The sequence below is a fragment of the Amblyomma americanum genome, chromosome 2, assembly GCF_052857255.1.
Source record: "Amblyomma americanum isolate KBUSLIRL-KWMA chromosome 2, ASM5285725v1, whole genome shotgun sequence".
NCBI lineage: Eukaryota > Metazoa > Arthropoda > Arachnida > Ixodida > Ixodidae > Amblyomma > Amblyomma americanum.
In genome coordinates this window covers 170,228,118-170,372,296 of record NC_135498.1, presented here as the reverse complement: position 1 = coordinate 170,372,296, position 144,179 = coordinate 170,228,118, and the positions used below count along the sequence as shown (strand labels likewise).

Sequence of the window (144,179 nt, the reverse complement as noted above, 5' to 3'; positions counted from 1 at the left end):
ATGTGGTCGCTGGAGTAGCGGCTCTCGAAAATGTGTAGCCTCTTGTCTCCTGACCCAGACTGGCCGGAGGGTGGGATCATTTGTGAGGAGAGAGAGAGGTTTTTCACGCGGCGCAGCTACCGCTCTGTCGCTTCGTGTTTAAAAAAATGAGGCCAGAGTTTGTTGTTTCGGTCATAGCTGTGTGAATGCTTTCTTCCAAATAAAAGGTGAAGTATTATGTGGCGATCCCCGCTTTCACCTGCCACGCAGGAATTGTTTGCCAGTTGTGCGTAGCGACCATGGACGAGTGAGCCGTCAGGAAGAGAGTGTGTGTCGTCTATGGTCATGCAGGCTAAACTCCCCTTGAGTGAGTGCACTAAGGAGGCAAGGGGCAGGGGAGGGGGGGGGGTGATTCGCCAGGGCCCTTTGGGATAACCAACTGCAACATTTTTCATAGGTTCCATGTACCCAAATGTAACGCTCTGATTAGAAAACTGAAAATTCATAGAGGAAAGGCAAAGCGCAGTAGCTTTCTCACTCTTGGTGGACCTCTGAAAGCACCTTGGGGGAATTAAGAGGTGAAGGAAGGAATCAAGGAAGGGCATAGAAACAGTCGACGTAGTGGAAGACTGCGGAATAATTTCGGCCACATGGGGCTCTTTGACGGGCACTGATATTCGACCAGCCTCCATTGAAACGGAGCCGCTGTGAAAGGAATTCGAACCAGCAATCCTGGGCTCAGAAGCCGATTGGGCTTATCACTAAGCCACCGCGGCGGGTGTCTGATTTTGCCACAACTCAGAGGTGAGCACACTGTCCCGCCACTTAAGGCGTCCAGACGAACTTCTCAGCGGCCCTGAAAAGCAAGAATAGCCCTCGAAAATGACAGAATACAACATCCGTCAATCTTGGTGTAATTGGCAGAAGGTTACATGGCAAGATAGTGGGCATATGGAACCTCCCAAATCGACTCGGGCTATGGGAATATGGAATAGTAAAATATTGGTTTGAATACACGGGTGACGGAGTGGGATTCATAGCAGAGTGTCATTTACCGACGACTGGCAGTTTAAATAATTGCTTTCACGTAGCTCGAGAATTAACCCGAGATCAGCGCCGTAGACCTCTCTGCGGAGGCCTTATAAGCTGTATATAGGAATTGAAAAGTGCACTGAAGTGCAGCAGCGACGTTAATGAAAACCTTTAAAAGGGTGAACACGAGTCCAGCGACATGTCAAATGCATACCACGAATTAAAAAACATTCTGTGCCGCATAACACACTTGCGTCATGTTACTGTTTAGGTTGCTCCTGTACATGATTCAGATAGCAAACAGGTGATTTCTCCAGCCTATTTTAGTTAAATCTATACACTAACTAAAATGTTATCGCGGCTGAAGAGGGTGCATTCTGTATGCAGCACATCACTCTTGCTCCGAAGATGACGTCATGGGTCTGTGCTACCATGGCCAGCTGGCCATCCCACCGGTCGGAGGCAAGCCAAGGCTGCAGATGGGGAGGGAGCAGCCCAGCAGAAAAAGACACCTCACCTTCTTACCGTAAATGTCCGGAACCTCGCGCTAACATCTAACATTTAAAGACGGGGCTTGCTCGGGCCACTTTTTTGTATATTAAGCACGAAAATCATTTTAACTCCCGTTCTGCGTAAAATAAGGCGCACATCGTCCGAACCGGAAGCCCGACACGAAGGACATCTGCCTGATGCCGGGCCTGAGGGAGATCCTGACGCCGCAAATGGGAGGAACTTATCGGAAATAGTTCGAAATGTTCTACCAAGACGTTCATGTAACCTCTGCCACTATCCCTAAGACCTTCGGCTCGGACGGACCTCGCCGTCGTCTCTCCGTCGACGCATCGTAGACGCAACTGGAATAAAGGCGGCCGCGGTCCCGCAGTCAACTGCGACGGCAACGCGTGCTGACGTCATCGCGACTTCGGAGGCCTGCGCTGGCCAACGTGGTCACCATCCACCAAAAGCAGTAAAGGTAGCCGAACGTGCTGAAGAGCTAAGAAAAGTACCTGATGATGGAGGCGGAAAGACTTCAGTGTGGCTACTGCCATCTATCAGCCGTCGTCGAATGCACTACGCTTTTTGTGCAATGCATTTCATGCTTACATCTGCACTCGACGACGAGATTGGCTGTAATTTGTTTTGCAAAAAACAAAACAAACGTGCAACCGCACTTAAAGACGGGACGAGCAAGTGGATGCCCTTACAACAATAGTCTATAGACAGTCTATGAGCTTCTTATAGACTCTATTACCTTGTAATAGATATTACATTTTGACTATTCGTAGTCTATAGACTGTCTATAGACAAAAGTCTACTAAAAGTGTATGTCCATAAATCTATAGATGGTCTATAGACTGTCTATAGGATCTGTATTGCCTAAAGACTGTTCTCTATGTTGTCCATAGCGAGTCTATATACTTTATAGACAGAAGTCTATGGACACTCTGTAGACTGTCCAAAGAAATTTTTGTAAAGGTGGGCAGCGCCCTTGCCTGTCCACTTGCTAGTACCGTCTTTAAGCCCCATTTCATGTCCCGGAACAATTCTTCGCGTGAAGGATTTCTCGGTGAGAGCGCCATGCGTACGTCGGATATTTCTTCGTAATTACCAATTTTTTGGATCCCCTTATTCGAATTAGGATACTTATTTGGAGGGGAAACTGGGGAGGAAACATCACATGCCGCGATCGGCGCTGGTGACGCTTGCAAAAGCCCACAATGATTGAAGAGGGCGCTTGGCGCAAGCAGACATCCGGACAGGATCCTGTCCTGCAAGTTGCGAATATCCAGGGTGAGGTCCTGGGCGCGGATTGGCTGTAGCGCAACATGCTCTTGGAGAAAGGGGCAAATCACGTGGCTGGCAGTATCAAATGGTCCCTAGTGCCATGAAACAGCCGTCCGCAATTCAATTAAACCTCTTAAACTGGACGATATCGAACATGCACGACAAATGGAATACGCCAAATATATTTTCCGTCTGCGCTAGTGGTTGAATAAATGAATACTCGAACGCGAAGACCACAAAACGTAGAATGCAAACATTAGGAAACGAACATCCTTCGCCAACAACGACCTGGCAGCTGTTGCGAACGTTTTTGCATAGGGGCGAGTAAAATGTATTTTGGCTGATCCAGCATTTCAAACAATGAGGTACTTGTTGATGAAGCGGCTTTCAGCGCCGTCAGCACCCCCGCGACATTTCCGCCCGCTGTACGGGGACGGAGAGGAGGGAAACATAAACAATAATAAATGGTCACCTGTGTGAACCCTGAAATACGGACTTTGACGAAGGAAACAAAAAACGAGCACTCAAAGACACATGCCTGGAGAAGGAAATGAGTTTAATGACACTGCATGGCAGCGTACTATATCTGCATCTTTCTGTTTACATTCCGCTGGAGTCAAAATATTTAAAAGTTAAAGCTCTGTTGTCGTTATAGTATTCTTTTTTCCATTGCCTTCGGACAACGCATAAAAGCCAATAATCGTCGATCCCGGATAAGGCAGCGCCTAACGGAAACTTCGGCCCTTGGCTTTGTTGTGTGCAATCCTGTAGGAAGGCGGAAACGAGCCGAGTTCGAAAGTCCTGTGGGCGATTGGCAGCTGTGGTTGACGATCACTTAAAGGGTATAAAAATAAATAGAACGTCACGTGGTAGGGTTCATGCCCCTGGATGTTGCCCCGCTTTGTATAAAAAAATAATTCAGAGTGGCTTCAAGAAGAAGCAAGCAAAACAGGCGAGAAATTACTAAGAAGATAGAAATACACCAACACATCGAACGTTGAGAGGAAGTTGGTGTTTTTTTTTTTTGAGTACATGTCAGTAGCCTATATTCAGGAAATGTGCATTCAGGCGTTGTGTTTTGAAAATGGCTTTTAAAAACAAACTAAAAGTAAACAAATACCAGAAGGGCTCCTTAAATGACGGCACTGTTTCAGGAGCACACAAGTTCCTGGAGAGCCAGAGTCGCTGAGCGCATTCAGCTGAAGACTCAGTAGGCAGAGCCGGCAGGTACCAGACGAGGTAAGCAGCTTTCAGTTTTCGGGGAAAGGAGCGCGTCGGAAATGCACCCGCACCAGAGAGCAGGTTTGCCTAGATAGCACATATGCTGTGCTGAAGGTGCACGAAACAAAATTTAGAAACTCCCTGCGTGTTTTCGCGAACGATACAGAAGGACTGCCAGCAAATGAGCATAAAGCGCTTCAGGCGTGTTACTACAGTGCCTTCAAGAGCTGTGCTAAAATATTACTTTCACTGCTTTCAAGCGCAACGTGATGCATTTCAAAGGCTGTTGACCTCGCAGGCGCATGATTAACAGTGTCATATACGGCAGAACTCTCTGACCTACCCTCTCTGACCAATTTCTCAGACATGGCTGCAGATTTTCGTGACGTGAATGCGCCAAAGCGGCCGTTTTTCTGAATTTTGCTTTTTGCTTCATCCGGTATATTGCAGAATAGAGTATTCAGCCTCACCTCAGTAGAACAGACTGAATATCCGACCGCGCATGACTGAAATCAGGGAAGAAGTACGAGAGGAACGCGAGCCAAGTATGTTTCGGTCAGCGACTGCGTTTCATAGTAGGGTTTAACATCCCCAGGGGACACATGGGCTATGAGGGACGCCGTAGTGGAGAGCTTTGAATTAATATAAACCATCTCGGGTTCATTAACGGGCGCTGGCATCGCAAAGCGCGCAAACCTTTTCGCATTTCGCTTCCATCGAAATGCGGCCGGCATGGCTGGGATTCGAACCAACGATTTGGTATCAGCAGCGGAACGCCAAAGCCGATGAGCAACCGCGGCGGCCCTCTATCATTTCCTCGTTCGTGGGCACATAGCCTGGCAGATTTCTTATGCATTCACGATAACAGTCTTAGTAGTCTTCCCCACTCACCTCCATAAGATCAGTCATTCCCAAACCTCAAACACCCCAGCTCTTCAGCAGGGCGCAAAGCTCTCAAACATGCCCAACAATTATGGACAAAAGCAGTTTTGAGTGGGGAAGAGTTTATGAACGCAATTTTTTTGAGATATTGTAAGATTTCACTATGACAATCAATATATCCCCAATCTCCGGTCGGCAGGACTGCTTTTTTTTTGGCTGTGAGCGTTTTTGCTACAGCCAATAGCTTTCCATGTCGGTTCTCGATGGGAGTCTTAACTGCTCCATGCGAGCGATGGAAGCGCTGGAAGCGATAGTTCTATACCAGCATTTTACATCTTTCCAATTCTCAAAATTTTTCTCCAAGAATGTTGGACATGGTTAGCTGGAATTAGTAGCCTAGTGACAGAAAATATATTCATGCTCCAGTATGGCTCTTCTCAACTTTCTTAAAAGGCGAAGGAACCCGCGTACAAATGTGCATTTCTACAGACCATGAAAAAGAAAGGACACGAATACAGGGTATTTATGAGCGTGCTACAAAGACCTATTCTTTATACTGAAGACACAATGACGTAGTTTCCTTTGTGCACTTTAGTGCAGGCATTTAATGCTTTTAGCAACTCACAGGCAGCACATTATGACTCCTAATACGCTACAATGAGCCAGAAGGTGCGAGCTTCTCCTCTTAATGAAGGGATAATGTTCTCACGCCTTATCGTTTATAAAGACCAACGCGGATATATTGAACTCGAAGGGGATCGCGAAATAGTTCGATGTATCGATAATTCGATATACAAAGAAGGACAAATAATGAGCTTATCTGTAACCTTGAGGCGAGAATACACTGCACCCGCGCTACTGACGCGCTTCTTGCAACGACGTGCCGCGCGTCGGCGTGTTGGCAGCGCCCCGCTCATTAGGCGTTCCTATAGGCCTAACGTGCTTTGCATCGAAGCCGCTGCGTTCGCCGCGTTGGAACTATCCACCGCCTATTATAAGATGTACAATACTGTTATCAGTACACTATAAATAAAGTAATCCGTCATGAAAATTAACGCACAGCTGGTTTCCGCAACGCCTTCGGCGCTTGCAAGAGCCGCCGTTGGATTTAGCTAGTTAGGTTGGCTGCTGCGCATCAATGCGATGGGGCGTAGGAAAATGAGTACCAGAAACCGAAGGCCACCCTTGATCACATACCGCCTTCCCCTCATCACGCAGTTTCGCAGCGCTAGCGCTGCAAGCAGAACTCCAAGGGCGCGTAGCCGACCCGTCTCCGTGTGCGGAAAGACACTGCCACTAAAAGAAGCGCCGTTTCCAGGAGAGCGAGGCGCAGTTCGTACGACCGGCGAAGTTCTAGTTCGGTATACAGCGCGACTCTCCGATACCTTTACATAGCATTTTCAAAAGGATGATCTGTGTGTTCGAAGTAGCGATTAAATTCAAAGTACCGGGTTAGATATATCCGGACTCGACTGCACCTCCCAGTCGGCTCGTTATAGATTTGCCGCATGAAAGAGGAATTTCATGAACACTCCCACGAACACATTTAACGTAAGGCTTGACAGCTTACTGCGTCCAACCTTGTTCTTTTCCACTGCCATGACGCAAGGTCCGAACTTCGCAAGTTTCACGGGTGCGGCAAAAACACAGTCAGCAAATTCTGCTTTGCTAGCTACGTTGTTAAGAGTGTGCTACATTCGGTGCGAACACGCAGCGCCCTGTCTGATTTGATTCATTTCTTGGTCTAGCATACTTTGGCCTTCCATCTTCTGCAACAGCAAGGTCTGGGAGATAACAACTAAGATAGGTGGAAGTACCGTGCTCTCTTGGGCCTTGTAATCCTGGTGGCTAAAACTCTCATCTGCCACGCGGAGGCATGCCTTTCGATCTGGTGATTCGAAGTATAAGTGCTGATATTGCTTTTTTTACAGGTCTAGAATGCGCTGAATCATGTAAAAACCATTCCTGACAGGAGCATGAGTCGTACAGTCATGAGTAATATGAAAGGAAACGAGCATTCGCCACAAAATTTACGAATTTTTACGTTATTTCTTCAGAAAATTTAAGAATGGCGAAAGTTATAACGCATAAAAAGCAGTTCTTATTACACGTTTTTAAGGAGTAATCAGTTAATTAATGCTAAAGCTATGTTCCCGCTCATATTACTAACGACTGTACATCAAGCCGACCGGTTTCTAATTAAATGTATGTTGAACGTGGGAAAACTGAAAGCTGTTCTCTGTGGAAGACTAACGGATGAAATCGAGGATTGAACCATGTTGTTCATATACCTTTAAGATTGGTTCTACGTTGACGAGGTAGGTCAGTACATGTTATTCTTTAAGAGGCACAGCGTATAATATTCACAATATTCAATAAATCATAAAATTCTCTTGTCACTTTCATAGTCAAGGGCGCTGTTAATTAATATCGTGCTCGATGGGGATGCGCATGTGTATGCATTTCAGATTTGTCGGGAATTAAATCATTATAAATATATTTTTATTTTTCTGCGTAAACTTCGTGTGGAAAGGCATCAAGAAGAGAGAACAGTTTCCAACTGCCGCTTACTTGACGCCAAACCTCACTGCCGTAGAGTCCGTAAAGTACTCCGCTTGTTAACCGTGTTTTATCTCGGCTGAACTAATCTTTTCATTTATGGACTCTTTCGCAGCACAAGCTTCAATAATGACACGGGCACTGAGTTGCATTGTTGTCATTTTCGCGCTTTGCGCGGCAGCTTGCGCGGACTCCGATGCGGACAACGCCACTGCAAACCTTTTCAAGGTGAGACGGCCCAAGAGGGGTTGAAAGACTTGCGCCTCGATCGCCTCCAAGCGACTCAAAACTTACTTTGACATAGAACAGTGGGGAGGCCTCGAGAGAGAGAGAGGCAAGGCGGGTGTGCTAGCAACAAGAATTTTATTCGCTGTGGATTGTCTGCATAATTTCATCATTGCGTCTGGGAGACTCCTCTGTTAATTATAATGCACAATTTTTTAAAGCACAGATTTAAACCTCGACTACCTTCATTAAGTCATTGTTTCGCAAATGTTTGTACACGGCACCCTGGCCAATCCCTCACTGTTGGTATGTGCCACTCCAACAGAAGACAACAACAATAACAACGGTGTGGACTCGCCAAGAGTAACATGAATAACGGTTGCTATTCGCGAGTTTCACGGACTAACGCGCCGCCCCACGGCGATATCGGGTCTCTATCTTTGTGATGACTGACGGAGCCACGACGGCCGGCGGCGGTTTCTGCACTCTTTTTTGTTGAGACCACTGCCTGTTCCTGTTAAGCGGTAGCAGACCATCTTGCGCCAGCTGCAGCTGCCCCAACCCAGAGAACTTCGTGCTCATTTCCCTGTACGTAAGCTTCCTCGACTTGTGGTGTGCGAAATGAACTGACGTTGTCGAGGAACCGGCGCAATACGAAAATATTTCGAAAGGAACGAATCCGCTTAAGAAGACAAATGTGATATACAGACGCAAATCACTCGTTTCGCAATCAATAATACCAAGGTAAGGGGCATGCAGCTGTGTGGTAAAGTTCATAACTTCTTTCGTGTAGGGCGAACGCAGCTGTCCGAGAGCTGGTAGAACTGAACATACCTAGAGCAGCCTTTGTCCTGCATTCAACTCCACGTGCCTTATAAAACAGTCATAATGGAGATCGAGACTTGGAGTACACATGAGTTGCCTACAGCGCGCCAAAGGCATGGTGACGACCAAGGCGGCGACGGTTGTCGGCGCCTACCTAGTTCTTCATGGCGATATGTATACACGAGCAGCATTCCGCCGGTGTTGTGGCACCTGATGTGCACAGGAAAGCTCAGAGCTAGCCGAAAGCGTTTATCCGTCAGCGCACTGCAGCGCAGGCCTCTCGCACGTTCCTCATAACTAGCAACGTCTCCTCTATGCTTAATTTCGGCAGGAGAGTAAAGAGAGGCCTATTCTTGTCTACGAGTGTTACCGCACGGGTGTCACCGTAGAGCCGGCAGACACTGTGAACTTCACACTGTTGGTGGACGGCACAACAATGCCTGGAAATATGGTCAAGGGAAAAACATGGATGTCTCGGAAAGGCGTCAACGACAGCTACACAACGTGAGTGAAATAATATTGAACGAATCCGCAGCTTGAAGCATATTGGGAAACGGCTGGTGCTGTTCACTGAAAGCGTTGGGTGCGAAGATTAATTTAAATAAAGTTGTAAACTGCGGAGGTTCAACGTTCCGAAGCGACGTAGGGGCTACGGGGGAGGCCGTAGTGGAGGGCTGTACGTTAATTCAGACAACTGTCGTTATTAAGGCGTAAGCCTTTCTTGGCTCATGAGTGGCGAGGACAGAAGTTGTAGGCGGAAGTTTGTAGACGTAAGTTGTGGACGGAAGTTGCCCGCACTAACTGTCAGTCATAAGTTGTATGGTAAATAAAAATGTAAGAGTTGATTTTAGCGACAGTTGATAAGCAACATACATGTAACGAAATAATAAAAACACAAACAAGAAATAAAAATAAAACGAACATATATAAAATGACAATAAATAAGAAAATGAAGTAGTGTTGAAATCTGGGTCAGGTGGTACATGTTCAGGAGTAAAACCAGTCAAAAGACGGAACGCAGCGAAGTCGTCGTGTGTGTGCCTCGTCTCTTCGCTGTGTTCCGTCTTTTGACTGGTTTTATTCGTGAAGAAAATGAAATTAAAGAAAATAAAAACAAAGGTAATAAAATAAGAATAAAGAGGAAAGGGAGGAAGAGAGGAATAGGGTAAACGCTTTTACCCTTTTAAGCAGACAAGTGCAATCCTGCAACTTTTTAACGTGCGCTGACATCGGACAGCACATGAGTGCTTTTCCATTCCGCCCCCATTGAATGCGGCTGCCGCAGCCAAAATTCCATACCGCGAACTTGGAATCAGTTGCGGAATGCCAAAACTACTGGGCCTGGCATGGCGTCGGGTACAAGACTAAATTAGGTTCACTGAGTATAATACTCATGCACGTTTTTCACACACTGATCGCGACGCAGATGTTTTTGAATGCCGCACTCACTAAAACGCAACTTCTTACATCAGTAATCTGACGGAACACTCTAGACACTCCAGAAGGCCCTGCTTTACTTTTAATCCCCCAAAATAAAATGTGGTAACAGTACAGACTGTTTGATCGCCAACTGTATAATCTTGTGTGCACGCTACGTGTAAAAAAATGCTCACCTCTCCTACCTTACTCCTTATAGCGTATGTTACAAAGAAAGCGGGACAATTTACTTTGTTCAGTTAAGGAGGGCCTAAAATACGTTTGAATAACAATCAGTTCACCTGCCGCGGTGGCTCAGTGGTTAGGGCTCTCGACTACTGATCCGGAGTTCCCGGGTTCGAACCCGACCGCGGCGGCTGCGTTTTTATGGAGGAAAAACGCTCAGGCGCCCGTGTGCTGTGCGATGTCAGTGCACGTTAAAGGTCCCCAGGTGGTCGAAATTATCCCGGAGCCCTCCACTACGGCACCTCTTCTTCCTTTCTTCTTTCACTCCCTCCTTTATCCCTTCCCTTACGGCGTGGTTCAGGCGTCCAACGATATATGAGACAGATACTGCGCCATTTCCTTTCCCCCAAAACCAATTATTATTAATAACAATCAGTTCAAATATCTACGCACCACTGGAACCTAACCCACGATGACGACAAAAAAGTGCTTAAAACGCTGTTCCGTAAAAGGTAGATCTGCAATGCTTCTTCCTGCTGCCGCCGCGGTTGGGTTCGAACCCGGGTACTCCAAATCAGTAGCCGAGCCCCCTAACCTTCCGATTTCGTCTGAAAAGAGAATTGGTGACTCGCGTTGCGTCACGTGCCGTGTGCACAAAACAACGAAACTTCGGTTGCGACCATTGGAATGCCATGGTAATCCACTCATTTCTGGCGGCGCTCCGATCGGACGCTCTTGAAGCATGACGTAACTGGCCACGCCGCTAGGGATAGACGGAGACCCCCGCCCACTGCACTCTCTTCTGCTGTAGTTGACTACGTCCGGGTAGCGCCATCGTGGCTCGCCTGTTCCCTGCGTCCGGCGGCTTGGGCTGCGAGCGTCAGCGCTTCCTAGTCCAAGTGGCGTGGTCTGATCACAGCTTCACGAGATCGCACGCCGGTATCCTCCCGCTGTACAAGCTTAAGCTCCAGTTCCCGAGCAGGCAACTATGACTCTTCACGCAGCCGTCGCTCGCGCTAGCGGCGCTCTCCACTTTTTCCCGGCGACACGATGTCTGTGTCATGACAGCGAGCGACTCAGTGGCGGTGCGCTCACGAACCGCGAACCAATACTCCCCACGCAGCGTTCGAGCCACGAGTTTTGCGGTAGGTTTTGTGGCATGTGCTGGTGTCACTATGTAGACGACTTGACCCTTCACAGACTATGACGAGGTTGCGCCTGATGTCCCACAAACAGCTAGCGTGTAAACAAAGAAAGCGGCTGGTTGTTAAGTGTCTTCGAAGAAAGTAGGCACATGTGCATACAACACGTCTCAATGTTGATCTGTCTTGACAGAGATATTCTTGCTATTCTTCGAGAAGCGTATCAATGATAGGCCTTTGTGTGATAAATCCGATCACTTTTAAACTTAGTGACGTAACTTAGAGAACAGCCGGGCTCAATAAAAGCGCAAATTGCATCGCCACTCAGCGTTGCAGACAGTTCGGGATCATACCCAGAATTTCTAAAAAAGCGCATTTTTTAAAATGCAGGTGTTCATGAGCCCCATTTTTTTCGCATATCGCAAGATTGCACCATAACAACCATTATATCCGCACATACGTTTTCGGGCGCTTGAAGTTTTCTCCTATTTATTATCAAAAACGCGCTCAATAGGCTTTCTATGAGAGCTGTAAGTACTCGGTGCGAGCTAAGGGCAAAGTTTAAAAGCGAGATTTTGGTGCGCGTGACAGGGTTAGAGGGTTAGACTATTCCCACCAGTATGTTCAAAATAGTATACTAAAATACTACACCGTTGCCACAGAATTAATTAAAGTGATGTGCAAGAAAGCTTGACATGTGTTTTGACGACATTGATGGAGGCACTGCACATATGGACCCTCTTCATCATGCGTCACTCTCGTTGCAATGACAACAAAGCTTTCACGTAACCTCCCCAATATAATCCTGATATAACCCCAATATAACACCGATGTAACCCTGATATACTTGGTCAATCAAGCCAGTGTCTCCGGCTACTACCATCTGAAACAGTATGACCGAGCAAATTGTTAAACGACGCTTGGTTAGAGGCAAAAGGGTTTCTCAAAATTACCTGGAGGAAAAAGAGGCGATATGGTTGGTCATCGAGCACAATAGTGCCGGGAAATACAAACTTTATATTCGGCTTGGCTTTCTTGGCCGCAAACGCGAATCTAATGGCAAGAATGCGACTTTTCTTAGTGTAAACATCTTAAAAATTTCTCAATACCTTTCGTGCATACCGAAACCTAACGTTCAATTCGAATCACTTTGGCAAAGAACCCGCATTATTAAAATAATTTAACCGGCGCACAGTGGAGAGCGTCGCGACGGAAGTGCGTTTTAGAAGCCGAATCCATGTTATGGGCTAAGCGCTAGCCAAGCCAAATGTGAAATTCCAGCATTCCAGTGGCAGATGAAACGCTCCTTAGGGTAGACGCTAGCGCCTCATTTTTCCTCTAGCTAACTTCAAAAAACTCGATGGTGCGGAACGGAGGGCACCTTTTCCAAGAATTTCAATCCTTAAAAAGCAATCATCTGCTCAAGGGATGAGTGTGCCCTAGCGGCCATCATCATCATCATCAGTCGGACTACACCCACTGCAGTACAAACGTCTCTCCAATATGTCTCTACTTAACCCTTTCCTGTGCCATCCTATCCCCACAAACTTCTTAATCTCATCCCATCTAACTTTCTGCCATCCGCTAATACGCTTACCTTCTCTTGGAATCCAGTCGTTAGCCTTAACGACCATCCGTTATCTTGCCTTCGAATTACAGGCCCTGTCCAAGTCCATTTCTTCCTGATTTCGAGTAAGGTGTTATTAATCTTCGTTTGTTCCGTATTATTTTCCTTCCCATGGCTGAGTGAATTGTACTCAATTTAAATTGAACCCTTTCGTTTAGCCTCCAGGTTTCTACCCCACAGGTAAGTATCGGTAAGATACAACTGTTACGTACTTATCTCCTGAGGGATTTATGATCTTGGAATACCTACCAAATGCGCTCCACCACATTCTTGCAGTGATTTCTCCCTCGCAGTTCGGATCTGTGGCCACCAACTACCCTAAGTAGGTGTGCTCCCTTAGCGCTTCCAGAGACTGGCTGCCTATTCTAAACTGCTGCTACCTTTCGAGACTGTTTAAAGTACTTTAGTTTTCTGCTTATCAATTTTACAGCTACCGTTCCACTTTGCCCAAGTCATTGGTCATGCTTTGGAATTCGTCCCTTGAGTTGCTTAGCAAGGTTAAGGTATTCTACATTAACGCTCATCCCAAACCGTTCCCAATCAAATATTCTGAATGCCTGCTGTAAACATTATGTATTCTGAATGCCTGCTGGTGAACTTGACTGTGCCTCCCTGCTTAACGCCTTTGCTTATTGCGATTTGATTGCCCCTGTATGGAAGACTGTGGCGGCTGTGCAGTCGCTATAAATATCTCCCATTAAGACTCTTTCACACCCTGACCATTGGTAGGTCTGTATATTTTTCGGCTGGTGGTGCCGAGATTCGAACCTGATAAATCCCTCACACGAGGCTGACGCTCTAACGCTGGCGCTGCCTTCTGCCTGGAGCCCGTCAGAATCGCACCTTTACAGCTACGGCTTTGTTTGCTTTTAAGTATTACTAGCAGAGCTTGAAACGTCCGTTCCTATCACCTTTTTCAGGGGGAAACTGACCATGGTCTACGACCAAAACACTTCATCACTGGTGATAACAGACGCAGGTGCGTATTGTAACGAACCTTCCTAGCTTCAACTGTCTTGCTCAGGGTATAGGCTCAGGCTGACTATACTGCACTAGAGTAACGCAGAGTACGTTAAACATCATTAGGACGCTATTACACCCCGAAAAAAATTATCGTTGCGCTGCGATGAGTCAATTATTAGACTAAAAGCGTTTCTCCAGGCGGCACGGCGAGTTCGAGCAGCAGTGAAAAGTGTTTACTTTCCGTTCGGATCGCCAGGAAAATTTTTTTAACCGTTTAAAATGTGTCGTCGTCGAACGCAAGTCAAAACTTCTTTCATTCGTCACCCTCTCAAACTTTGTGTGTATATATATATATATATATATATATATATATATATATATATATATATATATATATATATATATATATATATATATATATATATATAAGCACAACACATAAAAAAAACATTCCCCTATGCACCTTGGTTTCGGTGACTGTTGGCTTCCTTAATATGTTTGTCAAACGAGCCCCTCATTTCCTTTACCTTGTCTGCTAATAGCTTAACGGGGGTCTCGGTTCTGGCAGTCTTGTTGCCATAGGTAGCATAAGAGGGCTCTCGCACAGTTTCCACCCTCGCCGTTAGATGACGTTCTACGTCACACTCGTGGTATATCAGGACGTGTTACGTCCACCGCTATGGTCGAGGGCGGCGCTGGTGAACACTCTCAAGGTTCGCTTACACCCAGTAAAACATAAATACTCACGAAAGCAGCAGATTGGACAGCCGTCGCCGTAACTCAGTTGGTAAGAGCACCGGACGCGATATTCGGAAGTCGTGGGTTCGGATCCCATCGGCGGCATGGTTGTTTTTTCTGCTGCTTTATAAGTAATTTTCTGTAAAACCGATTGATTGGCACTACAAAAAAAACATTCCCCTATGCACCTTGGTTTCGGTGGCTGTTGGCTTCCCTCATATGTTTGTCAAACAAGCCCCCCATTTCATTTGCCTTATATATGTATATATATATATATATATATATATATATATATATATATATATATATATATATATATATATATATATATATATATATATATATATATATATATATATATATATTAGCAGACAAGGTAAAGGAAATGAGGGGCTCGTTTGACAAACATATTAAGGAAGCCAACAGTCACCGAAACCAAGGTGCATAGGGGAATGTTTCTATCTTTATTTTTTTATAATTTGTAGTGCCACTAAATTGGTTTAAATAAAATTACTTATAAAGCAGCAGAAAAAAAACCATGCCACCGGTGGGATACGAACCCACGACCTCCAAATATCGCTTCCGGTGCTCTACCAAGTGAGCTACGGCGACGGCTGTCCAATCTGCTGCTTTCGTGGGTATTTATGTTTTGCGTGTAAGCGAACCTTGAGAGTGTTCACCAGCGCCACCCTCGTCAACAGCGGTGGACGTAGCACGTCCTGTATTACCGCGAGTGTGATGTAGAACGTCATCTAACGACGAGGGCGGAAATTGTGCGAGATTCCTCTTATGATACCTATAGCATCAAGACTGCCAGAACCGAGACCCTCGTTAAGCTATCAGCAGACAAGGCAAATGAAATGGGGGGGGGGGGGGGGGGGTCGTTTGACAAACATATGAAGGAAGCCAACAGTCACTGGAACCAAGGTGCATAGGTGAATGTTTCTATCTTTGTTTTTTTAATTTGTAGTGCTAATCAATTGGTTTAAATAGAGTTACTAGAAAAAACAACCATGCCGCCGGTGGACAGGCTCTTGCGAAAGGCTTGAGAAAGGACAGGCTCTGTCCGAAACGTCGACTCAAAATAAATCCATGGCTAAATGAAGCCTTTCTCAACTTTGCATTTTGCCTCTATATATATTGTGAGCTCTTTATGCGCCTTCATCGTCGTCGCCTCACTGGCTGCGACTTCATTTTCTTTCACCTGTAAATTCCCATCGTCATCGCTTGGCCCTGTTCGCTGGGAGCGCGTTTCTGCCAGCGGGTGAGAATAAACGTCTACCGTGAAGTCTTCCATTTATATATATATATATATATATATATATATATATATATATATATATATATATAGAGAGAGAGAGAGAGAGAGAGAGAGAGAGAGAGAGAGAGAGAGGCAATAGAGGAAAGAAAGCAGACGTCGTGAACGAACCCTATATTTCTTGACGTTGCGGCCGGGGACCTGCCTTCGCTTGAAGAAACTGAGCTACAGGCAGACTTAAATTTATATGCAGCCCCTTCAGCTGAAGAGACTGCCTGTAGCTCAGTTTCTTCACACGAAGTCCGGGCCCCAGCCGAAACGTCAAGAACTATAGAGTTCGTTCTCCACGTCTACTTTCTTTCGTCTAGGCAGCTTGCATGGAGATCGAGACGGCTAGAATCTGTTCTTCAACTCTTGCTTACGCTGCTTTGAAATCCTGCTCTGACACGCCCATGTTAATATTGCAGGTGTAAGAGAGCGTACCATGGTGCTAATGGAACCGCTCAACGGATTGGCTTACTACGTAAAAGACAGTAAGTGCGACACGCTGTTTCTTGCGTTTTCGACATCCCTCCTGCCAGTGGACGCTGCTCTGCGAAGTAACCCAAAGTCAGACTTTCAGGGCGCTTGAAATGAGACTCAAGAAGGCGTTTCTTATATCCGTATAAATATGCGCCGACGCATGACCAATGAAGAAAAGTGAGCCAATTATTAAGGTGGGCAGTACCGTGCGAAGCAATGTCTGCCGTCCAACAAAGGAGTAAGCGGGCTAGTTGGTACATTCTTTGCATGGAAACAGCGCAGCGGACGGGACCAAGAAAGGAAGACACAAACACGGGCGCAGACTATCGACTGAAAAAAAAAAACTATTGCAGCAACGTTAATATATAAAACCCATACATATGATAAAAGCATGAAACCTTAAATGTAGGTGAAAAGATTCTTCTAATCAGCCATCGAGAAATCTGATTTTTTTTCTTCTGTTAACACTCCTTCTGTTAACTTGAAAAGAAATGAAATCAGATTTCTCGATGGCTGATTAGAAGAATCTTGTCACCTATCTTTAAGGTTTCATGCTTTTATCATATGTATGGGTTTTATATATTAACGTTGCTGCAATAATCAGTTGATAGTCTGTGCCCGTGTTTGTGCCTTCCTTTCTTGGTCCCGTCTGCTGCGCTGTTTCTATGCAAAGAATGTCTGCCGTGCTTGGGTTACTAATCGAGCTTACTGCACAAAGCATTGGTCGTCATGCCGAGCGGATGGCTCATGATTAAGTGACTTCAGGTGGCTGGAAAACAATCATGGATAAAAGAAGAGAAGCATCGCAGGTACTGCTTCCAGATGGAAAAGTTTTCATAAAGCGTTGAGATCATCTATTACGATTGACGGGTAACAACTAAGCGAATCCAATTATTGTCGGAATCCCACTTAAACCTGAAGCGAGGGCGTTCTCTTTTGCGTTTTGTAGTGTTAATCACATAGTTGTCAGCTGCATCGAGCATCCAGGCTGCAGCACGTACGCGGTTGTGCTGTCAGAGCCATTTTATTACAGCAGCAGTTTTCCAGATAAGGGCTGACAAAGTTCTTGCTCCCCGCAGCTCTTCGCAGCGCGCAGAAGGCGCAACCCGGTGTTTAGAGAGTTGCACCGCTGTAGGAAACCAGCCGCTCAACGCTGCGGAGTTGCTTTTCATTAGCAATTAAGCAGCATTATTCGGACAGATTAATAGTGCTTTTATTTTCCCTACGGAAGAAATGCTGCACGAACAGCTGATTGGTCCCTGAGTGAGCGTTTCTTGGCTCACACGTTGCTTTCGGATTTGTGAATATCATCACTGCAGCGTTGAAAATACGTTTTTGCGCCAGTATCATGATTAGAATTGCTACCTTCAGAAAGACGCAAAAACGGAAACAATAATAAGACGCAGCCGGGGCTGCGCATACAGATGTGGCAGTGCGCTCCCCATTTTATGTCCGTCTTTGAGGCATCTGTCTTTCACCGCGCGGTGCACCGTCCAACTGCTGCAACCGACATCTCTATCCAAATCCGGCAGGCAGGCGTGTCGGTTTTGCTTTTCAGCAACAACGCGGCCTTCCAAGGTCTTGCTCCTCGATGTCGGCTAACCGCGATTTATGCTGTACCTCATTTGCAGTATTTATTCTAAAACTGCCGTACGAACGACCGGTGTCGGGGCAACGCGATGAGCCCCAAACGCAAAAATTAAAGAAAAGAGCAATTCATAGGCTTCAAAGCTCGCCCGGACAGCCCAATGACGTCATCGCGGCAGAGGACGCGAGGTGAAGTGTCGCCCTAATCAGTTGCGAGTTACTGCGAGCAGCGATTAAAAAAAAATCCTAAATTAAAGGTCCACGCAGAGTTTTTCAAATTTCACTCTAATAGCCACAAAGACAACCCCTACACATTTGTTGCACCAGCATATTCCCATTGAATTCATTTCAAGGTCCCTGCTGCGTCGCATACCCTCTGGCAGGGATCCCAAATACACTGAGGGGGGGTTTACATGAGCCCGACAAATTCGGGTCGAGGTAGGCTGTCGGGCTGAAAACCGGTTGTTGAGCTTATGTAAACGCTAGGGTGTTGCGACAAGTGACCGTCGCGTCGAGCTGGCCACGCCCGACAGCAGGGGTGGGTTTACTCGGCTAGACCCGGTTGGAAGGAGCATTTATTCGCTGCCGCGTCGGCATAGCGCCTCCTCTCCTGCCTCTGACGGCGCTGCGCCTCCTCCTCTTCTAGTGTCCACGCGCGGTTTGCTATCTCTGCCCGACAAAAAACCGGTTCATATAAACGCGGTCGGATCGGGCTGGGTCAGCCCGACATCCGGGGCGCCCCGACTCGACCTGCAACGTCAGGTTTATGTATGCGAGGCTACTATTCACCGGAGGTCCCGGTTGAGCAGTCCCTCTAATCTGTCTCTACTTGCCGATCCTTTAAGCTGCCCAGACTTGCCGCGCGTCATTCCTGCTTTCGGGGCGCCCTACCGAGCGTAGGATAGGCCAGTTTGCCGATACATGGAGTAAGGATTTCGGTCCGAGTCAGGTGGTTCACTGTGCGACGGAACAAGGACACGGGAAAACACAGCACAGGAAGCGCGCTGCCTACCAACTCTTTATTGTTTCACAAATATCGCCGAGCGATTGGAGGCGGTCGTTCGCATTGTCGAGGCCAACCGTATCACGTGGTCCAGAGTCACTGCTATATATAGTGCTTGTTTATGAAAGAATATAGAGTCGGTAATCAGCGCCCGTCTGTTGCAGCGTTTTTCTCGTGTCGTTGTTCCGTCGCCCTGGATTAATAACATGTAACGGTACAAAGCGCAGTGCTGCATTTCAGTAAATTTATATTGAGACGAATGAGTTACTTTTGCTGCGAAATTACAGCCTAAAGTAATTTACTACATTACTAAACTACTAGACCAGGAAACTAATTCATTGCATTTCAAACTGCAGAGAAAAGTAATTAAGTTGCAGTAATTGAATTACTGTCATGCCTGTCGCGCAGTACATGTGCCTCTAGTATTTTACTTCCACCGAAATGCGACTACCGCGGGCGGGATCGAACGCGTGACATTGGGGTACTGTGCGATCTCAGTGCACATTAAAGGATCCCAGGTGGTCGAAATTTTCCGGAGCCCTCCACGACGGCCCACTCATAGCCTTAGTCGCATTGGGATATTAAACCTATCAAACCAAACCAAATGTACCATAATTCTGTTTGGTGACCAATTCCAAGCTATACACAGTTTTAATGCTTTTCGAAGTTCGTGAAGGAGAGAATTCGCGGGCTTAGTAGCACATACGTGACAGGCCTCCATATTCCACAGTGTGTAGCGTTCATCTGTGCCGTCCTCTTCTCTGCGTAGATGTCACGGGCCAGGAGAGCCGGTTGGCGTACAAGCTGTACGATGCGGACTCGCGCTGCGGCAACGCGGCCCTCCTGCGGCGCGTCATCGACCCTCAGGGCGAGATGGGATTTATCTTCTCGCGAGATGTGGTCGAGCCGAACGTCACCTGCGCCATGATGACAACCTGCTCTTCACCGCCGCCTGGCGCCGGCCCGCTGCCTTTGCCTGGAGGCGGCATGCCAGGCCCCTTTATCGCCCCGTCCCCACTCGTGCCAGAGGCTATGTGGTGGAGTGCAGCCACTGCGGAGATGCTGTCGCCCTTTTGTTTTTTCCCATTCTGTATTCCGTTCTAGGCGAATGAAACCTCGGTGGCCCAATGCGCGCATCCGTGTTCCCAGGGCAAAGCGGCTGTGACTGGACTGGGCTATGTGCAACCCACTGGTCGGTGCCATTCGGTGCATCTGGGATTAATGACAGTCATCAGCCATTACTTCAAAGTTCGCGCGTACAAATAAAAGCGGTTCTTTCGACTGGTGATGCAAGTGACCCTACCCTGCAGTCATTTGCGCACTGGCCTGACAACTTTTGCGAGAGACGGCTGGTTATTACTGTTTCGAATAAAATGAATATGGCCACCCAGCTGTCGACGTCATTTTGTTTCCTTGGGAGAGGACGGAGAGTCCTGAAGCTCATGCAATCCTTAGTTATAAAATCTGATGCACGGGTTTGACGAGGCTACGGGAACCTTCCTTTCAAGAGGAGAACGTAAAAGATGCAAGCGAAAATTCCGATATCGCCCTTTGCACGGCATTGTTTGAAGATTTCCGGTAGTATAATAAAAGAAAACAACATTCTCTACGCGGTAGAAAGATTCCGCCTTTAGTATAATAGTGCACGCTGTCAAGCACGCCGCATTACAGTGAGACAGGTTAATTTCATGATTTGAGGTATGGGCCTTGCTGTTAAAGACGTCCATCTGCCGGAAAGAATAGCCATTTGAACCCTAAGCCATTCAAAGTCTTAATTACTAGGCGCTTCCGTGTAAGAAATCATTGCTTTTGGGGCGCTTTAAACCGAAGCAGGGAGGCTAACGAGTGAACTGCGGCTACAATGAGAAGCTAATGCCAATTGGTGGAGAACGTGTCAAGGGCTATTCTGCGCAGTACGCTAACTGTACCGGCGACCAACAGCTTGCCGCCTGTTGGCACCCGCCATTCAACTGCAGAAAGATGACAAGCGGTGTGCGACAAAGGAATCGATTTCCAGAAGTCAGTATTTGAGAATCAAATTAATACGACCATTCCTGGACACCACAGGTGTTGCCATGTACGGTAAAATAAAATGTACGAAAACGACAAGGAGTAGCATAATAAGATCAACCTTGCACAGTATCCCGCCTAGGCTCCGGTTTCGTTGTTGCGCTATCATCATCAGCAGTTCTCTTATCTCGAACACCACCTCTTTGCTGGAAATAAGCAATCAACCCTGGCCAGTCACCCACGCCTTATTTGCAGCGTATTTAAAATAAAGAGTTGGCCTTCGAAAGGAAAGAGACATAACTGCTGATGATGATAGTACAGGGCGTAGGGATACAACGCAACACCTTGCCCTACCAGACCAATTATGTTTGGGAAAAAAATAAGCAGACACCGAGGTGATGAGCTAGCTTTCACATCAGTCAAGTATTTTTTTATTTATAAATTTATTCAATACTGCCAGCCGTGGTAGAACCAGGAAGGAGGGACAATACAATATGAAATGAAGCTGAATAAGCACTGAGCGCACACAAACTAAAAGGAGAAAGAAGGAGGCGACATATTTTAATACAAAGTAGGCTACCCTAATACAGGAAACATTTACGCACCAGTTTAGTTAAGTTCTCCTTTATTTTCAACCTTGCACAATGCTGACGAACTCCCTGTCAAAAAGCTGTGAGGACCGCTTGACGCGGTCAGGGTGCCGGCGACAGGTAACAATGACAGCAATAGTGAAATTTCTAACAAGCATCTGTTGCAAATCAGACGATTAATAGAGTCCTTAAGGTAATGAATGTATACAATAATACACCAAAATGCATGATTGGACATATGAAAGACACAAAACCCAAATTTTCAGGTTCATAACGCGCGGAACTATTGCACGTTAGAACAAAAACGCAGGTCACTCTAAGAACACTTAGCGCAAGACTTTATGTGTTATCGTAACGTGACCAAGATGGGAAAGATCCAACTTGTTTAGTAGAATTGCCCCTCTATAGGTCAAGGATTGCAAAAGCTAATTTGTTCAGAGGTGTGGAATCATCCATTTTCCTCAAGAGAAATTCACATTCACAATGCAACTCCTTCCCGAGCATCCACCACAATCAAACCTTTTCCCCCTCACAATACTCATCGCATTACCCGCCATGCAACTGTGCTCAACCCACTCAATACTACTACACGTGAAATCCCCCTCCCCTCCTCAGGCAATACCCTATACCTCACCCACTTACTCCCTCATGGAAAGCTTCTCTGTACAGCTCTAGCCTGAGTGATCAGCAACGGTTGACAGCGGGGGCCTGCAGGGTAGCAGAAGATATCGGAGTCCTGGACTGAGGACATCGCTCGCGAAGACCGGTCCCCCAGTCACCCTTTAAAGGTTTTTACCACCACCAGAACCTATCATAGCAAAGTGGTAATGCCGTCAGTGCTCATTAGAAAAATTCAATGGGCGCTGGTTTCATTCTACAGTTTTTCGAGGAAAAAATGGGTATTTGAAATGGTCACTTCCGGCATGATGCGGTGTTAACGATTTTTTTTTGCGACAGTGTGCCTGCTGTAATGAGGTATTTACAAATGTAGGTACAAACTGGATCCTGGATCCTCGAAGAAAGTTCTATAACATCCGGTGGTGCGGTCCAAATATCTATTCTTCTACATCTGGTGGACGGCCTGGGGACGGTCCGAACCGGAGGAGGTGTTTCTGCCGGATAGCACACAAAGAAGGGCAGGTCCGAAGCAAGTGTTTTGTGTCCACCTCACAGACAGGAGCGGGACAGAAGGGGCAGGAGTCACCAATAGGGGCATGGTACTGTGCCGGCCACGACAAGGTCACCGCTGGGGTGAGGGCGATGCGAAGGCGTAACCTTCGAAGCAAGACCTCTTCAAAGCGTGCAAGGCCGCCAGGGAGGTCGGTGCCACACGGTGGGAGAAGTGCTCGCATGGCACGCCGGAGTTTTCTTTTGGAGCGAAAGCTTCACTACGCCAGGTTTTCAAGAGGGCAGTGCAGTTCCGTTTATGACATTGAAAACCTTTAGAGGTCAAAGCGTGGAGCAAAGTCACGTAGGACATGGTGGCGCATATATGCCAAACCAAGACGGTGGGCCACCCCCAAATCTCTCGAAGGTCAAGGTCAAAACGTTGAAGAGCTGAGACAACTTGCGATGCTGTATGACCTCAACGTCATATAAAAGGAATTTGAGTAAACAAGCACATCAATCATGGAGTTTGATACTCAGTTTGACAATGGGGGTGGAGCCACCGTCTGTGACGTCAATGAAGAGCCGCGTATTAAACCAACGGCGAGCCTGGGGGGGGGGAGGGTAGAAACCGGTTTTGCGATGGTGGAGGAAGAACATCCTGCCGTGATAGCGCGCCGGAAAGCGAAGCTTCAACGTTTCAATGAGGCGAGGAAGAACGCCGTGCCGAAGAGACGGAAGAAAAAGGTGCGACACGCGTCGAGAAACGACATAGGAGTGCTACTGCGAAGAAATAGTAGAAAGTACTTCAGGCGGTACGTCTAAGTTGCGGCGCAGAGTCGAAGGTTTCTTTCGCTTCTCACCATGTCTAACCAAAACAACAGCTATTTTTTTCTTGAAGAGTATTGTTATCGACGACGTCGTGTCAACCACGTGGATAGTACCTTCATTTTGGTGCCAGACGCACTTATTCTTACCTTCTTAAACAAAAGGAAAAATTCTAATCGCGGAACCCTTTTCGAGTTTACGGTGTCTGTATTCTATGGTCATTCATTAAAGTTAAGGGATCGGTAGGTCGGAATTTCGAAACATTAAAACGAACACTCTTGCGGAGTACCATTTGTAATGCTTTAATATTAGTCTTAGTAAATGGGTCTCACACCGTACAGGTGTATTCTAGTGTGGATCTAATGACTGATGCATACGATAAAAGCATCGCTGGGTAAAGGGCTTCGTTTTTATGGTGCCACCAAGATGCTTGCACTGCATTCCTTCAGACAGGGATTGTGATGATAGGCTGCATTCATAGTATACCCTGTGTATTTTATTAGTTATTTATAAGCATTTAGTTTCATATAGCATCTGCGGCACCAATAATGAATACTGCTGAGGCTAGCGTTTAGCCCTATACTTAATTGGTCGTCCAAAGCATTAATTTCAACGAATCAAACGCAATACTCCGCGAACGGCCTAATTTTAGCACAATAGCGTTATAGCGCACGCTCGGTGGCAGCCCCGGTGGTGTAAGAATTTCCCATTGGTCGATGACGGTGTAACATCTCAACCTTGTGGCCTACCTCGGATAATTCGAACACACTGCAACGATCGCAAAATACATTACTGATGGCGTCACCACACTATACCTCATTGGCCTATAGGGTCGTGACGTTGTTCTACCCCCATTACGTAGTGCCTCTGAAAAAATAGCACTGAGATGAAAAAAGGAAGGCTCAAGCCGGGGCTGGAACCCTTGCCCCTTGGGTTGAGAGGCGGGAACACCACGCACCGACGACGGACCTTGGATTGAGGGATGTGAGCGCTTTGCGCCACAGAGTACGCTGCGCAGCGGGCAGCAAAATCTAATTCTTTAAGGTCATCAATTAGCGTCAACAATTCTTGTCGCTAATTAGCAAGGAATATGAGTACGAGCAACCAAAATCCGCTTGATGATGATGATGATTTATTGACTACCCTTTGTATCGTAGTGGCGCCGGCATGCGGCAGCCGACAGACTACGAGCGGGGCGGAGTACGCCGCAACGCCATGAGATGGCGCGCGAGATCTCATCAAACAAAAATAAAGGAAAAAAAGCTGAGCATGTGGCAGCTACCATCACCCCGTTTCAAAGGGGACGATCCATCCATCCATCCATCCATCCATCCATCCATCCATCCATCCATCCATCCATCCATCCATCCATCCATCCATCCATCCATTCATCCGTCCGTCCGTCCGTCCGTCCGTCCGTCCGTCCGTCCGTCCGTCCATCCGTCCATCCATCCATCCATCCATCCACCCACCCACCCACCCACCCATCCATCCATCCATCCATCCATCCATCCATCCATCCATCCATCCATCCATCCATCCATCCATCCGTCCATCCGTCCGTCCGTCCGTCCGTCCGTCCGTCCATCCATCCATCCATCCATCCATCCATCCATCCATCCATCCATCCATCCATCCATCCATCCAACTAAAACTCCTTGATATCATAAAGCACTGACACTCCTCCGCGCAGCGCTTTCCTTCTCGTTTCTCTTCGCACGCCGGCTCCCGACGCTGCACACGGCACGCTTTTTGTCCAGGTGCACGTAGGCCGTCCGCAGAATTCAATGCTGGCGCGTGTTTTGGGGCTGGCTGAGAGCCTCACTGATTTAGCAAATCTTCATAAATGGTGGTAAAAGCATTGGTAACGCTGAAAGTCAATCTGTGGTTAGTTTTGGTTTCGATTTATGCCGTCTTAATAGGGCCTTCTTATGCGAAACAATTTTTTGTTGTGGATTTGAAGCTTCATAAACTTCCTGTGCCACGAAATAAGATGTTGAAGTGAGTATCGAACTTGGTATTTCCGTTGGCATTAGTTATCTGTGTTAGGGTTTGTTCAGTCCGTGCGCGCATATAAAGCGCTTGCATTATGTTTGGCAGGACTTATAAAATAATCGCTAGTGCAGAGCAAGGCCAGGTGTTCGGTAATGTGAACGTGGCTATAGTGAATTGCATCTGAACCATATGAAAATTAAGAGTGTCGTATGTAAAGGTGCCAGCGGCGTCGGCAACCACCCATCGACCGCAATAATAGGAGCTGGCACACATGACCTGCTGAATTTTAATGCGAAATCGTTTTATGAACCACTGAGTGGAAAAAACCGGCGCCGTGCGTCCGATGGCGTTGGTTGAGTGCGATGGTGCCGTTGCGAGTATGATGTGATGCTCAGGAGAGAATCATAAGAGCAGTACTGATTAACGGTGCGTAGGTAATGAGTGAAGGAGTAGTGACTGCTAATTAGTGGCTGTTAATTGCTTAAGTGCAATTGGCGAATAAAAACGGCCAGAACGCCAGTGCACTGAATGCAAATTAAATTGTTAGTACTTGAGTTGGAGAAGTCACTGTTGTGACCCCTAATCAGTGAATAAAACGGCTAGAAATGCTCCCTAAAAAAGGACCAAATGGTAGTACCTAATTAACAACACATAATTAGTGAGAAGTAAATAGTGAATTAAATGAACAAAATGCTCCGAATTTAATCAAATGAAATGTACTTGAGCTAATGGTAGTAAAGGACTAAATAGTGACAATTAATTACCAACCCTTTATTATTGAAAAGTAACTAATGAATGAGCGGACTTGAACTGCAGGCCACTGTGCACTGATGACCAAATTTTGGGAGTGGCCCGGCCCAAATTTGGGTGCGACCATCCCGAAATGGGCGTCGTCCATTATACTTCAATATAACGACACTATGATTGCCAAAAATGCTATCTGAACTGCTAGATGGGCAAAAGCGATTAGCCCGTGACATAGCCGACCTAAAGTCGTTCCAGCAAACTGTCGACGAGCGTTTCGAACGTCTCGATTCTCGTGTGACTGCGCTTGAGTCTTCACCACCAAAAATGTACGGCATCTTACGTGCTCAATTTGATTTCTTGACTGTTGCTGTGGCGCAGCTAAGTAAAAAAAATGACCTGGAAAATGCAACCTTTGTCCGCAGAGTTTCGAGACTGATTTATTTTCTTCCCTGGAAATAATTCCCCAAAACAAATGTTGGTTCGTATGTGTAGCGCCATATTTTCGTTATAACCTGAGCTATTTATGTCAATTGCTGTGGTAGCCGCTAGATAACACTACATGTAGAAAAATACGCTGTCACTAGTCGTTTGCGCAGTCTACTGTGAGTGAATGTAGAGAGATGGACGTCCACCTAGAAGAGCGTGTAAAGATAAAATTCTGTGTGAAGCTTGGCAAGACAGCCACAGAGACGTATGAGCTCCTTCGTGACGCTTACAGCAACGAGACATTATCGCGGGCGCGAGTTTTCGAGTGGCACAAGAGGTTCGTTCCGGGGAGAACGTCGTTGGAAGACGATACAAGGCAGGTGCGCCCTTCAACCTCACGGCATTAAAACAACGTGGCTCGGATCAGAGAAATCGTGCAGCAATATCGCACAATTACTGTCCGCATGCTATGAGATGCTCTCGACATTAGTAAGACAACATGCCACCAAATTTTGCGTGAGAACTTGGGGAAACGAAAGCTGAATGCCAGATTTGCGCCGCACTTCCTCACACACGACAAGATGGACACGCGGGCATCAGTGAGCGCTGATTTACTCTCCGAGGCAGAAAAGGATGCTGCATTCGTCGACAGCATCATTGCTGAATACGGAACATGGTGTTTTCAATACAATCCTCAAACAAAAAGGCACAGCGCCGAATGGCGGTCCACAAGCTCTCCGGCTTCGAGAAAGGTGCGGCGACAGAAGACCAAAACAAAGACGACGCAGCAGGAGTTTGTCCCACAAGGGCCGACGGTGAATCAGGAGTTGCATATCGTCGTGTTCCAACACACGCGAGATGCACTGCTACGCCGTCGCCATGACTTCTGGGCATCTGGACAATGGAGGCTTCTTCATGATAACGCAAGGTCACACACTGCTCTCAGCTTGACAAAATTTCTCGCTAAGCACAGCATTACTGCACTTCCCGATCCGCCATACTCGCCTGACCTCTCCTCATGTGATTTTTTCATTTTTCCTCGTGTGAAGAGAGCACTTAAGGCCGCTGGATGGGGAGCATGAAGGCCATTCAAAACGCCACGACAACGGAGCTGACAGCCCTGTCAAAAAAATCGTTTTCCAACTGTTTCCAAGACCTCGAGAAGCGTTGGAAGCTGTGTATCGACTGCAATGGAGACTATTTCGAAGGGGTGCTGCACAAATGATTTCGATGTTAAACGTATTTTTTTAATGGACTCAGTCTCGGAACTTTTACAGACAAAGGTTGTAGATCTCGTCGCAATAGCTTAGTCTTATATGGCATCCCAGAAGACCCAAATGAGGATGGGGAGAACTTATTAAACAAAGTGTCAAATGTCATTTCAGAGAAATTGTCGATCCAATGCCCAAGAATCGAACTATGTGATAGGCTTGGTGGGGTACGCGAGGACCCTCCGCGTCCTGTTATTCTGAGAATTTTGGACTACTCCGAGAAAATAACCATACTAAAGGGCTTATACAAATTTAAACACAATGACTGCCACGCAACCGAAGACTTCTGCTTTAAAATTTGTGCACTCCGAAAAAAATTTGGGAAGCGTCCCAGGTGTATCGCGACAATGGCTCTGAGGTGAAGCTTTGCTTCAATTACATTCTCATCGATATATCTCGGTACGTCTGGAACGCTGATAAGGATGTCCTTGAGAAGGACCACAGGCAGTCCCCCAAACGCACCGCCCGACATTCTACTACGCCTTCTGTTTGACTTCCTAAGGCATGAAAAGCTCTCGATTATGAATATTAACGCTAGAAGTATTATAAACCAGAAACGTGGCTTCACAATGGCGTCCATGATTCAGAATTCACTCCCCTAGGCTACGTGGTGATACGAGCGGATCGACAGGATAGCAAAGGTGGAGGGGTCGCTCTTATCATCCGAGCTGACATTAAGGTATTTTCTTCTTTGCACAAGAGATACCTTAATAATAATAATAATAATTGGTTTTTTGGGGGAAAGGAAATGGCGCAGTATCTGTCTCATATATCGATGGACACCTGAACCGCGCCGTAAGGGAAGGGATAAGAGAGGGAGTGAAAGAAGAAAGGAAGAATTAGGTGCCGTAGTGGAGGGCTCCGGAATAATTTCGACCACCTGGGGATCTTTAACGTGCCCTGACATCGCACAGCACACGGGCGCCTTAGCGTTTTTACTCCATAAAAACGCAGCCGCCGCGGTCGGGTTCGAACCCGGGAACTCCGGATCAGTAGTCGAGCGCCCTAACCACTGAGCCACCGCGGCGGGTTCGGGTTCGAAGCCCTGAGATACCTTCGGCGTGGCCGTTTTCATGGTTGGCACCCCTGTACTTGTACGTACATACGCCTTCTGGTCAAGCCAGATCAAGCCAAGCCACACCGGAGGTTGTGGACGGAGGAAGGAAAATAAGCTTCCATGGAAGGAAAGGCGAGATTTTTTTTTACGTTTAGCGATAGATTAAGGTTTTGTTGTCACGAAAAACAAAGTTGCAAGGCTTATAGAAACATCATATAAAAGAAGCAAGAACGATGAGCAATGCCGCTCGTCAGTTGTTTTTGTAGAATCTGTTTTTCTTTGCACTACTGATACGTTCGCGCCATTTTCAGCTCACTCTAATTAGTGATCCGGGCAAAAGATTTTAGAATTTTAGTGCCGTTCACCGTTTAACATGGTGAGGACGAACGAGCGGCAGTTCCGCCGGGAAAGAAAACGGGTTGTTGATGCATGCCTCCAGCTGGTAAAATGTGCTCGAATTGGCCGTGGAACAGTCTATTTCGCATAAATGGAACACGTCGCAAATAGCATTGTCCGCCGCCACCTCGGAAACTACATCGTGCGAGTGTGGACCGGGGTCGACAAATAGGCGCTTCTTAAGCGGTTTGGGAGCAGTAATTGCGGAAGTGACTGGCGCATCGGCATCGGACAGTGACAATGCGACAGGTATTCCTGGCGCGCACATTGAGGTGGATTTTCACTCTGCGCTGCAAAACATCCTTCAAAATGCTGGGCTTGAACGTTATTAGGCATCGTCATCAAGAGCAGCGGTTGGATATGCGAATCGGACAAATTTGTCACCCTGTGCATGTAGCTCTTTGGGGGAAAAAATCCAGATCAGTGGCGTGTGTCTGTTAGGTTTCTAGTTTGTTCATTTGTCTGGCAGCATCATGATGAGGGTCGCAGTCAGTTTTTTTGCACAGTAATTTACCTTTATATGCTCTGCATGTACCTGTGAGCATGTGTAAATTTTATTTGAGTATTGGAGATGCGTGCTGTCATGAGTGCTTTTCTTTTTCACAGGCTGTGAAGCAAAGCTTTCCAGAAAAAAATTTCATCGAAAGTATCGTTAAGGTTTGGCTGTGGAATTCAGCAGAGAAGCCCCGGAAGCGACATTTGAAAGCTGTGCAGCATATGCAGTTGATGGTAAGTTGTATTTGAATTATTGTAGAAGCAGAAGCGTTATGTGTGTTACTGTTACAGTGCACAAGTGTGCTGAAAAGGATTGTGCAGGCATTAAAGACTTTTCGTTGTAGTCTTTAGAGATACACTATTTGTTTTAATATGATATTGCTGCCATCGCCTGTTTGTTTGCGTTCACCATAATTGCTATTAGTCATCTAATCCAGTCACCTTCTATTAGTAACTAACTAATCAATTATCTTGAGTATAAAAAATAATTGTGCTGCTAATTTTTCATTAACACCAAAAATAAAAGAACCCCCATGCTGGCCTTGCTGTTGGTGAATGTTGGCTTCCTTCATATGTGCCCTACTTCAGGGCACAAGTGAGAGGGACTCTTTCCATGTACAGGCTTATTTACTTCATACAAGGTATTTGCGCTGTACATCATCACCATCACCCTAACTACACCCACTGCAGGACAAAGGCCTCTCCCATGTCTCTCCAATTAACCCTGCCTTGTGACAGCTGCAGCCACCTTATTCTGGCAAACTTAATCTCATCCGCCCACCTAACTTTCGGCAATTCCCTGCCACGCTTGCCTTCTCTTGTTATCCAGTGCATTACCCTCAACCACCATCAGTTATCATGCCTTTGATTTACATGCCCTGCCCAAGCCCATTTTGTCTGATTTCTACTAGGATGTCATTAACCCTATTTGCTTCCACACCAATTCGCTCTCTTCCTTTACGTCCCTTAACATTACACTTATCATTTTCCTTTTCATAGCTAGCTGTTTTGTCCTTAACTTAAGCTGTAGTAGAACTTTCTGCCGGGCTAGTTGGTACATATCTATTAAACAGCGTGTGCTAAGAGGACGTACACAGGAAACGTTCCTCTGTCTCCAAGTTTCCTGTGCAAGTCCTGTTAGCGCATGCTGTTTAATAGAATTAATAATTAAAGCTGAACCCTTTTTCGTTAGCACCACATTTCTGCCCCATAGGTGAGCACTGGTAAGATACAGCTTGAGGGATATTGGTAAACTGCTATTCATGATCTGAGAGGACCGGCCAAATGCGCTCCACCTCATTTTTATTCTTCTAGCTATGGTTTGCATTTGAGCTTTCACTGTGCTGTACAGTGGAAGGTCAAATGCGATTTGATGCATTTCAAGTGAAAGCATTGACTACTGGAGAGAATTTCCAGCACTTTGACCTAACCTATTGTTCCACATGCAGCACACTATTCAGAGCACGATATAGTTCTTGTTAGCAAAAAGAACTGCTTGCATGAAAGCACCCAAATTGTCCGAATAAAGCATAAGGTTCCAGAGTGTACTTATGTTGGTTTGAAGGTGCACTGTTTTTACCTTAATTTATTTTTTGAGGCCTAGCCCAAGAGTTTGACTTCTCTGAATAGCCTCAAGAAAAGGAGTCTCTGACTGCACAGAACGATTGTAAAGAGTGTGGCAATAAATTATTTCAACTCTGTACTTTTGTTTGCTCCTCTTCCTTCCTGTTTTTATTCTCATGCTGAACTGGTGTACATTACGCCAGTTACTGTTTCTCAGAGCTGCTATACTTGAGGACAACTTTCTGGCACTGATGTGGAAACGGGAGGTAAATTTTTAACAGCTTGTGCCCCTTGGGTGCAGTTTCCACTGAAGTGTTGTACAATCTTGTCCTCGAGTATAAAAGCTGTTAAGCAACACTGAGCACTTCCAGCAGCACGTGCAGTTTGGTACACCTCATATGGCTTGCAGATATGAACTACACACGCCACTGAGCACCGAATGAAGCAATTAAGATCACCAATATAATGCCCCAAACATGTACTAAAAAGTCGCTTTTGCACTTGTCAGGATGTCCTGATTATGTCCCGAGGTCATACAAATGTCCTGAAAATGCACTATAAAAGGCCTGGGGTGCCCTTTTGAGGATGTTCTCAAAACGTACTGAGGCCGGACAAAATGACTTGTTGAGACCTTTTCGAGGATCAATGAACGACATCCTGAGGACAACCAAAAATCCCAGTGGTGGCAACCTGGGTACATTTCCAGGATGCCTCAGCATTGCCTGGGGTCCATCAAAATCAACACACAACCTTAGTCGAATCTTCAAGCACGCTAAAAACGATGAGAAGATACAAGACATCTACATTACTGGAGACTTTAATGCACCCAACACCTCAAGAAAATATTCAGGGTGTAACAACGCCTGAAAAATAAGAAATATCTTAGCGCGTAAGCACTAATCCGATCGGTATCTACGCGCACAAAATCATCCGTTGTCTGCTTGCATAGTCTTCTCGAGTAGTGCGTTCGCATGGTCTGTTCGCACAGTCTGTCCGCATTGTCTGTGCGTTTTTGTCTGCTCGCATAGTCTGCGTTGTCTGTGCGTTTTTCATGTGTATTATGGTAACATGACATGCCAAGTGCTTGGGTACCATTGCAGTGTGTAACATATGCACCAATATATGTCCAATAGTGTTATTAGTTGTGTCTTATTGCTTGTAATATGTTCTCATGTACGCCTATGAATAGTAAGCTTGATTGTGTCCAATGAGAGTGCGTACAACATATGTATAAGTGACCTTCTCTGCTTTTAATCCAGACATCTTTTATGGTTTCAATGAGAAGCTGTACGTTAACGCCCTTCAACCTGTCAGATATAGGGGCTGCAACCGTCATCAAGCTGCTAAGCAGCTGCTTTTTGTTGCTTGCCCTCGCAATTTTTTTACTCTTGCAAAAAATGCGAAATAAATCGAATTGAATTGAGATGAATTGTCTGTGCGCATTGTCTTTTCGCATCTGCCCGCCTAGCGCGATCGCTCTATCCCGCGGCCCTGGCCGCTCTTTGCCGTCTTCTACGTGGCACTAATCCGGTGGTTCTAACCCGAGAAAAATCGTCTCTTGTGTGTCCGCAGTTCACCTAGCGCGAGCGCTCCCTTCCCGCAGCACTGCCCGCTTATCGTAGTCTTCTACGCAGCAAAAATCCAGGCTTTGAGACCGATTCGAATGCAGTAAACATTCTCTGTAGCTCGTCGCCTAACAGAACACGCTTCTGCAGCCAAAGACAGCACACACACAAGCACATCTCCTTCGATAACTCCACACACGACCACGTACTCAGATCCGTTCACACCCGAAAAATGCGAGATGTGGCACCAACATGTACAATTACATACGCAGTTTCCTCTAAGGTAGGACAGGCTGCTGCAAGGTTGCGCAGTCCCTCTCCTTCCAAGTTATTATTACCTGTGGAACACCTCATGTATCGATTATATCTCCTTCTCACTCTTTATTCTATGTAAGGCAGCTATACCCTGGAAGCTATCCACAATCCCCTAACTTTCAGCTCACATTCTTCGCCGACGACATAATCCTATGGTGCGAAATGGGATGTGGAGATGTGGAGAGGACGTTCAAACAACTCCCCAGGAAGGCATGGGCCACTTACACAAAGGCGGACTCCGACCTTCAGCAGAAAAGTCGGAAATACTTGCGATGAATTGAACGCAACAACAAAAGAAAAGCAACGCTCCAATAAAACTCAGCCTTTTGGGCAAACCGATACTAAAGGTTACATGGTGCAGACTACTGGCACTTTATCATACATGACAACAACAATGCACTAACATTGCACAATATCAATAAGACTACAGCAATCTCGCGCACCCAATCCGTTGCTAATGTCATTATGGTGGGGATCAATCCCGCTAGGCTAAACATCAAGTTTCTGACCGCAGGCTTCCGGCTACACATATTAGGTTTCTGACTCTGTTTCCTATTAGCTGCATAAGCAGCAATTGGACTTCCGCATTTCAATTTAAATTCCATTCTAGTTGAACCTACTGTCTTTTCTGTCTTCTGACTTTGCACACAGCGCGAGAACCCGCGTAGGTTTTTGAGTGGACCCTTGGGCTGCCCCTTGTTAGCTACACCGGCGTTCATCGGCAGGGAAAATATTATATTGATTTCATTTTATTTGTTGTCCTTAACACTTGTTTTTTTTTAATGAACGACGCTACGCGCTCAGAAAAACTGAACTTCAAGTGCTCTAAGCACACTTTAGAACATAGAAAGGCTGACAGACGCACCTCTTAATAATAGATTGTCTGCGTCAGCACAAAATAGCGGCGAACAGTGCGCACTGAGTGCCAGAAACGGTGGTCTGCAAATCCGCCGAAGGAACGGGTCCGAGTGACAGCCTCTTTACGTGCGGCGGGCACGAAGGCTCATCGGGTGCGACGAAACCTCCACAGGGAACGCCGGCCTCCGCTTCGCTGAGCGGCGACGTTTCTTCTGAGGAGATGGAGAAGAAGACCCAGAAGGCGGAGAATCAGGAAGAGGTGGAGGCGAATGACGAGGAAGCATGTTTTGGGCCACGAATGCCGACGCCGACGGGAAGTCGCGGATAGTTGCCGCCCAGGCGGCCAACGCGCTTCGCGCTCCAGCCCCGCTCTCGTCTGGGTCGCTCTTGGACCGCGGGGCGCACTTCGTGATCATCTTGACCAGGAGGTAGTGGAGCCACATGACGTTGGTGACCGGCTCGTACGTCTCCCAGTTGTTGCTGCGAGAATAGAAGTAAGTAATTAATCACTAGCTAAACGCAGCCATACGCCAACAATGTGCACGCTAATAAGTAGGTACTCGTTTATTACAGATATTATACAGCTTGGGGGATTACCCAAACCACGAGGGTCTAATGATGCAAAAGGTGTGCATGATGGAGCTCAACCGTTCGATGAGAAACGCACTCAGAGCAGCCGGAAACCATGGCATCCATCAAATGTAAGACTATGAACTCTCCGGCAGTTTCTATGACTCACTGTAGCAACTGTATAGTGAATGAAGATGACAACATTTCGCTTTGCACTACCTGCCGTTTGCGCACCAAATCAGGTGATCTGCATGTGCCACTAATTTTGGAATAAATGCGCACATATCACTGTTACTTCATCAGTCGTCATTAGGGATTTTAAAGGTGCAAGCGCGACAAAGGCCAAACACAGCCAGAACAATTTAACTCTGTGTTATACAAGGTAAAACGGCATGCAATCATGATATGCGGTGTGTTAAAAACGAAACTAAAATTCAGTGCGAAGAGCTGGAACCAATAAATGGAATCTGAATAAATGGCCAACTCTGGAATACGCAAGCATAATTTGAATTTGGTTGAACGTGTTCAAAGATTGGCAGTAAGGCTTATATTTTCGTCTTACCAAAGAGAGCAGTCCGTATCAGAACTTTTTATAAGCACAGTTACCAACATTGGCTATTCAAGGAAAAATTGCTAGTATACAGTTTTTCGTATCAGCTTTATCATAGTATGTTCAGTCTGGATTCCAGTTTGTCCTTGGGGCCACCCGGAAGACTCACCGCGCATACTAACCATCCTTGTGCAGTTATGCCATACATGCCGAGCGTTGTCTATAAGTTTTCTTTTCTGCCTATAACTATTAAAGAACATCATAACATTGACCGACGCGTATTCGATAAAATTTGCTCGCTTGAAACCTTTGTAACCTCGAAGTGTGTTGTATTGATTGATTGTACCATTCCCACCCTGTAACATCCCGAAAGGGCCAACAGTATTTGGAAATAAATAAATTAAATGACGTAAATGCATGTGATGTTTGAGCTGAGTCAAAGAAAAAAATTGTGGTTTAGCTCTGGTTAAACCTGGAGTGACGCGATAGCTACATCTGGCCGAATAGAACGAGCTCAGTCGAATTGCAAAGTCACTCTCGCCACTCCGTTTCGCTGGGCGTTCCTTCTTCATATTCGTCCCACTTGACACGGCGCATGCGCACAGCTGTTGCGCGCCGCGCCGCCAGCAGCAGCAGCTGCTCCGGATCACGTGACCAACGGCGCCGCCACGGAGCTCAAGTGGTGCTACGTTGAAGGTTCGAAGAGGTAGCATAGTGTAACTATCGCTACAAAACTTGAGGGAACAAATAAGCTCCTCCTTAATAATGCATGACGCGATAACGTTAATGCGGTAATATTTGTTTTTTTTTTTAGAGAAAGGAAATGGCGCAGTATCTGTCTCATATATCGTTGGACACCTGAACCGCGCCGTAAGGGAAAGGATGCCCAAAAGTGCACGCTGTAACCGAGTGTCGCAAGTTTGCCTTTGTTTTGAAATAATTTCCGTGATAGGGTTCCTCGAGTCGGTGTAAATTACCGCCGTTTTATTGTTTTTTTACTTACTATATCTAGTTTCATTAGTATCCCGTACAATAGTGCACATTACACACTTCCTTTCGGGTTATAGTAATAACATCACCCTTTGAACCCTGCTACATAGCATATGGTCACTTCGCCAGTCATCTTTTCGCAACTCGGACGGACCCACAATGCGAAATTCCAAAGCGCCCTTCTGTAAACAGCACGCTACGGCTCCTCACACTTCACCGGGACAAAAATTATTGTGGGACTGTAAAAAGAATGAAAAATAAAGTGTCCCCGCCCGTGCCACTAAGTATCAGCTTCACCGGGGCAGCAGGAAAATATCGTTTCACAACTTAGTGTTGACGAAATGCTGCAATACGGTACAGCGGTCTCGGTTAGTTCGTGATTAGTGGCGACCGACGGAATGAGAATTGGTTCTTCATCCGTAGCCTTCGAGTCAGACGCTCGTAGATTGGCGGGCCATGAAGCATCTAATCTTGCAACACGCGGAACGCGGGTGTGGAGCATGATACAAACCGGAAAACTCGGCAGTCCATCAGCCAAAGGCGACCAGCCTTGTTATCAATACGCCCGCTCTATCAGCGGCTCACGATGCAAGAGCTGGATGCCAACGCGTTGCCCTTAATTACAACTTAGTTCATTCCTGTCCAACGTTGTGTTGTCCTCTCCCCGCCAGCTCGGACCCTACAGAGGCACAAAGTGGTTTGTGAAACACGGGCATTCACGCATGCACGCACACACGCGCATGCACACAGAGAGAGATAAGGCGAAGCTAAGAGAAGACGTTTACAGCGTATGCGCTCTCATCTAGCAGGCTTGTTTAGGAAAGTAAAGCGCTTGTGCGATGTGCGGAGCGTGAGAAAGAGGAATTGGGCACTCCAAAAACGCACAATTTACCTACACCGAACGACCCATGGGGGCACGCCTCGAGTGTATACTGCAAAATCGAAGTTCTCAAGGATAGACTACACCTTCATTTCATTTAGCTGAAAGAACAGGAGAACAGAAGAGCACGGAAGATCAAGTACATGGCTTCTTGTTTGTCATATACCATGTCCTTTCTGTTTCCATGTGCTTTGCAACGAAATGAAGTGAAAGCAAAGGACTACCAACTAGCCTAAATGTTAGCTCTTCTGAAGTATATTTCTTGTCTATGGGGATCGCCTTTTGCGTTTCTTCAAAGTGGCCGTGCTAGTGTTCTCTTTTTGTGTCCGGTCCTTTGCGCTAAATGAAATGAATATGACGTCAAACTTTGACTACCTCTCGTTTAGAAAGTATGAGAGAAGGTCCTTCCCGTCTCAAAGCTTTTAATAAGTCCAGCAGCCAAAGTCAGCCCAACTCGTTACCGTGCCATTTCTCCGCACCAACATCCCAGACTGATCACAGACGGGCGCTTTTTCTTCCGATGGCACAACGTGTGCAGCCGAATTACACTTTCTGGCGAAGCCTCTGTGATCCTGTACGGGTCTACCTTGTAGCCTCACTTCTCTATGCACGCCATGGTAGCGCCTGCAGATGAAGTAGTTAATCGGACTCTCTCTTCACCGGTCACTATATACGCTACGGGGCCGAGGGGCTTGGGCGTCCGCCTGAGCTGTGGAAGGTGGCTGGTTCGAAACCCACTGCCGGCAACCAACCGGCAAAATGGGTACAAGCGTCCCCCGGCCCGGCGCCCGACTTCCTTAGGGGTGTACGCTTGGAAGAAGCTCCACAAACCCCGCTGTGCCCTCCGTTGCAAAACCAGTTTTGAACACAATCAGCCTGCAAAGGTGGTTCGTGAGTAAGTTGAGAGGTCGCAACGGGTGTTGCGAGTTAGGTGAAGTTTAAATGTGTCCGCTCTGCGAGAGTTCAGCAGCTCATGGCCTTTACGCCGCCTGGAGCTTCCAACACAATCCTAGCTGCCCTTCCCTGTCGCACATACTGCAGCGCCAAATAACTCTACGTTGCAAGTGGCCTTGCTCAGTTCACCAATAGAACTCCTCAGCGCTTACCGGGAAGTTTGGATCAGACATATCGTAGGAAACATGTACACCTAACTTCGGCCTTAAAGCTGCAGTAAACACGTCAGTTCCCTTGCTGTATTTGTGTGGAGTCTTAGCAGGCACAGCGAAAGAGGCTGGCAGAAATCTGAGGGGAACAAAAGTGCCCAAAATAGCAGGTGTGACAACTGCAGCGTCATCGAATGACGCAGCTATCTTGTCCCATTCTCCCACCCATGTACTGCACTCCATTCTCAGTGGGAGCGCACTGAAGACTTCAGCTTCAGCTAAGGTGGTGCCAAGGTCTTCGAAGCGTTGGACCATTAACGGGGAACTGTAAACCTGCTGAAAATTTATACTTCAGCTTTAAGAGGTGCGGACTCAAAAATTTTCGTCCGTCGTTGCTTTTGCTTTCTAAGCTCCCGACCTGGTCAGTGTTCGCGAAAATGCATTAAAAAATGTGAGAAAGCCGTGAATGAATAATTGAATGTCATTCTTTTGGCTCAGTTTCGAGTGAAGTGAACTTTAGCGCACTGCTCCTGTGTGACGTCATACCCTAGTCCCCAAAGTGTCGACGACAACGTGGGCTCGGAAATATATGAATCCAGGCGACGTTCACCTCTTCACGCCTGTACAACTGGCCAGTTAAGTTTCGCGTCATTGGTTTTTTGGCACATAGAAGCTAAGACATCATGGATTTCGCACCGCTTGGATAACTTGCGATTGTATTTCGACTTTTGTCCAAACTGAAATGTCTCAGCTTCTTCCAAGTCAAGCTTTCAAGTCATATTAAATGACGTTCCTTAAAACAACTGTGGCTGAAAATTGGTGCCCGATATTGATCACCTAAAGAAACAAGTTAGCACTGTCTATTGACAAATCTCTGAAAATACAGTCAAAATATTGCAGTTCACATATTACACGTAACACACAGCGCACGAGACAGCCCACTGACATAACATGCGCACGAACCGGCCAAAATGGCTGCGCCCACATGGGAGAGCCGAAGCTGTTGGAAAGTATTGAAGAACCACTCTGTCACTTCTCCGATGAGCGCTTGTTCCCTAGATCAGTGGGAGGCTCCCTGACCGACTCCGACTGGAGCACACGGCTCATGCTAATTACGAGGGCCACGACAGCGTTGTAAGCCAAAGGAATCCTGGACTAAAGAACAGTGACCACCGAAGCTCTCTCTCCCCACATCCTATCCGCTAATTCTTCGCTACTGCAATAAATGTTTTACTACTGCTACTACCACTTGTTCCCGGCAGTGCATTGGGCAGAAAGCTCACCCATTGTGTTCCTGCATGGTCAGGTAGATGTCGTACTGGTAGCTTCCAGATCCCCGAAACAGTTCGTCGTCATGAGCCAGATCGGTGAAGAAGACGTCTTCACCTGCGTGCGCCGGGAAAAGGCAACCAAAGCAACTAGGAGACGGGCCTAGTCATGAAAGTCAGGTGAAGGCTCCCGGATCAGGGAGATCATCCCACACAGGACGGCAAATTGAAATCCTGAGAGGCAGTGAGTGCCTTATAGAATAGATTACGTGTTGCGAATGGTAATTTGCAAATGCGAATTTGCAAGGCATAACCACCAATGCAGGCTCACGTGCTCCAATGCACACATATATATACGCGCACGAGGAGACGTCCATTTAAAAAGCATCGTTTTGAACATACAGATTTGCGTTGCTCAGCGTCCTGTCGCACTGACATCTGACACGTGCCCCTTGTCACGTTTTCATCAAATATATGACAGCCTACAAGAACACATTACAAGACGGCACTCGCTCCAGAAGCGGAATTTATGCGCATTACACGCAAGCAGACTTTGACACGGAGCAGCGCTAAGGAGAATGTTACTGTTTATTCGTTGTTTACAGAAGGAAAGTAAATGAGTAATTAATTGGATGGGAGATAACATTACTTATAAGACAACAACTCGTCACCGTTGGCAACACAGCCCTCATCCTCTGCCTTGAAGCCATCGGTAGCAAAAGAGTTTTCGCACAGATACCTCTTAACCTCCACCACTGTCAACTTGGCACTCGTTGTATAATAGTACCGGGAAGTGTTTTGTAGATTAATTCCGTCTCCTTTGGTTACCACAGGCTATGCACGACATTATCACTTCGTGTCTACCGCGCGATAAGCGAGGAGAGTGCTTTGTACAAATGGATCTCGCGTGGCAATTTCTATGATCTTCGGAGAAGATGCACATGTCTGAGGTATCTTATCCCGAGATTTGGAACTCTATAATTGCGTAATGCCGGGGAGTATGAGCAATTACACAGAGAGTAAACGTTTGACGATTTTTTTTTCTAATTGCTGGACTAAATGAATTGCAAACATATTAAAGAAACTGCCTTTTCCAAAATATTTTCGAAACCAGGGTCAAACCGCGAGCTGCCAGATGTGCAGGAGGCTGGCTGTATGCAGTCTTGTACATATTACAGAAAATAAGTAACCGATTACAATTGCAATTGCTCCATCTGATATGTAACTGAATACACTGGTCAATTACCGCCTGAGAAAAGTAAATTCATAAGTATAGAACAATAAGTTATTACTATTGCGTTAAATTTCTTCACATTTTATTGCCATAACACAAACTTACTCAAACTACAATAAGCTAGTGCGGCTTGCTTGATATTTTTTGCATGTTGTTAACTATCAACCGGAGTTGTTTTCAAAACTGTCGCACTGATTTTGCAACGTTTCCTCGTGAAGAAATCAGCCGCTACACTGAAAAATTTTGATGCAAGCGCTGGAGGGTAAGGCGGTGTTATGCGGAAAAACACCTTGCGCACCAGCTCGAATTTGCGGTGTGCTTCAATGCCAGTTTCTACGCCCTCTACGAAGCGCCGCACTTCATTCCGGTCAGTTTATGGGTATATTTTACTTCCTTCTTGAATCGACAGCGATCAGCTCCGGTGATCAGTTTTATGTACAGAAGTCACGGAATATGTATATGCTTCTCAGTTGCTCCAGTGCAGTGCGAAATATACCTCTCAGCGATGGACCGAAAACTTAAAGAAAACTTTAATGACGTATACATGTGAGAAAGGTGTACCACTCTGTAGACGATTGCCTGCCCCGCCTTCTTACAAAAAATGCAACCTGACAGTATGGTCATTACCACTAATGAAATCCTACGTATCTCCAGCAAATTGACAGGTGGAGTCAAGGTCGCCAATGAGTTTGCTGTTGAAAACGAGATGATGTTTTTAGACGTCTTCGTTAAGCTCTCCGAGTCACATGTGGGGTGGATGTACCACCCCCGATCCAAGAAATGAGCACTACCTTTCGATAGCGTTCATTCAAAGCTAGTGGAAAAGGTGGTAGCTAGCACTCATCCTCAGGCAGATCCCAATGAATATTGCCCACACTTTTTGAGTCGAAGCTTCGATGACCAAGTGGCTCACCTAATTGGTGCTGGTTATCGAAGTGCGTTTATTTCCAGCATTTGGAAATGCTGCTCTATAAAACTACAAACAGAGCCAGAAAAGCGATCCATGAAGTGAGTGGCCAGGTTATTCTGCATTTCCTCAGGCTATTTCAAAATATTAAGATGGCGAATAGATATCAGATCAACGTGTTTTTCTCTGCCCCGTACAAGCTTGGCAAGGTCTGTGCAAAGCTTGGATTCATCAAAAGAACGAATCATACTCTGAGAAGCATGCCACCAAGTACACAAAATGCAGAAGCAAAGTTATCTATATTTATAAGATCCCATTCACCTGCCATAGTGTTTATAATAGAGAAACGGGAACGTGCTATACAGACAGGGTCTAAGAACACAACTTGAACGTAAAAAACAAATCTGGCGGTTTCTTGGCATACCATTGTAACAGCTGGAATTTTAACCGCCTTTAAAAAAATATAAATTCCTTGCATATGCCAAAGAGAAACCAGAGCGAGACATTATCCAACCAAGCGCTTCTTATTTCTAAAGTGGGAGAGAAGTGTGTCAGCACACCCTCGGTTTCACTCCTCGATAAAGAGCTGCGATTTCTGGACGGACGGGTGCAGGCTGTTTCCTTTCTGTGGAAGGTGATTCCTGCCGTCTTTTCTGTGACACTGATACTTCTTTATTACCCTTTGACTGGGATCACTTGCTTCATTTTTCACACTGCTTTGATAGAAATGGCTGTAACGGTCTACACTGGTTCCTTGTTTTCGCCTTTCTTCCTTTTTCTCTTGGCACAGCCTGGCTAAGAGAAATAAACACAGGTTATAAATAAAGGTCGCGACCCAGGTTGCCCTTCCCGAGCGACCAATCATTAATTTAACTGCGATCAACCACGCTGGCCACTGTGCTTACTATCCCTTGGACAGGTTGTGATGACTCCGCAAGGTCACTTGAACTAGGTGGCCCACCTACTTCCTTGGTTGTTTTCTGGGGACCACCTGCCGGAGCCTTGCCCGTGATTTTTTGCTCACAACGCCGACACAGGATTTTCTAGTGAACGGGGCCTTTAATGCTAACGTGTTAATAACTGATGGAGTGCCTTATGTTAGCGGAGTGGATTCCAAGAGAAGGCAAACATAGCAGTAAGGGGAAGAGAGTGCGATGAGCGGGTGAAATTAGGGTGTTTGCGGGGATGAGGTGGCAGCCGATTGCACCTCACAGGCTTAATTGGTGGGGTGTGGGAGAGGCTTTATTCCTGCTGTGAATTTTATTGGGCTCATGACGATAATAATGATCAATAACGAATGCAACGCAATGTTTTATATACACTTTTAGTCGCTGCGAAGGAAAGAAGACGCGGTACCTTTGCGCATGCGCGACAGCGTGTAGTCGATGATGGTGGCCCGGACTCCCGCCGTGGGTAGACGCACTTCCCGTCCGTACAGCAGGAATCGCACTTGCTCCTCGGAGGTGCGCTGCAAAAGCACGTTGTCGCAGTGTAGGTCCCGGTGCTCAAACTCCAGCTCAGACTCGGCCGCCGCCAGCGAGCAGCTGAGCTGCAGGAAGACGCTCTGGAACATCTCGGAACTGCCCTGCGGTGTCGGCGAAGAGTCACAGTGAAGCCCTTTGCCGGTGCTTTTTTGTACACTATACAGACTTAATAAATGACATCACTTGCCTACCAAGAATGGGTTAAGTTTCAGCACAACTCGATGCAAATAAAAGCCATCAGGAAGATCTTGCAAACAAGATGATATAAAATGAAGATCACTGAATACAAACGGCGGCGCCATTGCGGAGCTCTCCGCGAGAATAGTTTGCCCTGAGCAAGTGATTAGGGAAATTTTTTTTGACAAGTTTTTTTATGAAAACGTTTACTTTCCTGACGTGACTGCCGACCTCAATGCGTAGCGGTACGATCGAAGCTTTTCACGAACCTCTGGAATCCGCACACTTTAGGAAGCCGTTGCAGACACAAATGATATGTACTCTATATATACACAAACAGAAATGTGACGTACCCAATTTTAATTACAATAATTTCATGGAGTGCCCGAGAATGTGAGTCCCTCCCTGTCAATACGACTGAGAAGCTCGCTCTTGTAAGAAAATTTCGCCTTTGCGATTATCAGCGAGAGCACAGAACAGAAAGTGAGCCCCAGTGATGGCGAGTATACAAGAGCTAAGATTTCTGCTCCTCTTTGATAAAGCAGGGTGGCTGGAGGTGCATTTTAAGCTCAAAGTGGGAAATGTCGGAAGGAAAAAAAGTCATCAGGTACGCACTGACTCCGGGATGGTAATTTTGACGAGATTGAGAAAATTTACAGAAACGGCTTGAGTGACGAGCATGGCGTTAGAGTTCTACGCCACTTCGGCCAGGCATCTACACCACGCGCGCCGTCACAAGATCTGTGGCAAAAGCTGACGACCGTGTTTATAAGCTGGAACTATAAGCTACAAGAAAAATACTCAAAATTTAAATGGGTCTCAGGCCTGTGTGAGTGCATTGGGGGCTATGCAAGTTTGAGAGATTGAATGTGAGCGAGTTGTCGTCAACCGTTTTGAGTATGGGCGGTCGCGAACTGCTGTGAGGGAAAGCAGACGTCACTGTATGTAGACACGAAGTCTCGCAGTTTCAGTGGAAAAAGTCCTAAGGCATTGCGAGCGGGAGTAGAGTTGATTCTTGCGTAATTTTACATAATTTTAACGTTACACTAAGCAACGTTTCTTTCATAGGCATTGTTTTCATTCCACTGAAGTGAGATCCCACGAACGACCGCAAAAGCCTTTGCTGACCACAAGCAAACGATCACAACAAAATCACCAGAGCAACTTGAAGATTGCTTCCGGCCGAGTTCTATGCGCTCCCCGCGTTTGCAACAAATGTAATTTTGCAAGTTACAGCTCTAGCTAGGCTAAGAGGCACTCCAAAATCAAAGCTTGAATAGTGGGGCTCAGCGTTCCCAAGTGACACATAAGCTATGAGGGGGACGTCGTAGTAGACGGCGCCAGTTAAATTTAGACCACTTGGGTACCTTTAACCTGCGCTCAGAACGCGCAGTACAAGGGCGCCATTTCACGCTTCGCCTCCACAGAAGGGCGGCCGCCGCGGTTGGGATTGAACACGTGTCCCCGGTGGCTCAGTAGCCGAGAGCGCTAACCGCCGAGGTCAATGCAGGTTGAATAACTTTGATGGCCTAGGTTTATACTTCCCCTTGCGAGAAATGCATCTCAGTAGACACATTTGAAGCCGCCAGCAGCATAGAACTGCTTACAGTCATTATTGTCACACTTACCCTGAAAACCTATTCCCTGGCCGCGTCTCTTACCTTGAATCGATCGAGCGTTTTCCCACCGTGTTCGAGCTCGAAGAGGACGTACATCTGCGCAGCGTCAAACGCCTCTGAAAAAGTAATCGAGAACGGTGTTTTAAATTCAGTTAATTTTTTCACAGAGGTTAAAGAAGCGAGTGTTGAGCACCATTCGTGGACATGACAGTCAAGCTGAAATCAAAGAAGAGAACGGAAGAAAAAACGGACGTATGAACGAAAGAAGAAAACTGTCTTTTAGAGCGCCAGCTGCAGCCTTTACTCTTTTTTTAAAGATTTTTTAAACAGTTTAGGCAGACAACGTTCTTTCACTTTCGGACGTTACAGAAAAAGAATACCGGAGAAAAAAACCACCCAGCACTTAGCGGTCATTGTTGTTAAACTCGGTAGACATGGGACATAAGCATGCGGGGAGATTGGCCAAGGTTTGGTGGAGAATCCCAAGCACAATCACGTAAGTGCAAGGGAAAGATAGACATGAACAGGAGAAGTACAACAGCGTAATAACCCAAACTATAGAAAGAATGGAAGAAAATACAATTTTGAAGCTCCAGGAATAGAAAAAATACATGCTTGGGAAATGCGGAAGAATTTTGAATAGTTAACAATAGAACCTTTCATTTGAAATAATGTAGTCTTACGGTATCCGCAAATTGTTTTTAGCGTGTAGCCCTTGTGGCTCGCACTCAACGAGATAACAACTGGGAGTGACACAGAGGGTCCTACCCTCCAGAAAGATTACCTGCAGTTTAAACTTTGGTTAACCCTGGTGAGAAGCGAAAGCTCCCTTTGCATGCCTACGTTCACAGACGCCACACACACTGCCGAATGGATTGTCTGTAAAGCGTCGATGAAATGTACGCGTAGCCGAGTCAGACTCACCGAGTCCGATCACAAAGTGAGTCTTCTGGCGCTCCGTCTCCCTTGAAACCGACTCTGCCTCTAGTGCCGAAGTTGAAGAAACCACCGACTCTGCGTCGCTGGTTAGACGGGACGCTTCGAGATCGCACGGCTGAATCAGCAGACGAAGTTAAAAGGTCACGCGGCCTCTCGGCCAATCCTCACTTTAATCTCCACCTGCCACGGTAGGGAGGTTGCTCACAGTCCGAGGGGCAGTTGCCACGGCGGGCAGATTGTGATTGCGTCAGCAGGTCACATGACCTCCCATGTAACACTACGTGACACCTGGCCCGTGACAGCACTGATGGTGCTGTCTAGAAAACCTAGCATAGTGAAGCTTTCGCTTCAAAATATGGTCACAATAGAAGACAGGGTCAGCCTGCGTGTTGCCAACTCGTTGCCTGGAGCTGAGATCGACTTGAAGCTGGGCTAACAGGTTCTGCGTTTAGATATGCCTGCAAAGAGTGGTTAATGGCAAGAATATCACTTGCTGAGGCGAAATAAGCTCTATCGCTTGTGTATACAGAGACTCTAATGCCAGGATGAATAACGATGCCCCGAACCGGCATGTTAAAAATCAGCGGTGAGAGAACGCATTCTTGCGGCACGTCTCATGACTCAACATAGGTATTCTAACAGAAGTATCCATCTGTACACAAGGAAGATCTGTCCTTTAAAAATTCACAAACACAGGCATAAATGTAGTGCGGCGTATGTAGCTGAAAGTTTGTTAAGAAGGACAGTATGCTCAACGCTGTCGTAGGCCTTAGCAATATCGCCACCAAAGCCAAAAATTTACTTTTGTGCACCGAAAGCCAGATTCGGCCGTCTAGGTCCACATTCGCGGACCATATGGAACAGCAGCGACGAAAGCGAATCTGTGCGGAGCTGAGGCCATTCACGTCATGAGCCTCCTGAGGCGACTACACTATACTGACTGTGCGGTGGGAGGCCGGACAATTCTTATCTGCACCATGAATTTATACAGAGCCTTCCTACTGTGTGGGCTTGAGAGATATATTTGAATATTGTTATATCGCTCCTTTGCTTTTTGATAGTTCTTTCGAAGAATGCAGAAAACATAATTTATCCAATCATCTGGGCTCTGATTACAAAAAAGGCTATTTCTAGGCATCTTTTCTGCGATGATAAGCGTTTTCACACCCTTCCTTCCACTATGGAGACGGCTGTCTGGCAGGGGCTGTAGCTCACGGTGAAGACAGAGCGCTCAGTAGTATCTTGCAGAAAGAAAATCGTCCGCTGAGCTCTATCTGCTCGACTTGGGCTAAGTATGAAGGGAAGTGAAGCACACATTAAAATTCCCTAAGAAATCTTATTGACAAATTTGTGGGTTCGACCGCTTTTTCTGAAGGGAGAGGACAGGATAGCGAAAGCTATCGGAATTTCGTCACTAAAAGTGCCTGAGTCCTGTGTTGACCATGGAGATAACCCAACCCCACGAGCCTCTAACGTCAAATCGATGGCTAAATGAGGAGCTCCTCGCATAAAGGTTACTGCTCCGGCATTGCAGCAGCGCATGACATTAATAGACATGCGTGACCAAAGAAGCTGGCCAGAGGGGTCTGAGCGGCTACCCCAGACACTGTAATGCGAATTAATGTCCGCAACGAAGACTTCACTGCTTGCGCCGCTCAGTAAGCTATCTCAACGGTCTGTCCTGCGCTCGCCTATAGTAAAGTAGACGTTTGAAATATTTCCTATGAAACACTGTGGAAGGCAGATATCAACCGCCTTAAGTTCGCAGTCAGGAGGCATAAATTTCTGTAGGATAAAGGCCAGGCGAAATGCTTTTGTAAAGATCATAGTTATTAGTCCGCCACCCCTGCCGTTAATACAATCTGCTCTGAAAACGCGAGTTTTTTCATAGAAAATGATTTAAGACGAGGTAGGCATGTTTCTTGCAAAACCACTATATCTGGATTATGTTTATGAAGAAGTTCAATAATCTTTAGGCTCGCCGCAATTATTCGCCTCTTTCTTGACTTTTACTTGAGTAACAGCAGAATTTGAGGGTGAAGAAGGGCTCCTTTTGCGTCCCGCCTCCATTGAAAGGCGGCCGCTGCGGTCGGGTTCGAATCCTGGTATTCTGGCTCATTAGACGAGCGCCTTAAAGTAGTAAAGACACCTAACTTTTGGGTGCGTGGTTTCTTGTTTGTAATGATGCGTAAGCATTATATAAATGGACTACCACCTGGTATTCTCCTACGCCAACTAAATAATTTATAATCGAATTTCTTTCTCATGCTGTTTCGATTTCGGTTTCAACCACCGAATGAGGACCGTGGTATCAACGTGTGCATACAGACCACGTGAGATATGAAGAAAGTGCAACATAATCGCTGCTTCCGCATTCGTTTTCATTCCGACTCTTGAGGAAGGCTGGCTTCAGCACTGCAGTAAATTAAAAAAATGATGCAGCGATTATATGGACGTTTTACCATGCCTCACGCGACACAAAAGCACTCTTAGACGTTAGAGTTATCATTCGGCTGTTGAAAACGAAACATGAGAGAGAAAATTTGATTATAAATTATTTAGTGGTCGTAGGCGAATATCACATGGTTATTCGCGCATAGTAGCGTCTTCCGCATCATTGTAGAGAAGAAAACACGCCACCAAAATTAGGTGTCTATACTCCTTTAACCATTGAGCCACCGCGGTGGGCTTTTAGTTTGGATTGACAGGAGGAGCCAGCAAATGGCTGAGTTTTTTCACGTCATGCAAACCGTTCAACTCTCTACTACACCGGTGGACTAAAAGAACCCCCACACCTTCATTCTGAAATTCTTCTAGTATTTCCTACAGGAAAGATGTTGGGTCGACACCCCGCAATATACCCTTGATGCATGCGAGCTGTTCCAGGATGAACGCTTTCACCTGCATTGATTGGAAAAAGTTGCACTGAAGCAAGTTTGTGACACAACCAGACAATTCCTCTACGGCCGAACGGTCAAAACACAGAGATCTTCAGGCAGTGTTTTGTCTGAGACCTCAGTTCCCTCTGAACATCTTTAGGGCTTTTCATCTTGATCATGCCCTCACCGATCGGTGCTAGAGCTGCGGGCGTCATGTCGAGTCCATTTCTCTGAAGAGTCTAGCGGGAAGCTTTGCGCTGGCAAGCTGGAAATCCAAGCTTCCGACCCTCCGCCCAGAGAGGTCAATGCCACACATCAGCCAAACGCGCATTCCCATTAACCGAGCGTACACAGAGTTCAACCTAGACCTGGCCTCACCAGAGAAGGCGACACCAGAACACCGCGGTTGGTCCCACTGCCAAGTACGAGCACCGCAATCGAACACGTCCAGCCAGAGACAGGCACTCATTCAGACGCGTGCCGTCGCGAGCTCCTTAGCAAAGCACCGGCAGAGAAGAGGAAGATACAGGCAGTGCAAATGGATTACTTGAGGAGAAGAAGAAGAAGAAGAAATGGATGCAGTGGCGGCGATCACATATGCAGCCCAGCCTTGTGAAAATGCAATTGTCTTAACTGAAAGTTAACTGCCCTGAAGCAATTTCAGACTTTTGATCTTAGTGCGAATCAGAAATAGACCAGTATGCTGTCAAATCAGCTTGAACGTCCTTCATATGAATTCCTTCCCGATGTTGTCCGCCCGAAAATCACTGATGTAAAAATAATTTTCCAACCAGAAAAAAGCCATATCTGTTGGTTAAAGAAACATTCAAACAAAAATGGCATGAAGATAAAACAAAGATGCAAATTAAAAGAAGTGGTACAGCCGTTCTCGTTGGTTAGACGTTGTGGGAATGAAAAACAGGTGAGAACACAATGAGGGACACATGGTGCGATTCTCGCCATTGTAGGCTCATTTTTAGCCCTACAGTTGACATCTAACATGTCATCTCTGCGGTACACCACGGCACCGGTTCGGATTCTAGACATATTTGGGCATGTTGCTCAAGTGTATTACAATTTCAGAATTTCCAGCTGCACCGAGTTACACACTTAGTTCTATCCCCCAAAATTCTTAGCCTTTTCATCCATGTTGCTTCATAATCAGCTAGTGAGATGTCTTGCGACTGCAAGGTGTATTTCTGCCTAACGAAAACACACTAAGCAGAGTGGACATTTCGCTAACAGGTACACAGAGGGGACGACGAAAAAAACGCAGCCATTTTTTCTTTTCACGCATTGGTTACTCTTTCGTCCACTGTTTCTTTGTGTCCTTTGCTCCTTTTGTGAAGTTAGAACTTAGGAGGAGCACAAAGAAGGGGTGTTAACGCTCGATGTCCATGCGGTCAGCCGCGTAACACGGCTATTTCTCGCTGTTCGTCACTTTCGCTCAGCCCCTTAAGGCATATGTTGTACTTTACCGAGAGTACTCTGCAGCACTTCTTCCACTCTTACGTAGTAGCTCGCTAGTTAACCATGTACCTTCCTGCTTTCTCGGAGACTCAGGAAAAAAAAAACTCTTGTGCCTTTCCTTTTATGACAGTGTGAGCAGTTGGTTCAAAACGAAGTACTTTCTGGAAAGACTCAGTAGAAAGCTTGTTCAAAGAAGTGGAAAGGAAAATATATATTTTGATAAGGTCGGAGAGAGTGAGTCGTTGCAAGTCGGTGCTCGTACCGTCGTGTCCATTGGTACAGTCCCTTGCTTCGTGCTGGTGCAAGAGTGACCGCTGACCAGCACGCCTACTTTGATACTGTCACGTGGAACGTCAGCGTCACATGAAACGCTAAAAGAGGAACTGAAACACATTCGACTACGCAAAAGGGTGCGACTTACCCGGATCCTCATTTTCGGAGCAGAACTGCGCTTCGTACTTCTTCCAGCTCCTGACCAGCTCAGCGGGGTAGGGCCCTTGGACGCAATGCACACTGCGAGAGAGATAGAGAGAAAGAGAACGCTTCTACTAACTGCTGATTCCCGAAGCGCCAGCGGTACTCTACGATGGGCTCCTGCGATCTCCTGCTCCAGTCGACGCGCCAGTTATGGCCTATGGTTTATAGGTTTTAACGTCCCAAAGTGACTCAGGCTATGAGGGACGCTGTAGTGGTGGGCTCCGGAAAATTACGACCACCTGGTGTTCTTTAACTTGCATTGATATCGAATTTTTGGCCTCCATCGAAATGCGAATGCCGTGGTCACTATCGAACCCGCGCTTTTCGGGTCAGCAGCCCAGCACCGTAACCACTAATGCAACGTTGCGGCAATCTACGCGCCAGTGGCAATGCCATCTTCTGCAAGATGGTAATCATGGGAGACCTTATTCTCATGAGCGTGTTTCCTTCTCACCTAAGCTTCTTGATCACAGACATTCGCAACGTAAAAATATTCAGCATTACAGCCATCTTGAAGTTCGACCCTCGCTGTTTTGCGGTGTGCTCTGACCATTCTTGACTCGCGAATCCAAACGACAATAACGACCTAATGCATACCACTCCGAGTACCTTTCGGTTTACATCCACAATTCCACTGCCTCCCTCAATCACCTGCCGTGTGTCTGAGGTCGAACTGGCTGAACAACTAGGTCTGGTGAGGCAGGCCGAAGAATTCCTCATCGCTTAATTTGGAGCCAAATAAAGTGCCTCTCTCCGACTCTCTCACTCGGAATGCGCTGAGAAAAGGCGATACTGTCGGAGGCAAATTTGGGGGTTTCTTTGCACCGCTTACAATACCATCGCACGGTACCAGAAGTCCTAGCATTACAGTATGTACTCCTCTACAGCGGCACGAAAAAAGCATGTGAAGAGAGGATAAATTGGCTATAGGATCCACTCTCGCGAAGGTGGTCGGGAACTCAGCTAACTCTCTCTGTGATCTGAATGCTCTTGAGGAAAGTAGACTACATTCCCTGCCGCCGAGGCCGAGAATCACACAAACCTGGGGAATCGGGCTCCTCAGCAGTATCGCCACACCTATCAGGCCGAGTCCAAACCCTTGTACCATTCAAACTTTACGAAGGAATCTTTTGGTGGTCTGTCCGCTCAGAAACAGTCTTGTCAGCCCCTAGTGATGTCAGCCCGAGTGACATCATAGCCGAAGAGAAAATCACGGAATTTTGCGTTTGGGAACTGATTACGAAATAAATACAGTGCACAGGGCATACCTTTAGTTCAATGTAAGCATTAAATCAAAGTACCCTGAAAATGGCGGATAAAGCAACGACCGTTGAGCCAGTGTGAGCCACGGAATGCTTTTCAAGTAACAATTTCGGCCGATGGTGTCCTTTGGAGGGGTAACGATGCGCGGGGAAATCATGCAAAGCTGCGTATGCAGAACACATACGGATCGCAAAGCATAGCAATGAACCTCTACAACAGTCTCCTACGGTGCATGCATTGAAAAGTGCAGTGACGTGCAGTGGCCAGGCGCAGAAAGGATTGCACAGAGAAGAAAGTGTTTGACTACTGAAAGTCCTTACCCTCTGAGCTCGATGAAGTTCGACGATTGGTTGGTCGGGTTGAAGCGCAAGTTGCTCAGTTCTCTGAAAAATAAACACAATACGCACTGACAACCACCTACATTACCTATAGGTGTAAGGCAATGAAGTAATGAAGCCAGAATCAGAGAAACCGTGAACCTAAATGTGTCCGAAGAGAACCGTTTTTGAAAGAATGTACTGCATGCCAAGTTAGGCTTTATTTAGAAAGGTCAGACTACGCCGAGAAAGGGGCTGAGAATAAAAGAAAACATCTGGAATGTTTCGTCGTTCCTTGAAAAGATGGCTAAATGCACTGCTGGCTGATCTCAGACTGACCAAAAAGCAGCACGGTGCTTTCCCAGCCCTCGGAAATAATCATTCTGCAATATCCATGAGACACAGAGATGCCGCTATCCCCTTACAACTATTTGCAAAAATTTTTTTTTCGTAACGAGTGTAATCCACCTAACGAGGAACTGAAAAAAAGCCAGTTTTTTAATCTCTAGATGCCTTGGTACTATTAAAAATATTATGACAGACTTTACTGTTGAGGTCCCTGGCACTAACATGTACTGAAAAAAGATGCAAGTAACTTGGACGAGACCAGCAGGTTAAGGAGTTCCCGGGTCCGAACCCGACCGCAGCGGCTGCGTTTTTATGGAGGCAAAACGCTAATGCGCCCGTGTGCTCTACGATTTCACTGCACGTTAAAGATCCCCAGGTGGTCGAAATTATTCCGGAGCCCTCCACTACGGCACCTCTTCCTTCCTTTCTGCTTTCACTCTTTCCTTTATCCCTTCCCTTACGGCACGGTTCACGTGTCCAACGATATATGAGACAGATACTGCGCCATTTCCTTCCCCAAAAACCAATTAAAAAAGGGTCAACTTTGTATTTGGATCTTTTCGAAGTGAACCTAGATTTTTAAGTTAAAGTTATAATATAAGCAACGTTATTGAAAAAATATGTAAGGATTTATGCTGTGAAATGAGCAAAAACAATCAGAACATTGATTTTTTTGTAATCAGGGGCTCTGCGCTGCTTCAACAACACAAGCAAGTAAATTTACTAGCAGGTTTCTGTCACAAACGTGGACGTGTTAACCCTATTTTCTTTTCTTCCAACTTCGACAGCAGAAAAGTGAACGTCGAGAACCACGAGATACTGAAGGCCGCACGCTGCATTCGTGCTCATTTAATGAGAAAACCATTAAAATTCAAATACGACAAACTCGTCAAATGAGCGATTTTTAATGCGTCCGCCATGCATACTTGTCAGCATTGGCAATTATTACTACCATGTTTCTTCCATGTTGCTTCTAGTTCCGTAGCGACAATAGATGTCAGTTGTGAAGTACAAGGCTGATGGCACGTTGAGCACGCAGCATAGTCAGCAAAGCAGACAAGAGCAAGAGCTTGATTGTAGTGCCTTGGCTAGCCCTATTTGTACATCTAAAGATATCCGTGTCTTGGGCAGAGATTGCGAACCTATTTTATTCCCGAACAGCTCGTGCGCTTGCGCCACTACTGAATCCACGGTAGTTACGAAAGGGTTGGGCTTTCTGCTTCATCTCGAATACGTTCTGTGCTCCAGTTCTCTGCTTACCGGTGATTATAAGGTTGGGGAAAAAAGTCGCTGTCGACCTGTGGCGTTGTTTCGCGAGACTGCAAATTGTCACCATCCTGAACATGGAACAATGTTGGATGCAGAAAATAGTGGCTGTTATAGATAACAACATATTTAATGTGATATGCTACGCTCTAAACCAATCCCTATTTTATTTTGTTATTTCGCAATGTACTAGACCAGTGCGTTGAGAGCTTCAAGATGTGCTACAACGTGTACAGTACACGTTGAGCGGCATATGAACCGAAGCACTGACACGCGGATATTCTAGAAAATGTTGCTTATTTCGCACGAAATGCGACCACAGAATGGAAAAAGCCAGTTCAGCAGCGAGAAGTAGTAATCGATGCGTTATGGGTGCGAAAAATGAGATCCATGCGAGGGGACAGAATGACAAAACAAAACAAACTCTGGACCATAATCAGCTCGGCATTTTCCGGCTTTCCGCAGCATTGCCTAGCGGAAAGTCAACTTCACGCGACCGCGTGTTCCTTTTAACAGTGTACCATACTGTACAGTCAATTATCCCTCTCAGGTGATCAATAATTTGTCTTTGAATGCTTTAGGCCGGTGTGATTGAAGCACACTTCGAGATGGCCAAATGATAAATTTCTGCATGTTTTCTGCCAGCAGGTCGATGCATGCGTGAAAAAAATTGATTATGGCCTTAGCTCTGTTAGGCCAGGATATACGTAGCGAAAGCGCGGCGGCGTCTGGTTCGGAAGAGTTAAAATATGAAAGGCGCGCATTCACTGCGTGCGCCTTTGTTCAAGATTAAACCTAGAGCCGTCGTGGCGGAGTGGTAGCGTCTCCGCCTCAAACGCCAAAGGTCGCGGATCGATTCCCACCCTCGGCACAGGGCTTATTTATTCAGTGAATGTTCGGAGGTTTCAGTGGCTCCCGCCACCGACCATGTGGTTCGTCCCGTGGTCGGTCACGTGGTGCGAAGCAGCTGCCCGCGGCGCCGTGGCCCGTCATGCGGTTGGTCACGTGGCGCGGTGCGACCACGGAGGGACTGCGAGCACGGCGAAACACGAGTTCGTGGTCAATGTAGCTCTCGCTACAAAAGCAAAAGGAGAAAAAAATGGCAGTGGCTTAGCTTGGCTTTGCCAGAATATACGTAGCGAAAGCTAAGGCATAGTTTGCTTAGCCTTGTTTAACCTTGATTGCAAGTCCAGGTTAGTCTGGTTGTCTGGCTAGTTGTCACGTGGTTGGTCACGTGGTGCGGTGTGACCACGGTGGGAATGCGAGCACGGCGAAACTGCGAGTTCGTGGCCAATGTAGCTTTCGCTACAAAATGACACACTGATGACAAATTCCAAATAGAGATGCCAGGTCTTTAATCACATGACCGAGTTTTAGACGCATCAGCGCAAGAGAGAGCTGCTATTTGGCATCAAGTGAAGTCCTGTGGGTTGGCGTCCAGACGGGAAGCACCAGCAGAAGCAGTGCTTTCAGCATCTCTACTGAAGCAAGGTCTGTATAAAATTTCACATTCTCGTCCGACTGCATGACTACATCCCTTGTCATATTTGGAAGGTTTGGTTGTCAGTAGCTTTCCCGTTCGGAAACTTTTTGTTTGGTTGCTGCGACTTCCAACCATAAAGAGGCTATCCAGTCCTTAAGGGATCTTTTTTCAGTGACGAGATACGCAATATCCTGCTTGGAGAGTGCTGTCTTGGCATAGGTGTCGTACGTTCTGTGTGCAGTGTCCTCAGCCTTGACAGCTTCACTTGCACCGATGGAGAGGCCAGGATCAGCTGCATTTAAATCCTGCGTCTTTTGAGCGCGCACGTGTCTTGCCAGCTTCTGCTGAATATTACTTTGCTGCCGGTACGGAATCACTGTCGGAATGTAGTCCGCATCGTTCGGGTCAGACGACGGCTTGCCTAAAAAAAACCACAATTATATGAAACGTACCCAAGCGTAATGTGCACTCTAGACACAAAAACGCGAACATGGGGCGCTGGAACAGTCTCTGTGTGCTAGTCCATACGCATCGGCCCTTGTACTGAAAAAGAAACCACGCTTAACGCAGGCTCCACTCGAGGTTCCATTGGGGCTAAAGTTGAAACTTGTAGTAGGCATGTCGCACCATTCATTCATTCATTTTTACAGGTAGTCGCGTACGCGTGTAGGTGGAACCTAATCACGCGCTGGTCGGAATTCTCGGAGACCTCCACTGCGCCGTCTCTCGTAGCCTCTATCGCTTTGGGACGTTAAACCCCGCGAACGAAACCAAACCTAATCACGCGTTCCGGCAGACTTCATTTCGGTTGCATTGCCGTGGCTGTTGCATGCGCAGCAAAAAGTCACTCGAACGCCACACACATTCGCCAATAGTTACAGGCTCGCTCAAGCAGCGAAAATTTTAGCATTATGTTTTACAACAGCCTCTTAGGTCCAAAAGAATACTTGCCTTGAACGAAGTGCGCCGAACAAATCTGCGAGCCTTTTGTGGGCTGCCATTTGTCCCGTCTAACCGCAGCAATCCCGGCCTTTCTTCGTTCGTCTTCTGTACGTTCGTATTTCGGAAAGAAGATTTGTTCCGGACCGCAGACCGCAGCCTGGCAGAGCACAGTAGATTTCACGTCGTGTGCTCTTCACGGGAGATAATTTCTTGGTAAAAAACATCGCGTACCGAAGAGCAAACACAGCACGCACGGAAGCACCCAAAACACGGAGACAACGGAGAGACCGAGAGATGGGAAGTTTTCAAGGGGGAGCTCCGGTTTGAGGCACGCTGGCGCAATCTGGCAGCACGTATGTCGTCAAAACCGTCTATACAGCTTTCTCGGAAACTTAGCTATGAAGGCAAAATTCGTCCTGGTCCGGGGTTCGAATGCGAGACCACCGCTTCACCGCAGCAGTCGCTCTACCAACTGACCTAACTGGGACGGCAAGCTTATGGTAGGGCGAGAACGAAGTGATCATGATAACTCGAAGTGGCAATAGTGTTGGTCAAATGTTTAGGACAATTTACCAAGGTGGAGTAGATACGTATGTAATAAGGAAGCTTCCCCTCAACATTGGACAATGTTCCCACTTCATGTTGTTGACCAATTCGCTCTCGGCCTAGAATAAGCTGGCCGTCCTGGTTAGCTCAGTTGGTAAAGAGACTGCTTCAGTGAAGCGGTGGTCACGGATTCGAAGACCGGAACAGGGCGAATTTTCTTTAACTGCGAAGCTTCTGCGAAAGCTGTAGAGCTTTCCTTTGTAGCCGTATGGCTGCGCTTGGGTGGACGCCATTGAGAAATTACTCCCTTATTACACAGTCTACCGAATGTTGCATCTCTTGGGGTGTGAGGGAGAAAATTTTCTCGCCCGCAAGAATTGATGTCTACTGGCCTTGGGCAGCCAGATACAAGATAATAGCACTGGACTGACCATGGTTTTGCTTCTCACGTGAACAACATGTACCCAAACACTGTTATGCGGAGAGGGAGGCGGCGGCCAAATGGTTTAGGGTGTGGAGAAACGAAGCTTCTCTGTTTCAAGTCCTGCTAGCATAGTCAAGCTTTTTACACCGCGGCCCTTAATGAACCATTCTCACTGTATCCATCGGCGTTCCAGTTGCAGCACGGGTAGCCACGTGATGACCAGCCTTCGTGCGGTGGTCAAGGGACCAGCGCCGTGAAATCACCCTTTTGCGCTGTGTGTGACCGCGCCGTCCACTAGATGAAATGTTGTGGCGTCAACGCAAACGAAGCCGTCCGGCGCAGAGCCCCCCACGTGACCCCAAAATGTATCATCGTGAGTACGCCTCGAAAACAAGGCGAGGAGCAGGCGCAAATTCATGACTTCCAAATCACAAAAGCATAAATAGCAAAAGCCTAAAGCTGCTGCTCTGGATAAACACCACAACGAGAAGCATAATCATCGAGGCATTTTTTTCTGCTGCATACAATTCGGACCAAAAATTTGGGAATGTATGAGAAAGGTTAGTCTTTACGTTCGTCCGAAAGTTCAGCTTGACGTTCGACTTCGCGTCGCCTACGTTCCGCCTCTGGTCATTGCGATTCCCAATTTTCACCTCGGTTCGTCTACGATCGGAGTTAAGAACATTTCATGTTCAAGAAGGCTAGCCGAGAACGCGCTGACCTTGCGATGACCACCTCCGGGTTGGCTCCTGCGACCGACCGTGGCTTTTCGGCTCCTGCTCTCGACTCGCCACCGACGCGGACCACCTTGACGACGCTGTCGTAGGCGCCCTCTCGTCTGATGAGGTACACGTCTGCCGAGCAGCCTTCGCCCAGCTTCCGAGAAGACAGGCACTCTTCGCTGCACAGTGGGAAGAGAGGAGGCGCGTGTTACGGGATGCAGCAACGTGTGCAAGAAAATCCCCACACTCTTCGCATCACGCAATGCAGCCAGCCTCACCTGCCAATCCCTCTTGAAGACGCCAATATAATCTTGTTTCTCCGGGCACGCGAAAGCGGGCCCTCGCTGACGGCTGAGATCCATGCCCTGGCCTACAGAACGTGTCACTGGCTGTCTCCTGGGGCTGGTTCTTTGTGGCCAAGGTTTACAACTATCACATGACGTGGCCTCCAGAATTTTCTTATTTCTTGCAGCAGGGGATCCTAATCCAGCCACTAAGAGCGCACTTACTACTCAGTCGACAAAAATCTCATAACTACACGTGGGTCAATGTCGACCACGCTCACCTCCATCCCGTGCGCCTCCGATCGGCTACGCTAGGCTCGGAGCCGATGGTTCTATGTGTCCCCTTCGCAACACTTCCGGGCAGGAGGCGAAGCCGTAAGATGTAATCATGCCAAAGTAATTAGTGCTCTGTAAGTTGAGGATTGAGTTTACTTGAGTTCGTGGCAAGCTACAGGTGGAGTTAGCCCTGCGGATTTTGCCGGCAATCACTCCACCGTAGCAACCCTGTAATGTTGAGTCAGGTCTGCAAATAAGGCACATACCTTAGCTGTGGCTGACCTAAATCGCTCTACACACAATTACCAGTCAACAGTCATCTCCTGCTGTCATCATCTGGAGTGCAGATACGAGTCCTGGACGAACTGAAGGAACCTGAGCCACCAGACCACAGCCAGACTCGACGGCAAGGAGGACTCTCTCATTCCTCACAAGCGACGAAAAAAATCAACTACAGTGGCCAAGAGTTTGTCTCATTTCGCATCTTTTATCGACGCTGTGAGTCAGTACATGGCGCGAAATAAGAAGCTCAAAAATCAAGGTATGTCCGACCTTCTGCGCGTATTGTTCAAGACCCTGCGTTCACGTTCTAGTGATACCACTTGGCACCTTAAGAACCTCATACAGTTGATGTTTTCCTTTGAGTCTACGACTCCCGCCATCGCAGCGAACTTCCTTTCGCTCTAATATGGCTACTGTTCAACCTGACGGGACTAAAAAACAAACAAAAAGTGCTGTTTATAATGCAACGGAACTGCTCTGAGATTCTAAGTCGAATAGCTGAACTGAAAGAATTTTTGAAACTATCGTTCCAGTTTTGGCCCTCACGGAAGCTGCCCTGCCAAGCGGGAGATCTGAGTGGATATGGAGGAAGTGTCACGTGTTGTTGGATAGCCCGGGAGATTCCACATGTTTGTTTCAACGTCACCCATGTTTGCTCAGATGACATTGATGTAGCGGCTATGAGGATACAGCTAGGCTTTCGAACTCTTTCTGTTGAATCAGTGTGTCTCCGCTGAAAAAGGCAGCATTGGATTTGTTTCTACATCAGCTTTGTGACAGCTACCCAGCTCCTAGAATCATCTGCGGTGATTTCAACTCGCACCACTCAGTATGGGGTGACCGAAACACGAGTTCCCGCGGACACAAATTCGTAGATGTCATTAACAGTTCGGACCTGTGTGTTGCCAATGAAAGAAGCCCCACTTTCTTCTAACCACCAGCCACAGCTATAAATATTGCATTGCGTTCGCTGACACTCGGGTGAAGCGGTCAACAGCACTTGACCGCATGGGAAGTGACCGCTACCTGATATTCGTGCTTGCTGCCAGCTTTCGTATGCGTGGTTCTAGAATCTGCCCCGTTGTTGCGGGGAAAATAGACTGAAAATAATCATTCTGAGCAAACTCTCTGCCATTCTTCGTATTTAGTGGAGAGAAATTGAAACGGAAATGGCGCAGTAACTGTCTCACATATCTCGGTCGACACCCGAACAGCGCCGTAAGGGAAAGGATAAAAGAGGGAGTGAAAGAAGAAAGGAAGAAAGAGTTGTAGTAGTGCATGTCTGTGGTGAAAATTGCGATTACCTGGGGATTTAACCTGCACCGACATCGCGCAGCACACGGGCGCCTTTTGCGTTTCATCTCCATCGAAACGCGGCCGCCGTGGTTAGGTTCGAACCCGAATACTCCGGCTCAGTAGACGAGCGCCTTAAACACTGAGCCACCGAGGCGGGTTTCAATGCACAGAAGTTTTTGTTTCCGGTAGCAATCACGGATATTTCGCAATAAATGTGAATGAACAGACAATATTTTGTTGGACTTTGTTGCAGCAGCCATTCATGCTTGTCGGTGCATGCGTCTAACTTCTCTCGGAGGGTCAAGAATTTTTTTTCTAGCCGTTAAATGCATTCCTGCATTAAACAGAGGATTAATGAACCATCAAGGTAACGCCACTGTAAGGCATCCTCACACGGGAGCTTCACGGTCATGCCAATGGCCACCACCGTGATCACCGGCCCTAAGTTGAAACTCAGCCACCAGGAGTTCCAGACGCATTGTTTGTTGGTCTCAGGTATTATTTTCTCTTGTCTATTCCATGCGATCTTTCTTTACTAGCATGAGCAGCTTTTATCGTAAGCGTTCAGAGAGTTTCATCAAAAACACACCTACGCGATTTTCTTGGCCTCATTTTCCGGTGCTTTGTCCTACAAGTATTCCTTGGTGTTCGGGAACTCACCTGAGCCGCAGTGCATCTTCAAAGGTAACAGGAATACTTTGGCCGCAGAGCTTCAGCAGTTGGCTTATCGCGTCCCCGCGTATGGCCTCACCAAAAGGGTATCGGTTCGTATCCTGTGTTGAGCCAAAGTAAAAATGCCTTGTTCACCTGTCCGCAACCATTCATGGGCTAGCCTGCATATCTCTTCAGATTTTATTTAGCTGACTTTACTTTATTCAAAGAACCCCCCAAAATCCTCCAAGGCGGATATTAGTAAGTCGAGGGGGACGGAAAGCCTTATTAAATACATAATACATAAATATCATTATTAATAAATAATGCTATCGCAACAACAACGAATACGACAGCAGCAACATATCAATGAAAACGCAAGTGAAGGCAAAGTGATTAGAATAAAATTTCAGAAGAGAAATAAAATTTATAAACTAACATGAAGACAGGAAAAAATAAAACAGAAAAGAGCAAGAAATCTAGGCAGCACATAAGCGCAGTGCGATAACAATGCAGTTATATACAATGAACACGTATGCATCAAGGGACAATATATACAGCAATATAAAATAGCAAAAATAGACACTGGTTAAATGCCCGTATCTGAGCAGATGAGTTCTTGCAATGTAGATATATTTAATTCACTGACAAAGGTTATTATAATCGACTACTGTCCGTGGAATGAATGACGTAGAGAAAAGGGACACCCGGAGTGCGATGTGTTTCATATTGAAAGGGTGGTCACGGCGTGGAAAGACGATTGAGGGTGATTAGAAGAAAGCAGCCTGAAGCAAATGATGATGACAAAGCTTATGAAAACGTGCTGGTTGTGAAAGCTGGTGGCCATATGATAAAAGGTCAAATTCGGCTAGTTTCTTTTATTGCTGGTACAATGGCGGAATGTGAATAATTGGCGAAATTTAAACGAACGGCACGGTTCTATAAAGGCTTGCTGTTGTTAATAAGGCAGGCGTGATCGGGATTCAAGATGGATGAAGCTTACTTTACTTTTGGACGAAATTATGAGATATAAGCAAGTTTCTATACATATCAGGAGCCTTGTGTAAGATTTCTTTTTAAAGGACCAAGTGAGCGGCTAGCCGAAAAAAGAGTAAGAAAAATGTTGTGATTCCATGATAGGTCAGATGAAAGGCGACCTCCAAGATGGTTACACGCACTAGTAGGCTCCATCATGCTTCCATACAGGACACAGATGGAAGGATTCACAGAAGACCTACTGATTGAGGTTATAACTTTAATTTTGGGGACGTGGAGTGTCATAAGTCAGCATGATCGCCAAGCATTAAGCGTGTCGACATCAATTTGGAAGGAAAGGCCGTCAGTATAGCAAGTAATGCTACGATATATTACGTAGTCTTCTGGGAAGAGAGATGGGCCAATAGGTAAGAGGTAAATCACGATTACCGAATTTGAAAATGGTACGACCTTCTGAATTATTGATTGCACAGCCACTTGATAGTGAGTGTGATAAAACTCAAGATAAAAAATGGCAGAGGCTCTTCGAGGCGTTTCTAAGCACCTTAGAATTCACGTCAAGGTGATCAGAAATGCTGGATAGTTTGAGATTATTTATCAATGACAATATTTCGTTTCTAACAAAATTTTTAGAATAACGATGTCGTGACGGATAGCTGGCGAAGGTGGCGAGCTAGTGTCCTCATGGGTAAAAGCCGATGCGAATGATTCATTGAACAGCTCTGCGCATCCTGAGTCATTAACAGCATTCGCAGAGGTGTTGGCGAGTATTATCGGCATAAATTCTAGGATTAACAGTGCGCTAGGGTAGTAGTTTTCTCTCACATATACGTCAAATTGTTACTGACGTGATAACGGGTGGATCAAAGCATTGACTAATACTTCGGTCGCATTTTTCGTAGATCTACTAAAGTTTGAAAACCCATCATTGACTTCACGTTTGTTAAACTGAGCCAGAATCTTTGGAAAATAATAAAATAGAGGTCCACGGCACATGGTAACACATGGCTCCGATACTCATTAACTCATTAAATCATATCGTACTTTCATATACCGGCTAAGAGCTTAAGGTGGTCCATACAGCATATAGACTGGATATATTCAGACACTGCATGAGCCAACATGAGACGTAGAGGCTTATAGACACCAGCGCAAAAATGCTATTGTGCACCGTTGTTGCCTTGGCTGGGAGGTGAAAGCGCGAGGCAGCGGCAGCGGGGCCCACTCTGTGCCGGTGCGGTTAAGACCTTCCTCGGTGCACACGATGTTTTATAGTGTCAGCTGCTATAATTAGATAACCAGCGCAATCTGAGGTCTTGCGTTTGCCGTGCACACCACGTGGCGTCATCAGGCATGAAGGTTAAATGCTGAGCAATCACCTTAGCTCACCCTACCGATGGCCCTAAGGGGAGCGTGGCCCAAGCCATTGATTCAGATTGGCCACTAGGTCCTAGCGCATGACCACGACGCCCTTGTGTAACATAACCTCACCAATAGACGACAATAAAACTCATGCAATATCGAACAGATCAAACTTCAAAGCTTTCTCTCATATATAAAAATATCTATTCGCAGAAATTATGGCATCAATTGCGGCGCCAGTTTTGGCGTCAACTAATTAATTAGAGGATGATGTTCGAAGGAGGAAGCCAAGAAGGAGAGCTAGGAGTCTCGTTAGTCCGAAATTAGAATACGCATGTGCCATACGGCACTCTGCTCACACTAACCTCGCAATTATCCTAAGAGCTACACTGAAATGCTCCAATTGTTTTTTTTCTCTCGAATTATCAACGCCATTACACCATAAACTTCCAGCGAACTGATTAGAAAAAAATTTATTTACATATGTACACATGCCAAGGTTACCAGATACATTGACATTCACAAGTAGACATGTCGCTAAGCATGTAAGACGAGGCAATTAAACAGGTACCATAAGCACCTTTGAGTACGTAACAGGAATTGCTCGTGGGAGATTTAAGACGGGATAGACAGATTTAAGACGGGATACCTATCGACAGAAGAGTGAAGCAGCAATAATCTAACAGAGAAAAATAGAGACCTTAGCGCCAGTTTGGACTAAAAACTAGAACGAGACGATCGTTGTCAACAGAAATGAATGGGCATGACCACTGCCGGAAGAACTCTTCCTCCCCCAAGGAAAAGGGTTCCTCCGACAAGAAACTGATCAGCTCCCTTCGAAGATGGCCAAATACTGGCCACATAGAGTAGCATCGAAAGCCACCACTGATAGCTAGCTTCTGGGTCTCAACTCGGAGCTAGAGCTTATCTATAGCCAATACCACAAATAATGCGCTTTCCCTGGCTTAAGTTATCGTGTCATATATTGGCCCCTACAAGATAGGCCTCACTTAGCTAACTTCTTCGTCAGGGTATGACACGAGACAAAAGAATCCAAAACTATTATGCCTTCCACACTAGTAACTACAGCTTTAAGCATTCTTTTACCAAGAACAATAAATATGTGGAATGAATTTACTGACGAAGTCGGTTTGCAGCCGAACCCGAGAAAATTCTCACACCCGACAAATCACAACTATGGTGTGTCCACTGAGATATATTAGATAGTTAATGCGCCATTTCCTTTTCTCAAAACCAATGTTAAATTTAAACCAATAAATATGACATCACGTTTTCCTTGCTTCAGGATGTACATATTTTTTTCATATTGTACCGTTGCACTTTCATTTAGAAGTACGGACAGCTGAGCAAGTTGGTTACTATTATTCATGGTAAAACAGCGCGGAAAAAACACGAGGACGGAACAAACACGACGACACCTGTACCTCTGCACCTCTGCATAACACCCGCACGCAAATGACATGGTTGAGCGCTTTAACTGCACCCTTTGCGACATGATAGCCATGCATTTTGCTTCCATGCAATGACTGCAATTTGGAGCGCATTCTACCATTTGTCACCCATTATAATTGCGCTTCTCAGAACAACACCAGATTCCCTCCATACTTACTTCTGCACGGCCGTGGGCCTTCTTGAACAATAGACAACTGTCCAATACCGATCTGACGCTTTCGAATTGACCACTATTTCCCAACCTGTAACTTATGTCGAAGAATGCCGCCAGTTTGCCCGTTCCTACACGTCTCACGCCCAGCAGCCGCAGAAAAGCAACCACAGAAAAGCAACCGCGATGAATACGCACTTGTTCCAGCTTATCTTCCCGACTCCTTAGTCTGGCCATGGGTACCTTCCTTCAGCCCCGGCCTTTCTTCCAAATTTATCAGCAAGTACCACGGACCCTCACGCGTAATGAATTAAACATCCCCGGTAAATTACGCCGTCCACTGAGAGCCGCCGCCCAGGCAGTGAAATTGTTCATGCCAACCGCCTTTAAGCTTACTATGACCCCGCCACCATCACACCCGCATAGGTGACCAGAGTTTCACCTTTTCGCCAGGGCACGTGAGTTGTAAGACTGACCTCCGACTCCGAAACATCCAGAGGCTGGCGCTGAAGGAGGAAGGTGATGACAACTGGCTGAACATTGTGACGCTCGTGCGTTCTTGGGGGAACTGTGCTGATTGCAGGCCTTCCTCTGAAATATCGCGATGTAGCGCCCTTTCGGACGACCTTTGCTACAGCATTACAGATTTTATAGCTTCTATAGCTAGTATTTCGCACTGTTTATGTTCTGGCTCACTTGAATTTTTTAATAGTTCGTTCATTTGGCCAGTAGGCTCCTGCATGCATGTATAATTCCTGCACCCTGCTTAAAACTCGTAAAAGGGTTTGCAGTGTGATTAAATATGTACTGCAATACAAGCCCAATAGTTTTTCTCGTCGTGTCGTATTTACTGCATATCTATGAGACAACATACGTTAATTTTGTATAATGCTTGCGGGCAGTGCAGGTATGCCAAATAAATAAAGAAATAAAAAGCATTTCACACTTTTTAATAATGAACACATGAGAAAGATGGGTTAAAAGATTAATTAAAATGGCAGCCTCGAAGCACGCTACATGTAGCGGAAGCAGGCTTAATTTTTCGCGCATCGCATCGGTTCGACCGCATCGGAACACTGGCAACGAACCCGTTATTCGTCCCATAGCAGTTGAAACGAGGGGCTAGTAATGACTTTTATCACCCCCCAGTTTCCTCAGTTCATTTGGCTTTCATAAGCTGCTTATGGCGCGACTTCGGCATAGTATAAACAGGAGCGGCTGTGAGTTTCCCCAGAGCCTTAGTTGGGAGCAGGGAAGTTCCATAAACGTTATTAACTTTAGCAGCGAAGGTGGAAAGCTGGGCCAGTTGGTTTTTCTGAATGCGAGGTGGGTAATTCCCATTCTCGGAGCACAGTCTGGCGAAAATCACCCAGAAGCCGAACATGCAGCCAAACCTGAAGTCATTAAACATGTGGCGGCCTTTTCGAAACTTTCGGCGCTAATCGGACCCAGTTGGGCTGCCGCACCGCAAAACTAGCGCCCGGTGCGGGCTTTCGAACGTTCTCGATTGACGGCAACGATTTCTGGGGCTACCGGCGGCAGCGCGTAGCCTTGTGTTACGACTACCTCTTTTCCACATCGCTCGGAAGTAGAAGAGCGACCGCGAGGCGCCTGCCTACGGAAGGATGAGAAGGCATTTACTCCGTCAAGGTCGTGCGTGTGTGCGACCCAGCTTGAGTGGTAACAACGCAGACTCGGGGCTCTGTAAAAAATGACTGCTTTTATTTATGTGTATAATTGAAACCTCTCCATTTCATAATGACATTAAGAGTGCTCAAAATTTGTAGGAATTTATGCGCGACGCACACTTCCACACTCACGCAGTGGCAGCCCTATTCTGCAGTGAAAACACATTTATGCCAAATTTATTTTTTTTCCCATACAAACCTGTTTCCACCAAGAAAACTGAGCTACAGTGTCTAGTAGTGCGAGAGAAGAAAACGTTACAGCACCACACAGTACTTTCTAGGTGCACTGTAAAACTTCGTGACCTCCATCTTTACCTCTCAATTGTTTTTGAAAAGGTATTCCGTTTTCTAGGCACGAGGTGAACTGGGATTTCAAGGGCACCTGGCATATGTCATTCGTGAACACATCTCTGAAGCACAACAAAAAAATGCTTTGAAGAATGACAGGCACAACTGTCGCAGACGGGTTAACACAGCTAAGCAGTCCTTACATTTCTGTGTTCGAGCGAGCAGCAAAGCATGATCAGTGACTTAGACAGTCAAAGTAGAAAGGTGGGTGCTAAAACTTATATGTAGATAACTAAAGTGATATCCAACAGCCTCGGAATGAAACAGCACTTAACGATCATGCAATATAAGTAGCATGAGAGTACATCTACTTAGAGCAAGACGGGACTGCAGATCTGTATAACGAGACGAAAATGACTAGAAGAATAAGACTTCGGTGGAGCGCATTTGGAATGTATGAATGGCAGGTGCCAGGATCTCTAAAGAGAAAAGTTTGTAACAGCTGTACTTACCGGTACTAATGAGGCGGAAATGTGACTACTAGCGAAAAGGCTTCAACTTAGACTAAGGACTATGCAGCGAGCTATGGGACGGTAGATGATGGGTGTAACGTTAAGGAAGAAGACGAGAGCACAGTGAGTCAGGGAACAAATGCGGGTTAATGACATTCTAGTTGAAAGAAATAGGACGAAACTGGCATTGTCAGCGCGTGTAATGCGAAGGCAAGATACCCGAAGGTCTTCAACGGTAATGAAATAGATACCAAGAGAAGACAAGCATAGGAGAGGGAGAACAAAGGTTAGGAGGATGATGGAGATTAGGAAGATTGCGGGGATGACCTAGGACAGGACCGGCTTTGTTGGAGGGATATGGGAGAGGCCATTGCCCTGCAGTGGGCGTACTCAGGCTTTGCTGTGTATGATGAACGAACCCTGCCGCAAGATTCCTGGTTCAACACCGCTGATGCTCTACTCGTCAAGCCAGTCCAAGAACGCGTGTCATTGAAGAGGAGAGCTGTCTAAAAGTATGATACGCCTTTCATGCAGTGCATTTTATGCTGGAAGTTATACCTTGACCATGATCAACACTTTAGTTTGGGCTAGTAGGTTAATAGTCACGTATTCTGATGACGGCGCAAAAGGTAAAGCATAGAAGGCACATAAAGGGACGTGTTTACGTGCCTGCTATGTTCGCGTTTTTAACTATCCGCCTTCAATGTACTAAATTTCTACGGAGACATAGTCTACAAAATTGGTTTCATTGCCTGCAGCAGTGCGCATCTGTGTCATGATATGCTAGGCCGTAGACTTTTACCTTGAACCTTTGGAGTGGATAGTGCTTCTCCGGTAGACCGTACGCTCCACGGAACATGAAAACACTGATATATACAAGATGCAGAGGTGCAAACAAGTGGTGCGGCCCGCTGCGAACGTATTGAGCGCATATGGGTCATCTGAGGAAAATAGCCCCATGAACAAAGCAGCTAGTCTGGTGAACTGTGGCCTTCGTTGTATGCGTTTTGGTAAAACAATACACAGGCAATTTTTGGACAACAAGTTAGGTGCCCAGCACAATTTCAATGTTATGGCATTCAAAACGAACAGCGAGAGAGATGAAGCCTTAATTCGAGGAATGATGGAGAGGGATTTCTAGGAGCGTGCACTGGGCTGCTGCTGCACACTGCGGAAGAGAAATGAGGGAAGGATAGAGAGAGGGAGAAAGTTCAGTTTGGACGTGGTGATGTTAAGACACAATGAGCTCCATTAAGTATCAATGCGCACGTCCAAGTCCACACAAGCTGGAACACACTTGATAACACGGACGCGTGAGCTAGCCCACACGAAAAAGCAGTCACATGAAAGCCTTAATGCCTGTCACAAAGACATGCAACAAAGAATGTAATACGCACGACAAGTTAGTAATCACTAAGCATACCTGTTCCTCCTCAGCTTCCTGCGTGGATGGCTCGGCAGCTGAGCGGCCTTCGGCGCAGAAGCTGGCGATGGCCGATGACGCTGACGTGGAATGGGACACGAGCACCCGCTCCCTGTTGTTGCCCACGCCGAAGCGAATCACCGTGCTTCTGCAAAGGTTCACCAATGAAAGCGCGAGACAAATGCATGAGTGAAAGCGGCGCAGCACGAAGAGACGGCGTGGCTCTGTTGCGCGAACGCATCCGCTCTTTTCGATTCGCTGCAAGAAAGATTTGAGACTTGCACGGCGAAGCGAGCTGCATGTGCGAATTCACGCGACCTGCTTGACGCGCATTCATGCCGGCCAACTATACCGCTTACTACGAGTTGAAAGCAGAGCCAGCTTAGTTTGCATTCTTTCTCCACACCGGGTAATCAGTACAGCGGTCAGTCAGTGCCGCCTTAACGGCAGCCACCTGGCCATTTTCTCTGCTACGTGACGGATGAGATAAACGCACTATTTTTGAATATTAAAAGCCATGCGCTATGCGGCGGCGCCCTATAGGGAGCTAGAAGCGCTAGCTCCGAATTCATTGTAATTACCACGAGCATCACTAGAAAGCCATCGGCGGCATTCACCGCCTATTATTGGGATTATACCCGCGATACCGTAGTGGTGCGGGAGAGGCCATTATTCTTCATTTTGTTGCCTCAACATACTATATATATATATGTCCAAACACGAATTCACCTTTACGGCAGAAAAAAAAAGAAGTAAGCTGTACTCTAGCGCAGTCCATTTCATGGGCGGGAAATAATACTAAAGCTTCGGATAAGATTTTTATTACGGTAGGCAAACCAGGCATATTCCCACTGCAAAGCCTGGTAACTTGATGTTAGCAGTGAGAGGAAGCGTTTAAATGCAGAGCCAGAGGTCTGGAGCTATGTAAAAAGATTAGATTGAAACATTGGCTAAATGCTTCGTAATAACAAGAACTTCACATGCTTTGAAGAGAGAATTTGCTTCCGTTGCCAACAGTAATCATTCAGCGTTGCTGAAATCGAAATCCACCCCAGGGCTCGGGTCACATTCCCTGCCAGTAAAAGGGAGTGGGCTGGAGGGTAGCTTGTTCTCTTTTTCCTCTTTTATAGATGAAATAAAATCTTCAGTATAGCGCCACAGCTTTATCCTGCCTGTCTAACTGCGTAATTTATTTTTTTTTAATTTGCTAATGGCTTCAACGGGCGACCAAAGGCTGAATGACTGGGGGAAGGATATTTGCATGCCGATGCAGGACAGGGGGCGATGTGGAGCCCCGAATTTAAAATAATAATAATAAGACTATTTACGGTTGTCGTTATAAAACGTTCCCGGCCGCACTTAAATACCTCAGTACTTGCCGGAACATCTGCAGAAGTAGTTCCTACCGGACGCACTACTTGAGGTACTTGAAACTTCGCCCGCGTTGAAAAATGCCGTTGCTGAAGGATCGAATGCGCCGCTTTCGGCACAACAGGCGAGTTTTTTTTAAATGTGGGATACTTCCGAGAGCAATCGTAAAATATTCACTGCGTTCTCCTGCACTTTTCTCATACATATTTTTGCAGTATAGTCGCATGGTTTATAAGGCCCTGATATCCTCGGCGGAAAGCTTTCGTGTGCAACTCATCTTATTTTTGGTGAACCTTTGCAAGACGCTGTTTATCGAGTAAATATCCAAATACTATATTAGAGGAAGGGTAATCATGTGGTGGAAGGAATTCTTTGCACAAACTTGAGCTTTGGTTTTGGAAATGGATCGTAGATCTTAAATAAATCGCTGCACAAAGTGGAACGGAATTATAAAGCTCAGGTTGATTACTACTAAAGAAAGTCGCACTTCGCCCGGTTGGATCTGTGCGCTGGAAACTAAATTTCGTTTAGGTGAGCCAAAAGTGAAGGCTATCACTGATGATTATGGGCTCTCACGCTGCTACTGAAGATAATGACAAATGACATGATTATCACTTAACACATTTACCGAAAATTGGGGATGGTGTGTTAATAGGGCTCAAAATCTGCAGTCCAGCAATGTCACATTGTCCTATATAGCCCGTGAAGCATCCTAGCCACCTGCGTTAGGCTATCAGTACGTTGTAAATAATCTGACGAAATGAGATATGCTGTTCAATCAGTGCCTTACAAATTTCTACGTTATCTATTGATAGAGCGACATTTGCGAGAATGGAGACTAGGCCACTCTTGGTGCGTTTCTTCTATATTTATGGTGCTCAATGTTGAAAGAATTTTTTAAAACCTTGGACAAGTCTGGAAACTTTAGGAAGAAACCGTTAATTACGGTCTGCATAAAGGGGACACGTAGGATAACTCCACTGAATTTTTCCTGTTGGTAGAAATTGATTAATTTTTTTAATACACTTATGATCGCCCCACACCAACAAACGCATTTCAATAAAAATTTGATTAAAAATAAACTCCGCAACTCGACTCAAACTCCAGGGCAGAAAAGAATCTCTGAAGGCACTAGCGTTTACACTAGGTGGGGTCAAACACCCATTGCTTAAGCACTTCACCCCGGCAAGCCGTACGTCAGGACAGGGAAAGCTTGTACCCGTTGTGTATCGGGGGGCACCGGTGGCGCCAGAGACAGAGACCCGCATGGGAGGCGGATGCTCAAGCCGCTAGGCCACCGCTACGGTCTGTGTGGGCTCCCAAGAAACTGCGTTGACGCCCGCAGTTTACTTGCGAAATCAGCCGGTGATGGCAAGACCTGATTTCCTTTTTTGGTCTTTTGTATCTAACAAAAGCTTCGTTTTCTGCGACAGATGGTCTCTTGAAGTTAGAACGCTGCAATGTATCGATATACGACAACTTGAAATCGTTCCCAGTGTCCGTTTAGGAGCGCGCCCGTAATTCGGCAATGGTCGCTAGCCACATTCGGACCCACCTGTTCGCGGCCCCAGAGCTCTTGCTTTTGGTCGAGCTGGGGTTCCTGTGGCTCGGCGGCTGTTGCAAACCGCTGGTTCCCGCGTGAGCCGTGTGGATCGAGGCGGTAGCGCTCGGGCGCTTCGCACCGCTTCCACCTGCTGCGAGCATCAGATATGAAACACGGAGGTCGTCTCAATTCTTCAGGCCCTCTTCCCGCCCATTTTCTTGCATCTTTCTCTCTAACACAATCCGTCTCCCGACATCCGAGAGCATCCTCGCATAGTTATTCTTGGCGCGCACGCTACCACACGTAATAAGGAAGCAAATTAATCGTTGCCCTCCACCCAAGCGTAGCAATACGGCTACAAAAAAAAAGCCATGTTTACACAGATTCTTCGTAGTTTCGTGGTTCTGCGGAAATTCGGGGATTTCCTGAAACAGTTGACCAACGCTGTCCCACTTCGAGTTAATTCGTTCTCGCCCTGCCATGTGGTAGCCGTCCCGGTTAATTAGCTCGATTAACATAGAGCGACTGCTCCGGTTAAGCGGTGGTCCCGGGTTTGAACCCCGTACCAGGACGAATTTATCTTTGACCACGAAGTTTCTGCGGAGGCTGTATAGCTTTGCTTTGTCGCCATATGGCTGCGCTTTGGTGGATGCCAATGAGTGATTTGCTTCCATATTACAAATTTACTCCACCTTGGGGGATTCCCCTAAACATTTGAGCATTACGCTACGTACCAGTGCCATGTTCGCGCATTCTGATCTGGATCAGGTCTTCTCCTTTGTCCAGGACACGGAAGCCAGAGTGCGATCGTCTTTCTCTGCTGGTCGAGAGCGGGCCCCGGGAAAAGGAGAGCTGGCTTGTCTTCGCGCCTGCAGGAGCCTTTTTGCTCTCCAAAGGAGTGGAGTGCCAGACGGACGTCGGTGGACCTCTTTTCTGGGCACCCTCCCTGAAGCTGTACAGTGCCGATGTGGAAGAAGAAGGTCGTGAGGCGCGTGCCCCTTGGAGACGCAGCGGGCGGCTCCAAGGAGGAAGCGGGTCTTCAAATTCGTCGTACGCTCGACGGGGCGCCGGTACAGGGGAAGCATCCAGAGAAGTTGCTGGCCAGAGCCTTCTACGCGCGCTTTCATGGACTAAGCCTGCAAAGAAAAAAAACTCATTTCGCCAAAGGGCGGTATCCGAAGCGATGGCGGCAAAACAGATTCCTAATCAATGTCGATACGGGGCAGGTGGACCTTACTCCACTGTGGAAAAGAGCATAGGATACTCATTTCCTGCTTCGGGAACCTTCACCAAGAGCTCGGTATTCGGCGCCAAGCCGTTTAATGCCAACCCAGCAGTGGACTTTCTTGCACTATTTCGAGCATGGAATAACTTCAGGGAAAACGTATGTAAAATATTACCAATGTTTTCTGCCAGAGCTCCGTCTTGGTTCCGCTTTGCCAAGCTGTACGATTTGAGCGGAATGCTAGCAGGCTTGGCGAGGACGTTCCGGCTAGCTCCAGACTCCTCGCTTGAACTCCGTTGTCTGTAACCAGGAATGTCTCCCAAAAAACTGCGCTGACGTTCGATCCTCTCCTTGCGCTTCATGATGACCTCAGCTTTCGTCAGCGACGTCGAAGTACCTGCGTTCTGGTCACGACTCGAGTACTGTTTCAATGACAACATGGATGTTTTTGAAGGTACGATGTGGCGCCTTCTGCTTTCATTGCATTGCTCAGAGCCAGAGCTGTCCCAGGCCGAGCTCTCCGTGTCATCTGCTTCCTCGGGCGGCCTATGGTCGTCATCATACTTCAGTGCCCGACCGCCGAATGCGGGCCGCTTAGGGGGCACAGAGCACTCGTCGCCACTGGACACTACTGAACCATCTGCGGGTCGAAACGTCACCCTCCTGGACTCGGACGCCTTGCTTGATATGCTCAACGTACTATCCGAGAGGGATACCGTCCTGAGCGATGTAGACAGATAGCGGTCTCTTGGCGCCATGATGCTTGAGTCACTTGTCGTTGTACGAGGTTTTGGCGGTGGCGTGTTAGGACTGAGTGAGCTACCACGTGTCTTGTATGTAAATGGCTCAGTGACCAGCTGAAACTTCTCAATCTCCTTGAACTCTTTCTCTACGCCCGCGAACTCCTTTCGCAGTCTTTTGTTCTCAGCCGCTCGCTGCTTGTCACTCAGGTTGTAGTACCATGTCCACTTGCTCTTCGTTGCTTTACCGCTTCTTCCTGCAACCATGTCTTTCTCCGTCTACAAAAAGAACAAAAAGCGTATGTAACAGTACGATAACGCGGAAAATGACTAACTTCAATCCCCATAAATGTCCTCACGTACATATTTAATTATTTGACCATGAGCATGGTTGAACCCGCTAAAACATGCTGTACGAAACCCCTGTGTTTTTTTTTGACGACCAACAAAACTAGCTTTTGCAATTCGTGCACCACGCGACTCTAAGGAGTTAATTCTGTGCAGGTGAAGTAAGTGCTGTCAACATGCCTCGTCTTCAAATTTCGGTGTGGTATTTCGGACACTGAAGGTTTGTTTGTTTGATGGGGTTTAACGTCCCAAAGCGACTCAGGCTATGATGGACGCCATAGTGAACGGCTCCGGAAATTTGAACCACCTGGGGCTCTTTAACGTGCACTGACATCGCACATTACACGGGCCTCTAGAATTTCGCCTCCATCGAAAGTTGAGAACCGCGGCCGAGATCGAACCCGCGCTTTTCGGGTCAGCAGCTGAGTGCCATAACCACTGAGCCACCGCGGCGGGGCTGGGCACTGAAGGATTCAGCGTGTTGCTATATAGCTACATTTCCCCCGAGCAGTTAGGCCTGGCAATGCGGCGGGTAACAGCTGACTTTTAGTGAGAATGAAAACGCTCTGAAGCATGAGCGGCAAGTCAGAGTATGCATCTTCTTTTGAGAAGATGACAGTTGATTTGATTACAAAAAAATTGGCAGTGGCTTAGCTCGGCTATGCCAGGATATACGTAGCGAGAGGTACGTTTGCCTGGCTGAGCTTGTTGTGGTCACTGTATGTTTAGCAATGAGCGACATATAGGCTCCATGTCGGTGTCTTTGCGCCGTCTATTACGCTCGGCAGTCTGGCATCTCCGTTTGGCAAGCCGTTCCTCTCTTTGTTTGGGCGTTTCCGCTGCTCTCTTTGCCTTTTTGCGCTCATTCTCTCTTTGTTGTGTAGCCAAGTGCAAGCTACAACCTCAGGATCGGAAGAGTTAATCTACTCTTGTCTAAACCGCCGTTTAGCAGCGGCTGGACTCTCCTCTGCCTTCATGTCAAACGTTGTGATACAGCCGCCCATTACATCTCAGCCTTTTGTATACGCAATGCGGCGCATGCGACGCGCTGTTCTGGTGACAGAGTGGCGTGCGGCGAGGCGGCGACGAAGCGCGCAGCGCACGTGCTGCTTCTCTCCGGTTGCCGTGGCAACGGCGCATGCGCACAAGTGTCCTCTCCCAGCCACCGCGAAATGCTCGACTAGCAGCCCAGTGTAGCTCTCGCTACAATATTAGGAGGCCTCAGAAGCAAGCGCTGCGTTGCCTGAGCGTGTAAGCTACGCGTGAAACATTGAGAAGTGCTTGACGCGCGTGCATCATTTCGTCTCTGAAGTCGTCTGTCCACCCCCTCGGCGAATCGTGCTTCTAAACTACACTGACTCAACATTTCATGGTCGACAACCAATATATATATATATATGGACTCATATGTCTTCACAACGTTCGGCTCGCAGGGCTAGTGCACATCAAATATAAGCAGTTCCGTGGGGCCACCTCGGAGAATTCTCAATGTGAGAAGCTGCAACGCGCAGGGAAGATCAGTCGAGGAGTGCATGCGTTTGAGTCTGCGAGACGGACTTGCTTCGGCCAGGCAGCGGGTTGCGTTATTAGCTGCAGCGCCATATATGCGATAAGTGTTACTGAAATAACAGGTAGATTAACAGCAAGCGGCAGCAGCACTGGGGACAGAGACAAACGGCACGCCGCACATCGGGCCAGACACTTTCGGCATAAGGTTAGTTTTCAGGTCAGCGTGTGAGCGGCAAGGAAGCCACCCTGACGTTTCACCATTCATAGCAACCAATCTCTGAGCAGCGCATGCATTCATAATGTACACAATCACACTAAGCTTGAGACCCTGGCTGACACTACTGCATTGTTGCCAATTTTTATTACAGGAAACCTATGACCCAGACTAATATTATTGCACTGCAGGAAGCATCTATGCTATTATTCGAAGAAAATTTTCGATGGAGGTAGAAAAACGATTAATGGAAGAAAGAGAGCAAAAGTTCACTTTGCAGTTAGTGAACAATAGTAATTCAGATATCGCTGCTTTTTGGAGCCTGTGGCTTAGATGTGGGAAATATGTTTGGCTAGAATTAACCTGATGGCCAGTACAACCTTATTTCCTTTGAATTTCAAGACCCTAAAGGGTACATTTAAGAACACGCTAGCACATGAGCTAGCACTACTTCCGCAACGTTTTCACAAAAAACGACATCGCGCTAGGTTGCCGAATGAAAAAAAGAGGAGCATTTTAAGGTATCTAAAAAACGGGACTCAACACTGAGCGTCCCAAACCAGGTGTAGAAGGCACGGAGGAAGCTGTCGGTTAGAAAACCTGCAGAAGCTTATCACGATTAGCACCACACTCCGGATACGCATTTGAGGTGCCCTTGATGCCGTAGTTTGGTGCCTTGCTAATTTTCCCAAACTTATGCCCGCCTGCTTCGAGCACAACGATCGTGCCAGGCATGCGAGCTTCAGAGGTGTACACACCACATCAATGTTAAAATCGTATCGGAATGTATACACAAAAATAGCAGTAGAATACCAAAAATGTGCACATTTATCACGTGATTTATAACTGCTGTGCTTAAAAAACAAGGAACTGCTGAAGAAGTTAAGCAAGAAGCTGACAGGAACTGTCGGAGAAGATAAACTCAACCATTTCGCTGGGTGAGCATTTAAGTCTTGTTAAGTTCGCAAAGGGCGGAAAAGGTTTTGATTTGAGTAATTTATCAATGGATTACAATATCACCCACTAGGGAAGACACGGACTGCGAATAGCGATTGTAAATGTTCGATAATTTGAGGCTTTAGACTTTAGAGATGCACAGTACCATAAATACATAAACCATATACTCCCAAAAATACCACACAATAAACTGACTGTACCATAATCTAGCATTGCTACGCACGAATGAGTTAGACAATGTCTGAGGTCTCATGTGACGTTCAAATGCTTCCACCGAGTTCTCCGCCATGGAGTGAATATTCCTGGGCAAAAAGACGTTGAAAATTGGCACTCGCCGCGGTGGCTCAATGGAGTTTACTTGTGCCTGCTGATTCAAAGGTTGTTGGATCGAATCCTGGCAACGGCGCCCGCATCCCGATGGAAACTATATCAGCGCGCGTACAGAATTGCAAGCGGTCTAAATTAATCCAGAGCCCTTCGTTACGACTTTCTTCACAGCCCATCCTTCGCTCTTGAGTCTCAGACTCGACATACTATGTAAATTATTCCGACTGGGCCGAAAGCAAGCTTATTTCCAGTGCCGCCACGTTTTTACTGTGCGTAACTAGTACTTATAAGACAGTAGGTGACAATCGCTGCGGAACCAACGCCGAAGGCACCAGAAAAGTGAAATCAAGTGGGAACAACAGAATAGGAAAAAAAAAACAGTGCTTTTAGTAGCCTGGAGCCGGTGCCAAAGTGCCAAAGTAAAACAGCGTGACCTGGACTAAAGAGTAAATCACTTTATTTTAACTTCGGTGGCACAGAGGCTGCTGAAAGTGTTCTTAACCCTACTTTTCCTTCCTTTATTTCTTTTAAGCTCCCACTATTCACATGTTCTTGTTATTGTATTATAGTTGTGTTCCTGTTTAATTACGCGCTAATATCACCTCAACAGGTGGTCAAAATCAAAATAGAGCAGCTGTGTATTATGTAGAACACGCCATTCCGCTGTCCAAGTGTAACGACACCGCGTACATTTCGGCAGTCTTCAACGGCGAGAGACGAAATTCGGTAGATTTTTTTTTCAGCTCGCATTCAGCAGGTACTGCGAATCATTATCGTTAACAGGCAAGAAGGACTTTTGAAATATTTTGTTATTGTCTGTCACTACAGTTGCAAACCATGTAGGTGCACTGAAAGCAGAACAAACCATGCCTACAAGCTGAACTATTGAAGCGTTATCTGAGCACACTGGTCCGGCGGTTTCACTTTTCTTGTACTCCTACTTGCCCTTCTTTGGATCTCCGTGTAGCTTCACTCACCAGCATCTCGAATGGCTTTATTTCCGAGCCTGAGGACAGGTCGTTGTCTGAGGCGGAGCTAGAGTCGAAGTCGCTCATCGTCAGTCCGTCTCTGCAGCCAACTGTGGACAAAACGAACGCACAAACAGAAGGAGTGTCAGTGCTCGCTACTGCATTTGAAGAATTTTTGCCTAATGTCACGCAGTTAGAGCAAAGCATTTTTTTAACTGGTCGCCGCTTTCAAGAACTCCCCCGGCTCGCGATGACAGAGGAAATAGAGAACCCTTACAAAAATGGTCTGAAGACTGGCTAAGCACTTCTTATAGACTGTTGCCTATCTATAGCTACAACCTTTTGTCTATTCACGCTCTACAGACTGTCTATAAAAAAGTCTACGAAAAGTGCACGGCCATAAATCTTTAGATTGCCTATTGGATTTGTATTGCCTGTAGACTAGCCTATAGGATTTGTCTATAGGAAGTAAATTGATTTTATAGAAAAAAGTTTGTCTACACTCTATACACTGTCTGAAGAATTTTTATAAGGAAACAGTGCGACCTGTCGACTGTAGCCAGAATAAGTTTGTTCAAGGTGCAAGAACATGCCGAAATAATAATCCTTGCGATGACGACATAAAGGGAAACGCGAACACAGCTTCAGTGACCGGGACATGACTGGAGGGGCACATTTTGTACGGCTTCTGGCGTTTCTAAGTTCTGACATGAAAATCAGTACCAATTCTTTCATGAGCACATCGCTATGTCTAATGTCGCAGCCGGCTAGCACCCGCATCACGTTCCTCTCCTTCAGCGCGCGCTTTCGTCACGCTGTTAGCATGAAGGCCTTGGCGATGAAGGTTTAAAGAAATGGGGAAACGTACACGGTGCCTGGCGAGTGCTGCGATGGTCCTGCTTAGATACCCTCGCTGGTGCTTAATGGTGTGGGGACTCGGGACTTGCTACCAGGCATCATGTACGCCGGAATTGACTACCAGCTTTTAGACTCCTAAACAGTCTTGAACCAAGCCTCCAGCGGCCTCAATTTCGCAGGCTTCCCCGTCGGTCCGGCCGCAGCGGTCCTAACGAGAGATCCAGAAATTTCAAGCCTGTTCCACTTGATGGACTGAATTCAAGTGTATTAGGCAAGGTCTGTGTTCGTCAAGCATACGTTTAATATCACCAGCGCAGGCAATCGCCCTCCTCCGTGATTTTTTTTCTGTAACATCTATCTAAGCACAGGACTCGATATTTTACAAGTGTGTTTGAGTTGCGTAGAAATCTAAGCTGCAGCGTGTTTTGTCTAGAAATTGGCGTTTAGCGTGCTCCTGATCCTGACGCCCCACCTTCCTCTTCCTGGTTCGGAGCTGCTTTGAACTATGACCGTTGCCTCTACTGAGGCGCTGGAAACCGCCGACATGCCACGCCTCGTCACAGAACACTGGCCTGCGCTGTATTCCGCACGAGAAGAAGTCTGTAGGTCATGTATATTCCTTGATTCAGAACGAAGCTTATTTTTGGCCAACTATACATTGCAGCGAGAAACCTCCAGCATGCATGCACAGTCGCCATCCCAGTTCACTAAGTGTAGTTCCCCGTTAATGCTCTAAGAGAGGGGGCGGGGGGTCTTGGAAGGAACATCTACAATTTCTTAAGTGACCCCCGCCTCCAATAGCCGTGACTTTATCAAGCACTAGAAACATCGCTGCAGCTTGTGCACAGCAGGTCTACCTCGAAATTTTGCGTATACTACTTTGATAGTAGAAGTAAAGACAATGGAAATATGCTTGGCAGGTGTTCAACTATTGTGACAGTGCTGATGCTTTAGCTATCTCGCGTTTCAAGGAGTTCATCTTCAGTGATCTTGAGTCGAGCTCCAAAAGCACGTGTGTTCTCATCTTTGTTACCTTTACCGAAGACCTCGATCTGCCTGTTAGATTTTTTGCAACTAGAAATAATGATATCCGTACTGCTTTTTCATCGTTACCGCATTAAATGTCGGATGAAAAACAGCACAGCCTACGCTTTATACACGCACTTAAATAAACGTGTTTTATTTTTCTCGCCCCTTAAGATCCTCCGCTCCTATACATTTCTTACGCGTAGAAGTGCCTCTTCGATCCGTCACAGGGGTCTTCCATTCTGCGCCACACGCTTTCTTCTAACTGTGCACATTTAACTCGGTCCTCAACAAAGTATCAGGATTACCACTCTGCTTCAATGCATAACGGATGAAAATTCTGAGAGCACTTGAAACGGGTTCCTTCTGCGAGTACCGTCTTATCCCCTGCATTGTCAAAGTTACATGAACAAATTGCACCCGATTTCTGAAGCTGCCTTTACCGTCCTTTACGCCGCGAACGATGAAATTACTTGCCAATGCGCAGAGAGAGAAAAAAAAGTATTAGAAACTCGGCTTACCGCCACAAAAGGCGATTAGAACGCTTAGGTGGGTGTAACTACAGGTACTTCCATTATATAGGCTCTGACTAGTGATACATTAGCGAACCGGGTTGGCCCCCTGAATAGAGGAGCTTGACCATATTCGGCCTGAGGAAGATACTTGGGGGCAACTGTGTGGCTATGCATAGAAGAGATCCCTCCGATATTAGGAGGAAGTGCTGATCGTGATAAGAATATTCGACTTTTGCGAATAAAACAAGAAATGGCCCAGATCACCGTAGCCACGTTACTAGAAGTATTTTCGGTGATGCGAAGGCACACCTCCGCAATGGGGCCGTCGCGAATATATGGACAACGTTCGCACCCGTAGGTAGTGTCAGTGTGTGCCGGAATTCCCCCCCCCCCCCCCCCCCCCGCCGCGCTATATCGATCGACTGCTTTGCTGTTTGTTCTCCTTGTTTACCGGTATTATTGGTAGTTTTTTCTGCAAAGAAAGTGACGAAGTGAGAAGAAAGAAAAAGAGAAGAAACAGTAAAGCAATAGAATTAACGAATGCAACTAAAAGAAACAAATACTGATCAAACACTATTAACAACAGGAAAGTTCAAAGTACGTCATGTACAGGTGGAACCGTAATATTACGGAGAACGCGTCCGCGTTCCAGGTTTCATCACGCACTCCGTAGGCAAGGTATGATTTTTTCCTTGGGTCCATAAGTGAGCGCGCCAGTGCAATGTGCTAATATACGATGTATTTCACGTAACCTGAGACAAGGAGTTAAATGAAAGCGGTAAAGCGCAACAGGATGGCACTGATGACATGTGGTTTGGTCTCATAGGGTGCTTCTTAGACTAGTGTTGCATTCCGCCTCATTCGTTAACTAAGATGAATTATTCAGAACTTTAATATTCACTTTATGGCCAGGTGCGCTTTGTTAAGCGGTAGAATAGGATTCAGAAACAACCAATCCAGTTTTTTTGTAGCAACATACACCCCTGCTCAGAAGTGTAGAGAGCACTCGAATTGACAGAACGGATTGCCAGCGCTTTCTCATGGCGCAGCGCCTGCTTTTAAGATATTGATGGGAGGCAGCTGGCGTGGTCGGGCCGGAGAAGGGATGAGGAGGATCGGAGACGCGGTTAGGAGCAAGGAAAACTTTATGCATACAATTTACATAATGTACAAGTAAGAACAACTGAGAATGCCTCTCAGTGAAAGGGAGCTTCTTAGCGGGCGGGAGTGTCTTAGGAGGCGAGTGTCCCTCCGCAATCGGGAGTCTCTCGGTACCAAGCCAGCAGCCCGTTAAATACCCTCCGTATTCCCCAGATAATATTGATAGGAGAAAAATAATGGTTTCATCAGATGGAGGAAAAATAAGCCTTGAAACCAAGTTTGATGACGAGAGTAATTAGGTATTTATAGTCAAAAATATCAAAATATTGCGTAGAAAAACCGTGTGACGTCACATGCACCGGAAGTCGGCACAGTCTAGTGAAAAAAAAAACAATGAAGAGAAAGAACGCCGTATTTAGTAATCAGTGATTAAAAAGTGATCGTAATGAGTAATCAGTTAGCAATTAATTATTATTTAGTAATTAATAAATATAATTAACAGAGGCAGCAACAGTAGCAGCCAAAGCCGCGCGGAAAGGCATTCGCCTCGCGCAGTTTAGATCGTCAAAGTGCCCCCGAATTTTTTAAGCTTTGTGCTGAAGTTACGTGAAGCACCCTGTATGCGTAAAACACTTATAAGTCTTCGCCAGGTAATACTTGAGACGAGTAATTTCCAAGGAATGCTCGGTATTATGTTCGGGAATAATGATTAGTGTCAAGAAACAGTTTTTGCTTGCCATTGGAAATGCATGAAGGCACGCTGATAGAGGTTGCCTTTGAAATAGTTTGCGCAGGTTGTCGCTCTAACTGACGAAAGAATGAATCCAAAAGATCGGTGAATAGGCAGGAAGTGACAATGCAGTAAATACAAGAATGACCATTGTTAACTTTTTTTTTTGCATAATACTCATCCTCACACTAACGGCAAGTTACACAGCAACTCGTTTTCTCGATGCAAAGTAAGAGAGCTTATTTGAACAGAACAAACAACTTCTTGGTGCCAGCGCTTTCTCACAAGTTGGCCCCGTTACAAAGGATAGGATAGGCATATTGGACGCCTTAAACTAATATCGACCACGAGCCTCCCGAATCGTTTCAGAGCGTGAGAGAAGCTGCAAACGTTGGGGACTGCGGTCAAGACTATTTTTAAAGCGTGAGCATTAGAGCCCCCTGTCGGGAAAATATCCGTCGGTCTGTTTGACGCCTCGGTAGGCAAGTGGAAAAATGTAGATATGGAAAGTCGGAGTGAAAAGACAACGAGAAAGTTGCAGCTGACGGGCAGCGTTTTAGAAAATGGAGACAGGAAATCCTCTCCACTTGCAGGAGAGGGAAGACGAAGAAAGAGGAAATGCGACGGAAGTGGGTCGGGTAGAGTGGAGAGGTCATACGGGGCGCGTCACAGTGTGGTTGACGGACTGAATCACGGCAGCGTTTCGCACGGTCTGAACGCCTCCACGGTAGCGGCTGCTCCATCCGGGAAGAACACTAATGCTAACACGTACTCTACAGCATCAATCGCATTGATTGCGTTTTTTTTATTGAAGAGTGCATTCAAGCTTTAATTCGTTCCAACGTTTTTCTGCAAACTAAACGTGCCGAGGCTGAAACTATTCAATACACGTGTTGAATGCTAGACTGCATGAAAGGAGACATGATCTGCATATGCTATTAAAAATAACAATGCCTGTTTTCGCAGTGTATAGGATGTGTGCAATGAAAGGGAAGTTGCCTCTTTATCGCCTCAATTGCCCACTGAACTTCCCCATTTTCTTCTTTATATGGTCTTCGTTTCACGAAGTTTTTCCTTTCCCTTTATTATTTTCTTCTCCCGTCACTGCCAAGACGCTGCTCTTTCCGCCTGGAAACAGTTTCCTGGACACTTCGTATACAGTTACTGCTTACCTTTTCAACACTTCGCTCAGCTCCATCGCTTCCACGCGTTCAGCTGAATTCATCAACTTTTGGTTTGGTTTACGGGGGTTTAACGTCCCAAAGCGACTCAGGCTATGAGGGATGCCGTAATGGGGGGGGGGGGGGGCTGCGGTAGTTTTGGCCACTTGGGGTTGTTTAACGTGCACTGACATCGTCTAGTGCACGGGTCTCTGGAATTTCGCCTCCATCGAAATTCGACCGTGGCGGCGAGGGTCGAACCCGCGTCTTTCGGGTCAGCAGCCGAGAGCCATAACCACTGGGCCACCGCGGCGGCTCATCAACTTTTGTCTGAAGGTGCAGAGTGGCGGTGAGGCGACGAACGAGACCGATGAACGTATCGTAAGAGTAAAGCGCCAACTAGCGTTATCGGACACAGCGACACATGCGCGGGACAGCAGGAAGTTTTGAAAAATCCGAGCTCGTAAAGTCTTCTCCCTTGCTGCGCCGCTTCCTCTTTGGATTGGCTTTTTCTGCAAACTGCAATTTGGTTCCCTGTGCCAGTTGCTTCGCGCTCGTATCTTCCGTGGTGTGTAAACATTTCATTGCTTTCCCGCAGGTGATTGGCCGCAGTCGGCTTTGTTCGAAGTTAATGGACCGACCGTGTGCGGGGACTTGCGTTATACCGCACACCATCGTTTCTGACCAGTCCTTTCGGTTCTGTTCGCAGGGCTCCTATTTCCCGCAATGAATGGCGTACCGGAGTTAAAGTTACGATATCATTCAAGCAAATCTTGGCGCCACTCATGCAGAGTTCCAGCGTTGCGAAAGGCGCCATTAAAAAATAAAACTGACGTTTACGCTTGTTGCGTAAATCGCGAATTACGTTCAGAGCTACCGTAAGCACCACACCACGCGAAGGTATCTTTAATGCGCAGTGATTACTAGGATATGTTGTGTCCGCAAAACGTGCCGCGCAAAAACTTGCCCGCAAAGTTGGCCGCTGGATGTGACGTCATCAGTCATCATCTGAAGAGTGGTGGGCTAAGAATATAAAGTCAATGACTAAACAATATCGAGTGAGAGTCATTAGTCATCGGCCATTAACATTAGTGGTTAATCAATGGCCGTAATCACCGTGCATAATTTACGGTTCTACTCAATTTTAATTATGCGTACTGAATAATGGTACTAATTAAAGCTTTTAACTAATTTAGGTAATTGATTTAATTAACATATTTAATTAATGCGAGCATGCGACGTCATCCATGCTACAGATGACGCACGCCTACAACCAATCGGAGTACAGCAACAAAAAAGTACACACCATCGAGTGGTAGCATCAGAGATGGAAGAGTGCCGGTCAGATCTTGACGGAGTTAGTAAGTAGGCGTAGAGAGGCATCGGCTAGGAGCCACCCAACGTCGCGGAAAACGGTAAAGCTTTCGCATTTCTCGAATGCAGTCTCTGCAGTGATCTCAATTTGTGTGTAGAATGTGCGGGCGCAGACTTACGCAGGTTTGTAGAAGCGTATCCAGCGCGTTCTTCCTGTGTTAAGCTGCCTCATGATTGCAGCACTAGCATTCCGGCTGCAGCGTACGAGAAACTACTCGAAGTGTTTGACGGCTTCTTAGGACCGCACGTCGCGTCCGGTGACGGCAAAGGCTGCCTGGATCGCCACGCTCGCTGTGAATACAGGGGCGGTGGGTCACGTGATAGCGGTTGACCGCGCGCCCCATCCGAAGGTGACGCACGTAGGACGAGGCATGTGCAGATGTTAGTCACATGATCACGGAAAGGTGTGATGTGTAGCGCGGCTGCGGAAGGTGTCTTGTGAAGCATTTTCGAAGAAAGGAAAGACGCAGTAAACAACACACATGTGCGCGATCCAGTAAGAAAGGAGCAAACGTGCGGGAAAACCTTTTGCCAGCGGCGTCCGTGTGGTTGTTTTTTTTTAATTGGTAAAAAAAATTGGCAGGTGTGAACGGTGCGATTTAAAGCATGTCTTAAATGCGGCGGTGCAACTCCGTGAACTACTTCGAAAAACCATTTTACAATGAAAATAAAATATATGAAATGAAAGCAGAATAGTAGAATCATGCACATATACGTATGTAACTTATGTTACTTTGCTTAAAAAAAAAAGGATGTTTCAAATTTTTAGTTTAATAATAAACCATGTTACTAACGCCCGCTCGGTATTGTATACCCGGCAGCAGGCTCAACGTATGCAGGGCTAAAGTATGAAATCTTTTTGCGTGCATGTAAGCAGCAGCGTCTGTTCAGGGTTGTAGTCATGTTGCCTCTTATAGCTGTGCGCGCACAACGTGGGTCATCTGCGCCAGTCGGTTTTGCGTTCCATTGTAATTAATAGCTCGTGGTGATTAATAGCAAAGTCTCCTGTCCGTTCCCTTTGCAACGAGTTTCGATTACTGTGTCATATTAACTCAGCAACTTAAGCTGCATGTGCTTAAGCAGTTCATATTGCGGAATTTCTATGGGAAGGTGAGTTCTTCATTCATCCACTAATAGTATAAATATAAACTGGCCCTGGAAATTTCGCGGCACTACCGTTCAGAAACATTTCGAGCAAAATATCGTGCAAAGTCTGCTCCATATAATACCAAGGCCGCCTTCCCGCACAAGATATGGCGGTGAAAAACTAATTTACCTGATACCAGATTTACTAAACAAATGCACTGACAAGGCATAAACACTGGCTACTGCTACCTTGATGCAGCGAATCAGACGAGCGCTTGGGGGCTTTTTCGTGAATGAAAACTAAGGCCAGTGCTAGGCTGGATTACTTGGTTTCTGTTTCCACTCTGGCTGCTTACTTCCCCTTGAAAGTTGACTTGCTCTGACGGCGGCTGATCCAAAGGTTCTGCAACTCTTTATCCAAACTATTTTCTGAAAAACCTGCTTTTTGTTATGTTCTAATTTACCATGTCGTATTAATGCGCTTGATTTACTGTGTTATTGTCTTGGACCAAGTGGCTGCGTGCCCACTGCAGCAATGAGGGGACGCGGCCCCGTCAGGCATGTCTACTGCCTTTTGTCGTGTCCCCCCCCCCCCTCTCCCCCATCCCCTATAAGCATTTGTGTAACGCAACGTCTTGGATTAAATATGAAACGAGTAAATAAAGATATATATGTAACTCTGAAGTCGCTCCAGATTTCAAGCGTTCAATGTGGTTGTTTTAAAAGGACCTAATACGATGGAGGTATGTTGAGTGGTCTGTATGTACTCATTCAATCGTCAATGTTAGCGACATTGCAATCAATTGTGCAATGAAGCACTAATATCTACAAGGACGCGACGGATCTAACTGTAATTTGTAGATATTCTGCCTTTCAGTTTTCGACAAGCACAAATTTCTAGTGGCCCTTCACTGTTCACGTTTGTGCTTAGGGTAACTTGCGTGATCATCATATGAAACGCTAGCAAAGCTACTGAATCATGCACAACATGATGAGATCTTGGTTGCAGGAAACTGAACAATAGAGCAGTCTAATTACATTTCGCAGGCGCAGTAGCGTCGCTTTTGTAAGTATACTTACAAACCCCCTTTCGAATTTCCTATCCAGGAGCTAATACGCCTGCGTCATACTGCGATTTGTTTGCGCATTTCAGTCATCCTCTCCGCGTTTGCTTTTCTTCCGACGCCGATGGTGCTATCGGGGACGCATGCACAGGACGCGCCGCTTCGGGCTCAAATGTATCGCTGCGTCACGACAGTCACATAGGGGTCCGAGAAGGGCACGTTCGTTCCGCGAGATAAGGGGCGCCCCTCCAGAAGCAGCCCACTCGATGAGTCGGCAAACCGGCGCGGTTCACGGCGTATGCTGCCGCTAAATGTGCTGCTTTGATAAGGTGCCAAGCTACATGCCCTATCTAATTTTACTAGCAGAACGCTGTTGCGGGCTGCCTGCAGCGTTGCTTCGCGTATCAAACCGAAGGATTGGAAGACTGATACATGGTGAGGGAGTGTAGCGCGAAACTGGACAAGGGACAACGAAAGACGCACACAACACAGGCGCTGTGCTGTGTGCGTCTTTGTCCCTTGTCCCGTTTTTCGCTACACTCGCATACCGTGGATCACCGTTACCGACTGGCCCAAGTTTCTACTCATTGGAACACTGATACGAGGACAGCCTCGGAGGACCGCCGCTTCTACCACGGAGACAATACATAGATGCCACCACCGGCTGTACGGTTTTTGCGAGTGCTCGCACGTCCGGGGCACTTTTATCGCCGATAGTACATTGTTTACTGTTGCTGCTGTTGCTGATCGGAAGAAAGAACATTAAAGTTCACGGGCCTGCCCACTGGCTCAAGCCAAGCCACAATCGCTGCCACGTGCAGAAAAGGGGAGAGTTGAAAGAGAGGAGAGCAAAGATAGAAAATACGCGTGCTATAATGCCCCAGACCGATCCCGGAGGCAGTGCAATACCGGTTCAACCTGAGGCCGATGTGAAGCAAGCTTCAAGCCCTCCACCACAATTCCAAAAATACGTTTAATATCTTGCGTCCAAATGGACCCGTAGCAGGTTCAGGTTTGCAAGTATAGCGAACCTTTTAATCTGACCACGATTCGTTTGCCGGCGCTACGCTCAGTTCATTTTAATGCCACCAGGGTCCACGTTCGAATACTCAACGGCAGCTTAATGGGAAGTTTCTAGGGTTTAATAAACCATGGCTTTCGATGTAACGCAGCTTCTATTGGTATCCCTAATTTGCCTCTTAGGGAAATAATTCCAGCCATGCGATTCACTTTCATACGCCTGCATGTATTCTCTTATAGCTTCATTTATTTAGGGAGGCGCCTGCAGAAATAACTCACGGCATGCGTTTACATGACGCTCGACGAATAACAAGGCGAACGACGAACGATGCTCGGACATGTCGGCTGAGGATTGATGCAGTTTAATGCCGCAATGTTTAAGTGGGCAACTTAAAAGCCAAAATTTCTGTGAAGTTAAATCGGCTGAAGACGTTGTCAATGGCTTGCCGACTCATCTGAGCACCGTTCCGTCTTCGTCATCGTTGACCGTATATTTGCTTCGAAAAAAAATTACAAAATCTGCGCCAGGTAAACGTCAATATCGGGGTTTCAGTTTCTCCTTTTTGCTTGTTACGTCATGGCGCTGGATGCATCAAGCAGCGCCACAAAATTTATGCCTTCCTCAGTCCTCGCTCTGGCAACTATGGGACATTTACTACACCAGTTGAACCACGTTGCAGCAAATGTCATTTCTCGGTGGACCGCTGAATTTAACCGCTACGGACGCAGGACGCGAAAGAAAGAGGCACCGTGAGGGAAGGTTGTGGGTAAATTTAGATAACCTTGGTTTGTTAACGCGCACCGACATAGCACAGTGCAGAGCTGTCTTCCATTTCGCCTCAATCGAAACGCAGTCGCGGCGGCCGAGCCTGAACCTACGTCCTCGAGCACAGCACCCGAGGGCGCTAACCACCTAGCCCCCGCTCGGAGAGCCCTTGCAAAGGCAACGGATGGTAACTTAGTGGATATAACTTCACGTGACGCGCAACAGTCCTTCCTTTAAAGGCACTAATGACAGGAAAGGTGTTAGCACTCGAGTGCCATAGAAGGCCCTCTGTTAAGTCCTTAGACAAGTGAAGGTCAACTCACCTCTTCAATTCCAACTCAATTTCTGCGCAGTGTCGAACGTGTTCACAAACCAAGCGCACTGACGGCAACCACTCAAGCTGGCTCCCAAATCAGAAAAAGTGTCTTCGTCTGAAGAAGCACGCGAACTGACGCAGACACCAGCTTCGTCACTTACTGAAGACGATGGAAGTGCGTCAGTGTAGCTGCGCACCAATAAACGCTGGTATGTCCGGAACCTCGCCGCAGGGACGCATGCGAGTCGGATGAACTGCCCTACCCAGCTCTCTACGGCCATCTACTACCTGCTGACGTTGGGCGGCAGTAAGCAGAGTCTCGATCACCGATCGCCTTCCGTTGCCTCGGAGCGAAGCCGTTATCGAGCTCGTGTCTGGAAGTGGCCGCGCGGCCGGCGAGCGAGAGCTGCATGACGGCGCCTTTGATAACGGTCGCGCCGCCGCGTTGGAGCGCTGCGTCATTCTCGGGTATGGTGGCCGCAGTTTCGGGCGCTGTCTGCTTGCGCGGCCTAAAGTCACTGGAACTTTAGCGCGGCCTGGAGTAGCGAGGATGGGCGAAGCGCTGGAATGTTCTGTTGCACTAGCGCTGACGGAAATATGCGCAGCACGCTGCAGTTCTGCGACGCCGTTCAATTAGCGCTCTACTGCAAGGACTCCTCCAGGCACTAACAGGACGGCTATTAACGTAGACCATAAGGAGAGCACGCACCAGCTGCACTTTTTTCTTTAATCAGACATGAACATGCTTTTGCAGAAATTCTTGTTTGTGCGAGAAATCCTTTAACACTAACCGCGGACGAGGTATAACTAAGGACCAAGCAATAATAATCACGTGAACTGTGAATTGTTGGGTTTAAGATACCGAACAGAAACAGGGTCTGTGGGAGATGCCGTATTATAGGGCTGCGTATTAATTTACCCCATCCGCGATTCTTATCTAGCGCTGACATCACACAGTTCAATTTTTTTTTTCCACACTGAGTTTCTATACCGTGAACTTGGGACCTTCAGTGGAACGCCAAAGCCAGTGAGCCGGGTAGGACGTATGTACAGGCGCGGCCAGAATAATACGGGGCGCAGGGACGGTCGCTGATCTGCGGAGAAGTCACTCGAACGGGAAAAGTACCGCATTCCTTTTCTCTCGCGGCCGCGCCGGCGGGCCAGCGCGCGCGCGCTCCCGATTCGTTCTCCGCGGTGACGTGGTCATTCCCGGCCATAAATGGTCCGCTCGCTTCTTTCTAGCTGCCCCCGACACACAGACCGCCCGGAGCACTACGTAGCGCTTGCTCTTATGAGATAAGCGTGCACAGCATTTCCTGTCGCGTATTGACGCTTGTGCATTTGATGCCTGCATAAAGACATCGAAGAATGCCTGGGTGCCGCGCCTTTGGGTGCAGCAATCGGCGGGAATCCTGTAATGCCTTTGGCCCTGAGGGTACAATAAATAAATAAATAAATAAAACGCTGTTTTCCATTCCCAGCGGCAAAAAAGAACGTCAACCGACGAGCTATATGGCTGCACAGAATGGACAGTTCATGTGCGTACTTTTGGGCGCACGGTGTTTCTATAACTTCCGTCTACGCCACTCATGAGGCAAGAAAGGCTTTAGCCTTAATAAATCCGAAGAGTGGAGAGCACACGCCCCACGCTGTTCGCATGTTTTTTTTTCGCCACAGTACGCGTGACGCATACGCAAGCAAAAATTCAGGGGAGCAATTAGGTCTCCTTACGCGCGATAATGCGAAAGCATTTGTGCCTTCCTATGCGTTCTTTGTGATTCTTTTAATTTTAAGCCGCCGCGGTGGCTGAGTGGTTATGGCGCTCGGCTGCTGGCCCGTAAGACGCGGGTCCGATCCCGGCGCGGCGGTCGAATTTCGATGGAGGCGAAATTGCAGAGGCCCGCGTGCTGTGCGATGTCAGTGCACGTTAAAGAACCCCAGGTGGTCGAAATTGCCGGAGCACTTCACTACGGCGTCTCTCATAGCCTGAGTCGCTTTGGGACGTTAAGCCTCCCATAAACCAATCTTCTAATCGGCCCAGGCCAAATTTAAAGGTAACCATCGCGTTTTCCGCAGTTGAATCAGGTTGCACAACGATTTTGGCCCAAATCGGCCCAGGTCAAATTTCAGGCGAGGGTGGGCCAAATATCGGAGTGGTCCGGGTCAAGTTTGGAGGTCATCGTCGTGTTCCCCGTAATCGAATTAGGTTCGTCATCGATTTTGGTTTAATTCGGCCGAAGTCATTTTTTGCGAGTGAGGGCGAAATTTGGAAGTGGCTCGGACCAAATTTGGAGCTCACCATCGTGTTCGCTGTAGTGAAATCATTTTCGACATCGGTTTTGGCCCATATCAGCCATGATCAAATTTCCTTCCTTACATGCCTTCTAATGTAAGAGTGACATATCCGGTCACAAGTAGTAGTAGTAATTGGTTTCAGGGGAAAGGAAATGGCGCAGTACCTGTCTCATATATCGTTGGACACCTGAACCGCGCCGTAAGGGAAGGGATAAAGGAGGGAGTGAAAGAAGAAAGGAAGAAAGAAGAAAGGAAGAAAGAGGTGCCGTAGTGGACGGCTCCCCGGTCACAAAGCCGCGGACACATTTTCTTTCCCTGAGTCTAGAAAGGCCTCCGTCCTAATATTGCAGTCTTTTTTCGCCTAATTAGCAAGTGAACAACAGCATGCTTCATTCATTACTGTAAAAGCACGCACAATTCGCAGACTAATTTATTCTGCGTTAAAAGGCACAGCGCGCGGCCGTCGCTTCAGCGCTGCTGGACCAAATATGGCGGCGGGTCGGCGGCTGCGGCGATTGTTGCGGTACTTTTCCCGTCCCAGTGACTTTACGGAGAACTGCTTATGCGCGCTACCTAGCACGAGCGTCGGAAACTATGCGAGTCGGCACGCGCGGAAAGGAGCCGGGGCACGGACCCACTTTTTTGCCGCAGGCCTGTCGGCATAACGTGTAGTCTGCATGCCTGCAGCAAAGGAAAGGCTGCGCGATTCGTAGCGCAACACAGCTTGGCGCTCGGCACGATAAACTCAACCCGCTTGGAGGAAGGTATCGCCTGGCGGAATTGCTCGGAACAGCTCGGCATCTTTCGAGCAAAGTAACGCCAGGGTTGAAACAAAGATCGGGGCTCGGTGGCGGGTAGTCTCGCTGCGCGCGGACGGCCAAATGTTTCTTCCTGTCGTTGATAGGTGGCGCTTAGATGCAGTTTAATGGAAACGCATCTTAGAGACATGGAGCAACCACCGTGTAACCCAGACTAAGCGTGGGAATATTGCAATAGAACAGAGGGCAGCAGAAAGGGGGATAGAATTGGGGCATTCATTCTTAAAAGTAAGAATTTCCAAAGGGCTAAACTGGGATGCAAGGAACATTTATAGCTAAACGTAAAAGTGGCAGGGGAGAAAACACTTCTTGGCTTAGTTTAGTATACCTGCGGACAGGAGCTAACGCAAAAGAGTAAAACAGGAAAATGGTAGAATGTATTGTAAGCGACATTGATGAGCTAGGAGGACAGGGCGAGATAATTATATTAGGCGATAAGAACCCCCATACAGAAGACCTGGGTGGGTACACAGGTTCGACAGGAAGCATGCTGCAGGACATGTGTGACAGGCATGATTGTTTTACGCAACAGTACCGAGAAGTGTGAAGTGCTCATAACACGGGAGGCAGGGAGTCTGCACTCGACGATAGATTATGCACAAATGTCACAGAGGATGTATAATAGATTAGGGGTAATGAGCATAGATTAACATGGTTCCAGAAGTCTAGGTAGTGACCACAAGCGTATCAAGTTGAGTTTCAGAAGAGAAACCAAAGTAGGACTGAAGCGAGATGAACAATCAGAGGGGAATTTTTACCCAGAAAAGCAATTGGAAGCAGCAGCCAAACAAATTGATAAATTAATTTTTGAGGATAGTGAAACAGAATGGACTTATACGAAATTAACTCGATTACTGGAGCAAGAGCTAGATAAGCTGCGAGTAAAGCTAAAAAAGAAAAGACGCAAACCCAAGAGTTGGTGGGACGAGGAGGTCAAGAGGGCGACAGAGAAACGTCAGGAAGCGTCCAGGGAACACAGATATGCCAAGAAGAGGGGGAACCAGAAGTTGAAGTAGACAGAAAATGGAATACCTTCATAAACTGTAGAAGGAAAGCGTCCTATTTGATTAATGAGAAAATTAGAAGAAAGGGTGCCAAATGGATGTCTGAAGTAAATAAAAAGGATAGAAAGGCAGCTCAAAATTCTGGAAGCATCTAAATGCAATGAGTAATAAGACTAGGATAGAACAAAGGTTTATTGTTACAGATCAGGGTATTCGACTAGAAGGTGATGAAGCGATAAAACACATAGGAACAAGGATGACAGAAAAAATTAAGGAAAGAAATGTTGCACACAATTTATCAAAGGAGGATAGACCGGTTACTGCAATAGCTTCACTTGAGCAAAGAGAGTGGGAAAGGGCAGAGAAGGCTCTTAGTGGCCCGTCAACAGGACCAGATGGTGTTCCGATTATGTTAATAAAGAAGCTATGACCAAAATCCAAGCAAACATTAATACCGGCAGTGAATAAAATGATAGTGGATGGGAAAGTCCCCGATGAATGGCGATTAAGTAGAATGAACATGATATATAAGGGAAAGGGGGACAAAGCTGACGTAAGTAACTACTGTCCCATAACAGTGACATCTGTGGTGTACAGGGTGGTGATGCAAATTATAAAGGACAGATTGCAGGTTTGGGTGGAGAACGAGGGGGTGCTAGGGCAGTTACAAAATGGGTTCCAGAAACAAAGGAGGTTGGAGGACGATCTGTTTTCGTTGACGCCGCGCATAGAGTTTGCTGAAAAGGAACAGAGGCCCCTATGGCTAGCATTTATGGATATTAAGGGAGCCTACGACAACGTTATTCAAGAGTATCTGTGGGACATACTGGGCATATTGGATGTGGAAGATGGTGTAATTAATCGTTTAAAAGATATATATATAAAGGTAACAGAGTGCTTATAAAATGGGAAAAAAAAATGTATCAGAGCCTGTAGAGATACAGCGGGGGCTTAGGCAAGGATGTCCTCTGTCTCCTTTGTTGTTCATGTTGTATCTGCAAGGGTTGGAGTCCAAGCTATATACGAGCGGACTAGAGTTCAACGTTTCTTTTTTCAAGCAAGGAGAATCGATTAAACAGTCATTACCGGGACTAATATACTCCGATGATATTGTGCTAATGGCTGACAGCAAGGAAGATTTACAGAAGTTGATAGAGATATGTGGTACAGAGGGAGATAGATGAAGTTTCAAGTTCAGTGAGGAAAAATCTGCAGTCATGATATTTAATGATGAGGTTGGCGAGCATAGAATACAGGAGTTCACGCTAGAAATAGTGGATGAGTACAAGTATCTTAAATAACGGCGCTGAGTATCTGACAGAGCATGAAAAATATGTAATGAATAAAGGTAGTAGGAATGCAGCTGTCATGAAAAATATGGCACTGTGGAATTACAATAGGTATGAAGTGGTAAGAGGGATCTGGAAAAGGGTGATGGTTCCTAGCCTGACTTTCGGTAATGCGGTCCTTTGCATGAGGCCAGATGTTCAAGCAAGGTTAGAAATTAAACAACGTGGCGTAGGGAGGCTAGCTTTGGGAGCAGTTGGCAATACACCAAATCAGGGGGTACAAGGTGATATGGGATGGGCGTCGTTCGAGAGCAGAGAAGCTAGCAGTAAGATAGCATTTGAGGAGCGATTGATAAAAACGGCGGAAAAGCAGTGGGCTAGGAAAGTTTTCAGATACCTGTATATAAGGACTGTTGATACGAAATAGAGAAAGCGGACTAGAAAATTGACAAGCAAATATCTGGACAGCAGTAGGGGCAAATCAGCAGTTATCAGTTAACAAAAAGGTTAAAGAAACAGAGAGAGCTTTGTGGAAAACAGGGATGCTGACCAAATCAGCACTGGAAACATGCAGGATCTTTAAGCAGGAAATTGCCAAAGAAAGTATCTACGATAATTGCAGGGGAAGCTCTTTGTTGTTTGAGGCCAGGACGGGAGTTTTGAGGACTAAGACATATAGAGTCAGGTACCTTGAGATAGACACGTTGTGCGTTGCGTGCGGAGAGGAGCAGGAAACGGCTGAACACTTGATACTTTTCTGTAAAAGGCTTCACCCTACAGTGGAAAGCAACGAGGCTGATTTATCCAAGGCATTGGGGTTTAAGGACAGTGAAGGGAAAGTAGATTTTAAGCGGGTAGAAGTAACCAAGCGAAGGTTATCTGATTGGTGGCTAAAATCAAGAGAAGAGTAAAATTTCATAAGTCATGGCTAGGTGGCTTGAGCCATCGCCCGATTTGAAGGGTTGAGCCGTATCCATCCATCCATCCATCCATCCATCCATCCATCCATCCATCCATCCATCCATCCATCCATCCATCCATCCATCCATCCATCCATCCGTCCATCCATCCATCCGTCCATCCATCCATCCATCCGTCCATCCATCCATCCATCCATCCATCCATCCATCCATCCATCCATCCATCCATCCATCCATCCATCCGTCCATCCGTCCGTCCATCCGTCCATCCGTCCATCCGTCCATCCATCCATCCATCCATCCATCCATCCATCCATCCATCCATCCATCCATCCATCCATCCATCCATCCATCCATCCATCCATCCATCCATCCTAAAGTCCAGTGACTTTAGTTTCTCCTTGATGCGTCGCCTGTGGCGTGCTCCGTATTATTCTGGCCGCGCCTGTACATCTGTGGTACGGTTAAACGAAGTGCATTTTGTACCTCTAATTGTCTTGAGCATGTGCAATAATTCCTTATAAAGCACCTTTATGTCTTAGCGAAACAGCTTGGATCGCTCTGCGCCTTTATGGTCAGAGATTACTGTTCGTCTTTTGGTGTCTTGTTGAGAGAACAAAGGAAGGTTGGACGAACTGTAATTCCTTTCATTTTGACGTTGGTATTATCGACCTGTTTAACCTACTTAACAAGTTGTCTGCGAATATCATCTAAAACTACGAAAGAAATCTGAGCAGGGACGTACTGAAAAGTGCACCCTTTGCAAAAAAATAACCAAGGAGCATGTTTTTGATTCTCAACCGTATAAGGGAGCCTTTACGGTACCCCTAAATACCAAAAGGCGTCAGAACATGAGAACAAGGCTTCACCTTACTTTACACATGTTCGGAGCCTAGGGCTGCTGTAAGCGCTTCGCCTCTCGGCTAAGAAACAAACTACCATTGTGGTTGGGAAAAATAATTTCCTGCACAAGATATTCTGTAGTTAGCCATTTAACGTCCAGTGCCCAGAATCGGCGGCATAAAGAAGCATACGACCAGTATTCCTTATATTGCGTAGAGCATGGCAGCAAATTTTAGTCGACCTTTATCTGCAGGCAGCGCTTTCTAATATCAATGCACGATACCGCTATGTGAAGGTATGCGAAGTGAACTTAGGGACGTGAATTCATGAATGCTAGTGAGCGTCCAACAGCTGATTGATTTTCATTCGGATATTCGAGCAGGCAAGAACTTCGCATGCACATTTATTGCACTGAATTATGATTTGAAATGCAACAGATGTCGAGCTCTGGCTTGTTTCTCTCCGGTTCCGTTCATCCCTAGTTCCCAGTCCCTAGATTCCTGTTAGCGCTAGCTGCATGAGGCGGACCGGCACAGTTCACATTGCGCTAAATATGAAACAACACAGTTGGCAGTAAACTGCCTGTCCATTAGAGGCCTGCCAACTCGAGGCGTGATTTTCATTGCTAGTCTTGGGGTAAATTTCCCCTAAAAAATACGACGTGCTTACGGTCGCGATAGAGATTAGATGTTAACAGCAGAAGATACGATGTTTTGCAGTTGGCAACGGGAGCTGATTCTCATCGCGAAACACACGGCGTTCTTGCGGTTAACAATCGAGGCAGTCTTCCCATGCGAAAAATGCGGTGTCGATTGGGTTAACATTTGGAGGTTTCAACCGTGGCGGATTTCAGTGTAATTTCTTAGCTCACATTCATCTATGTGAATAAAAAGAACACTGAGGGACCGCAAACTGGACAGGACGTCCAGTCCAGCTTCTTCCTGTGCAGATACATTCGTTCTTAACAATTGCAATGCAAACCTAGAAGGTGTGACAAAAAAGCAAGCCCCATTTGCGTTATTTCGGTAGAAGTTGCTCTCTTTAGGAGTTTTTAAATACTAGACTTTTACATATTCTATGCTTAAAGCAAAATTTTTCTTTTACTTCTTCTCGATCCTAATGAAGCTTTGTAAAGAAAATTTGGAATATTGTGTTCCACAAGCAGGTTCAAAATATCTTGCCTGCACTATATGTATGAAGGATTACGCCAACAAATTATAAAATGAGTGAAAACATTCTCCCGATGCTACTTGGTTTCGGTGACTGTTCGCTTCCTTCTATGTCATAACCAGCCGCTCATCTCCTTTTCCTTGCCTACGCGTGTCTTGTTCATTTAATCTGAGTCTTCAAAGTTACAATATAAGGGCATCTAATAAACTCTGTCAAATACCCAACCAAAAAATTTAATTTAAAATTTAATGTTTCGAAGCCGGGTGGGCTCCTTCTTCAGAGGTGACTTTAGGCAGTACCTACCGTCTTTACGCATGCATGGAGCGGAGCAGGAGGTCGAAAGAACGAAAAGGGTGATGCAAAATAAGAGCAGTACGATTTACATTAAGAGTCCCACTAAAACACAAGTCAGAGTGCTCAGCGCTTTTATTTTCGCACCAGGTTCTGGTAAAGCATATAGTTCTTGGCTTAACCAGTTCGAAGTAGTAGTGGTAGTTTATTAGCCTCTACTTCTCCGACTCTGCGTTTTTTAGGCAATTTTCAATAATGTTTCAGTTAGAAGAGCACCACTGCTTTTACATTTTGACTTGTGGATTATAAATATGCCAGATGCTTAGTCAGTAACTTATCAATTAGACTTCAACAACGAAGCAGTCACAAAAGGCAGTGGACTATCACAGATATATCAATCAGCAAATTGTAATAGTAGCTTATTCAACAAAAAATTGAAGAGTACGTGTGAAACGGTAAACAAAGAGTAACGAACACATCACGATTGCAGTTTGCATTTCTCTAAAACCGAGGTTATTAAACATAATGTTTTGAGCCACACGTCTGAAGGAGATGTTAGAAAAATGAAGCCACTTGATGTGAGTGGTCCAAAATATTTGGAGTTATATAACAACGGTGATTCAGTGAAATTCGTCCAGAGATGAGACCTGCAGTCTTTAGCTATACATGAGGCAAATGTGCACTTAATAATGTTAGCTAAAAAATGCTAGGTGAAAGACAATACGACCGCCTTAAAGTCGAGGTTTGAAACCCCCTGGCTAACTTGAATATCGAGATCTACTAACTGCACTAAAACTAACACACTACGCAAAAACAACCCAATGTAACACATTAAATGCATCATTAATTATCAGATATATCACAAATACACATCCCATAACTTTAGTGTTCTTTTCTCGAAACACACAGGACAACAGTAAAGCTATGAACCGCGTGAAAAAAATCATTCATTTGAAGGCGCATTCAAAATAATTAAACACTGCAAAATAAAACTAACACTAGCAGTAACATACTAAATAATCGCAAGGCCTTCGATCAGCATGGCAGTTTCTAAGCGCAGAAACACAAGTTAGTCTCCAATTTTCAAGAATTTATCGTTCATATCGTATGAAGAACTCAGAACTGGCAATGAAAAAAAAAGTGAGAGGTGACAGCTTTATAGATAAGCAGGGAATGCTATATCATTCTTCTGACACTCGCCAGTTTATTTCAATTCTGATTGTACTCAACGTCTGAGTTCATTGTCTTTCACTTCTCAATCTACTCCAATTCCGACTGCGTAAGTACGCAAAAGCAGCCACATCGGTAGACCGCCGCGAGTCCTCATACCACTACCGGCATAGTGGCGTAACTGTTTGCCGATGCGTTACTGCACCGGTAGGTGGCTATTTCAAGCGCAGCCACCATTGGAGTTTGTGAGGCCGGGTAGCTTTCGCCGAGGAAAGCGAGAAGAAATAGCTCTGGCAAGTTCCGTGTTTACAGAGATAGTTCTTCGGTAGGCTGTCTATTTTGCACTTAGGTAAGCAGTCATCATCTGAATCCTTTTCTTCTTAGTAATTTTCTCTTGTCTGAGTAATTTCTCACCTCGCGTCCCCCTCCTGTTGCCTTCCAGTGAAAATGAGGAGGCTAGAGGGGCGGAGAGAGGGTGGTTGGAAGGAGGAATGATATTAGTCTGGGGAGAAAAAATAATGAAAACAAAGTGCCCTGCTCCCACTTCCAGTTGGCAGAATGGGCTTAAGGCCGGATGACAGTAAAAAGACATAAATATGAATAACAATTACAATCTGATGGCGAGTCTGTAACACTAATCTGTGAATGTTAGATGTGGTGTGACAGGAGGAATGAAGGCGCCGAGTCGGGTTGTGCTTGTTCCCGTCGCTGTCCGGAGGTGGATTTCAAACCAACTACACCCCGGAGCCGAGGGGGGGGGGGGGTGCGCCGAAGGGTAGACCGCCCATCGCCTCCCACCCTCTCTGCATCTTCCCTACTTTCCTCTGGCCACTTTGCCACCCGTCACTTGGCTCGTGTGACCTAAATGTGGAGAAGGCATTTTTCTCAATCCACTTTGCCACTTTCTAGCCTAGTCAGACGGCAGGTGGCGCTGCCGACACTGACGACGAGAACGCCGGCGACGTGAATTCGAGGAAAGAGCGAGTAACATCTGACGCTCGAAAACACGAATGAAAACACGTGTCAACATGTACACGTGCACTTAAATTAACTGAAAAAGACTACTAACGCTCGAACACTGGGAAGGAGGCAATCATGTACTACACCGACAACGGGCAAAGGAAAGGAAGAACACATCACAAATGAACAAAGCACTAAGTGTACAGGTGCGGCCAAAATATTGCGGAGCATGCTTCAGTGTTTGAAAATTTTCTCACGTGTTCTGTATAGGAGATAAGAGTGTGTCTTCTGTTCATGCGCGGACGCGCTAGTGACGTGTGCTAAGCTGTGTAAGAAGTACCTCCTAATTTGCGTTAGGTAAGGTGTAGCGAGAGTTTGAATTACCCAAGCGTGCTCCGTAATATTATGGCCGGGACTGTGCATTAATCTCGTGTGATGCAAGAACAAAGAAGCGACCATTTTCACTAATCTCAAACCTCTCTATAAAGAAACGGTTTTAACAAAATATTGAGCATAAGGAAGAAAAAGCGATAGCCCTTGTAGGTTGCCATAGAATACTATGTATTTGATATCTAGCTTTGGCAGAGTAAAATTCTTCTATACTGGTATATAACGAACCTCCAATGAAACTTCACTGGCTATTCAGTGCTGAGTATGTCAGTTTGTAACGAAGCCTGACACTACTGTATTGATTCCATGTGTCAGCTGGCATCACCGGTCCTAATTTGCTAAGATCACCTCTCAAAAGTGCGGTTTATGTTGTTTTGGGAGTTTAACGTCCCAAAGCGACACAGGCTATTAGGGGCGCCTTAGTGAAGGGCTCCGGAAATTTCGACCTCCTGGGTTTCTTTTACGTGCACTGACATCGCACAGTGTGCGGGCCTCTAGCATTTCTCCTCCATCGAAATTCGACCGCCGCGACCGGGATCGAATCCGCGTCTTTCGGGCCAGCAGCCGGGCGTCATAACCACTGAGCCACCATGGCGGCTGCAAAAGTGCGGAAAGCTTATCCCACATAGAGCAGGGCCCGCATAAAATTTTCGGCGACAATTCCTCAGCTTCAGCTCATTTTTTGGCGCTGCCGCGTCCTTCTTAGCCGAAAACTGGATGCGCCGCCTCGTGGACGCGCCGCCATGGCCTGCTGATCCATGCTGGGCATCGACAGATTTGCCAAGGTCACTCTCTGTTCCCCATCTGCCAGCCTTATTGGTGCACACTGCACACGGTCAATACTCCAAGCACGCTCTGCTTCTCTTGCTCCATGGGCAGTTTAGTTTTCGTTTGCGTAGCATGGCATCACGGGTAAAAACGTCTCACAGTGCGATTGGTGGGCGCCGTGGTATATCGAGGTCCCGCTGGTTTCGCAGTGTCAAAAAGGCGAATGAAAACGCAAAAGATTCCCACTGCCGCGAAGGCGGCCATCATCGAATTCTTCGGTCTGGTGTCTGCATCTTCTGCAGAACATTTCTGTCTCGCGGGTAAGTGTTATGGCTGGCGTGCCAGGGAGCCTTGCGAAAAAGCCAAGCCTAACGGGTACCTGCGAACAAATCGTCGTCGCGTGCCCTCTGTGACAGAGGCCCGTGTGGGCTTCAGCACCTAATTAAGGGTGCCTAATATTCTGAACGAAATGAAATCCAGGGTTCGATGGAAACGCTTCTCTTCGGGTATGTTCATGGCTTAAATTCTTCAAGCGCCGGCCAATCGATTAAAAAATGACGTTTCAGCCCCGGCTTACGGAGTACTTGTTCTCCCATGAACAAGGCCCCCGTAAGCCTGGGCCGAATCGTCATTTTTAAGCGATTGGTCGGCGCTTGAAGAATTTCCGCCGCAAATATTCTGAACAGATCTCTTCATGTTGACTACGACGTTACTCCTATGAGAGAACTATTTTCTACGCGCTGAACTCCATGCGGAGCAAGTAGGAAATAGGCGCTCGTTGTCAAGGCTGGCGTTTTCGGCTGGTGCACCACCGGCCACAGTGTGCGCGTTGAAGGCGGCTGCAGTGCAGGTTTCTTGAACATCAACATGTTGTCCTCGGTGAAAAACTGGGAGGTAACTCAGCTGGTATGCGACAATTGCAGCCAAGGTAACGCAGAGATATAAAAAAGAAACGGCTGCAAATGATTACGGCACCCCGTCGACTTCGCGTTACCGAGATTCTATTGTATATGAGGCAGTGAAGCGTAACTACCCGAGATAAGTTCCCATACCTACCAAGCTACCTAAAAGAACTTATGATTTAACGACTACAATTTCTGAACCCCTGTGCTATACACATTTCGTGTTTGAAAAGACGCATTTCCAAAAATAGCTTCACCACTACGAATTATTTGTCTTTTCCTTATCGCGTAATATAGATAAACCCAAGTAAATGTTTCATGTTGCTGCACCGAAATGTGCTCAATGACAGAATGGAAACAGTCAGCAAAACCAAGAAGCTTTGGCGATGTCTTTTTTTTTAATTTGTAGTTCTCATCAATCGCATATTATTAAAAGCATAAGCAAAAACAACCACATGCCGCCGGTAGGATCCCAACCGACAACCTCCGAATTCCACGTCCGGTGCTCTTTTAAGAGAATTTTGTTTTTCCGCAAATATCTACAGTGCTAAGGACTCTTTACACAAGTGGTCTGATTTTCAAGGATATCACAATGAGTCATCATTGTACAGGTACCACATATCTGCAAATGACATTTCAGTGGACAATTCGTGGTTTCTACACGAGCTGGCTTAAAGCTGCTTTATTATGCGCTTAAGTGGAATACAAGGAAGGAAAAGATGAGCAACACTCGCCAAACTTCCTAATACGGAAGGATGGGCGTGGACACACCTCTATCGCTAACAACAATGAACCTTGTTGACTAGCGGAGGAGGAAGGCCTCCTCACCCAACACGACGAGTCTTCATTTAAGTGTTTCTGCATCAACGTTCTAAGGCGGCACAGTAAAGGAACATTGCTTTCTGCGGGCGTCCCCGCAAGACAGCAAGTCCCCTCCTTTTAAAGAGTGCATAGGCACCCACACACATTATTAATTCAACAAAGAAATCGCGACTGCAACTCTGCCACCGCATGCGCACCTGGAACATGCGCGCTACCAAGCTCCAGAAAGTGCGCGCGACTGGGCATTAAAAAACAACATGGTTCAGAGTTTCAGTTCGACCGCATTGCTGACATGAGGCGGAGGGCGCCACGCCCCACTCCGCAAGGCGGTCAGCTGTGGGTAACGCTTCCCATTCGCGAAGCCAGGTAAAATTGGATACATCAGCGGGGAGAGAGGCAAATATTCTTTGCTTCCGCCTTTTGCGCACTTTCCTGCGCTGGTCTACGTTCATGGTGCGAAACGCAACATATTCGCAAGTTTCACTCGCGTCCGGTGCTCTACTGATTGAGCTACGGCAGCGCCTGTCTAGTCTGCTTTCTGGGCTATTTAGGTGTAGTGTAAAGTGACGTTGACAGTGTTCACCAGCGCCACCCTCGTCCATAGCGGCAGACGTAGCACGTCCTGTACAACCACGAGTACCACATAGGAACTTGATCGAACGCTGAGGGCGGAATCTGTGCGAGAACACTCTTATGCTACCTATGGCTTCAACACTGCCAGATTCGAGGCCCTAGTTAAACTATACAGCAGACAAAGGATTAGGAAGAGGTTGTCGTTGTTATACATGACTGCAACCAACAGCCATCGATACCAAGGAGCACAAGGGATGATTTTTTTTTGTAGCGATAGCTACATTACGGTAACATTTCGAGCCTTCAGCGTGGCGGCGCGCCACCCTGTGGCTGCGCCGCCACGCTGCCACATGGTTGGTCACGTGGTGCGGAGCAGCTGCCGGCGGCGGAGCGCCGTGGCTGATCCCATGGTTCGTCACGTGGTTGGTCACGTGATCAAGTTCCACACATCCAGCTGTAGCTGTCGCGTCACTCCAGGTTTACCCAGAGCTAAACCACGGCCAATTTTTTAATTTGTGGTTTTCATGAATATGAGATTAATAAAAGCATACGAAAAACAACCACACACCGCCGTTTGCACGTGGTTGTTTTTCAAGTTTTGTTTTTCACCTTCTGATACGTTTTTAACACTTAAGCGTGGTCGCCGCGTTTATGTTTCTCTACGTGGAACACAGGCGTGCTGTTTGTAAATGCGACAGGTCACCCGCCATTCGGGTAGGAGCGCTTATAAAAAAAGCGTTCAATGTAAAAAGCCGAGCCGGACGACGCAGATATAGTTTTGATTGGCTGACTGCTTCTGGATACTTTGAGGATAAGTCTGGCTATTAAGAAGCACTTGACAGTTCCTTAAAAAAATTTATCACACAAGACGATCTATACCCGCGTCTCTCATGGAACTGGCTGTCGCTTTGCGATAAAATTGTACCTGATGCAGCCTGTCGTTTTAAGTTATGTGTTGGATGCTCGCCTCCATGCGCGTTGATAATTTGCCATGCTGGCCGCACTGTCGGCTGCACTCGCATTTGTGAGCCCTGTACGCCACATGGCTGACGTTGTATCGCTTGTACCCTCTTTGGAGCACGATTACATGGTGGTTCAAGAAGACTGCTTTGGATCCATGATGGCTGCAGTCATCGTACAATGCCATGCGAGAGTTTTGAGCGATACTGAAATTAGCAAACTTTACACAGCTCTCATATTTTTAAAACGTAGTATGTTGGTAGACAATTTATTTTTTATCATCTGTGTGGATGAGATGGGACAAACTGGACCGGACCAGACTTGCTACGCTATACATGGGGTGGGTTTTCATGCTAAGCAACGCGAATGCATCCAGCAATATGAGCACGGGGAAGTCACGAGAGAAGCGCGTGGACAAATGCAATAGAATACTTTCATTAGGGTCCACTGTGCAGTTTTTTATCTGACTCATCGATGCAATCATAAACGGAAATTTATATGAATGAATGATGATGATGACAAATTTTTAGGGCTGAAGGGAAGCTTTGGCTAAAGAGCTCTATGGCACGGGTAGTTTTTACTTCCCAAGGTGAGGTAAACGACCCATTTCCCAAGCATTTTGCCCCAAAGAAGCCGAGCACCAGTCAGGGGAATGCTTGTACCCATTGTATCACCGCTGGGTACCCGGCGGCACTTTGGATCGAACCCCACACCTCCCGCATGCTTGGCAGATGCTCAAAACACTAGGCCACCGCTGCGGTACCGGAAATTTATAGTGTTGTGAAGAATTTTAATATTTCTCTTCACACGCATACCTAAAAATTTTAGATAAAATCATTTTTGAAGGGAATGGGTGTATGAATTCAAACTATTAATATATTCCAAGATTTTACTATAACCATCAATATATCCGCATACCTCTCTTCAACAAGCTTGCATTTTTTATTGTTATTAACGTTTTTGCGATCGTCAAAAGCGTTCCCCATCGGTTTTCTATGTCAGTCTGAACTGCTCCATGCGAGCGATTGGAAAACCTGAAAAGAATGATTTTGCTACAGATCCGAAGAATGGACAATTACCTTCAATATTGTCACGTAGTGGTGACGGCAGTCGAAGCAGCGATGAAGACGGACGAAAGGGTCTTCTAAAAGAACTGTTTATTGGGCTGACTTGCACCCGAAATGGACTGAATCCCTCTGCGGCGGCGAAGCGACAAGCGTGCTCGGCGGTCGTCGAACAGAATGCCGGCCGCTGTCGGCCGTGCTCAATTTAAAGCTGATAGCGAACTTTCGAGATAAAGAGCACAAAGTTACTAGAACATTCCGGAACAACGTAGAATCAGCTCTGCCTAGCTGCGATCAATCGAGATAAATCTAGTCGCGTCTTGCGTAGCAAACAAAGCGATAAAGGGATGTGGCGGCAGATTTGAAAAACGAACACACTGCAAATATTCGCGGCAATATCTACATAACAGTACCTTACAATTTTCGGATACTCAAAATTTTTGCCCAAGGATGTTGGTCACGGCTTGTAGTTGCGCAACCAGCACAGGACACTGCATGTGTAAGGCGCGCTAAAATAATCATTACAATCAGCACGCTCCATCAAGTGATAAGCAGGTGACACAAGTACAAAAGAAACTTTTTTTTGAATAAAGTTCAGCAACAGCCTTCCTAACCGCTACGAATATAGGTATGGCAGAGAGGGTATGCGAAGATGGAATTCTTGACGACACAGAACACAAGGTTGAGGAAGGAGCCTCAGTCAGGTTAACCAAAATTTCGCCAAAAGGACTTGTCTTCGTCTGGGCAAAGCGTTCATCATTGGCGGGGATTAAATAGGTCCTTCACTCCCAGCAGGAAGGCCCGGTCAGGGGGCAGAGGTTATTATGGTGGTTATTACGGAGAATGGTGGTTGGATGAGAAATGGTAACTTGGCAGCCTGTTGTCCAGGCATAACGGCTGCTAAATGTGATCAGGCCGGGTTAGCTGGTGGGATAAAGAAATATCCCAGCTCAGCCGAACGAAATCCGAGGGACGAAGTGTTCGTAGAGATTTCGAACGTGGACTTAAAGTGTGTTCAGGCATGTGAAGCTGCAGCACGGGGCATGGTAAGGACAGGTTGGGCTGAGCTATAAATACTGGGATAAAGCAGTTGAAAAGTATTGCAGAAGGAAATTTGCAGAATTAACAGAGAAGGAAAAACAGAAAAAAGGAGAAGAGAGACAATGACACCAAAGAAGCGAGCAAGGAACGGCATATAAGGGCCTTTTTCAAGACAGGAATTCTCAAGCAAGGTGGAAAAAAGGTGGAGACAAAGAGAAAGGAGCGAGGTGCGACAGCCAAGATAGATAAAGAGGAGGAGGGAAAGGCAGGGACGTTAACCAGAAAGGGGTTCCGGTTGGCTACCCTGCACTGGGGAAGAGGAATTAGGATCCCTAAAAAACAATAGGAGATGTGCGGGGCATAAAGTAGAAGTAGATAAGGATAAAAGATTATCAAAAAGAGGGGGATAGGGTGAAAGGAACGATAAAGAGGCAATATCAAGTGCTGGGACGGCCGGTGTAGTAAGCTTTTCTCTTGTAGTGTTATTTTTGCTCAGACTAGGTGCAAGACCTTTGTAAAGGATTGTGAGAGTGGTGGAGAATCAATAGATTAACATCATTGAATTTATGATTACGTTCAGTGAAAAGTACTGAAACTGCATTTGGCATTAGTGTTCCTGTTTGTCGGATATAATGTTTCTGATTGGGGCAGCATGTAGCCTACAGATAACATAGACGACGCGCAGTTAAAGCTAGCGCTCATATTGAATATAAAGTCGTTTGCCATGCTTCTAACAGTAGCCCCGCTTTTTAAATTCTCGCGTGTCTTGCATCAAGGTCGCGAGGAAGAACTTATTGTAGACGGCGGTTTCTTACTGAGCCTAGCGTGTGCTAGTATATCTCTCAGATTTGCACGGCGCCTCCCTGCCACTCTTGGTGCATCAGGAAAATATTTTCCAGACGGTCGTTGCTAATTTAAATATGCTGGTATTTCCGCAAGATACTGCTTATATTACAAAGGGCGTTGCAGAATCCCGTTATAAATGTAGGGGGACTCTCAGCGTTAGTTTCTGATCGTCTTTAAAGCACGCGGCCTTGTTTTATACGTTTTTCTCGTTGGAGAGCCTCATTGAGGGAAATCTGTGGTGGATCCTATAAATTAGGGTGTTTTGTAATGAGCGGAGACGTCTCAAATAGTCGTCATTATAAGTAAATTTTCTTCAATGGCACGCTGTCCACAAGTGTGGCCTGCTTACAGTGCCTCGAAAATTGAATAGTCAAATCACAGTATTGCTGTCGGTCACAACTGGTAGCGAGGTGCTGCAAATCGTAAGGGAATACGTCCAATTAATGCATGTAGTTACCGCTGATCTGGATTATGAGCGGGAAATAACATGAAGGATAAGAATGGGTTGGAGCGCATATGAAAGGTTCTCTAAGATCATGAATAGCAGTTTACCAGTATCCCTCAAGAGAAAAGTGTACAAGAGCTGTATCTTAATGGTACTCACCTACGGGGCAGAAACGTGGAGGCTAACGAAAATGGTTCAGCTCAAGTTAAGGACAACGTGGTGAGTTATGGAAAGAAAAATGATAGGTGTAACGTTACGAGACCGGACGCAGGCAGAGTGGGTGAGGGAACAAACGCGGGCTTATGACATCCTTGTCGAAATCAAGGCGAAATAATGATGTGAAGACAAGCTAACCTCTGGTCCTTAAAGGTAATGGAGTGGGCTCCAAGAGAAAGCAAGCGTAGTATGAGGCGGCAGAAAGTTTGGTGGATGGATGAGATTAAAGCGTTTGCGGGGATATGGTGGCCGCAGCTGGCAAATGATAGGTTTAATTGGAGAAACATGAGAGAGACAGTGGGCTCATGCAGGCTGATGATGATGATGATGATGATGGATGGGAAGATAAGTCATGCAATTAAATACCAATGTTCCGGATTGTACTTTTGACATTACTGCCGTGTTCCCTAAGCCTGCCACTAGACAACGACTAGTTTGCCCAACATAGCAGTTTCCACACGACGAATGGAAATAGTCGGCAAAGTTTTGTTTCCAAAATACAAAGCTTCTTTCGGTGTTTTCTTGTGTAGAAGGGAGCAGTTTTTACATATTCCTCCGGGTCATTTATATGTGGACATGTACTAGCAAAACGCTCCGGGGCCGAAAAATAGTATCCACTGCAGCTTTCTTCAAAATCGTTTTCAAGCAGTGGGACACAACGTGCAGTCACGGTATGACTACCACTTTTCGTTCACTGCTATCGGACAATAATGTTACCCTTTAAGATTTTTTACAGCGAACGCCATTAGGTGCCTTTTCCTGGTTGGCGGAAATCCTGTTTCCCTCTCCGGTTCGAAGCGGCCGATCATCTCCATCGTGGCGTGTCAGGACACCACAGGCTAGGCGAGGAGTGAAGCCTCCCTCATGGAGGAAGCGGAAGCAATGACGGGCGCACCACTTCGAAAGTTACGCGGTACTCCGCGGAGCCGGAGAGAGCCTCTTCAGGATCACCGTCACGAGCGGTTGCAACCGCACTCTCTCGTCACCCTGAGTGGCGGGAGTATGGAGTATCCGTCACGCCTTGATGCTGGACTGCTGGTTTCAGGCAGGGAAGCGAGCGCAGCAAATGCGCGCTCTCGTCACCTCCCCTTGCAAATGCTAGGGGATCCCTTTGCCCAAGATTGCGACGCGCACGGGAGGACCCGGCCGCCATTGTCGGCGCATACAAAAGTTCGCCGCCGATACCTCGGAGGTCTCGCCCCTGCCCCAAACAGTAAGTCGGAAGCCCTTCTAACCTAACCTTCTACTTCCGAGGAATGCCTGGTGGCAAAGGTGGCAATTTTCTAATCGAAGAGTTGCGTCAATAAATTTGACGCGTTCTAGAGTAGTGGAAGGTAAATTTCATGCTTGCGTGAAATTTATTAAGGCGCGCGACGAACGCGTTTAGGGTCTCAGGTCTCTGTTCCCATCACAATTTTGTAGTTTAACTGGCTACATTCTCTTGAACAGCCATTTCGCCTGGAGGATAGGTTGTCAAGTTCACGCTCCCCATCTCAACGCCCTTCCGTAATCACACCCTGCTACATCTCAGCAGGATACCTCCTCGCAGCGAATGCCCTATTTTTCCTCGCCAATGATGAACGCTTTGCCCCGACGGAGACAAGTCCTCTTGTTGAAATGTTAGCCAAGTAAAATAAAAGTAAGCTAGCTATATTGAGTTTTATGGCGTACAAGCAACTAAGACGATGATGCGCCAAACACAGGGTTGGAGAGACTTGTGTTAAGGGTGACGCTTTTAAGGTTATGTAAACTGAGCGTCCCACTTCAATCCTTGTTCGCGAATATAGGCAGTTAGCTTCAGGGACTAATACGAACACAGATCGTTTTTTGCCAGCTTTGTTGTCGCTGGCTTTACCCGAGCCAGCACCTGTGATCTCAATCCAAAAGAATTTACACGATGGTTACCACATTGTAGCGGGAGATTTAACGAGAACTTTTTGCTCTGTGAATGTAATATTATTTATTTATTGTTATTCGTATATTCGTGTCTGGTAGATTGGATACATCCTTTTACGGTCATTGGTGATGTCCCTTGTTGTGAACCAATCCGATTGGAACGATGGGGTTATGTAATTACCACTCAGCGCGGCGGATTTGAGTGATGTCATGCATGACGTCAGCCAACGCTGGCTTATACTCGATAGAGGCCCTTACCATCTACATGCAGGATTGCTGGGAAAAAGGGGAGATCCCACCGCTGTGGAAAGAGGCTACCGTGATCCTGATTCCAAAACCCGGGAAGCAACCGCAGCTGGAAAACCTCCGGCCTATATCACTCACGTCATGTGTCGCAAAGTTAATGGAACACATCATTCAGACCAGAATTTCAAATTATATGGAGGAAACAGAGAAATGGCCAGACGAGATGTATGGCTTCAGGCCCCATCTGAGCACACAGGACGTCATGCTGCGGCTGCAGCAAGACATAATTCATTCCAGAACCAAAGACGCGAAAGTTATTATGGGACTAGACCTATAAAAGGCCTTCGACAACTTCAAGCACGAAGCCATTCTGGAGGGGCTCCAGCAGGCAGGAATAGGGCTAAAAACCTATAGTTATATCAGAAATTTTTTAACGGACCGCACGGCGGTTATAACTTTCCAGGAAATACAATCCGGCGTGATCAGGCTGGGTAACAGGGGGACACCTCAGGGATCGGTACTGTCACCCACTCTTTTCAACATGGCCATGAGAGGGCTCCCGAAGGAATTGCGAAAAATTGGGAACTACAACTTAAACTACAGCCTGTACGCGGACGACATCAACCTCTGGATCAACAGAGGGAGCGACGCAGAGATCAATCAAACGCTGCAGGCGGCAGCAGACGGCATCTCAAAGTACGCGGAGGACAGAGGACTTAAATGTTCGCCTGAAAAATCAGAAATCTTCGTGTATAATGACAAGGCACTCAGGAACAAACCTCCCTCTGACCCACAGGTGTACGTGGAAGGAAGGGAAATGCCAAAGGTAGAGACAATACGAATATTGGGCCTCCACTTACAAACACACGGGAGGAACACGATCACAATTAACAAATTAGAAAACCACGCGACCCAGACATTAAACCTCATCAGGAGGGTCTCACGTAAGAGAGGCGGCCTCAAGGAAAAAAACCTCCTAAGATTGGTACAGGCCTTCATCATTAGTAGAGTGGGATACGCCGCGCCATATCTGAACCTAAAGGCAGATGAGAGGAGCAAGATAGACGCGCTCATCAGGAAATGCGTAAAAAAGGCCCTAGGGCTCCCAATCTGTACATCGACGGAGAAGCTACTGGCCCTAGGACTGCATAATACGATTGCAGAAATCGCGGAAGCGGTTAAAACCTCGCAACTTGACTCAGCACGACGCGAGTGGGAAGAGCTACGCTAAGTAATCTTGGAATGGCCACAGACAGGGGGCAAAAGGAAAGGGTCGACATTGACAGGGAAATCAGGGCGCACCTAAGAATCCCTCCCCTACCCATGAATATGCACCCTGAGTTTAATAAGGAAAGGAGACAGAAAAGGGCGGAAGCGATAGAAAGAATATATCGGGGTAAACCCCGAAATGAATGAATGAATGAAAAACTTTATTGTATAAGGGTTATTTCTCGCAGCGTAGGTGGTGCCCTCAGTCCAGGGCCCCAGCGGCCTTTGCAGTCTTGCGAGCCCTGTCGATCAGCTTGAGCTGCTCTTCAGGCTTCGAGCTGCACAGCGCAGCCTCCCACTGCTCCGGTGTAGGTGTGTTGTTTATCGGCGCTGCCTGCATTTTCTGATAGGCCCATGTAACGTGGTAAAGCGTTGCGTGTTCACCGCATAGCGGACATTTGTTTTCATAAGTGGATGGATAGATTTTGCTGAGTAAACTCAGATTGGGTTATGTATTAGTCTGTAGTTGTCTCCAGGCAACCGACTGCTGTTTACTAAGGTCTTGGTGGGGGGGGGGGGGCGGGTAGGTCCTTCGGAGGGCTCGTCGGTGTTCTAAGATGGCTCCATACCGTCTAGTGACTGCGTCCAGTTCCCCTTCGGTGCGCGCCTCCCGGTTGGCGTATGCTCGGGCATTGGCGTCCGCACTTTGGTTCCCTTTGACAGCCTCATGGCCTGGTGTCCACGTGAAGCATCTCGTAAAAGTGATTGTCCTCGCCTTGAGTATGTGAATGGCTGCAGTGGATATGCGTCCACTGCTGTATCTTCTGCACGCCTCTTGCAAGTCTGTAATGATGTGTGCATGGGGCTCGTCACTCTGCTGGGTGATGGCGAGTGCAATTGCTGCTTCCTCAGCCTCGAGTATGTTGTTGGTTTTTATCGAAGCGCAGTTGATTTCCCAGAGCTGGTGATCCACCACGCTGGCTACCGAGCCATATCGGTGTCTGTATGTTGTTGCGTCAACATATAATACGTCTTTTGCCCCGGCGAAGCTTCTTTCATGGAATTCAGATCTTGCCTTTCTTCTCGCCTTATGTATATCTGGATGCATGTTTTTTGGAATCGGACTGACCTCAATGATCCTCCTGATTTCATTTGGAACGCTCGCTGTGCTATTGATTTCTTTCAAAGCATCCCTCATGCCCAGCAACCGCAGCGTGTTTCTGCCTGTTGCGGACAGCATCAGCCTTGTTTTCTGCGCGATAAGGTGGGCCTCGACATGTTCTTGTACTGTGTTGTTTATGCCCAGTTTAAGGAATTTCTCCGTCGAAGTGCTGAAAGGCAGTCCGAGAGCGCATTTGTATGCTTTTCTAAGAATTGCCTCCAACTGCTCCTTTTCTTGCTCGAGCGGTGTTTGGTAGGGGACGCCGTATAAGATCCTACTGACCACGACGGCCTGTACTAGCCTACATGTGTCTTCCTCCTTCATACCTCTTTTTCTGTTGGAAATTCTTGCAATCATCCTGGTGATCTGTGCTGTGGTATTTGCTAGCTGTCTGATCGTGAGTCGATACATGACCATAGTGGCGGTAGATGGGGAGGGCACCCTCATCACGGCGGCCACCATACTAGGGAAAGAAACCGAGATAGCGGAGGAAGCCGCGATAGCGATCGCTTGCGCTGGCACTAAAGCTAGATATATTATTAGCGACAGTAAGACTTCAATCCAAAATTTCAGCAGTGGGAGGATAAACCCCCTCACCACCAAAATTTTAACACAAGGAGTGATTGATAGGACGATCAACATCATCTGGACCCAGGCGCACGAATCTGTCAGCGGTAACGAGGCGGCCCACAGTGCAGCTCGAGATCTCTACCTCCGTGCTGTACAGGATGGGTCGGCTCAGGCCGAACATGATAGAGAAGGGCGATTAATCTCGTATCAAGAGATTACAAAACACTACAAGTAATGCCGGAGGTGTTTTCCCCCACCAAACACGGCGTTAAATAGGAGTCAGGCGACGGCGTGGAGACGCCTGCAGAGTGGAGTATACCCAAACCCAGTACTAAACAAACATATCCGATCGGACTGCGAGGACGATAAATGTAAAAAAGTGTGGGGCGAGAGGAACCCTCGACCATATAATTTGGGAGTGCGCTTACTCCCCAGGCAGGGCGCGAAACATTATCAGTAGGGAAGCCTGGGAAACCTTGTTGCGGAGCTCGGACCCTGAGCTCCAAATTACCGCCGTCCAACTGGCAGAAGAGGCCGCCGGCGAAACCAACCCGGCCAGCATCGAATGCGACCATCCCGTGCGGCTGGGCCGCTCCTAAGTCCTCTCCCCTGTAAAGGGGGGTGAGACAGAGCGGCCCAGGTGGTGTGGTCTTTCTCTGTTGGACAATAAAAGTTTTCAACAACAACAACATATACGAGCAGCTTGTTGAATTCGCAGAAATATCCACTTGATTTAGCAGAATTTGTAGGCAGGCTAGATGGTGCATAACTTTTTTGGAATGAAATAATACTGCTGAAAGACACACTGACGAAAAGGACGAGACAGACAACAGGAGCTTTCGGCCTTTTGCTGAGTGTGTCTTTCTGCGCTACTATTTCATTCCAAAAAGATCCAATTGGTCGAGGGCCCAGAAATTGTAGTGGTATGAGGGCATCAAAAAACACAATTCTTTTTATATATATAAAGGCACCAGCTCCGAAATGATTTTGCATACTTTTTCTTGCTGTTTAGAAGAATTGGCCAGCTGTTAACGAACGGGCTGCTTCTTATGCGCTCTACTGAGCGAGAAAATGCAAAAAAATGTCGTTCACTTATGTTTCTATGAACCGCGCTCCCTCCCGGTACTCCCGGGGCGTCACACGCATATCACGCTGTTTACAATATACGTGAGCTTAGAATTAGCGTTCTCTGCTTTTCCATCTTGTTCTGTGATGGGCTAGTGAATTCATTTTTTCAGTAGTTTCGCCCACCGCTTCGCACGTGTTTTTAAATTGTTTTCCAACGTAAACCTGGCTGTAAACAGCATATCGCTCGTGTAAGCGTGGACACGTGGCAAGTGCTGCCCTCACTTTCGGACGCGTCTATTAAGATAATTCTTATATGAAGTGGAGAGATAGCAAGAAACGAACCTATACCATTTTGCTCGACAGGTTCGCTGCTTGCATGCTCAGAGAGCAGGTATTCCTAACGAAAATTCGCGCATCCTAATAAACCTCGAGTTTACATTAACGGTGACACTTAGTGAAGGGCGGTGTTGTCCTATTGAAGGATTTCCTTGCAGAGTTTATTGCGCCGACGTCATACTCTACTCGTTCCCTGATTAATCCGTGAATACGCAGGGTACGGTTATCCGTCGTGAGAAGACGGAGACCGTTTATCGGCGCAGATTTCCAGCTTGGAGCAGATTTGGCTGGGTTCGACCACGTCACGTACGAAATGGAATCCCATCTCTCTATGTGGATCGGCGACACGCAGCAGGGCGGCTGCATTGCCGCAGCGAGAGTCCTCGTCGTAGAGCTTGTACACCACCTTGTCGTGCTGGCTCTTGACGGCTGCGCATCGGTGGAGAGAAGAGAGGCAACAAGTTGACACGGAATATAATAGAGAAGCTTTTATCCGTGAACTCTGCGAAATGCAAGGCACCTCATTCTGTAAACCCGCCGCGGTGTGAATGGCGTTCGGGTGCTGAATGCCAGAAATATTGGGATCGAATTCCGGCAGCTGCGACTGCATTTCGGTGGAGGAGAAATTTAAAAAAGACGGTGGCATCAGTTTTCCCTCACGTTAAAGTTAAGAAATTCTATGACACGAACTCCATACTGCCTGTTTCTGGCTTCCGTGTGTTCATTGTATGACTAGAAGGGTAAAAATGAGGTGGAGCACATATGGCAATTTCTCCCATATCACGAATAGCAGTTGACCAATATCCCTCATGTGGCGAGGCGATGTAGGCGCATGTTAAAGAGCCTCAGGAGTTCGGAAGGGGCACAAATCGTGTATTTTCATTATTGCCTCCTGAAAAAGTGCCCGCACGCCCTGGCTTGAAGGAACGGCAAGTTGATCACTCTTGGTGTGGCTCACGACTCTATCCGAGCCTCCGGCTGTGCGCACCGAGCGTTACCGATTACCCTAGCTGCTTCTCACAGTTACCATACTCTTTACAAAAATAAGCCCATCTAGCTTGGTCACCAGTTCAACCCTTGTGCTACTTGTGGAAACCCGTCTCACTTCCGTACTTAATCTCCCTACTTAATCTCCCACTTAATCTCCTTCCTACTTTCTCAACCACTGGATTTTTGCTTGAGTTTTAAGACAGGATACTTAAGGAACGCGCATTTTTATCTTTAAAAAGGCCCCAGCAGCCACGTTTTGGCCATTTCTTAAATCAGCGGCTGCTAGGTCCTTCATGTGAAAAATTACCGAGTGGCCTTCGTGCTCTGACACCCTCACAGCAGTAATGACAAGATCTTGCTGATAGGCCTCTCATAGAGCGCTGCAGTGTCGACAGAAACTTTTCAACCGTGCCGGAATCAGTAGTCAACGTAACACGGCCTTCGAGATATATACATCTTAAAGTCAGTTAAAGTTGGGCGGCTGGCTGTCATCGCGAGACAAGCGGAATTGGCGCATATACAACATTCCTGAAGGCTTTAGTGAGTCCCCTTGCATTTTCAAATATCGGGTCGCTAAGCTTTGTTAAGCTGCGTTTGAATCGACGATGCTCAGGGGTCAGGAACTTGTTTCCTTCGCTATTTTTGAAGCTGAACCCATTGAAACAAACCAATGTTCAGCACTTTTAAAAGAAATGCATTCAGTATCAAAACCACCGAAGTGCATAGGTACGTCCCCGTCAGTTCTGTCCTTGCCACCTTTCCAGTCAGCTGTACTCGGCGTAGCTCAACGGAAACGGAGAGCATTTAATGAAATCTGCCGCTTTTATTCCTTCACTAAGAAGTCATCAATAACTAATCGGTTCTAAAGCCTTTATCTTTCCGGTTTCATGCTTGCAATGTGTTCGCTTTCTATACGCTAATAGCATATTGGTGGATCAACTGCATTTCACGTCCCCTCGCTAATGTAAAATTATATAGAGTAAAAAAGCTTGGTTTCGCAGGGTTGCTGTAAACAGCGCACACAAAGACAGAGACAAGAAAGACCTGATAGAAATGGCGCTGGCTTCCTGCAAGGATTATTCTATAAAGTGCCTCGATGTATATCCATGGCGGGACGCCGAAGATGCAAGCGCAAGAACACATTTTAACGCCATAGCGTGATACTCAGACAAGCGTGGCTTTATCCGCAAAGGAGGCACCGAAGACATGCTGATAAAATCGTCGCATGCAGATACTGCGATTCTTCGCTTTGCTTTCTCCGCTGTAAGTTTTTTTTTAACAACTATACAGTCCCGATTTGCACAGTCTGCCATGGTTGAAAATACTGTTATCGTTGCGCAAGTGTAATGGTCCTTACGGTAAGCTCCACAGTTCTCGTTCAAATCCACCTTTAAAAAAACGTTCGCAGACACAAATACAGCACGTGTCATCGCAATATGAAAATTTTTTTTTAACTGGATAGATTAAGAGCATGTGCTAGTCTATAGCTTTATATGAAGTTGAACAATTCAGGCAAAGGCGGGAACATTATTCGGGCGATTTATACAATATGTGCTCCGCGTGATTCAAAGGATTATCGAGAGAATTATTTTTAATTTTTATGTTATATTCATTGAATTTGACTAGTAAGCGTAATTTGCAAGAGTGAGAAGTTAATGCAGTACAGCGTCTATAAAATCACTATTGCTTGCAGGCGCGTAAATTTACGGAAATATGCCTGTACGAACAGAAGCGAAGTGATCAAAAAAATGTGGTAGCAATGCACACTGGCGCAACTTTCTTGCTTTTTTTTTCTGAAGAAGCATGTTAGCGCTTTTTTAAGTACCTCGTAATCTTGAAGCGGTTCGTCCAGTTGATACACGAACTGAGCACTCCGCAGCGAGACATTGCGCATCAGGAGAAATGACGCAAATACAAAACAACGATACGTCACTCACTAAGTCTCAGGTAGTAAGCCAATCCGTTCAAAGGCTCCGCAAGTATTACGGCTTCTTCAAGAAAACCTGCAAGGAGATGGTGTTCAGTAAGCGCAAGTTGAACTAATTGAGATAATTGAAGGTTGAACCATTTTTATTTATTTGATCAGCTACTGCGGCGTGCAATGCAGTATAGTTCATTGCTAACGGTAATGATCCTTTTTCGATACCCTCCATCCTGAAGGTCCGTGAAATCAAGCCATTAATATTAGTATTAAGTATTGAAAATCCGCACGTCAGTTCTTAAGACATTTCGTTCCTGTGCAGTCGATACATGAAATACTTTGTCGCAGGTTAGACAGCATAGCTACGACGTTGCATGTGTTGGGCTGACAAGGTACAGCTCATAAAAACCGCAGAAGTATGAAACCTATTCTGTAAACAAAATATATCTCAGAATCTAAGCTTTCGTTATGGATGAGACCACCATACGAGAACTTAAAAAACGTCTGCGTATGAGCTCCAATAAAATCATATTTTATCACTTTGCACGCAATACATGTGAACATAGAGAAGAGGCTGCCGCGGGTGAGGCTCAACTTCAAAATTGTACGCCAGCCCCACAACCCGTGATGACTCGCAGAATGCATGCAGGGGACCTTCGAGCCTGAGGGGGCCAGCAAGAACATGTAAAAAAAGCGAAGAGTAGTTATGCACTCCAGATGCGTTATACAAGTCGGTACACGAGCCCTGGCCTCAAGGCGGGATACCCTGAAAATCATTCGTCCTCAAGATGGCTGTTCCTGAGGGCATCTTGCAGCGAGATTGCCCCACGGTGCCTCGTGGAAAACTAAGAAAATGTTTTGCTTAGTTGGGTGATTCATGTTGATATAAAACGGTTGTTGCTGTTGTTGCGACTGGGGAAGAATGAAAAGTGCATGGGCCTGCCCACTGGCTCAAGCTGAGCCGCACTCGCTGCCACGTGCAGACAGTAGGAGAGTAAGTAGAGTAGTGAGAGGAAATATTGAAAGACAAGACGCGCGTCGCAACAACCGCGTCATGTGAAATGACGACGACGTCTTAGCAACAGATACATCCGGTGACAGGGAGCCCACACCTAATTGGTGAGAGCTCCTAGATCTCAGCCCAGTAAGACCAGGAAGCCACCACCCCTTCCAAGCGGTCTAGCATCACAGGTTCACACGCAGCTATCTTTCTACGACTGCAGCACGGTCCTCTCTCCTGGCTGTGAGTCCTCCTGTAGACCTAAAATTGGTTTTTGAGGAAAGGAAATGGCGCAATAACTGCGTCATATATCTCGTTGGACACCTGAACTGCGCCGTAAGTGAAGGGATAAAGGACGGAGTGAATTAAAGAAGAAAGGAAGAGGCGCCGTAGTGGAGGTCTCCGCAATAATTTCGACCACCTGAGCATCTTCAAAGTGCACTGACATCGCACAGCACACGGGTGGCTCTTTGCGTTTCGCCTCCATCGAAACGCGGCTGGCGCGGCCGGGTTCGATCCCGAGAACTCCGGATCAGTAGCCGAGCGCCCTCACTACTGAGCCACCGTAGCGAGAGGCCTAAGACAATTTTTGTGGCAAGACAAAAGCGCAATGTTCGACGATGACAGCATGTTGCTTGGACGTGCCAATATGTCATTGTTCAGTGCACTCAGAGATATTCAGTGCACTGCAATGAAGCGTGGAGAGCTTTCAAGTGTAAAGCGTAACTCGAGACCCCTGCGAGACGGCGGCGCGTAAGCTTTCTGGCGCACCTGGGAACACGAGGAAGTGAATCATGAACGCAGAAATATGAACGCAAGGCTGGCGGGTGAAAGTCTTGGTCTTTTGCATGTGTTCTTCGGTGCACCTTTGCATTCGGCGTATACATACCGGGTCGACTTAGCTGCAGCGTCGATGTGGTGGCGTCATAGGCGTATTCAAAGGAGCCCCTGAAAGAGCGAATCAAGGATCGTGTGCAACTTATTTCACCGATACGACGCGCGTGCGCATAACTCAAGGCGTAGGTAATCCTGTTTTCCTACGAATGCCGCCGTTTTTGCTGGTTCACCATTTTGCGGCATTTCGCCTTGTTTCTAAACTAACAAACCATTTCAGGTTGCTTATACGTCTGCTTTATGACTCGCCGTGAGTGAGCCAATAGAATCACGAATTCACTAGATACTCGATAAATTTCCAGCTTCAAACCTAGCCCTTTTTTTAATACTTGCAAGGGTCCTTTCAACGTCCTTTCTTTATACATTGCAAGCTTCTCTCACCAAAAATTTGGGAGAGACCATTTCATTCCGAGTGAACAAAGAATTTGGCATTAATTAGATCCTGAACCTACCCCCCCCCCCCCTTCCCGTTTCCCACAAGCTTCTCCTTTGTGGATCATGAGAACCGCTTTGGCAAGGTGTCCTCCAGAAAGAATTTTGCCCGAACGCGCAACGGGGCCTCCATAGCCTTTCCCCTCTAATTGAGTCCTTTGCTCCGCTGCTCTCCTACCGGGGCTTCCGGAGGCGTCGCCTCTCTTATGACTCAAAAGAAGGTCCGCATATGAGAGTAGCCCCTCGTATCTTGTGGTAGTGCTGCATAGGTGGATCTTGCATTGTGCATTCCTGTGTTCTATGCGCCGTTATAGCCAGTATGACCGCATAATCAAGCTGCAGCAGGCACAGGTGCCAATGGCAGCTACTTGTCTCTTAGTGTATGTCGCAATAGAGGAGCCGTGAGAAACGAAGAGGGCACAATTTTGTTCCTAATTCGTGAGTCCAGTGCACTCTGTCGGACAGTAACTTTGTTTAAATGTTTATGATGGTGGTGTCTACCTGTCGGACGGGATAACTTACCAAACTCGAGTAGGATTCAGGGCTTAATTAAACGGTTTGCAATTTTAACGGGAGCATATAATGTTTATTTCACTTAATACGGCCACCTAAATAACATCACTGTTTTACCGAAATGCGTTCAGGAAATAATAAATTCCTCCAAAATTTATTATCGTTGCCCCGTTTCCTTCGTATACTTACACTGTATAACTGCCGGCTTCGCACTTCTGAGCCATCCATGTTTTCCCCTTGCCGTTATCAGCTGACGATTGAGTCGCATCCCACAGCATGGTCATATTTACGGTTCCTTCTGACTCAAGGGTGACGCCCGTGACGTAGCATGCGTACAGCATAAGTGGCCTATGGTGAATTTCCTAGAACAGACGCTGACAGAACGTTAATAGGGCTCTTGAAATGAACGTCGGCGCGAATCATCAAACAAGCAGCGTATGGAGACCTATGGTCAGTGTTTCAAAGCTCCATCACAAAGGGAGATCTGCAAGGAATATCTCACGGATGGCTTATTACTCCTCTCTAGTATAGGTTATACGCGATGCCAGCCGCACTCTTGAAATCTCTCACGCCCAGGCCATGCCCAGCCACACCACACTGCAGAGCTCTTCTCCCGCATTCCCCCTTGAAATACAAAACGAGCCATAGACGTAAGTGCTCGCCATCAAGCACTCTCTCCTTATGAAAATGGTCTATAGACTGTCTATAGGTTTGTTATAGAATATTTCCTTATAGATATTCCCTTGTCTCCGTTCAATCTCTATAGACTGTCTATAGAGAAAAGTGTACTAAAAGTGTATGGCTATTAATCTATGGACTGTCTATCGACAGCCTATAAGATTTGTATTGCATATAGACTAGTCGGTAGGATTTATCTATAGAAAGTTTATAGACTTTATAGACTACAGTCCATGGACAGTCTATAGACTGTCTAAAGAAGTGTTTGTATTGACCCAGAGCATAGGCCTATAAGCTTGCTGTGTCTCGAGTAAAAGTGAGTTTTCTGTCAGGCTCTCTGAACTGCCGGGCACAATCAAGATTTCTGCGAAGCGAAAGCGCGTTCCCCGGACCACTAAATTTCCGTCACGCTTTCTCTTTTCTTTCATGGAAGCCCTGCGGCTGTTTGTTGTTCGGCCCTTAGATGCGGCGCCCACAAGCACAAACTTATCGTTTGAGACACATCCAGGCCGGCGGGCGTCGCGGACTTCGAGTGATCAGAAGATGCAATCGCTGCGCTGTACACTCCAAATGAGCTTCACAGCGTTAGCAGAAGCTTGAAAGGCCTGCACGGTGCCTTCTCACTCGCGGCGCGCTGCTCTCTTCAGTGAGCGCCAAGCTGATAGTGATAGCCGTTTGGATGAAAGCTTTCAGAAAGTTCGCTTCGTGTTCTCCCTCCGGTTTTCCACTGTTCTAGGGCTGCGTTCACGTGAGTTTGCCGAGAATAGAAGATAAAGCATTTCATGCTTTAAAAGAAAGCTAGAAAAACTGGCCCTCGCGTATCGTTAAAGGTTTCGCTCCGAAATAACGCAGAAGCGACTGCATTAATTGCCTTTCTTCTCTTCCAGCTCCTTCGTGAAATTTGCGTCCTCCTCTTATTCATGACATAAAAACTTGCAAGCTTGCACTTGTCGTTGAGTTAACCAAGTGGAACAAATAAATGTTTATACTGGAACGAGGGCTGTGGTACGACAAATGCTAGAAATGTTTACAAGCGTAAAAAATTCAGGGGGGGGGGGGCACTTTCTTGATCTAAAGTGCGGTGAGGCGAAAGCCTTTAGCGCGGTGTCCCTGCTGTGTCACTGATGTGTGGTTAAGATGTTGATTAAGTACACAATTTTGTGTGGATCTTAAATGCTGGAGACACTGGAGGGTGTTTGGGAGGCATCCGTCTGATTCGACACCTTTCCGCACTCACTCTCAAGCGTCGTTACCCTAGACATATATTAGTGTGGGAGAGCTACATATGCACTCGCAGGAAGTAGCGTAGTCGTTAGCACGCTCGGCTGCGGAACGGAAGGATGGTGGCTCGAAACTCGCCGTGCACGTTCTTATCGAGTTAATTTAGCCATTGGTGGGACTCGACTTCAGACCAGACATGACCTGGGACCGCACAAGGTCATGGCCACAAGCATAGCCTCCTCTATTTTTCTGTAGAGCAGGCTATGCCACAGATATGAGCCATTAAAGGCTTTCGCCTTTATAGCGTCCCCTGACTGTAAATGTATTGCATAGCCGCCATAGTCTGCAGCAGTTTGTGGTTCTCCACCGCTTAATAGTTAGAGGTGAAGTTTTACACGACTTGTACGAATTGCAGCGATGAATGGTTTTATTCGATGGTTTATGGGGTTTAACTTCCCAAAGAGCCTCACGCTATAAGAGATGCCGTGTAGTGAAATACTCCTAGTAATTTAGAACACCTACGGTTCTTTAACATGAATTGAAATTGCAGATTACACGGCCTTTCGGCATTTTGCCACCGTCATAATGCGGTCACTTTGGCTGGGATTGAACCCGTGCCTTTGGGGCCAGAAGCCGAGCCATCAGCAACATCAGCCTGACTACGCCCACTGCACGGCTAAAGCCTCTCTCATGTCTCTCCAATTAACCCTGCCCCTGGCCAGCGGCGCCCACTGTATGTCCGCAAACATTTTAATTTTATCCGCTTACCTAACCTTCTGCCGCCCCCAGCTACGCTTGCCTTCTCATGGAGCCCACTCCGTTACCTTTAAGGACCAGAGGTTTTCTTGCCTTCGCATTACATGCAATGCCCAAGCCCATTTCTACCCCTTGATTTCGACTAGGATGTCATTAACGTGCGTTTGTTCCGATACCCACTCTGCCGAGATATGGGTAGAAAACCCCGGTTAGTGTCGGTTTCAACTGCTTCAGGACGACTGGAGGGGCGTAAAGCTTAAGCAGGACAACTTTATTTAGCCCTAGCGCAAGTGCTTTTGTGCGGTTTAGATGAGTCCATCGCCGCAACGGTCGGTTGCCCCTATTTCAGGGCTCCGCTGGATGCTGCCGTCAGCTGAGCTCCCCGTATCAGACCCATCTGGTCATGGCGGCAATCGCTGGAGAGCATACCCTCCCATTGCTCCGCACTTAAAGCTTACAGCTGAATGATTCCTGTGCACGCGCATAGCGGGGTAGGCAGCAGTCGCGGCGCTGGCAGTGGCGGGAGAAAGACGAAGACGGCGTTCCAAAATCAGTTTCAAACGCCCTGCTCTACCTGGATGCCCGTATCCCGGATCTAAATTCCCGCTTTCAAATACTCACGGTGCGCACGTTCTTCAGGTCGTTGGACCCGGCGTGTGATGTCAGTACTCCTATTTTCGTGTGTCAGACGGCCTTATTCTTTTCCCATCATTGGCCACGGTATCAAATGCCACAAATTATGTCAACACGCAACCTTTTAACACCTATTGGTGTTGAACTCAGATCTTTGCAGTGGGTTGATGACACGCCGGCAGCAGTGGAATTCCATTTTGACCAAATCTTCCCATCTCATGCGAAACACATGTCTGCAAATATTTTAAGCGGTTTCCGTTCTGGTCACATGGAGGAATGCCCCCATCATACGGTGCTTTCTACTGATTCCTCCGTCAGCTGCCAAAAAGCTGCAGTTGACATATTTTCACAGGATTTAGCATGGAGCTATTCTGTCGGCATCCGATTTTATATTCCTATACTACTTGCGGAATTTTTGGGTCTTGGAATGGCCCTGCAAAAAGTTCTATGTCATGTGTCACACGTTATCAACCTCGCTGACTGTGTCAGTTTTAGGCTACCTTGAAACTTCACAAAAAGATTTTTGAGCAGTTTCCTGCGATTTTTTGTCCCATGCATTGATGGAGGTCCGTTTTGTCTGGGTTCCTGCCCATATAGGCATTCATTCAAACGAGGTCGCTGATTACTTAAAAAGGTCGGCTCTTGATGGGTCAGTGACACATCCGGCCCCGAATTTCGGACTTCTGGCGATTTACAGGTTTCAGCGGTTCCAACACATATCAGCCAGTTTACGCGATCCCTTACTAAATACCGCTAAATATAATTGGCACGTCCGCTCGTGTAAAACCAGGCTGTGTAAGGTATCAATGACGCTGTCGCGGCGCAGGATTCCCAGTTTGAATTTATATCTACGCATATGTAAGCGGGCATCGAGAAACCTATGTGACTCATGCAGGGAAGTTTTATCAGTAGAACATTTTCTCCTCTATTGTACAAAGTTCCCACTTCGGAGAAAGATTTACCTGGAGGTCTCTCTCTCCAGGTTAGGGCTCCTCTTATCTCTGCCAATGTTATTATTTTTCGGTGCTACCACCAAAGGGTTTACATTGGGTTCAGTTCGTGGGATTGTCCATTATTACATAATTGCAACTGGTAGGTTGATTTGCTAAATATTTTAAAATTCTTTTTTCACCAAAATGCTGGTTGTTATTTTACTTTAAATATTCTTCTGTCGCTTTTCATTGACACATTTTTTCAAAATTCATGCTTGGCGCAAATATTTTGAAGTGATCCCCTATGGAAATTTCTTTTTTCATGCCACTACACCTTGGCCATTGCCCCTATATGGATACGTGCCATATTTTAAGAAGAAGAAGAAGAAGAAACGGTGAGGTTTTTTAGCCATGCTTACTAAGGAGAATAAGAAGACGACGTTTTTGATTTTCCTCCTTAAAGGGAGAATCAGCTTTTGGCCGAGGTACTGCTGTGGCGTCTGCCGCCAGTATTACCGTACTATTCTTCCGCGTCTACCTGCTGGTAAGCTGGTTTTGAACTACGTCTTTCGCCAAGCGGACCTGCCTGTCCGTCTCTATCCTACCCAGGACATCGGGATGCCTTACATGATGTCACCCACTTAGTGAAATCAGTTCTACCGGACAGTTCCAGATGTCCCACGTGTGGATGGTGAGTTGCAAGACTTGCAGAGCTTAGACAAAGCTAAACTTGTGAGCTCCGGAGAGTTAAGATTGAAGAACAGTCGTTACCTGGTCAATAACCCCGACTCAAAGACTATTAAGCTAAAGCTTCTCTGGCTCCTAGAACATCTAGAAGATATTTACATTCTTGACGTCCTTCTAGTCTTCGGAAAGGTGACTTCCATCACAGTGGAGCACTGGAAAGTTTCGGAAATGGAAGGGTTGCGTACTTTGAGTAGAAACGTTGCCAATGGTGTCGCTGTCAACGACGTGCCTCTTCTTTTGACAGTTTGTGGTCGACAATGCCTGGTTTTAGTTCCGGGAAGGACGCCGTTGTGTCTCCACTGCCACAAGGTTGGGCATATGCGCCGTCATTGCCCCACTCTTCGGTGTGATGGCTCGACAAGCGGGCAGAGTGGGTGAGAGAACAAACGCGAGTTAATGACATCCTAGTCAAAATCAAGAGGAAGAAATGGGCTTGGGCAGGGCATGTTATGCGAAGTCAAGATAACCGCTGGTCCTTAAGGGTAACGGAGTGGATTCCAAAGGAAAGTAAGCGTAGCAGGGGGCGACAGAAGGTTAGGTGGACAGATGAGATTAAGAAGTTTGCAGGCAAAGGGTGGATGCAGGTGGCAAAGGACAGGGTTAATTGGAGCGACATGGAAGAGGCCTTTGCCCTGCAGCGGGTGCAGTAAGGCTGGTGATGATGATGATGATGATGATGACAGAGAAGTGTAGTGGCTTGTGCAAATTAGCTCGGCAGTTGAACCCATGCCGATTAGCTCTGCAGTGCCAGCCATGCCATAGACGGCGCTTTGCAGGAGCTTTGATGGATGCAACAGAGGTTTTGAATGGTGCTGGTGGCGTATGTCACCCGCTGCACCCATTGACAATGATACTACTTGCCCAGTGTCTGTTGACGTTCCTGCTGTGCAGAGTGAGCCTACGCAGCCTTATCGAACGGATAAGCTATCTGAAGATGTCAAGCGTCAAGGCCTGGCGGAACGCACATGTGCTTCGCTGTACGTGACCGAAAGGGAAAAAGGTTGGTGGTATGGCTGCGGTGCCGTGTGCTTGCACTGCTTGAATTTCTCATTCCGCTGTGTGGGATGTGTCATACAAGTATCTGATTGCCCGCCTGGCAGTTTGCTCCCTCACGGCACCTGTGGTGCAGAAATATCAAGTCCCAGTGTGACCTTGAAGCATGACGTGCTGCCGAGTTCTTCCTGTTAGGAGGACACCGTTCCTTCCAAGCACAAGTTCCGCAATAGAAATCCGCAGTGCAAGTAATCTGGTTGACTCTCCAAGTTGAGGAGAAAGGTGGAAGCTGTACGGAGGTCTCACATCTCAGAATAATGCCACACGTCGCGGATGCTTGACTGGAGTGCAATTGGTCACCATGGTGAACACGCAGAAATTAATTGTCGCAACGCTCAACTTGTGTGAGCTCCTGTCTGGACAGTGTTATGACTGCTGTCACGACGTTTGCCTGGGTTCCCAAAGGCGTCAGTTGCACAATTAGCCGACGCCTGTCAAGTAATGGGGGACCGCCACCTACACAAAATCCACTGCGACTAGCGCATGGGAGTTCTGTGCACCTGAGCAGCACGACAAAGCGACCAAGAAAGCGCCTTCCCAACCAAGGCGAGTCATCTAGCAGCGCACGCGGCGACGCCCGATGGCCCAGGTGGAGACTATAATTAACTCCTCTACCCCCTCTGCGAAAGCCCGCTGACGCCTGACCTTTGCGCAGCAGTGGACCATCCATGCCGATGAAACGACACTCTCCGTTATCAAGGAACACAGCTCAAAAAACGGGACCGAAGAGAACAGGCACACAGAAGCGCTGACCAACAACTGATAAGGTTGGTCGCCAGCGCTCGTGTGAGTCTGCTCTCTTCAGTGCCTTTCGCAAACACTTATAGCGGTGATTCCCCGTATTTAGCCGCTTTGTTCTTGTCTGTCTGAAGTCGGTTTTATGGCAGACTGCTGACCTGCTCACCGGGTGGAGGACAGCAGCCTACCTAGGTGTGCATGTATATATATATATATATATATATATATATATATATATATATATATATATATATATATATATATATATATATATATATATATATATATATATATATATATATATATATATATATATACATATATGCCGCCGGTGGGATGCGAACCCACGACCTCCGAATATCGCGTCCGGTGCTCTTACCAACTGAGCTACGGCGACGGCTGTCCAATCTGCTGCTCTCGTGGGTGTATATGTTCATTGGGTGTAAGCGAACCTTGAGAGTGTTCACGCTCGCGGTATTACAGGACGTGCTACGTCCGCCGCTATGGTCGAGGGTGGCGCTGGTGAACACTCTCAAGGTTCGCTTACACCCAATGAACATAAATACCCACGAGAGCAGCAGATTGGACAGCCGTCGCCGTAGCTCAGTTGGTAAGAGCACCGGACGCAATATTCAGAGGTCGTGGGTTCGGATCCCACCGGCGGCATGGTTGTTTTTTCTGCTGCTTTATAAGTAATTTTCTTTAAGCGATTTATTAATCTAAGTACTATAATATCCCACTGATAAGCACAACACATAAAAAAAAACATTCCCCTATGCACCTTGGTTTCGGTGACTGTTGGCTCCCTTCATAGGTTTGTCAAACGGGCCCCTCATTTCCTTTAACTTGTCTGCTAATAGCTTAACGAGGGTCTCGGTTCTGGCAGTCTTGATGCCATAGGTAGCATAAGAGGGCTCTCGCACAGTTTCCGCCCTCGCCGTTAGGTGACGTTCCACGTCACGCTCGCGGTATTACAGGACGTGCTACGTCCGCCGCTATGTTCGAGGGTGGCGCTGGTGAACACTCTCAAGGCTCCCTTACACCCAGTAAACTTAAATACCCACGAGAGCAGCAGATTGGACAGCCGTCGCCGTAGCTCAGTTGGTAAGAGCACCGGACGCGATATTCAGAGGTCGTGGGTTCCGATCCCACCGGCGGCATGGTGGTTTTTTTTTTTGCTGCTTTGTAAGTAATTTTCTTTGAGCGATTTATTTATCTAAGTACTATAATATCCCACTCATAAGCACAACACAGAAAAAAAACATTCCCGTATGCACCTTGGTTTCGGTGACTGTTGGCTCCCTTCATAGGTTTGCCAAACGGGTCCCTCATTTCCTTTAACTTATCTGCTATATATATATATATATATATATATATATATATATATATATATATATATGAAATGGCGCTGGTGAACACTCTCAAGGTTCGCTTACACGCATTAAATATATATACCCACGAGAGCAGCAGATTGCACAGCCATCGCCGTAGCTCACTTGGCAGATACAGGACGCGATATTCGGATCCCACCGGCCGCATGGTTATTTTTTCTGCTGCTTTCTAAGCAATTTTCTTAAAGCGAATGATTAATCGAAGTATTATTCTCCCACTAATCAGCACTACAAATAAACAATAGAAACATTCTCCTATGCACCTTGGTTTCGGTGCCTGTATGGCTTCCTTGACACACACACACACACACACACACACACACACACACACACACATACACACACACACACACACACACACACACACACACACACACACACACACACACACACACACACACACACACACACACACACACACACACACACACACACACACACACACACACACACACACACACACACACACACATACACACACACACACATATATATATATATATATATATATATATATATATATATATATATATATATATATATAACATATTTAGGAAGCCAACAGTCACCGAAATCAAGGTGCATAGGAGAATGTTTCTTTTTTTTAATATCTAGTGCCAATCAATTAGTATTTCTTTAAAGAAAATTAATTATAAAGTAGGAGAAAAAACAACCATGCCGCCGTTGGGATCCGAACCCACGACCTCCGAATTAGTATTTCTTTAAAGAAAATTAATTATAAAGCAGCAGAAAAAACAACCATGCCGCCGGTGGAATCCGAACCCACGACCTCCGAATTCGGAGGTCGTGGGTTCGGAAGCCTTGGACCGCCATTTTGGGAATAAACCAGGAGTCTTCTACGTGGACGCCTCCGGCCCGGACCCCGAGGGATGGTACACGGCCGCGGTCGTCCACGAGGGCAAAACAGTAGACGCCCTTACTTTCAAGGCCCAGTCAGCAATTCACGCAGGAGAGGTCGCCATCGCCCTGGCAGCCTCCGACTCCTCCTCCAAATACATAATCACCGACTCGCGAGGGGCTTGTCGAAAGGTCGAGCAAGGGTGGGCTACTCCCCTGGCTTATCACAGCTATCAAAATTGTAGCCGAGACTCCGATCCAGCGCACCGTTCTATTATTTGGGCTCCAGGTCACCAAGGCCTCCACGGAAACGAAGCAGCCGACGCCGCCACCCGCGCGCTCTCTCTCTCCGGGCGTTTCCCTCGGGACCCGACGATGACCAGGACTCCGATTTCAATCCGGTTTATACTTTTAAGGAAATATGCGATTACTACAAATCCACCCACCAAACTCTTCCCACTCCTCTGTGAAGGCTGGCTTCAAGCGGTCGATTGCAATAGTGTCAGTGCGCCCATGAATGTCGACGACGAAGAACTTCGATGTTCTTTCCAGTACACGGAAGGGGCCGTGGTAGGGGCACTGGAGCGGCTTGCGGACGTCTGAACACTTGATACTTTTCTGTAAAGGGCTTCGCCCTGCAGAGGAAAGCAGCGGGTTGATTTATCCAAGGCATTGGGGTTTAGGAATGGTGAAGGGAAAGTAGATTTTAAGCGGGTAGAAGTAACCAAGCGAAGGTTACCTAATTGGTGGCTGAAATCAAGAAAAGAGTAAAATCTCATAAGTCATGGCTAGGTGGCTTGAGCCACCGCCCGATTTAAAGGGTTCAGCCGTATCCATCCATCCATCCATCGACAGAGTCTCGGCGAACAAGGACGGGCGTGCAAGTCGCCAGTTCGGATGGAACATGTGAAGATGGTCGAGACTGGTTTCGGAGCTGTGGCGCTCTGAGATGGCAGCAAAAAAAGCGGAGCTGCGTCAGGTAATCGGTAGGGTCCGGACTTGCAGACGAATCGGTAGATTCGAAAAATTCACCAGGAAGACGCGGGGGTGAGCCGAAGACAAGTTCTGCCGGAGGGCAATGAAGATCTTGTTTCAGTGCAGCACGGAGGCTGAGCAGAACCAGTGGTAGAGAAGAGAGGCAGTACAGCGGGTGGTGTCGAGTTGGGTTTTGAGGCATGTTTTTAGCGAACGATGGAAGCGTTCGATCATACCGTTGGCGATGGGGACGTTAAGCAGTAGTTCTAATTCGGGAAATGGCAAGTACATTCATAAGGTTATTGAAACAGAAGATTCAAACTGGGCGCCTCGGTCAGTGGTGATGGTCGAGAGAACCCCGTACCGGGAGACGCAGCCGGCGACGAAGGTTCTGGCGATGGAGTCACTGGTGGCGTCAGGCAGAGGAAACGCTTCGGGCCAGCGAGTAAACCGATCGATGCAAGTAAGAAGATATGATTGTCCAGCAGAAGGTGGCCAGGGACCCAAAATATCAATTTGGATGAAGGGCGGAGGCGGAAGGCGGAGGGAACGAGTCGAAGGGAGAGATCATGTGTCGGTGAGTTTTAGACTGCTGGCAAGCAAGGCAGGCACGGGCCCAGGCGCGCACGTCCTTGTTGATGCCGGGCCAGACGTAACGTCTTGTGAGCAGATGCTGCGTGGCGCGAATTCCGGGATGGGACAGGTCGAAGGCAAGACGACGAAAGGCAGAGGGCACCAAAGGGCGCGGAGTGCCGACCTAAGTGTCGCAAATGATGGGGACGGGGCACAAAGGGAGGAGAATTTCACGGAGAACCAGTGAACGAGGGTTCTGGCAAAGGTCCATAACTTCCGGTTCATGTTGCTGGGCTTTTTCGAGGGCGGCAAAGTCGAGGTTCAGTGGTGGAGCAGCAGGGACGAGGGAAGCAGTAACACGTGACAGAGTAACCGCCGGGGCTTTGTCAAGACTTTGCACAATCCTGATGTCGGTCGTGAATTCTGCAACGTACGAAAGGGGACGAATTTCACCGGGCGAGTATTTACCGCTCGCCGATTTGATGGAAAAAATAAGTGGCTTGTTGTCGGTGACGATGTGGAATTGCCGACCTTCAAGGAGGTGCTTGAAATGCCGCACGGACATGTACATGGCAAGAAACTAGTTCACGGCGGAAATTACTGTAGCGGCTTTCGGCAGCGTAAAACTTGCGGGAGAAAAAATATAAAGGGCTCCAAGAACCATCCATGAGCTGGTGTAGCACGGCTTTAACGCCGGAGTCGGAGGCGTCGGTCATTAGGCGTAGGGGTGCATCAGGGCGCGGATGAGCAAGGAGAACGAGGTCGGATAGTTTCGCTTTGGCGGCCTGGAAAGAATCAATAGCAGCTGAAAACCATGCCAGTTGTGCGGAGTTTTCTTGCCTTGAAGCATGTCAGTTAGTGGATTGAGGATTGCATCACAGTGAAGGATGATACGGCGATAAAAATTGATAAGGCCGAGAAATTCGAACTCGTTGTGGGCGATATAAAAATGGTACAGAGCAAGGCGACGGGCTCGAGCGTGCGTGGGCGGGCCAGTGGTCACAATGTGATGCGTGACCTGGTGTTTGACGAGCAGTAAGAAGTTGGAAGGACGGAGAAGAGAAGGATATTCATCCAGGAGGATCTCGTAGGCCGACTGGTGTGGGCTGGGTATACTGGCAAGCGGCTCTCGAAGACGGAGGCCCTGAACAGAGAGGTTCGTCGTGCCGTCCACGAGACACTTGCTGTGCATGTTGACCAGCAGATTGTAGTGGCGCAGGAAATCAGGTCCGAGGATTGGGTAACGGACGTTCGCGACGAGGAAAACCCATCGGAACGCACGTCGGAGGCCCAAATTTAGTGTGCAAGCATGTTCGCCGTACGTAGCGATGGGGGTGAGGTTTGCGGCTTGTAGCGATGGGCCAGTGCGGCGAGAAAATGATGATGTAATGCTGCTGGATGGGGGAGGATGCTCACCTCTGCTCCGGTGTCGACGAGAAAACGGAGGCCCGAGATGTGGTCGCGAATGAAAAATAAGCGGCTGCTCAAAGGGGTGAAACCACTTGCCGCGTCTAGTGGTGTCGTGGGAAGTTTCCCTGGAAGCGACAGGGAAGGGTACACCTACGCGCTGCTTCACCAAAGGTGCGGTGATACCAGCACTCGCTGGTTTGAAGAGGTAGGGTAGCACTACGTCCGCCAGGTGAGGCCTGGCGACGGGAGGGCGAAAGAGAGCGGGAGGTTGACAGTGTGGCGATTTGCTCGGAGAGACATGTGATCTGGGCGTGGAAGTCGTCACGGAGGCTCTGTAGGTCCACGCGGGAGGGAAGATATGATGGCGGGGTGGGAGGCTGGGATGCTGCGCCGAGAGAAAAGGTAAAGTAGGAAACGTCCATGACGGAATTTTCCAGCTCAGCGAGCTTCTCGAAAGACAACCGCCGGGCGGGCACAAGCACCAGGCGAACCGACGACGGCAAGCGCTGAAGGAAAAACTCACGCAGGAAGGCTTGGTCGTAGGCGGCAGCCTTGTCGCCCAGGAGCTGCTGGAGCCGCCGCAGCAACAGTGTTGGTTTGCGGTCCCCCAGTTCTTCGAAGGAGATAAGCTGCTGCAAGCGGCGATGTCCTGAGACGGCTTTTCGCTTGATGAGCTTTTCGCTTGATGAGGCGGGCGTAGTTATGAGGATGTCACGGACTTCGGCGGCAATCTCAGGTGGTAGCGACGCAGCGACGTGATGAAACTTCTGCGCCTAGGTGGTGATGAGCCCAATAGTGAACTGGCTGTTGACTTGAGCGAGCCAGAGTTGAGTATCAGCCGGCGAGAACTGGGGAAGGCGAAGATACATCGCAGAGCGTGCAGTGGAGTGCCTGTCACCGGACATGGCGGAGGCGGTGTCGTCGGTGTTGGCCATGGTGGGAGCTGGTGTTCGAGCGGACGTCCGGAGTCACCAGTTTGTCGCGCCAATCGGTATGAGGCCGGCACGATGAAGGAAATGCATGACTTTCTGGCTGAAGTGCTAGAACGTCTGATGGCGTGGAGCCAAACGGCGCGTGGCCCTGGCCCGAGGACCGAGCTCAATTCGACCGCACTTCGGCGTCATCCTCTTCGACGGCTGGGGCTGCTCCTGCTGCTTAAAGCCGCTGCTGCTGCTACACCTTTTCTCCCCGTGTCAGGCAGCACCTCATTTATTCATGACAGGCTACTCGGGAAGAGATACCTTGGTCGCAATCCAATCTAAGCACACCAAGCACCACCGATGGCACCACCTACCATAGAAGAGCAGTGACGCAACGCTTGACCGCTGCACCACTGCGGCAGCTGTGGTATGAAAACTCCCAGGGATCCATGAATTTAAAAGGTCAAGAATTACCAATTCCGCATATACGAACATTAACCCATTAATTCCATCCGAGAAACTGCCATCCGTGAACTGCTAGCGCACCTAATTCGCATTTGGCCTGAACTACGCAGATCAACCATAACTTTTTTTTTGCGCTGTGTTCCTTCTTAATGTTCAGCCACCAACTATCCCAACAACGTACCCTTAGACATTCTCCGTGCTGGCGTTTCCTGGAGGCTCGAGGCGGCTTCAAGCACCAGCCTGTGTTCGCGCAGGATTAACGCATTTGTTCGCGGGGGACACTGCACCGTCACTGCACATCTGGTGGTGCAGTGGCGCGCCAGGGCAGTGATGCATCGCTTAACCGTTGCACCACTTCGCCCTGAGGCGTATCGGACTCCCAGCGATCTACGAACGTAGAAAATGAACACATTCACGATATATATGGGCATTAACCACTACCCTATCGCGCAATAAACTTAAGGCGGAGCTTAAATGTTCCTTCCATTTTTTTCAGTCGCTAATTACCAAGCCCGGGACAAGCCCAACGTTTATATCGCCAGCATTAACCTTAGTGCTTAATACGATCCCGAGATTTGGAAACAGTGTCTCTCTTTGCCTTTTAATGTTGATATCACGCCAGCTTCTACGAAGTGTACTGTTTATTCCTCTTCTAGCATGGGCATACGCGACGGCACTTTATTTGTAGCCGGCAAATAATGCAGCGGCACTGGATGAGCCGATCACGATTTTAAAAAAGCCGCCACGGTGGCTCTGTGGTTATGGTGCTCGGCTGCTGACCCGAAAGACGCGGGTTTGACTCCGGTCGGAGCGTTCGAATTTCGATGGAGGCGAAATTCTAGAGGCCCGTGTACTATGTGATGTCAGCACACGTTAAAGAACCCCAGATGGTCGAAATTTCCGGAGACCTTCACTACGGCGTCCCTCATAGCCTGAGTCGCTTTTTGGGATGTTAAACGCACATAAAATATAAACCATAAAACGATTTTAATCGATCGGTTGGCCGGTCGATCAATCAATCAATCAATCGATCGGTTAATCAACCGAACACCAACAATCACGTGAAGTACTTCCGTGGCATTCATGATATGCGAAGCGTTGTCAGAAAGCGGCACGCAATGCCATATGTTTATCATCCGGACGAGCGACATCCGCAATTGTCCATAAGAACTAATTCGTTCCAGATTGTCAATTTTTTGCACAGTATCCCTTCTCCGTCGAAAGACGAGGTTGAGCAATGCGATACTCAAAACTGCTGCCGGATGCGCCTGAGCAGTACCTCAGCCAGTTGTCTACTGATCCTTAATAGTTGAAGCCGCCGTGGTGGCTCAGTGGTTATGGCACTTGGCTGCTGAACAAGAAAGACGTGGTTTCGATCCCGGCCCTGGCTGCTGCATTTCCATGGAGGCGAAATTCTAGAGGCCCGTGCACTGCGTGATGTCAGCGCATGTCAAAGAACTCCAGGTGGTCGAAATTTCCGGTGCCCTTAACTACGGCGTCCTTAATAGCCTGAGTCGCTTTGGGACGTTAAACCCCCATAAACCAAACCAAACCAAACCTTGATAGTTGGGAAAACGAAATAATGTGAACGCTCGGAATATCTTGTTACGTCTTCGTGCACTCGACCATCAATCAGTGCATGAGTGAACAGTGCGTTTAATTTGAGCAGTAAAGTTCAGCGGAGAAAATGTTCGAGTTACACCAATGTTGAATTATAGGGGGGTCTAAAAAATACCCACAAAGCGTTCGGCATCCACATTAGCTTATATTTGAAAAAAAAATGAGCGACCATTGATTGCTTTGCGTGTCAAAAGCTATATTTCAGCAGCTTCGTGAGGCTGCACATAGACTGGCTAAGGCGGCGGTAAAGGGCTGAAGAAGAGGCTGAATTGAAAGAAAAAAGCTGCCGAACTTTGCTCTACTCCATGGTGCACCGAGTTTTTTAAGGCATTTCACGTTGGCACCTAATCATGGCGACGACATGCGAATTTTTTTCGCCCAAACACTTAGCAAGGGCTGGCTATTAGCCGCCATCTCTGCTTAATTACTAAGAACTCATTCAGGGGTAAGACTGCGTGCGCATTTTGGATAGCCACCGATTAACCCTGAACAGGAGAGCACACTGTCAACAAGAAACTGGAAATTCCTGAATAAGTTCATACTTTGCTCTGGAGGCTCAACTGAGCTTCCTATACGCATCACGCTCGTTGAGCCTTTTCTCGTCCATGGTGTGCGAGCGCTGTTTTTCTCAGAACGTACCTCAAGCAACTCACACAAAAACGCACCTCTTGCATTTTACCACACATGAAATATACTGGTGCACAACACCCGATCGCATGTAAAAAAAAATCAATCAGCTGCATTCTACACCTTCAGGAAGTTTGTTGTAGGGTCTGCTGAAGTGGCGGCCATGACAGTCAACACGACGTAGACCGCGCTGCCAACAGCGATGTCTGCTGAGCATGGCATGGCTGGGGCCTGCAAATATCACGTTAGCAATCAGCGACGGAAATACGTTAGACGATAACATTTCCCTCATTCTGACTCCAATGAAGGCACAGTTGTCGTTATTCCGAGGCGTCTACTTAAGAAACAAACCCAACGCAATGCGCATTTTAGAGCGCAGCTCATAGGCCGCCGTCACTGCAGTCTGTCGGCGTCGGCGCAGTCAGCGTAACACGCCATCTGACAACCGTGGCTTGTAGTTGCAAAGCAAAACGCCACCTTCCACGGCGAGAGCGGTGGAATGGACAACCGGAATGTGGCTGCCACGGTGGCTAGTGGCACAGGACAGGACATAAATTTGAGGTTAGGACAGCAATTTTGGAAAAAATCATTGCATATATGTATCTGTATGCTCATCTGGGATACCTGGCGGTTATTCCTGCTCACTAAATTGAGCGCGCTAGCACTTATGTTGGCCATTCCCCGCATTGAGCCGTTCTTGTTTGTCTGAAGCAGTTGCCGTGTAAGGCGGATGCTCAGTTAATCATGAGAGGGTGCTCGGGAAGATCAACCTGGGTCGCAACCCAACCCAAACAAGCCAAGGGCCCCGGTGGCACCACCCGCCGTAGAAGGGCAGTGGCCCATCGCTTGACCGATGCACCACTGCGCCGGGAGTTATAGGAAGACTACCAGGAATCTATGAACGTAGAGAATGACTAATTCCGCATATAGGAACATTAACGCATTATCGCTACCCGAACAACTGCCATCTAGGAACACCTCCTCTGAGCACCGGAATCGAAGTGAGAACCGGACTGCTGGCGCATCGAATTCGCATTTGGGCTGACTAGGCAATTCAACGATCATTTTTTTCTGCACTATTGTGGGCAAGTGAGTTTGGATTTCACACGGAGGCGCGGTTTTCACGGAAAATTGATATTGAGCGCCAATTACTACGTCGTCTGTACGATGAATAAACTCTCTTTTATTGAACCCAGCATCAGACCATGGCTAAACCAGATGTGCCACATGCCTGCAGTGCTTAGGGGAAAAATTAACAAATTTCCGAGCATAGTTCTGCTTAACGGGAAGAGTAACTGTTCAGCATTTGCAGCTGCTTCTCTCTGTTTTAAGAGCGGTTGGTTTCGTAAAAGGCTTGAAATCATGAGTATCTGCCGTGATACCTCTGCCTTCGTGCTGCATAGAATCCAGACAAATTCTAGGTATCTAAATGGGCCACTGAAGCGATTACTTTGCAATCTTTCTAAACATTCTTTAACATTTTCTATCTTAACTGAGTCTGGGAGCTGTAATTGAGTGCGTAATTGCTGAGCGGCCAGCAGTTGCTGAAATAGCTGTGCTTACCTTGCGTACTTCGTGTGTGCTCTGCTCAGTGTAGCCTAACATCGCCGACTCGTCTCAACAGTCCGCACATATACGCCAAAGATAACGTCAGAAACAAGCATCTTGTTTATAGTATGGTTCTCTCCATCATTTTTCCAGACTATAAAATGTCGAGTTGCTGGGGTCTTTGATGCACGATCCGTCAAAGCAGTCGACACACTCTCGCGAGGTTTGTTCCTTTACGATGGGTTTATATGTGTCGCCTCTATGCGTTTGGTGGAAGTCTCAAATTTATTTTTCATGCCGTAGACGGGTCAGCCGCCTCGGGAAATGACTTGTGATAGCTTGTACTTTATTTCATTGTATTGCTGGGCTGTGAATAACTGCCTACTGAGCTTCGCTTTCTTTCGGTGCAACGCTTTGACAAAAGTTTGCAAAAAAAACTGCGCAAAACAACTTGATACTTCATCTGGAGATAAAAACAGCGCTGCGCGCTAGCACTCAAGGCCTGTGTATGAGTGCGCAGAATGCATAAACCGCCCGCGGTCAGTATCACACCGCGACCGGAAGAAGTCGCCAGTAAAAGCGACTGACACGTGGACAGGATATGTTCTCGCGGGAAACGGGGCGGGTAATATTTTGGTCTGTTATGGAAGGCGAGGATGCACTTTTTACTAGTGCATATGTGAGTTAGATATGGCGGATGCTTCCCTGACGAGCAAACCTGCAAAGGGAAAATAAAAAAAGCACGCCAATGTGCTACACCGTTCTACTATAGCTGGCAGACAATACATCATATCAAATGGACCCGTTATTGAAGGAGACCAAGATAGCCATTTTTTAGGCAGTGGAAAAAGCTCAACCCAAGGTATAAGATATTTGAACTGCGGCTTGAAATTACGCTCGGTCTGTAATATTCCTTTCATTTAATGACCAAATGCACAAAAAATTACCACACAACCGTGAGAGGTACTAGCAGCTTTAGCAGGGAGTCTCGTTTCTGGCCACCCATGTTCTGTGGCACAGTAACAAGGGACTCTGTGAAGGGACGCTCACAGTCCGGCCTGCGATCGACTTACGGGACACGGCATAACAGGGGTATTGTAAGGAACACTCCCGCAGCTCTAGCTCAGGGGATAGCATTACCCATGTGGGGGGCTCAAAGGTCTATTCAAACACGCTGTTCACCTGCTCTTATCCTATCGCCAACCTCCACGCTTGCAACTGTGCCGATAATCGCGAAACCCACCCACATCTTTCACATAAGTAGCGCTGTAAATGCACGCCGCCGTAGGCTTGGAACGAGACCCCTTCTTTCGGAATTCGCTTTCGCGTGCAGTCCTCTACAACGACAGCCTTTTTAATGCAGGAATTCATTTAACGCAGAAGATGTAGTTAATCTTGATTAGCATTCTGCGAACACGCTTACAGTTATGTAGAAGCGACAGTAGCCCCTACACTCAGAAACTCAAGCCGCTGACAGCCTCAAACAGCGCCCAGAAAAAAAAGCCCGATGACAACAGAAGATTTCATATACAATGCTGGGGGAGAAGGTGCACATGAGGATGCGTTGCTTCAGCAAGAGTGTACTTAAAACCGAACAAACAAGAGGTGGTGGGTAATATATGGCAGCGTTGGCATTACCAGCGCGTCCTCCCGTACTGCAAAAAATTGTTCTGCCAGCGCTTCAGGAGCCGCGCCTTCTTACCTGGGTCTTGCCTGTTAGGCAGGTTCCGCAGAGCTGGGTGCTTTTTAACACGACAGCGTTGAGTCCCGCTCAGCGAAGATTCCGGCGTTGTAACTGGCGTTGTTATGTCGAGAAAATCCAGGTTGCTTGAGAGGGTCGTGACGTCATACGTGGAGTGGCGGAATTGAAGACTGATTAAAGCATTGCGACCCGCCGCGGTGGCTCAGTGGTTAGGGCGCTCGACTACTTATCTGGAGTTCCCGGGTTCGAACCTGACCGCGGCGGCTGCGTTTTTATGGAGGAAAAACGCTAAGGCGCCCGTGTGCTGTGCGATGTCAGTGCACGTTAAAGATCCCCAGGTGGTCGAAATTATTCCGGAGCCCTCCACTACGGCACCTCTCTCTTCCTTTCTTCTTTCACTCCCTCCTTTATTCCTTCCCTTACGGCGCGGAGCAGGTGTCCAACGATATATGAGACAGATACTGTGCCATTTCCTTTCCCCCAAAACCAATTATCATTATTATTATTATTAAAGCATTGCATAAATTGTGAATATAAGGTCGCAACATGACTCAAACGTCATCTATTGTAAGAAGGTAAAGTAAATTAATTGAGCTGAAAATAAAGTTTGGGCAATTAGCTGAAAATCGAACCAGTTACTTCAACGTCGCAAGTCAGACGCTCTTCCTTTAGACCATCGAGGCACATTCAGTCGACTTGGCTAAAATGCAGGCCTTGTTTGTGCTGTCGGAGAGCGTCCATGTCTTCTAAGTGATATGCAAAGAGGACTCAGCGGCACTGCCGGGACCGATTCACACTATCGTGCCATAGCCTTAAGGAGGAGTTGAAGAGTCGTTCAAATTTCTCTCGTCGCCAGATTGCGGGGTTAGGCAATGCAGTGATGGTGCCACAAAAGAAATGAAAAAGAGGAGGAGAAAGAGGAAAGGCAGGGAGGTTAACCAGAAGAATAGCCGGTTTGCTACCCTGCACGGGGGAAGGTGGTGAGGGGAGAAAAAGATTAAGGAGAAAAGACAGTTGCAGGGAAATAAAGTCACTATGCAAAGTCAAAAAGAAACGAAAAAAAACTCACAACAAGAAGCGCAAAAAACCGCGCGGGAGCATAGCGCCTGGTCCGTAGCGAGCTAACAACATGTGTGTGCGTGTGCGTGTGTGTGTGTGTGTGTGTGTGTGTGTGTGTGTGTGTGTGTGTGTGTGTGTGTGTGTGTGTGTGTGTGTGTGTGTGTGTGTGTGTGTGTGTGTGTGTGTGTGTGTGTGTGTGTGTGTGTGTGTGTGTGTGTGTGTGTGTGTGTGTGTGTGTGTGCCGCAGAGAGAGAGAGAGGAAGAGAGAAAGGACATAGGACATTGGACATGTTGGACATGGGGGTTTAGTAAGTGCTGGTTGTAAGACACAGTTGTCGGAGCACATCGTATGATCGCGTGTGGATTTCTTCCTGGGATTTCATTTTGAATAACAAAATTATTTCATCCAGAGGCTTATTTCAAGGGACGTTTGGAAAAAGTAACATATTCGCGTACTCGGCGCACTATAGTTTCAACACGAAATCATAGAAGCACAGAATCGGTCTCCCAACCAGGCCATGCGATATCGGACTTGTGGCTATTTCCAAGTTTCTAAAGAAATAATGTTCTTGGAGTTCGATGGAGACTTTACCGCTGCGGTCCTGCGTAGATGATGTCACCAGCGGTCCTAAGTTTTCCGCAGTGGCCTGCAGACATCGGCACTGGGTGGGAACACATAAAAAAGTGACGCGAGTTTGGGAAAAGGGACATTCCATGCTTTCATTAAAATGCAACATCGTTCATTTCTATCGTTTAAAAAAAATTACGATCCGATAGGAAAAATCTACAACACTATCGTATAAATGTTGAATTCATCTCTTTCACAATAAAATAAGTATTTTAGGTGCATAGGTTAGGGCACAAAGTTTTGTTTTAGCCCCAAGACCGCCAAAAGTTGGCATCCCCGCAAGAACAATTCTCCCTGACAACTATGCCGGTGCTCAAGTGGTCGTAATTCGACATCTTTCAAGCTTTCTTCAGCCGCTTTTGTGGCTGACACGCATCTCACACAATTAGTGAGAATGGCTGTACATTCTTTGCCAAATTAACCAGGTGTCATATTTTATAAGCTGTCTATTTTCCGTTGTCTATTTCACTTCCATTTGGTCTTCTGTCCGTGACCATTAATATGTACCCGCGGCTTTCAAGCGTCTGTGGCAAGCGGCTCTGACAAGCGATGCTTGGCGACCGCACCTTAGCATTGGCTGATACTGGATGCACTATGCAGCTAATAGGGAGGTGCATCGCAGCGGTCTGTCAACAGCAGGTGACTGGACCTGACCACTGGCTGCCATTGTCTGCGGACCGCAGCCAATGGTGATGTCTGGTCGCCAACCGCCCAGTGGCCGAGTTGCTTGCCACAGACGCTTGAAAGCTGCACACTGATAGAGGACGGAATGGACGCGAAATGGAGAACGGAAAATGGACAGCTTCTATATTATGGCCCCACTTAACGCGGTTTGCTTCCCAGCCATCTAGCAGCAGCCCTCACAGCGCCCATAGAGACCAAAAGGACTTGAGAGGTGAAGACAGGGTTTCTTCTTACTTTAGACAGATTGAGATCTTAAGGGGTGCCACATGTGCTTCAGTGCACTGCTTAGAAGCGAACCTCGTTGCCGGTTACTTTTGGCAAAGAAGGTGCATTCTTATTCTCCAGTTGTCTAGCTGCGGGACGGACAGTGATGGCGCACTGGAGGCCTCTGTTCTCTGTGGCAACCGACCTCACCGTTCAAAAAAGGTCTAAGCGAAATGAATGGCGCCGAGTTGCGAAGCCAGCGCTAGATGAGCGATGACGCACATTGCCAAATCAATTTGGAGCTAGCTTTGCGAAACGCTTCGTGCGACAGTGGCTTACACTCAAATGAATACAAAGCTGAAAGACGGCTGCTCATGCAGGGTGAAGCGTGATGCAAGGCCGACCCATGAAAGCAGTCCCTAGTGTGACGCGATAGTGCAGTAGATAGTGGTATGCATAAGGGAAGTTTTCTAGCCATGCCACGATGCGATAACCAGTTACTTCAAAGCCACCGTTCAATCGACGATTGCATGTATGCGTCATGAAAGGTAGTAGTATACATTGAGGAAACCAGGCAGTTAAAAGTATTTGCATTATTAACGCGTTAGCGTTAAAGAGCTCGTGACGCTGAAAAGCCGGTATTGTTGCTAAGTAATTACAATTAACAGCCTCGTAAAGTCATACCCGGCGTGTTATATAATTAAAAAGAAAGTGCATAAGCCTTTAATGCCAGCATGTTTGCGAAACCAATTTTTGTGAATAAAACCATTATTTATTTTTACATAACCACTACTGATGGAAATAAAATTCAAATTCGAGCATGCATAATTACATAGGAACGTTTTTTAATTACGTTTTTTTAATGTTGCACTTTATTATCCGCTGCGCTGTCTTCCTTCACACCTCGGTTTTCTCACACATTAGCTTTCCGCTTCTCGTGCTCGCCATACTCTTTGTCGCCGTTGCCTCGCACACACCCTTCGCACGCGCACACTCGCAACGCTGGGCTGGCACGCGCAGCGCTCCGCTGTCCGTTGCACCACTGTCGACGCACTGCGTTCAAACATCCCCCGATGATTTTGTGTGCACATCACAATCATCACCATCATCAGCCTAACTACGCCCACTGCAGGGAAAAGGCTTCTCCCATATCTCTGCAATTAACCCTGTCCTTTGACAGCTGCGCCAACCCTATGCCTGCAAACTTCCTAATCTCATCCGCCCACCTAACCTTCTGCCGCCCCTGATGCGCTTGCCTTCTCTTAGAATTCACTCCGTTACCCTCAAGGACCAGCAGTTATCCTGTCTTCTCATCACATGACCTGACCAAGCCCATTTCTTCCTCTTGATTTCGACAAAAATGTCAATAACCCGCTTTTGTTGCCTGACCCGCTCTGCCCGCTTCCGGTCCCTTAACGTTATACCTATCATCTTTATTTCCATAGGCCGCTTCGTTGTCCTTAAGCTGAACCCTTTTCGTTAGCCTCCAGGTTTCTGCCCCGTATGTGAGTACCGGTGAGATACAACGTTTGTATACTTTGCTCTTAAGGGATATCGGGTAATTGCCATTCGTGATCTGAGAGAATCTGCCGTATGTTCTATGCGCCTATCTCTCTCCTACGTGCAGATTAGCCAAGCGAGCACTTCCTGGTTAACCTCGCTGCCTTTCCATTATTGTCTCTCTTTCTCACACTCTTTACTCCAGTGAGGCAAGTACCCAGCAATTCTGTACAGTAGAATGTTTAACCTTGGAATAGTTTATGAGCGCAAGTTTTTTTTTTTTTGTAGTGGAAGATTTATCTGTAACAACCAATATATCCGCAGATCTCCCCTCTGCACTCTAGTATTTTAATAATAATAATTGGCTTTTGGGGAAAGGAGATGGCCCAGTATCTGTCTCATATATCGTTGGCTGTTAACGTTTTTCCTATCATGAAAAGCGTTCCCCATCTGTTTTCTATGGCAATCTTAACTACTCCATGCGACCAATAAAAAATTTTAATTGAAAGATTTTGCTATGTATCGGAAGAATGAACCACCACCTTAAGTTTTTTTCATTGCAGAGCCTTACGGTATTCCAATATTCAAATTTTTTCCCCAAGAACACTGGACTTGCGTATCCAACGGGGCATGAGGGAGCCTCCTAACCTCAACGCTCCCCTTCCCACCGACAGAAGAAAATACCTTGAGTTCTTCGCGAAGAAAAATCCAGGCTACGTCCGTGGCTGTTATGGTGGTTGGTTTAGGGTACGCTGTTGTGGTAGCAGAACAACTAAAATACCCTTTTGCATGCCAATGTTCCGAAATTGAAACATGAGAAACTCAATTGTTTATTTCGTTTCAAAGTATTATATTTCCTTTTATTTCCTTTCATCTCAGAAACTTTTATTTTCACATGCTTTGCTATGATTGTGCAAAACATCACAAGTATAAAATTTATTATCAAGTTAATTAAAAACTGAGTCATTACAAGCAACCGGAGATGTTTTGGGATTTGTCAAAGGCTAGTGTGGCTCTCTCGGAAGGAAACAAAAATAGAAATTAAGAAAACTAAGCAAAAGTAATGACAAATATTGAGTTGATGAAAAAGAAATCAATAGCTAAAGCCAGCGTGTTTTTCAATAGCAGTGGGTCTTACACAAATGTTCCTTTTTGCAACATTGGAGTTAGCAGTAGCAAAATTCATAGATAGACTACTCTTTTCTTCAAGTGCCGCGCATTACGCCTGCTGACGTAAGCCCCATCCCATTCTGTCTGTGAAATGTGTGGCCAAAGTTTGAGGATGTTACCGGGGAACGCGTT

General features: G+C 47.0%; 1 protein-coding gene, 1 non-coding gene and 1 pseudogene across 3 annotated transcripts; 1 reads left to right on the top strand and 2 right to left on the bottom strand.

The window, feature by feature from the left end:
* Positions 1-33,095: 33,095 nt before the first annotated feature.
* LOC144121983 (uncharacterized) lies at positions 33,096-89,240 on the bottom strand. Of its 2 annotated transcripts, none has more exons than XM_077655460.1 (14): positions 88,939-89,240; positions 77,925-78,025; positions 73,028-73,871; positions 72,362-72,763; positions 71,640-71,778; positions 68,714-68,861; positions 60,830-60,942; positions 58,031-58,210; positions 52,304-52,366; positions 50,665-50,756; positions 44,998-45,071; positions 43,032-43,260; positions 39,550-39,652; positions 33,096-34,653 (listed from the first exon to the last, which is right to left on the bottom strand). In XM_077655460.1, exons 2-14 carry the CDS (start codon positions 78,000-78,002, stop codon positions 34,296-34,298), a joined length of 2,823 nt encoding a protein of 940 aa, XP_077511586.1. In that variant the 5' UTR covers positions 78,003-78,025; positions 88,939-89,240; the 3' UTR covers positions 33,096-34,295. The 2 variants fall into 2 exon arrangements, with proteins under 2 accessions (XP_077511586.1, XP_077511587.1); XM_077655461.1 differs by having other exon boundaries at positions 33,624-34,653; positions 77,925-78,015; positions 88,939-88,988.
* On the bottom strand, positions 87,712-87,809 carry LOC144122218 (U2 spliceosomal RNA; annotated as a pseudogene).
* A 38,065-nt stretch (positions 89,241-127,305) lies between the features above and the next one.
* On the top strand, positions 127,306-127,379 carry TRNAL-CAA (transfer RNA leucine (anticodon CAA)). The gene has a single exon. It is a non-coding gene; the product is annotated as a tRNA-Leu (tRNA).
* Positions 127,380-144,179: the final 16,800 nt, after the last annotated feature.

Coding starts and splice junctions, on each gene's coding strand:
- LOC144121983 (XM_077655460.1), bottom strand. CDS start 78,002: ATGAGCGACTTCGACTCTAGCTCCGCCTCAGACAACGACCTGTCCTCA. Junction 73,872..77,924: donor TAAAGCCATTCGAGATGCTG/GTGAGTGAAGCT, acceptor TTCTTTTTGTAG/ACGGAGAAAGACATGGTTGC. Junction 52,367..58,030: donor CCGGAGGTGGTCATCGCAAG/GTCAGCGCGTTC, acceptor TTTATTTTTCAG/AGAACTGAGCAACTTGCGCT.